The sequence below is a fragment of the Passer domesticus genome, chromosome 4 (assembly GCF_036417665.1).
Source record: "Passer domesticus isolate bPasDom1 chromosome 4, bPasDom1.hap1, whole genome shotgun sequence".
Classification (NCBI taxonomy): domain Eukaryota; kingdom Metazoa; phylum Chordata; class Aves; order Passeriformes; family Passeridae; genus Passer; species Passer domesticus.
Window position 1 is genome coordinate 49,339,083 of NC_087477.1, and position 144,179 is coordinate 49,483,261.

At 36.3% G+C, this 144,179-nt stretch overlaps 1 protein-coding gene across 1 annotated transcript; it reads right to left on the reverse strand.

The window, feature by feature from the left end:
* Positions 1–364: 364 nt before the first annotated feature.
* Positions 365–68,698, reverse strand: VEGFC (vascular endothelial growth factor C). The gene is given in 9 exon segments (XM_064417750.1): positions 365–1,314; positions 4,547–4,877; positions 5,104–5,213; positions 7,834–7,985; positions 15,136–15,326; positions 17,276–17,489; positions 67,989–68,220; positions 68,222–68,330; positions 68,333–68,698. Coding segments are annotated over 9 exon segments (1,803 nt in total). The 5' UTR covers positions 68,682–68,698; the 3' UTR covers positions 365–1,199.
* Between the last annotated feature and the right edge of the window lie 75,481 nt (positions 68,699–144,179).

A 144,179-nucleotide genomic window follows, 5' to 3' on the forward strand; every position in this document is an offset into this window, starting at 1 on the left:
AGCTAGCTTTGCTTGCTCCACTCCGTACCCAACAAAGTTTCTGTAAGTAAAAAACTTCATTCCAACTTCTGATATATTTTAATTTTTAATAATTGCCCTTCCCACACAAGTTAAAAATCTTACCTTGTTTTAAAATTGCAGATGTCTGATTTCATATTTTCTGAAAGAGACCTTTTAGTGTAGAGATAGTGTCAATCCACAGCAGACTGGTACAAATCCTTTCATATCCCCATTGGAATATGTATTTTCCCCTTCAAAATATATTTGCAGCTGTATATGTTGATCAAGAGATCTGATTGACTACATAATGGTAAACTCACCAAAGCATTTTCAAAGATTTGGCTGTAGAATTTATAATGTAGCCTGTAACACTAAAAAAACAATCTTGGTATTTCCACTCACATGCCAATAATCTTGAACAGACATAATTTTATACTTTTCCTTGGGAATGACACCAAAAACTAAAATAGGAGATGACTATATTGGAATGTAAGTAGATGCTGCTGTGCTTTAAACACCGTCCTCATACTTGGGTAAAGTACAGAATCTCCAGTGTTCTCTTGTTATTAATTGTGCCTTCCTTGCTACTTTCATTCTAGAGACAGAAATACCACTGGATCAAAAAGCCCTCAGTATAACTATTCCAAATGGCAAACACAACAAGTACAAGAAAATGTCTGCAGCCTTCCTTCATAAAAGTGCTTTCTCCTTATTGTTTCTTTCCCTATTAAGAATCCAGAAAATAGAGCTGAATGTGAGTTCCTTTTTAGGCAGATGATTAAACATTCTCACCATTATATAATACAATTTCCATTTTATTTTAAACATACTTTGCATGATATAAAAATATTGATCACAGTGAGCTTTAACAATTGTTACTGCTATAAACAGAAATGCTGCACGATGGTTTTAGTGGAAATAAATTATATAGTCATTATCTCTTAAAAAAAATCACAAGAAGGAGAACCTAGGCATTTGGTCATTGACAGAAAACAAGTCCTTATTGAGTTCTTTACGAAACGTGAACCCCAGTTGTTTTCTACATTTGCTTTCCATGTCTTGAGAAAAGCACGAGTCTGTCTCTGAAAGCCCCACAGGGTCTCTGGTGAACATTTAATTCCAAATATTAGCAAAGTTTCTGTTGTTCTTTTGTTCTAATGGAAAAATGTACACCAACGTAGCAAGTAGTGCTCTCTTGGCTAATTCATAAGTGGTCTTTTCCAATATGTAGGAACACAGCGGCACACTTCTTCACTGAAGTAAAACCCAGCGTCGCAGCGTTTCGTCCGCACTGTACACGGAGGTCTGTAACAACTGAAGAAAGGGGGAAAAAGTGGGCATTAATATAACACTATCATTTATGGTTAACAGGAGCAGAAAGCTGTGTGCCATTGCATATTGCCATTTCTCAACAAAATATTTAATTCTTACAAATTCATATAAATTTTAAGTTTTTATGTTCTGGCAACAATTTCAGTTGAACTATTCTTCACAAAAGACAACGAAACAATAACAAATGATATGAAGAGAAATTATTCTATTGCAACAGATACCTATGGATGTTTTTTTATCACACTGCTGGTTGTAGTTGCATTCTAATCTTGAGTACTATTTTTTAAAGTTTTAGTTCGAAAATAGGATATATTTCTGTACTCAGATTGGTTTGTTGTAAACTACTGCATGCTGCAAATTGGAAGTGGTAATCCAGAATCAGGTGATAACCAAATCTCTCACCTTCCTACCCAGGACTGTTTCTCATCTTACTGACTACTTCAATAAGCCTGAGAGAGGTTTGTCTACATATGTTACACTGTGACTCTGATCTTGAAAATGAGAACATACTTCCTTTCAAGCTGCAAATTCCCACAGCCAGCCTCTGAGCCAGTGGGAATATATCTGTATTCATATTGCATCTGTGTGCATTCTGAAGAAAAATCAGAGCCTATTTGTCATGTTTGTGATAAATCTTAATAGAGAAAGAACAGAATTAGTGTCTACCTGATTAAAATAAGTTTAAAAGAAATACAGCATTGAACCACAAATCACATCTTCCTATGCAGCAGCAGAAGTTTTCCTCACCAGCTCCTTGACTGAAAAATAGAACTTATACAAAGATAATATCTCTGGTTGTCCCTGAACCCTTCCTTTTCCTATTTAATTTTTCTATTAAAACAAGAACTTGACCCAAAATAACCTTACAATAACAATGCCAAATACTTTCTGGTGTATAATAGAGACAAAGTACAAGTCTGTGATTTTTTCAGACACTGGCAATGAGTCAAAAGACAAAAGTATATGTCTTGAGTTTCAGCACAGTTATACTTAAAACTTGTATTTAAATAATGTGTGCCTGTTTGTGAAACACTGATATTATGATCTATTATGATAACTCTTACTTGCATATATACAGCACACTAAGTTGTGCAATGTCACTCTCCTCTTCCCTAGGTAATTCTTGTTTCAGGCTTGTGGCTACTCTTATTGTTGTTGCAAATAAGTTAGTATGTTGTGTGCTTGTTTTGGATGCTCAGTTACCACTTTGCAATAATTTGTTTATGATATGAGGTCTGCACTACAGTTACATTAATTCACACCATCCAGTTCAACCAATGAATCTGGCTATGAGGAAAGCGATAAGGAACGAGGAAGACTGCAAATGGGACATTTATTAACTAGTCACATCATGTTCAGTGTTTTCAATGTCATTTATCACAGATTAGCTCACCACTGTGGTCTCTGTAATTAAGGGAGTAACATTATCTTGTGCCACTTAATAGAGACTTGAAATCAGTGTAGCAGCTCATGGGAATCTCTCAAACCCCTACTGTAATCTATTCCCCCAAAAGTTTGGAAACAGTGGAAAAAGGCAATGAAAAGGTTTGTGGTAGGATCTAATTTTCTAAGTGAATAGGCCACCAGCAGTAGGTCTGTTCTGGGAAAAAGATACTCCACAGAGATGCAGTGGATGAAACACTGAACTCACCTTTTTGCTGTCTGTGGCATGAAAGTTCAGACCATTTCATGTACTGAATGACAGCAAAATGAAACAAGAAGAAAAAGATGCAAAGCCAAACTCTTCCACCCACCTTTGACTGTACACAATGAAAAGCACTCATAAAAACATTAAGCATGAGGTGTTCACTTCGTTTAGGACTCATGCCTCCTTGTGAGCTTCAGCTTGCAGCTGGGAGTGCTATACAGCACCTCTCCCATGTGAGTTTGTGTCTAGCAGCAGTCAAGGTCAGGTTACTTCAGTCCTATCCTTATTTGGGACATTTCAACAGAACAAGAAAGCCCCTCTCCTCCTCTAAAGTGCTTAACAGATGAAGTTCCTAGTTATCTGGCCGGCCAAAACTGACCAAAATAAATTTTAGAGGTGGTAGCACGGGGTGAATAGGAGTAGAGTCATTGTAACTACATAAATGTGGTTTCCTTAGGAAACTGCTGAACAATAGACCAGGTCTTTCAAGAGATTTGGTCTGAATGCTGTTTACGGAGTGGTTTCATGTGACAGAGGTCTGTTTCAAGGAGGATAATCTGAGCATGCTGGAGCTAAGACAGATGTTTAGTCACTATTCATAGTGCTGGGCAAAGCAGCAGTTTCTTTATGGTCAATAATTGTGATTTTTGCTGTGCAGAATGCCCAGATTGCCCACTGTGGGCACTCTAACAATTCCACAGATGAAACAAGGGGAAATGCTACTTCTTGGGCTGATAAACAGCATAATCACCTTAAAAAGCAGAGAGCTTTTTTTCCCTTCCCATCCTGTGCTTTGTAGATGATTTTGTATTCCTTTCATCTGAAGCAGGGTGTAACACCAGAAGGCAAAGGCATTTTAGCTACAGTGCATAAAAATATTAGTGTTTCAAAACCAGAGGCTACAAACACTACTTGTAGGACAGGAAGCTGTCTAGGACATGATTATGCTCGAGTCTAGAGCTCACATGTCTAGCACAAAGTTGAACAGAGTGGTACTTCTATTTATTTTTGTAATTTTTTATCATTAATATATTTTATAGTTTTATTATAGAATTTAGATCATATAATTGATGCTGTTTTGAATGAGCAAGAGATAAAAAGGATGTTGCAGGATTTTTATTCCTTTTAGTGACAGCCTGTGCTGGACAGAGCCAAAATGTGAGAAATCTATGCTAAGTCTTTTCTTAAGGAGGACAGATTGTCCCCTCTCACAGTGCTAACATCGACAGGACTATTGGCTCTAGAGGTATAAAGTAACAACATATATAAAACTTTCTTTCTGCAATCAAAGACAAAAGAAAAACAGCTTAGAAAAAAAGAGAAAAGCATCCTATATCATACTGTTATTCGAAGTGAGAAAATGATTCAAACTCTATCATATTCAACCACAACACAACAGAGAAAGGCTGAACTTAATTTCTTCCCTTAAATACTAAGTCTTTAAATCAACAGAGATATTGAAATCAGCATCAGATATTCATTATGGCATTTCTTAGCTTCTTAAGTGCCTGACTTCTCTATTTTAGGCCTTGAATACCATAAAAGAAATAACAACTGTGTTTTTACCTGCATGTCTGGTGGTGGAACCTTTTTCCTTTCAAGAAGCATTTATTGGGAGATTCTATACATTCACAGATGCATTTTACAGGATTTAGCGGCTGATGTCTAGGACAGGTCTTTTTACATACACACTGGCACTTTTCTTCATCAAATTCCTTGTTGGGCCCGCAGGATGCAGGGATAAGTTTGTTTTTGCACATGCACTGGCACGATGATCTGTCTAATTCTTTGTGAGGTCCACAGCTCGAGGGCCGCACACCTCCTTTGCAGACACACTGACAGGTTTCTTCATCCAGCTCCTTGTTCGGTCCACAGATATGGAATCCTTCAGATGTGTCTAGAAAAGCAGCACAGAAATTCCACTAGTACCAGAATTTTGTGTCTACTCTCTCAGCTATTTTTATGTGAAGAAATGAGCAAATCCATACCTTTTATGGTGTTTCAAAAAAAAGAATATGTCAAAAGACAGGCAACAACCAGTAGCAGCAATTAGAAAAAGATACAAGTAATTACTCCAACTTCTCGTCTTTAGAACATTTGTTGCTTTAAGGGAAAGTGCTTACCAGAATCTCCAAGGTGAGAAGAGAAACCAAAATCATGCTGTGACAAACATCTGCAAATTTGATTATTCCAAATATGATTTTTTGGACAGGTCTTGTTTGCGACATGACACCTGTGAAATTAAAAATGCTGTTGATTTACTACCATAAGAACTAAAGGAGAAAAAAACTATTTTAGCTGTTGATTGCTTTAGTTTATCACCATTGCAAATACCTTTCTACCATTCATAATTTTATATTTTATTCCTGTCAAATCTGTTACTAAATATTCTCCCCACTACACAGATTTTCAACCATTTGTTGAAGAAACTTTCTCATATTTCAAGTTTTAGCTCCAGCTTCTAGAAGTATTTGTACTTTGCTGATATTGTTTTGAAATAGACCTGACCCTAGAATATAAGCCTCATATAGACAAGTATAAATATTCTTTTGCATGCCAAATACTGCACTGTAACAGGCATCATTTTCCATGTAGTTTTTTGAAGTACAAAAATGTTTTCAAAGTTAAGATGTCAAAAGACAGCAGTAATAGTTTCAGAATGAATTCTGTAGGCAAAACTTAAATAAAATCAGTTTATCAGATTCCGTTACACTTTATGTGAAAATTATGTGCCATTAGCTGACACTTTCTCATCAGTCCCTCATTCTGGCCAGCCTTCTCCCACCTAAAGAATTATACTTCCAGCAGTGATGCCTCTACACTTTAAAAATAAAGACAATAAACAAATTAAAACTTTAGTCCTCTTTTCCTGTTACAGTTTGCAGCCAAGATAGTGGTACCAAAGAAAGCAAAAAATCCAAACAGCAGCTGTTGCCTTTTTAAAGAATGAGTGAACTGAGCTGTCTGGTGAATCACTGATAGAATATTTATGTGTATTATTTCATCTTCCTTGCTTGCAATTTCTTTATCACCACAGCTGACATTACATCTTTGCACAAGTCAAGCCTAACTTCATGTATCCGGGCTGTATAATTTATTCATTGTTTCTGTAGTATTTCTAAAATCCTACTAATCTTTTAAGACAACACCTATATTACACATTTGATGCACTTTTCATTCCCCTGAGCACCATTACTCACACATTCAAAAATGCAGGTGCTGGGATATTCTTCTGTGAATCATCATTCAAGTAGACTGCTTCCCTCCAACACATTAAATCACTCCACTTGTGAAGACTGCTGTGGTTTAACATCACCGTGCTTCACCTCACTAGTTTTATCAAACTAGCATTTCCTGATTTCATCCCAATAATGATCTCACTCTTGCTGCCTCACTTGGCATACATTTCCTTCAGCCTGCCTTCCAATTCCATTTGAGAAATAGTATGGATTATCTACAGATATATTATTGTATTCTATTAAAAAAACCCAAACAAAACCAATCAAATTAAACCAAACCAAACAAAAAAATATCAAACTCTTCTGGCTGTTTTATTGCAAAAAGCCACAGATTACAAACTTAAATACTTTAACAGTAGAGAAGACATTTATATATTCTGATCTAGTACTACGTTGTCTTACTCTGTTGAAGAATGATTCCTTAGCCATAGGACAAACAGCTTCCTGTGAGTGCAGGTCCAAGTCTGGTATCTGTACTCTCACCTCCCAAAACTACACATAGCTGTTTCCTGGCTAGAATAAACTCTTGCCCTGATCATTATAACTGCTCTTAACTTAGAAACACTGGGAAGCTGGAGAGAGCCAATACAATTTGACTTACTTACTCTTGGGTTTGTTTTTTTTTTAATAATCTGTTAATTATGTAATTAAACTAATTATTAATAGATTTATTTTCAAGCTACTATTTATGATCCATGTTTTGATGAACAAATTAAATAAATTAAACTCAAACAGAATATAATCTGTGTTTAGGAATGTGTCAGAAAACATGCAGACTTAAACAGATTAAAATCACTGTGCAAAATGCTTAACAACTCTGAGAAATTTGTTCTACTCACTCACCTTATTAAAAATGTCAATTCATTCCAGCTTTGCTTCTAGTTATTGACTCTTCCTCAAAGCAACTGTTAGCCTATTATGTGTTTTTGACCTCCTAAATATTTATACATCATAAAATAATCACTCAAACCTCTAAATTAAGGAAGGAGATCTTCAAGTGTTTTTAATAACTTAAAATCAGATTTCTGGTGCCGGATTGTTCTGTGATATTTTTCATTCAAAATCACACACACAAAAAACCAATATGCTACTTCTATGGAATGCCAATTAACTCTTTATTTCCCTCTTCCATTCTATTTTATATGCATGTCTGGCATGTGAAAATGTGTAATGAAAGATTTGTGAGTTAAAGATTCCCTAAACAGCAATCCCTTAAAAAGGCATTTAAAATTTGAAAATACAGACTGAGAGAGAAATATTGTCTCCTAATTATTTACAAAGATATTTTTAGAATTTCTTTTGAAAATTCATTGATTTTGATGATTTTTTTTTAAGGCTCAATTGGACTGTAACTCTTTCATCAAGCAAATCCCACATACATTATTCTTCAGTTTTAAATCATCTTGCTCCGGTTTATCTACTGGGTAGAAAGGTGATGTTAATTTAGTAAAATTGTCTTTGTGTCAAATAATGACAGCTCCCTTGCGGAATGAATTCTGCTACTGCCATGCATAGCTCTCCTGTCCTAACTGTGAAGACTTACCAGCAGTATATTAAATATGAATTATATAGACTTGCTCATAATGTGAAAGACAAGACAAGCCCCATACTTACTGAGTTTGTGCTGCTGGCAAGGAACGCCTTATGATGGAGTGGACTTGTCTGTACACATCCAGCTTGGACATGCACCGGCAGGACGTGTGGTTGGCGAAACTGACGGTGACGGGCTTGGGGCCGTGGGACAGCGGCACCGTGATCTCAAACAGCTACGAAAGGCAAAGCAAAGCAAAAAACTTCTGATACAGATCCAGCTAAAACTAATGTAAGGATGTACGAAAAACCTATCATGAAGGTTCAGACTTTTTTGTTGTCTTCCAGCATTCAATTATATTGCTAAATAATTATTATGTGCAAAATGAATATAATAGTCATGATGTGACAACTAACATTTTTAGTGTTAAACCCTGTTAACATGCCAGTCTGCTTACTACAGCATTTAATATACAAGAGGAAGATGTACAAAGAACTCATTTTTCTAGAGGAGATGACTTCATTTTTTTTGAAATGAAACCTTTGGAAGGTGCTTTGAAAAGCTGAACAATAATATAAAACGACAGTAAGTTACCACCTAATACATCAGTTGCACAATTACAAAAGCTTATGTAAAACAGCAGTATAGTGGACTTTGATCACACCAGTTCTGGATGAACAATGTTTGAACTACAGCATACCACATTTTAAAAATTTTTAGTATTTGTGTTATGCAAGTTATATGCCTATCCTGATGAAATAAATCTATCTTGAACTATTATTTTTTTAAGTATTAATAAATATCCACTACTGATAAAATAATCTGTATGTGAATTAACAAAATCTTAAATTCATTGGGAATTATAGTTCAACTGGTGAAAGAGGACAACTTCAGTGATACCCAGTAGGAAAACTGAACAAGCGATAACAGAAAAACAGAGAAATTCACTTCAATTTTCGATTCAGGACATCTACTTCATCAAATTAAGTAGTTTTTGCTGTAAGACTCAAGTCTCAATAATCTCTTGAAAAGTTAGGACAAATACACTATGTAAAGTCTTAAAAGCTGGTTTTTGATAGTGTTTAAGAAGGGCAACAGTGTTCTGCTGCTTTTTAGGTGTTCAGTCATTTGTCCAAATACATTTAAGAACATATCTGCATCTTCTGGGGACTTTACCATCTTTAAAAATGGTCATTGTTTTTTTATTCCAGTTCCACTTGGTAAGATTGTATAAAAAGAATAATTTTTGGCTGAGATGTATTCGAAATGCTCTTTAAAAATCTGTAACTTAAAATACTGGTAATTTTAAATATTTCAAAATATAAAAACAGCATTATGGGATGTATTAACCTGCTTAGAAAGCTGATTCTTAGAAGATAGGTATGACTTGATGGGCAGAACAAAGAGAATGAACTTAATTACAATATTACACATGTAAGGAGATCTTGTTTTTTCTGTTCGCTCATGACAGTATGACCTCGCTTTTCTGAAGCTGAAATAAAAATCTGCTACAGAGAGAACTGATAAATATTAGAAAGTGAGTCTGTGAAAGGACCTAACTGCAGCTTGAGAACAAGTGCATGTTCTTCCTGTATTCTTGCAGTAGATCAATCTGCCATGCTGCAAAGCATAGCAGACTACAGCCCATTGGAGATGGCAGCACAGGACGACTGCTACATTTCCAAAGCACCTAAAGAAGTAGGTCCTTGCCCAACAGTCCAATTCAGCTTCACGAGATCACTGAGAGAAATTTCACAAAAACAGCTGAGACGTATCAATCATATTAATGGAAATGGAAATGATGGTGAACGTGAATTAATCTTAATTTACATTTATCCTTCCACTGTGAAAGATATCAGTTTGGAGACTAATATTGCTAACAATTATTCCCATCAACACTTCAGTGGTGCAGTGAGAAAAGTCTAGTTAAACAACATAAGGGTATTTTGACCTTCTCAAATTACCTTCAGTTTGTTCAAATAAATTCTCTAAATATTAACATATTTTACCTCACCCAATAGCTGCTACTGTTTATTCAGTGAAACTATTTATGTGAATAAACTCTCAACATGCATCAGTTATGTCTGAATCTTTATCTAAGTAAAACATTTCAGATTATGTAAAACCTGGCCATAAACAATGCTTTATGGTTTTGATAACATCTACAATTTATTTTTCGCTCCCCTTCCTCATCCAACAGAACAATAAGCTCAACATCTGCTGTCACTATAGGGCATGTCTGGCAACATTTACCAACCAAATATCAATACATAGAAAGGATATTTCTATGAAAAATGCCTCATAACATCTATGTTATGAGGCTGGTTCTCAATTCTTTTTCTGGCACCACTGTTGGCTGTGGCTACTATTGCTGCTACCTACACGGCCCAAATGGGTAATTCTTCTTGGAGACCAAATGCCTTATATTTCTGTTTGATCCCCCATTCTCTAAAAAATTGGATTTACTGCATTCTTAGAAGTCCAGATCTTCTCTTCCTTTCCAACTTTAAATTTCGATAAACAGACTAATTCACTCTAAAGGGAAAAATCATTTCCTTCAGGCACCAATCCCTAAAGACACATAATCAGTACCAAAGACTACAACGAATGAGCTTCAGTCCCCAGAAGAACATAAGATCTGACAGCAGCAGGGATTAGAGAAGTCTTTGAAAAGTAGAGAGCTTTTATTGCTCTGAAAAATTTTAGTAGTTATAATCAATAGAACAGCAATTTATGAGTATTGCTCCAGTCAGAAGCAAATAAAAGACAAAAATAACCTCAACTTGCCCATGCTGTCCTGTACCTTTTTGCCATCAACACCGAATTTTCAAGAAACCAGTGGAAAGCAACAACAGAAGCAACAAGTGATTGTATAAGTAAAGAGTAATATATATAACAAAAAAGACCCAAACAAACACCAAAAAAAACCCCCACATAATCACAAAGCTCTGTCCTCCTCCAGAAAAGCTGCTAATTGTAAACATAAATCAGTTACACATTGTTAATCTCAGAATACAGCACATATTAACAGAAGCTCTGTGTAACTGAAGAACAATTGAAAGCCATTAATAATTAAATGCATTTAATAAGAATTCAACACCTGCCATTCAGCCAGTCTAAGGCTGTTTTATCACAGAAAGACAGATGACAGGTCTTCTAGTCTTTCACACCATTTCTAGGGTTTCTCTTCCGAGCACTGTCCACAACCTAGAACTTAAATGATTAAGTTAAAATCATTAACTTAATGATTTTAAACTTAGAAAAAAAGAAAAAAATCTAAAGTGAATATGGGAATCTTTGAACGTGTTGACAAAAAGTGCTATCAGAACTCTTGAGAATGCAATTTTCCATATATTCCTTCTCACTGATCCTTAGACTCATAGAATGGTTTGGTTTGGAAAGGACCTTAGTGTTCATCTAATTAGAACCCCTCTGCCATGGGCAGGTTCACCTTTCACTAGACCAGGCTACTCAAAGCCCCGTAAGACATATAATTTTGATCTGTGGCCTTGATGGCCTCTTCTTTACACTAGAAGGACTTCATAGTGTACTTACCAGAAAAACTGAGGCTTTTTATACAAAGCATTTCTTTGCTTCAGTGGCTAAATTAATTTATTCAGCACTACCATATGTGCCAATATCCATTGTATCAGCACACATAAAATTATTAATATGCTCACTGAGTCCTAAAATATATCAAAACTGTTATTGTGAGGGAAGGCCATCATTCTAGATACTTTTCAAATACAGGATTTATGTATGTTTTTTTCCCAAGATTTACGTTAACTACCCCATGTTCTTCTGATGGCCTTTGGTTTATTTTGGCAAGTTTCCCTTAAATTGATTGAGTCTAAGTTTCCATCACTTGTGATCTTTGCACTTTCTAAAGTGTCAGTAAGGCCAGCCAAATATAACCAGTGTAACACAGTACAATGTGTCTAGAGAGAGTTTTAAACTGAGGACATAAGACTGACTTCAAAACTAAACATCTCTATATTGAAAAGAATGAAAATAAACTATTTGAGAAATGGCATAACGTCATTATTTTACTTGAACTTTCTTGAAAAACTATTTCAAGCTTTATGTGGGATAAAACAGGTATTTGACATAATAAATTCATATCTATTTAATATGCTTGGGTTCCTTATTCTATCTTTTTCTATTTTAATCCCTTTCCTTTCCCAGAAATAGTAACAAAAAATTTGTAACTTACGTATTCCCTCACTATTTAAAGTACCTACTATATCACTAAAGCAGTTAGTCTAACAAAAAAAATGCATGGGAAAAGGTAGAAATGTTAATGTTGAAAACAACTGAATATTCTTGTGGTATATCTCTGAATTGTGAAAAAGAACACCACACACATCCCAAACTGGACAAACAATTTCAAGCTGTTAACTTGTTTCCTGTGAGAAAATCTCCTCTAAATCTAATTTTGATCTGCTTGGATAGATGTTTTCCCTGGAGAGACTATAACTTAACCATGAAACAAGATGATTTAGGACCTTTACAACAAGTGATCTGAAAGAAGCCAAAAAATGTCCTTCCTGACAGCCAAGAGGGAGAACGGGATGAAACAGATCTTTGACATCTGTCCAAGCTTCCCTTCAACCTATAAGCGAGTGCCTGTAGGTGGGGCATTAACGTGCTGTTGAGGAACAGGCTATAGCTGCAACAGGTAGTTCCACTGTCTTTGTAACCACTGTTGAATTATTTTTGCCATGGAAACAGAGAACAGCTGTTTGATAACAAATCAGAGAAAAAACCCAAACAACCACACCACAAAATGAAAACTCAACCAGTCACATTTCCCACAGATCCCTACTAGACAAGCCACCACTTAAAAACTGGGCTACTGCAGGCAGGAGAGGACCAACTGCAGTTTGTGAATTAGCTTAGGGAGTCTTCAAATATTGTCACAGATCTTGTACTGTATCTTAATTAAGAAATTGTCTCACATCTCAATCCTGGTCGTATAAACATCCCATAGCAACTACAAAAACAGGTTTTTGGAAAAAATGGCATTAGAAACAAAGCAGAATACGTTTCTATTTTTCTCTATATAATGTTAATTAGCTAGAAAGGAGGAACACAGCCTGAACTAGAAAACTATTGACCTTGCTCTGGACCACCACTGTGTTCCACTAGGCAATCTGGGAACATCTGACCTGGTCTATTCTCCAGGAAATCAGTGATTTGCTCCCTATAAAAATAATTTCTCTGCTTAGTTCTTTTATTTTTAATTAATTTTGATGAAAGCCGATATAATCTTTCTTTAGATTTTAATGTCTGGGACCAATGCTAGAGCTTGCCCTCACAGTGAGAACTCCAGCTAAAAAATTAATTTCCCATTAAGTACTTTTTCTGCAGGGTGAACTGTATGAAGCTATCTTACAGAGTTTCTGCACAAAAAACAAAGCTAAAAATTGGTGAATTATTAGAAATCTATTTGTACTCATTTCTTTCATGAAATAAGAGAACCTGTGGTGAAAATAGGTGTGTGGGGGTACCTGAATTCCACAGAAGATCCTGAATCCAATAGTTTTTTTCTTCCTAATTCTCATCTGATATGGGTTAAACTGTGGTCACATAATCAAAAAAAAATTGAGATTGTGACAGATGAAGATATATAGCTATAGGTCTGTTCCTTTATTAAAGGTTCTTTTAAAACTGCATTCTGTCAAGGACCAGATAAAGCTGGAAATCAGAAGCAAGACAGAAAACTCATAGATACAATTGCTTGCTTTTTCAGAATAAGTAAGAAAACAAAAGAGTGTTATTGCCTCTTCTTTCTAATAAGACTTTTAAGATTTTCCTTTTCAGAGTCTCTCAAATCTTTAAATACTCCTACATCATATCATCACCAATAGCATCGTGAACTTCAAAAGGAAACTCAGTGCAAAAAACATCATCTACTGGGTGAAAAATTATTTCACTCAACAGATGTGAACAGTAAGATGAAGAGAAATACACGATTTAGCCCAAACTGACATAGTGCTCAAAAACTAGGAAATCTGTGTTATGCGGAACAGCTCTCTCTGTGATGAGATAATCCTTTGTTTTGGTAAGTTAAAATTTACCAAAATGTGAAAAGAAACCCAAAAAACCACCACTTCTAAGATTTTAAAATGAAAATTATATTTGCATCTTTCAAACAAGTGGAATTGAGAAAATGGTTTCTCCTAATAATGAGAAAAACAGTAAGGCTTGAACAAAATCAGTGTTGTAGTTGTCCTCATTTAAGCTATTTGAGCTACATTACTCCTATGCTGTGTGCTTGTCTACCAGTAGCCTAAATTTAGGATTGAAAATTCTTGGAGGGATATACCATTTGAGACAGACAGATCTGGTGAGAAATGAGGGCAGAAAATGCACTCTACAAAACCAGTGGGTTTTGCTGTTTTCTTTATATTCCCTTTTCCTAATTCTCTTAGAACAGGCTCAGAACACTAAGAAGGTTTTTGATAAAGGAGTGACATTTCCAAGGGCTTCAATTTTATAACTGGCTATGCAGTTTTTAGTCTTCATTATAAATATGTACAGCATCTTCAGCTAGATGAATCCTCTTGAAAAAGGAAGCGAGACTTACACTAAAAACTGAAAAAGCCCACAAACAACAAAAACCCGACCAAATACTATAGTAACAGGAAAATTCCCTAGGAAATGCTTTTAAGTACGACTATTTTTACATGATTTTTGAGGGAAATGTTGAAAGATAATTGTGATAATTCCTGTATCTACTTAGAATAATGTAGCATATACTGCTTTAAAGGCAGCTCACAGGCTCAGTGCATGATCTCTGCACACTCCTACCTGATCACTAATGCTGAACTTGAAGAACAAAACCTGCACATACACTGGAAGAAGATGCATTACAACAAAACAAATAGGTACATAATGCTAATATATCTTAATATAGTAAAATACCCTTCCTAAAAGGCTTTATTTGAAACATTTATCCTGACTACACATGTCCTGCAGGAGTCTACAGGAATAAAATTACAGGCTAGTTTTCCATGGATTGCCCCACACAGGCATAAGGTAGATGGAAAAAAAAACAAAAAGAGAGAAAAAAAAAACAACCCCAACCAAAAACACACACACAAAAAAAAAAAAAAAGGAGAGAGAGAATTAAATGTCATGGATAATCTCAATATTGAGATTGGGACATCATAAATTATTATTCCCCTGAAAAATAAAACTATTCTGGGGAAAAAGAGCATTAAACATTCCTTTTCCAGGCAATAGTGTCTTCAGCTGTTTTTCCTGTGTATTTAGAAATCAACTATTTCCCTTGTCACAGTAGCAATAAGAAGGTTTAAAATATGCATAAACATAGATGTATTTGCAAGGAGTACAAGAACTGCAAAAGCATGAGAACTTACTGTCTTGCTGATGTAATTTGTGCTGATATTCATACACTGAAGTCCTTCACTATTGCAGCAACCTCCACATCTGTAGATGGATACACATGGGGGTTTAAAGAAGGTGTTTGTAGTTGCTCCAAACTCCTTTCCCACATCCACACACACTTCACGTGGCGTGCACTGAGTTTTTCTCCATTCAGTATCAATACCTGCCAAGTTACAGGGAATTTCATGTTATAAAGTAACAGTTTAAAACCAAAACTATCCTGCAGTAAATTAGGATTCCTTTTTAAATTTCAGAATATGATATTCTAGAGTCACACCCTTTAGTCAGTGAAAAGCATCTCTCTATGTTACCTTCTAGCTGATTTTTCTCCTTCATAGGGATATGACATATCATCATGGAGCAGATGAAAAGTCACAGTAGAACTAAAAGGGAACCCAACAGGCAGGGGAGACCTTAAAGCACAGAATCATAGCCTGGCTTGTGCTGGAAAGGACTTTTAAATGTCACCTGCCACCTAGTCCAACCTTGCTCTTGTAATGAGCAAGGACATGGTCAAGCAGATCAGGTTGCTCAGAGCCCCACCCAAACCTGAATGACCTTGAATGTTTCCAGGGTTGGGGCATCTACCACGTCACTGGGCAACCTGTTCCAGTAATTCACCGTCCTTATAGTAAAAGTTTTCTTCTTTTTATCTAGTGTGAATCTACTTTCTTTAGTTTAAAATTATTACCCTTGTCCTGTCACAACAGGACCTGCTAAAAAGTCTCTCCTCATCTTTTTTGTAGATCCCGTTTAGGCTCTGGAAGTCTGCTGTAAGAACTCCGGGGAATCTTCTCTCTCCAGGCTGAGCAGCCCCAGCTTTCTTAGCCCATCTGCATAGGAGAGGTGCTCCAGCCCCCTGAACATTCTCAGTGTCCTCTTCTGGACCTGCTCCAACAGGTCCACAGCCTTCTTGTGCTGGGGGTTCCTGAGCTGGGCACTGTGGATACAGCACTGCCGATGGGTCTCACTGGAGCAGAGGGAGGGGCAGAAGCTGTGGGCCAGCTGCTAAAGAGGCACATGTCCTTTCTTCACCCGGGGCAAGTCTCATCTTGAGAAAAATCTGCACTTTTTTTGGGCACACTTCTGCAAAGTAATTCTAACCAGCCCCACACAGTATTTCACTTGGATATAATATATTAGAATTTTTAAATTTTATACACTTAATGTGAAATTCATTTACATACATGTTTAGTTTGTTAACTAGAAGGATATAATTTAAAGCAAAAGCTGACTATTTAACAATTATGTACAGCATGTGATTTAATCTGATGTATGATTTTTGTGCCCAGATTATCCTCACAAATTTGGGCAAAGACTTTGTATGTTATACAGCATTTTCCTAAATATAATCTTACACTAAACAGCTCCAAGACTTACAGCTGTAAGTTTATTCCCTTTTGGCACTAGATTTTGGTAAGCTATTCAACAAAAATGGAAATTTTGCACTATGTGTACTTTAAACTCTCCATTAAGGTGCACAATTTCCAATATCATGTCCAAAAATGCACCTCCTGCTATAAATCTTCTCTGCCTACAAGCACTGGCTTAAACTGTAAGATAATGTATTTTCATCCAAGCTATCTGAAACACTGAAAGGTATTCAAACTCATTGGTTTGAAAACTGTTTTGCTTGTTTGTTAGCACAACATCATTACAACTATCCTCTTGTAACATGAAAAAGTTACAAGTGGATTATTTGGCATTCCAAAGCCATAATGCATAAGAGAAGAAAGCATTACCAGCTGTGATGCAATTGCAGAAAATGAGAAGAAATAGTTCAATGAGCCCAACTATTAGCATCCTCTTTGATTTCTGGAAAACTGTTACAGCCTCTGCAAAGTAGGATTCCTTACACTTGAAGACAAGCACTTCACTTTACTGAGCCGAGAAAGCACTTTTATACAATGGACATACCTAAAAGATGTCTGCAGAGTGATTTGTTTCATTATGAAAGGCTGACTATCAAAGATTTTCTATTATAGAGAACACATCCTATCAAACTGCTGAGGCTGACAATGCTTAGCTTTTAAAGCATTTTTGACACAATTGAAAAGCCCTTCAGATTTTCATTTTTTGTGTGTTGGAACGTGGATTGTGTCCTGTACTTACTTTTCAGGATCTCTGCATTATAGTGTGCTGCGGCAAATTTCAGGGAATCATCTGATCTTGTGTCAAAGCTGGAGTGCTCCCTGTTGTGTTGCCAACCTCCTCTCCTCAACTGACATTTGAATATTTTCCAGTATTCTGGGTAAAGTACTGTCATGAGTTCATCCACACTGGACACAGACCGCAATTGCTCTTCCAGGTCTTTACTTCCATGAGCCTGCCAAAGTAACATGCAAGATTAATTACTTTCTCTGGTACAAAAGGTTTGCTAGAAAATAGCCTGAAAAGCAAGTCATACATTGTAAAATAAAGGGGTCCTTATTATAAAAACTGCTTCTGACAGTCAATGCCAACATCACTATATTGACAAACAATGAAATGTTTTGCTTCTTCCACTACTTCTTTATCACTCTTGTAGTTCAAAATATCTGTGGGAGACAGGAGCTATAGAATTAAGCCTACACAAACAGAGTTTGCAGATTATATATATATATAAAGCATTTTTATCCTGGAAAGATAAGTTTTTGTGATAAAATTTTGAATGCTTGAACCCCAAAATATTTAAATGATGTTCATGTTATTTAATATCATATATGCCTAAAGTAACACTTGAGTTTTTCCTGTTTGATCCCCTAGTCCCAGAAAACCAAAACACCCAGAAATGCAAAACCAGTTAAAAACAAAGAAAACCAAAAACAAAAAAAACCAACAAAACACTAAACAAAGAAACTAAATCATGCTATTTCGTACCTTTCTAGGGAAAATCTTAATAAACAAATTCTGTTATAAAGCAGTAATTCCTATATCAGTAGGATATGACGATTTAGGTGCCTTGAAGAATCTAAACCTCACACTCCCTTGCTGTTTCAGGAGTAGCCTCAAATCCTGTAATCCTGCCTTCTTATTCTCTGGCCTTTACACACACCCATTGCAACTGTAGTTTTCTAAATGACTGAGATTTACTTTCCAGTTTATCACTTATCAGGAAGATTCCCCTGTTCCTCTTAGATGAAACAAAGGCATACTGCATCAAAAGACTGGTGTTTGGCCCCTGCCCACCTTTCTCATCCATGGATTGCTGACTTCTCAAAGAGAAAGGCAGTATGGAGAATGAAGAGTATTGAAGAACCTTTAGCCACCTTCTCAGCCTACATGGCCCTTAGATGGCAGTATGAGACACAAAATACAGAGGTACACTAGCACAAAATGCGTCAACTGGCTGGAGACTCTCTACAGTATACTACAAAATTGTTGCAATACTCAAAAAACATGTAAAACTTCTAAATGAAGAAATGCGAAGCGATATTAACAGAAATTTACAATTTCTTATCTGACTCTGCCACTAACAAAAAATAAACTCTTTCAGTTCAATGATTTTGAGCATTACATGAATAAAACAGGTAGCTCAGAACTAGCTCACCTGAATCAAAACTGCTCCTTGTCTTGTGTACAACTCAAAGGGTATAAAATGTCATGTGTGGTTTCATCTACAGCAGAAACACCCCAACACAAGGAAAATTCACCGAACTCACTTCTGTAAACAGAGTTATATACAGAACTGTGAAGAGGATGAGGCACTGAACCAGGTCACCCAAAGAAATTGTAGATGTCCAATCCCTGGAACTGTTCAAGGATGGGCTGGATGTAGCTCTGAGCAACCTGGTGTAGTGAAAGATGCACTGTTCATGGCAGGGGACCTAGAGTTAGATGATCTTTAAGGTCCCTTCCAAGTCAGGCTATTCTGTGATTCTATTATTCTAATACCAATTGTAAATGTGTTTAATTTGACAAAGTGTTATGAAGTTAAAAAATGTTTTCACTTAAGTCTCACTAACCACAGTGTCCATGCAGACAACTGTCCTGGGGGGTTCCAACAACCAAGCCATTGTCTCAGAAATGTGCCCAGCAAGGCTTTCATCTCTTCCCTTGTCACCATAGGAAGGGCCATCCCTGATCCAAACCATGCATCAAGCAGATTCTGAGAGCTTTGACTTCAAATTTAATGGTAACACAGAGAATTTCACTCCCCATCACCCCTGCACTCCTTGCAGGATGCCACTCAAGGTCTCAATCAGTGGGTCACAAACAAAAATCCAAGCTTAACAAAAAACTAATTTGGCGACTCGCTGCTTGCACCTCCCGAGAGGTGAGAAGTGCAGGGTTTGAGCAGCCTCACTCCTGCCAAACTGTTTCCTGAGGGTGCTGCAGCACATGGCCCTTGAGTAATGGCAAGCAACTTGCTGCACCAGCACAATGCCAGCATTGCAGATGCACGTCGGCCACGTGATGGGAATACGCATGGCACAGCGTGTATATCCTGTCACAAGGCTGGAAGCCAGGCTATTATGTAAAAGGCACAGGAATAATACCAGTGGTTAGCCATCCAGTAGCTGATCCTAGGAAGATCATGGGGGTAACATGGAAAGAGAATTCAACCCAAGTTTTGCCACCTTTCATGAATGCTTAAAAGCCTTTACAGCCCGCGGTAGACAAATCTGGCTACTGCAGTTGCAGATATTCAAAATACAGGCCTAGAGCATCAGGAAAATAAGTAATGAAACCTAATATTACTTTGTTGATAAGAAGTCAGGCATGGAGCAGGAAAGTGAAGTTGTTAGAAATAATGCATGCTGATTAACTCATCCTTGGTCAGGCAATCAAGTCATGTCTTTTCAGCTGGACACAAAATTTTTTATACATGTATTAAATATGTATGAATAAAACTCAAAATATGAAGAAATTCATGGTTTTAACTATGCATTGTATCAAATGTAATAAAGTCTTATTTTACCCTGTATATTCCATGGGCCATAGTGCCATGTGCCTACAACCTGAGACAAGGAAGTCCTGGTTGAGTATATAGATTAAGGAAGGAGAGGCTGGAGAGCAGTGCTCTGGAAAGGGACCTGGAGGTCCTGGTTGATGTCAAATTGTGTCAGCAGTGCCCTGGCAGCCAGGAGGGCCAACTGTTTCCTGGAGGACATCAGGCAAAGCTGGGCAAGGCAGGGGATTGTCCCTCTCTGCTCTGCACTGGGGCAGCCTCACCTCGAATATCGTATGCTGTTGTTTTTGGTGCCTCAATATAAAAAAATAACACAAAAAACCCCCAAAAAGCCAAGCTACTAGAGAGCATTGAAATGAGGACCACAAGGTTGGTAAAGGGTCTGAAGTGACTGAGAACACTTGGTTTGTTCAGTCTAAAGGAGACTGAGGGGAGGCCTCATTGTGGTCTTCAACATCCTCACCAGGGGAAGCAGAGGGGCAGACATTGATCTTATCACAAAAGCAGTGACAGGATTTGAGAAAATGGCATGAAGCTGAGTTGGGGGAGGTTAAGTTTGGATCTCAGGGAAAGCTTCTTCATCCAGTTGAACACTGGAACAGACTCCCCAGGGAAGTGGTCACAGCACTAAGCCTGTCTGAATTCAAGGAGTTTGGACAATGCTCTCAGGTACATGGTGTGACTCTTGGGGTTGCTGTGTGCAGAGCCAGGAGTTGTACTTCAATGAACCTGATGGGTGCCTTCCAGCTCAGCTTATTCTATGCTTCTCTGAGTACTCCCTTAATATAAACAAAAGGAAAACTATTTCTGGAGCAGATGCATAAAATTATTTTTTAAAAAATCATCATTATTGCATCTGAAATGTTTTCTGCTTAGCTTAATTTGCTTGTAAAGATGGCTTCAATTCAAATTTATACCATTGAAAAACAATCTGATCACTAGAAGACTTTTGTTGTCTCCCCTCTTCCAATTAAGAAAGAGAAGGAAATTCATATATGTGTGTACTAAATATGCTGCACCTAGTGCCCAGAGTTAGAGAGAGAAAAAAAAAAAGCTGATTTTTCAATCTGCTTACAGTGTTACCTTGAGATACAGATCAACGATCTCTTCCTGTACATCTATGTAGCTGCAGCAAATTACTCTCATCTGTGGAAAACTGTTTAGGGGAACATTTGTTTAAGGGACTTGTGATTTAATTTTGTAGAACAGCCAAACATCTTGTTGACATGAACATGAAATGAAATCATAAGTTCTGGATGATTACAAGAGAGTGTCCTGCATACAGGATAAGCATCAGATCATTAAGGATCGTTAGAAAGAGTTTCCTACTTTTTAAGGGAAGAATGAATCTGCTTCTGTAAATATAATAGTGGTCTGGCAACATTTTTGATTTTGTGTAAATTTTGGTAATTTCACAAAAATATACTGTCTTGGTCCATATCTGTTGTTCTGTGCTCTTTCTTAATTATGCATTGGCTTGTAGTGCAGGACACTGGATTTCCATTGCAAAACAATTTTGAGACTTAAACACATTTAGAATATATGACAACACAAAGAAAGTAACATCAACAAAAATGTACTAGAGATTAGAGGAGCTCTCGCTTTTAATTCTTATGCAAGTGCAGATTAGTGAAGTTCAGAAAGAAATATGGTTTGCAGCTGCAATTCCTGTCACCAAGCTAGTTATTCCCAAATACAGTTCAAAGGGAGAAAAAGAAAAGTAATAGAATATTAGCACAGGTTGTAATAAGATAGATTCTATGACTTTTAGGACTAAAGAACACTTTTTGAAAAATTTAAACAGACAGCTGATTTTCATATAATTACAGAGCACTCCTGATGAAATTGTGGACCAACTGCTTAATGTTTTATTGGTAATGCATTCTGGAATCTATGCTCCAGATTAAGAAGGAAGCAGCAAATAGTGCCAAGAGTGACTGAACAGGAAGGAGTTCTCTATCCTATGCCTTCTATATTCTTGGCATTTTCAAGTCAGTTAAGGGAGTGTGGTTTGAAATCTTTTTTAACCACCACCACTACTCCCTTCATAAGTGTTTATCTCTATCCTCTGGTTGACCACTGTATTATTTTTTGTAATTTTTACCTATTATCAGTGATGTCCTGCATGAACATCTGAAAATGCTAGAAGGTATATTCTAGAGAAAGACACTGATTTGACTAGCCAAACTCTACAAGATGATAGGTGATAGTAAGCAAAATAACAACCCAAAAATACGAGCGTGAATGGAGAATACAATAGAGATACACTTCTTCATTTCATTAATTTCACATTTTTCATGAGGAACAGGGTAAAAGACAAATACACATAAATAAAGGTGCAAAGCTTGACGACAAATGTTCTCTTGCTATTATTTAACTTCAGAATATTTTGTTCTATCAAAGTATGTTTTTCACAATGTGGCTTTCCATTACATAGTATGTCAAGTTTTTCATAAAATTACGAGGCTTGCAAGGGAAAGGGCAGGATACCAAATAGGCCCTATATCCATTAACAAAGTAAAATGTATAATAGATTTTCCATGCATTACATTACTTATCTTTCATATGTCCCCAGTGTTTGCCTCTATTATTAATAACAAAGGTCAGAACACTTAATATTTGGCAGCATGCTTGACACATAATTGATGGTGCAATATGCTATAATGGTACCTTAAGTATCTGTTCTGACTACAGTTGTCAGCTCATTTAATTTTCAAGGATTTTGTGGGCAATTCTGAATTGGAAAATGCTGTCTATAAACCCCTGCATTTTAAGATGCTTATATTCTGCATTTATTGATTGACTGAAATAGATTAAAATCAAGTATTTAAATCTGAATGTTGAAATTACTTGTAAGCAAATGGAAATATTGCAAAAGTATTTATAAACACTGCACTTGCATAATACTTTATTGCAATTTTCATGTATCTCAATGCTAGTATTTTTAGAAGTTGATGCCAATTAAAAACAAAAAAGGAAAATATTTTAATTAAAAATTGTAGCTATAGTTAAGAATTAAATTGAACTTTTATGCCAACTTCTATGGTCTTACTAGAAAAGCCCTGATTTTGATGTCCTGTGCACCCGTTTGTCACCAGCAAACTTGGATGACTGTAGTTGCAAACTTTTAAGTTACCATTCAATACAGTAACAAAACAGAACCTTACAGAAGCCAAATAGTAACAGTGAACATAAATTTTATTTCACATCACTTCAAATAAGCAGAAAGACCACTGCAGTTAATATGAACTAAATCAAAACATCACGACAACAGCAGAGATTAGAATCAGTCTCTGCTCCAAAGAGCTTACAAAGCACATCAAATAAACCTAAAAAGTAAGAATCAAAGTACAAAATAAATAAATAAATCTTAACTATATTTTGCTTAAGTGACTTCTATTCACTATGGCATTTTAAATACTAAGAATAACATCAGGGAAAGAAAACAAATAGGAGAAGTGATGGGAGAAAATGTTCAAAGTAGACAGGCAAAGAAAAATAAATGAGTTTGGGAAGAATTCAAAAGAGAATTTGCAAAGAAGGAAGAAAAAGACATTGGCTAAAAGGATAAACTTAAGACTTCAGAAGTTTCATTTCTATATTATATATCATGTCTTTTTTTCTCTTGTTTTGGCCATTTTTTGAGTGGAAGATGCATAAACTGTTAGAAAATCATCCTCGGCTTATACTATTTAATATTGCTCCTCCTGTTTATAAGTATTTAGGCTGAGGTAGCAGGTAATGGGAAATTAATTTTATGCATGTCAGCATTTTTAGAGCAATATTTTATTTAGATATTCTTACACAATGCTGGAATATATATCCATGTTTATAGATTTGCACAAAGGTACTTACGTTAAGTCCTTTAGTCAAACATTTAGCTGCTGCTGAGGTTCTGAACCATGCTTCTTGGCTGGTACTTATTCTTCAAGTACCCGCATTCCTCAGTGGTTCTCAACCTTCACTAAAAATATGTCAGTACTTTCATATATTCAATGGGAATTACTTATGAAAATACCCTTTTTCTAATCTGAGTTCCCTGGGAAGCAGAGAGAAAAGAAAAAAAAAAAAAACATCTAGTTGCTTTCTAGAGCAACTCTGCAGGCTGCTCCCTGATTGCTTTAGAAACTCATTTTGGACAGCTTGCTCTCACAGATTTTTAGAAACTTGGCCAATCAATACCATTCCTGACTATAACAGTTTTCAGAACAAGGATTTGTGGCACCTCAGCTAGACTCTTTTTTGGAAGAAATTTCACAACTAGATTATAGTAACGGGAAAGCTTGTTCTCACACACTTCAGCCTGATCTTTTGAAAAAGGTCAAAGGCTACAAGTATGTGGGATAACTCTTTGCTAAGTGCAGCTTCATCTGCATTGTTTAATTGATTCTAAGGCTTGTACTGAAGCTTCCAGCTAGCATTACAGATAGATTTGGAATCAATAAGGATTTGGATTATTGCTGCTGAAAGGCTTACATCTGATTAAATCTTGGAGACATCAGGCAGTGCAATCTGTACCAGATGAGATTTGTGTATTACTCTCTTGGTCATGAGCAGTTCCAGTGACCAGTGGTGACAAATGTGTGCAGCGCCATGCACGACCAGATGCACGACCAGAAGAAAGGGGAAGCCTTTTGTAAGCAAAAAACATTTGTAAAGTGAAAAAAAGGACAACACTGTGATGATTGCTGGGATATCAAGGTGATTAACAGACACAGAACCCTGCCGGAAAGGACACAGCTAATGGAAAGAGAATGCCAGCACCTTCTGCAACGCAGCCACTGCGGCCAGCAAGGTTCTGCTGCTGATTGCGTGCGCTTCGTCTATGAGACATCTGGGTGGCTGTCACATGGCAGCTCTCTAGAATTTGACACATTATAAAAACAATATGTTCATTTTGAATGCTTTTGAGCAACTTTTAACTAACATTGAAAAAACCGCAAAGCACACAATTCTGAAAAGAAAAACTTGCACTCATACTAGAAATCCTTCTCATTAAAAGATCTTATTCTCTCAGAAAAAGATAAAATGCCAGTTAAGCTTTTTTTTTATTAACATGGTCTGAATATTGCCGTTTTTTTAAAGTACTCTGTAACCTCTTGTTTTCCTTTCAGCAGTCACATGTATTCCATCAAAATCAGTACAACAGAATAAACTATCAGGCCTTTCAAAGAAGGTTGCTTATTCTCAATCTTTGCTTAGCTTTCACTGGCATTATTTTTATTAACAACTATCATTAGCTTTGTCAAAAAAACCAAACAAATATAAAGTCTTTTTTTTGAAGAAAATTATTAACATGGTAGCACTGCAATGAGCTGCGATCTTGAGCAAGTGTAACACGGGCAGTGAGGATTAAAAACTTCCGCAGTATCAGCTGGAGAGTTACTAAGTGGAGAGGCAAGGGGTAAATTAATTTTAAATGAAATAAAATTAATTTTAATTGAATGCCAGCACATTCTGAGACACTGCTTGAGCACAGTACCTGCACTACTTGAATACATCCCAGATCCTAATTAGTCAGTGAGTAGGAGTTCTGGCTGTGTATCAAGGGACTGGCTTCAAGAAGGCAGTAGGTAGTTTTTATGTCATGTTTTCTATTCTGTAGGTCAATCATTCATAAAAGAAGATTTCACTATGGGCAGAAATAATAAATTGCACATTTGTAAGAACATTTCTGAGTTATGCTGAACACATACATTCTTACTGTGATGAGACTATTTAGTTTTCAATTCAACACCTTTGCTTATTCTTGCATTTTTGAAAAAACGCAGTCATTTATAGGAAGAAAAGATTACATGAACACACCGTGCCTCATTGTTGAATAATTTCTCTCATTACTAAGTAACTTGGCCTTTTCACCAAGTTTTTAAAATCACTATTTGAAACACAGAAAATATAATTAATCCATAGTCTAAATATTTAGCAACAGGTCACAGAAATTTCATGAAGTAGTGATACCTTTAAAATGGTTCATAAAACAAATAATTTCACAGGCCATGAAACTACATCATTGAATTTCAAAGACAAACTTGAACTTTATTCCTAAACAAATGCCTTAATCTAAAAGAACATGATTTCTGTTTTGTTAAACAAATCTTGCACAGTTTACAGATCCGTACAGAAATATTAATTACAAGACCACCTACTTTGTCACTATTTAAAAAAATATTCCAGCCATAAACACAACACACTACTTAAAATTCAACAAAACCTAAAGAAAAGTGAGCAAGTAATAACACAGCAATTCTATTTAAAAAGTCTTAGTTTTAAATTATTACAAACAGGTTTTCTATATATGAAAGAGGAAACAAAGGGGCTCAGAAACCTGTGCATTTTATTTCATGGTAGAGTTTCTAAGTATATGCCATTAAAATTGCATTATTATTGGTTTATGCTATTTAGCATAATGTTTTTTTCAGTTAATTTGGACAAGTCTATTTAACAAGCCAAAGTGACACACCAGACTAACATATCAGAAAGACTTTGGAAATGAAGGTATTAAATTGTGAGATTTCATTAATAATAAAATAGTACCAGAAGAAGCTTTTATTTTTGTTATCAAGTTATTACTTAAATATTTTATGTAAAGGATCTTTGCTAATCCAGGCAAAAAGAAAGAGAACACCTGAATTTTTTTAGCCTGAGTAGTTACACAGTTCAGAGGATCAGCTACCCACAACCTGCTTGTGCCTAACCTGATAATTTGTGTTGGAAATTTGTTCTGCTCTGAAGTCTGTGTGAAACATCCTTTGGACCACAATTTGACACCTGTTCCAGGTAAGTTATGCACAGACAAACCCATTTGTTTAGACATTGAGCCTGTAATACTCTTTTTTTTTTTCTTTTTGCTTTCCCTGATTGGCTAACTTCATTGCAAACTATAGCATAAAAATCAGTAGTTCTGTGGAGCTGTCACACCTGCTCTGAACAATGGGAAGAAAAAATAAAAATAAGAAACAACAAGGGTCTTTGATCACAAAAAGAGAAATCATGCATTTGTATCACTAAAGGAGAAAGCTTACTGTACCTGTAAAACCTGTCAGGTATTAAGAGATTTGCCAGCAAGGCATGAGAGATAGGGAAAGGCAAATGAAACCCTGAGAATGGCAAATCCAAGAACTAAATTGAGACTTGGTCACAATTCCCTTTCATGCAACTAAATCAGGAGAAATGTATGTTGCCCATTATTTTTGGCTTAAATTATTCTGAATAGCGTATTGTACAGCAATGTTACTTAAAAAGGATCAGGGAGCATCAGCAGTATTAAAACAGATCCTAATTTACACTGACAGGACATAGAGTAATCCAATGCTGAACACAGTATGCTAGCAAAAGAGTTTCTGAATGAGGCTTGACTGCAGAATGAAGTTATTGCAAGAAGTATGCCCTGAGGAATCAACATACATTGAATGGCAAGAAGACATATAACCCCTGATGGAAAATACAACATTGCATCTTGAAATCCATCATAATTGCCATTAGTTGAAACTTGTCCTATACCACCTTGCTGAGCTTCCTCCATTCTTATCCAGGCCCAGAAACTAATGAAAAATAAAACAGATTTATATGGATTATATATATATTGAAAGGAGGCATACAGAGAGAGCGGGAGAAAGGGAGAAAGAGGCTGTAGTTATAAGATGTAAGGAAGATGTTTAAAATTAAGCTAAGCATAGGCATAAACTTTACTGTTACATTGAAATATATACTCAGGTTAATCTTTTTATCTGCTCTTAGAAGTAAACAATTTTTTAATTTAAAACTGGGTTTGTGTCATTGCATTTTGTAGTTACTTGGTCATACATTCTTGAACAGAAGAACTTTAGGGAAAGAAACCCAGTCAGGTTTGTGACATGAAAACAGGAATGGGAGAAGAGATAAGCGAGTAAAAGTGGGTTAGTACTATCACTGTGTAACACCCAGTCTCCAGCTTGGAGCACTCTGAGATTTTATTCTTTAGCAGTAAAGGTTCACATCTTGAATTGACAGATTCTGATACAAAAACTAGCAAAAAAAGCCATCAAAAGGCTCTTGACTTTCTGAAAAAAAAAGATCCTATTATTTTCATTATCTTCAAAACCAAAGGTTCTAGAGGTTTTCTTAGATTTTAGTAGGAGAAGGTGTCAAAGCAGGAGAACTTATGCAGAGAGAAATTTCAAGTTCTCCAGCACTGCTGTCAACCTTTCAGGAATTGCTTTTTGAAGCATATGAAACTACTTCCAAAAGACAATCTGGAGAGATTACTTATAATGGTTTTTATATAAAGTCATGATGGAATTATGTGCACACAAAAATAATGCAGTAGAAGAATTCTTTTGACTTTTTTCCCCAGTAGCTTATTGCACACCACAAAGCACACACATGTATTTACAGGATTGCGGTCCTGGACACTGGAATTTTGGACACACACTTAGTAATACCAAGAGCCCATTGTAGTCACCGAGGTCACCATTTACAGGACCAGACCATGAAACAACTTCTGTTTGTTCTTGCATGTTTCTAACATTTCTTTTACTGAGAACTGCAATTTCCTCAATGCTTTAAGAGCAGCTCTTTTCAAACAAAGTAGATTCAGACACAAGGAACACGTCTCATTAGAGTAACTGGCAGTGAGAATGACATTTCTGGTATGCTGAATTAAATTTTGCATCAAAAGAAAGCATTTTGTTGATTTTCAAATTTATTTGAACTAGGATCACAAAAGAAGGAAAAACATAAATGAATGAATTTTAAGGACATTTTGTTTCATACTGAAATAATTCTAAAACAATTTGGAGAGCAATTACTAATTTAACTTTATAAGCATGTATGGCAAATGCTATTAGATATTTTTATTAATTTAACTAAAGGCTATTTCTGATACCCCACACAATAATCTCCATGTTCCCTTACATTTAAGAAAAGTCAAATAGCTGCACCTCAATTATAAGTGCCAAAACTTGAGCAGTATCTACTAAATTCCTGTATTTTCCTGAGAAGGAAAGGAACAAAGAACATAGAACTTGCTGTTTCAAAAGACTTAGATTATAGAAGTGTTGTCTTAATATGTGTCTTTGCAATTATTTGCATTTGTCATTTGGATCCATTAGAACTTAAACTATGGCATAATTGTATTTCTTTTTTGAGCTGTCATTAAAATTGGCTGTGCCTTTAAACAAATGTGCCCAGATGCTCCGGGTACAGCTAATCACAGGCACAAAGGCCCAGTCAAGGTCAGGCTGCAACTTTGTCTCTAATTGCCTGGTTATACATTCCTTGTTCACGCAAATCTTCTACTGACTTCAATGGGATTTTTGTTTAGTGAGGATTACAGGATTCAGCCTCCTAGCTTAACTACTGCATCTATACATCGCTGTGTGCAGTATACTCCAGTCCCTACAGTTACAGTATCTGCAGTTTTACCAGCCCTAAATAGCATGTTGAGCTTTTTAAGAATTTTTCCATTCCAATGCCCTAAAATGCAGTCTCTGTTTTTAATCCTTTTCCTTTTTTTGGCTCTTCCATAGTCAACACTATTGGACTTTAAAAAAAGTTACCTGGAATCTCATCTTTGTCTTACTGCTGCTATAATTTTCATTTCAAACATTCTAATTTGCTTTCTAAACCTACTGACATAACTACTAGATCAGACATTCTGCTAAAACACAAAGACACTATGTTTCCTACTCAGTTACATTTCAGGTCCTTATTAAAGCAATCGGGTGATTTTTACATGAACTTACAAATGCCCATAATAGCTTTTGTTAACTTCTCTAAACATTTTTGCTTGCCACAGCATGTTTGTATTATTAATTCCCAATTTTTTTTACATGTTTACATCAGGTTGCCTTGCAGTCTTCCTAGTTTACCCCACAACATATGTTGATGAAACATTTTCCATCATTATGCAAACACTACAATCTAGACAAAGTGCATGCCATCATTTTTTATCAGACCAGCTGTACAACTGAAAGACAAGGGTGTTTCTGTGTTGTCAGTTCAGGCCTGTTGGTCTCTTCCTCATCCAAACTGAACACATGAGGAAACGCAGACACAGCTGACAAGACAGTTCGCTCCAGCGCCTGATTCTAACAGCACAAAACAAAACACCATGAGCTTGTCCCCAGAACATCCCAGCTGCTCTAGCAACAAAAGTGCCCTTTTGTCACCTCCTGGGGCATGCAACCTGCAGTATCACACTACACTAAAACCTTATCAAGCAGCTGAAGTATACACTTTGACTATTTAAAATCAAAAATATACTCAAAAACCCCAACAAAACCAAGTTTCTCTGAACTGATGGACCCTCCAAAGCAAGAAAAACAGTAATTATGTCTCAGAGACATTAAACAGGAGCTGGGGGTACTTGCAAAAATAGTCTGACAAGTGTGTGTGCTTATCCTGCTCTGGGAAACATTGACATTGGGTGGACCCATAATCAAGGGGCCTGAGGGCTCAAGTTTGATCTGTACTACACTACAATGCACAAAGCTCACCTAGATGTAGCCTTTCCTTCTTTAAAAAATGCCATGAACATGAGATACATCTGGTGCAACCCTTGTCAAAACCTTGATTAACTCCTAACACCTCCCAAAGTAAAACCTGGCACACTGACTCCCTGGGAAGTGAAAACAGATCAGTGAAACGACAGGACACACACATAATTTACAGCTCAGTAACTTCCCCATGCAAGTCATACCACAAGGAAGCCAAGCAGCTTCAGACGGCTACAGTTTAGTCTAATCAAATTTATTTATATATGTGAAATTCTTGTTGCATTTGTGTATTTACCAAATGAAGTTTAATTAGGAAATGGGCTAGTCTCCATATCCCTCCCCAAGCAAGGTCTTTGTGGAAATGTAGCTACCTCAAGCTCTCTGACCCCTGGATTCTAAATTGTCTGCTGGATTTAAGAAGAAAGCATTAATTCTGGAAGACTTTATACATCACAAACTTAGCCTTTGTCATTGCAAACACTTCAAGCAAAATACCAAAAATAACCCAAGCAAAGATGTCCGGGTAGAAAGTCAAGTACTTACTGGTCTTACCATAGGAAACAATTACTTGACTGTTTCACACCCTCTGAACTCTCTCACACTTGTAATCCTACCTCAGGTCATGCTATTTATACTCGTGTTCTCACTGATATTGTCTGCATTTTTTCAGCACAACAGTTTTGATATAGATGAAGAAAAATGAAATCTTATGTTATAGAAACACATGCCTCCTTAATGTATTCTCAAGAAAAAGTTGAACTATTTTTTTTCTATTGATTACAATGATGCGCTGGTGAGCACTCAATATTTTTATGTTAAACATTTAGATTTTTAAATCTATAGACTTTGTTTCTACCCAGGCCTATGGTCTTTACCTCATGTGGGTCTTTGGGTAACTTCAAATGTTTCTGCTAGCCCCAATTCTAAATATTAATTTCTGCCTTCTGAGCAATATGCCAACTGTGAGCCACAGGGTGAGAAATTCACTGATTTTTGTCTTATGAGAGACCAACACTCCAACATGCTTTTAATAGCACTTTACTGTAATTTGAACAAAATTTCTTGAGCAGCAGATAAAAGATGAAGAATTGCTTACATGAGGATCAGAAGCATAAACTGAAGTGACACGCTGGGTAAAGCATATTAATTTAGTTAAAAAGTCTCTAGTGAGTTGCAAGCAGCAGCAAATATATAATAACTGCTCAAGGTTTGCAGTTTCTGTGACATCACTATGGGAGTGATAAGAATACTATTTAATGGCATCCACTTTCAAGGTAACCTTATGTTCCAATAGAGTTCGAAGCAGTCACTGCCAAATGACATACAAACTGGTATTTTTCATGCTTGAAAGGCACATGCTAGTCAGAAGATTTTATCAGCTATTTACTTTAAATGCAAAAGAGCACTTAACTCCCACTGACAAAAAAGGGATGCAAACTCAGTAAGTTTAGGACATTGCTACAGTCAGCAGGTGCTAGCCCCATATGCAGAAACAGTAGCTGACTTCTGGGGCTCGAGCACCAGCCTGACCATTGTACTCTTTTTGCCCTGGCATATACAGTTGCAGAAAAGAGCACAGCTAATTTCCAGATGAGGTACAGATCAGCCTCTGGGCTTTGCATAAGGACTTCTTAGTGTTCTTCAGTATCATATCTTCATCACTCTGTCCCATCAAATAAGGGAGGCTGGATAACCCAGCAGAGAGATGAAGTTCAAAGTCTAGACTGCTGTAATTTAAATAAAAGACGTTATCTCACTATCCTCTCTGTAAGCAACATGAAGCACACTCATGGAGAGTATGTTACCTTCCAAATTTTGGAAGGTAACAAAGTGCATGTTACCCAGCCAATAAGTGCATGTTTTCACACTGAACTCAAAACCATGTCTTTTCTGTGAATTGAAATTCTTTTGTGTGTTATTTTGACCTTCTTTCAGTAAAGCCTGCACTAAGTCATGGTACTTTGCAGCCTGACGTCAGAACAGAAAATAATTCTCTGAAGTGTCCAGACACATACTTTCCATTCTCAGCCTTTTTCAGATTTTCAACAAATACTCAGCATTTAAGGATGGATCCCTATTCTCTGCAACCACATGTGGCTGGCTTCCTGAGATCAGTGCCAACATTTCCTTAGAGCATTCCTTGCATGAGCTGCCTAAAACTTCTCATCACCATTCTTAAAACCTAATGACACGCACTGAAGTCTCCCAGTTCCGACTGTCAGTCAAAAGCTATTTGTGCTTACTGATTCTGCCCACAGATAGACTCCAGCTCCAGACTCAGCACCCTTCTTAGGGTAAGGCTAAGTGATCCTTCTTAGGGCTAAACACACTTGAAGGTAGTTCTGAAGAGCACATGGATATTCCTTGTATGAACAGCAACATTTCACAATACTCACAATACTCCGTACAGAATTAGTACGAAAGCACACAGTAATCACTTCAGTACAAAATCACACAGAAACTGCAGCAAACACATGGAAAAAGGAGCAATAAGTCTTCAGTTCCTAGAGCTTTGCCCAGTGCCAGCACCCACTAAAGCCCCATGTGAATTCATTGAGATAGCCATGTCAGGCAAACATTGCTAGCAGGCAGAATTATACCTATTTAGCAGTACCTCCAAATTTAAAGCCAAAGAACTTCTGGGAAAAACAAACAGAAAGCAGTCTTTAACTGACTATACCAATACACTTCCTGACAAAAGGCCTTACATCTGCTAATAAAAGGTAGAAGTTACACTTGGTATCATATCCTGAATCAGAAGGTATAGTATATCAAAAACATGTTGACTTGCCATTATATTTGAAGTGATTGCCTCAGGATTTATACTTAATCTGGTTTTTAGAAAGCATGAGCTATTCTAGACAGAAACAGATGTCAGAAAAAGCCCTGTCAGACAGAAAATATGGCATGTTATTCCAAAAAAAGGCTTATGATTTTTTTCAAATAAAAATTAAAAAGATAATGCAATATAGTCAAATCCAGCAAAGGTATAAATGGCACATAGTTATATGTGTGTTCTTTCATGACTTCAGATTTATGACAGGTATATTAGTGACTCCAAATTTCATGATTTAGATATATTACTGGGTCACATGGCAGTATTTTTGATAAGCAACGGAAGAGTTAAAAACTTGGAAATATAATTTTCATTTAAAAATCTCTCAGATATATAAGCCTGGTCAGGAGGGGGAGAATGTGTGTGGGTTTTTTGTTGGGAGGGGGTTTCTTTCTTTTTTTCTTGTTTTGTTTGCTTTCTTATGGCAAACTAATACTCATTACTTTCTAAACCTCCTAGAATAACAGATTGGAAAGGTCCCCAATAGCCATCTATTCAACATCCAACCAAACTTCCAAAGACAAAAAAATTCAGTGCCTCTACAAAACTAGTTCTATTGCTTAATCATCCCCATAGAAAATATATTTTCCTTCTTATATACTTTGGAAGCCTTTCTTGCTTCAAAATATGATCATTGTCTCTTGTTCTAAGCCTGTGCACCTGAGTGAAAAGCCTGGTTCCATATCTGAATTAACCTATAAGTGGAAGACCACTATTTGGTCCAGGCCTCTCAGATCCTTCTCACAGGGCAGATGTTTTAGCCCATCTTGATTATTCCAATGTTCCACATGTGGTTTAGCAGTCAAGTAGAAGACAACCACTTTGCTCAATTTACTGGCCATACTCCTCTTGAGGGAGCCCAGGACACTGTCAGCATGCATGGCTGGCAGGGCATAATGGCAGACGTTCAGCTTCCACCAGGAGCCCTTAGTCCTTTCCCACAGAGCTGCTTCCCAACCATTGAGCCTCAGCTTCTATCGTTGCAAGGAGCTCTTCAATTCCAAGTTAAAGGCTTGCATTTGTCTTTATTGAATCTCATCAGATTGCAGTCAGTCCATTTTTCCAGTGTACCTGAGTCCCTCTGAATGGCAAACCTGTAAAGAAGTCTGTCAGTTTCACTGCCTCCACACCTCCGGTTTGCTGCTATACAAAAACCATATGAAGGTGTGCTCTGTCTCACCAGCACGTACCCTCTTCTGGAACTCTCAAAGATATAAAAACATGGTTAGAGCACAGTAACACCAAGATTGTGGGTTTGATCCCTGTATGGGTCATTCACTTAAGAGCTGGACTCAATCCTTGTGGGTCCCTTCCAATTCAGAATAACATGTGAATCTGTGACTGTAGTAAAACAGGACAAATCCCAGGAGAAGGCTCTCATCCACAAACCTAATAATTTCATCAGAAAATGTGATCAGATTTGTCAAGCATGATTTACCCTTGGCATTCACAGTCTGACTCCAAAAATATCCCATTTACCAGTTCTCTAAATAAACCCAAAGTTGGCTCTTTTCAAGGGCAAGAAGATACTCAGCTACTTGAATTCCTCACATGAGCTTCAGCAATTCATGGTTGCTACAAGCCAAGACTGTCTTTGATTATTGCCTTCTTGGCCAGATCTTAATTTGTGAAGACTGTCTCATTTGGATACATTGCACCCTCATTAGCGTCATTTTGACAGTCTCCAGAAACATTCTGGGCTGCTTTCATGCATTGCCCTTCCAGCAGGCAGGAGGGAGGCTAAAGTCTATCCCAAGAACAAGGATCTCAGAGTTGCTTAAATATGATATTGTCCTATTCCCATACCAAACAAGTGATCCCTAAAATACGCTCACCGTTATGTCACCCATACCAGCCCCTCCCCCGATCAACAAGAAACCCATCCACTCAAACTGCTTCTATTTGCAAAGGAAAACCCCCATGCTTTTCTTCCCTGCTAGTCTTCCTACACCCGTTCATCATAGTTGCTCCAACAATGCCTTATTGATGGGTCTGCATGCAGAGGTCTGTCTCCTCCTGATTGATTCCTATGCTGTGTGCATCTCTCTGCAGGCAATTCTTCCCTGACAGTCTATAAACCAGAAGATTTATGTTTTGCTTTGGAGTTTTCTTCCTCAGATTTGACCATCTGCGGATAGTACTTTTCTGTCTGTCATCCAAATTTTGCTTGTTTTCTTCCAATAATTTTTTCTTCTCTTTAAAATCTGTGTCCATCCCTCTCAACTGCAGTAATAAAACATTAATTAAAAAGTGCGTACAGACAATCTCACAAAATTTGTCTGTCAGCTGTCATACTTTCAAATTAGCTCTGCTACTTTGGGAGAAGCTGTACTGCTGTAAGTTAAAATAATGAAAAAGCCATAGAAGTCTATGCAATAACATGTTCAGTCCGAATCACATATGTAGGCAATGGGAGGAAAGGATTTATCCTAGCCAAACAAGGATAAAATCTCATTTAACACAGTGAGTTTAAAGACCAGAACAGAACACTGAAAATATTATCTGGAACCGAGCAAACAGCCACATAAGTACAGCTATCCTGCACTGGTAGTCCAACCACCTCCTTTAAAAGTTACCCTAGGAATACCTACAGATTGCAGTACTGAGACTGCCTAACTCGATTTCATTCGGCACAGGATACACTCTGCATCAGAATGCAGGCACCGTAGCTGGGAGTTGCAGTGACTCTCTTGATGGACAAGAGGCCTTGACAGAAAACATCTCCTAAGGCAAAAAATCAGCAGGGCCTCAGTTCTGCTGAGGATACTGACCAGCAAGACATTGAAACATTAATCAACAGCGAGGATCATCAGCCTCACATCTTGAACTACAGTTCCACTTCCTTGGCTAAGCCTGCAGAAGAGCTTTAGAGAACAATAATACAGGCTCATTAAAGGCTACAATTTATAAGAAGTGTATGCAGTTTCTCTTCCAGCAAGTCAACTGACTGATGGTAACAATATTTGTTTAGCAAATAGAGGTCACTTAAAAAACCAAGATGTTATTGACCCCTACAGTTAGTTCAAAAAACTTCTGAATTGTGTGTCTATTCCTCCTTTCAATGTGCTGGAAAAAAAAAAAGTTAATGTTGACTACTGAATGAAAACTCTACCAAACAACTCCCACTGATGGGTTACTGTTATAATATTGTAAAAAAAATTTAGACCACTTGCAGTTCCTCCTAAATAAAATACTCACAATTCAAACTTCCAGTTAAGAATCTTCTTTCATCCAGACTTAATTCTGAGCACATCCATTTAGAATTAAATCAAGGAGATAATCTCAAAGGTAAAATAAGTGATATAAATATCTGTAGGGCTGGAGTACAGCTTAGCTTTTTTCAAAAATAAATTTAAAATGAAGGCTTTCTATTACTAGGTTGCTACTCCTATATTTATACAGACTCTTAAACAACACCATGTAACTTTTAAGTATAACTTCCTATATATTGCTTGGTTAGAGAAATTTTTTTCAGAAGCTGATCATCGCAAAGAAAATGGCATAGAAAAACCAAAAATGCAGGACCAAAAGAGGCTGTGTTCCTCACTGTTCCATGAAGGCTTTTTTTTCAAAATGCAGACAAAAGAAGTTGTGTACATTATAAAATTGCTAGACTAAAATCAAAATTGTGTCTCTACTAGGTTCTGCTCATTTTTACACTTGGAATGAAAAGGTAGCCCAACCCCTTTGCCAGAAGTGCCTTCAAATAATTGAAGGAGCCATTCTATCTTTCTGGCTGTTGTGACCAGAGCTACACTGATTTTAGTGGAGTTGAGACTATTAACAGCAGCTGAAGATCTGGTCTTCCAATTTAAATTCTGTCTTGACTTTGAGTAATTCTGTTGAGGTCACTAGAACAGGGTTACTCAGGACATAAATTTGCCCCAAGGGCTTTTGTTGCCTGAGATATATTTATATTACATTAATGTATAAACAGAAAATGCCTAGCAAGTTCCAGTAAAGCAATTAATGTAATTAGTTTGTAACTTGTGCTCAAGTCTCTCAGGGGTTACTGAGGGTCAAATTAGGGAAACACATTTCTGAAAAGCACAGGTCCTAAAATAACAAAGTTTCATTTGACATCCCTAAGTGATAGCATCCCTGTATTTTGACTTCTAATAATCTTTTTAAAGAGTAAACATATGCAAATTAAAGAATAAAATACATCTGAAATGTTGGAATGTCAAATTTAAAAGCAAACTATAATTTTGTGTGTTTCCAGAAATAAAAATGCTTTAGTTTCTACTTAGTTTCTAATTTCTATTTAAACTTCAGAACATTATAAATATACAAATAACAAGAAATGTAACATTTTTCATATATTCTAAAACTGAAAAATTCAGGAGGAAACAAAAAGTAAGCATTGCCCACTTTTTACTATCTGCAACCTCTCCTTATATGGAGTTTAAGGTTCAGTAAAACTTGCACCATATGAAGCACACATAAGTTAGCAGTATTGGGGCTAAACATTAAATATCAGTGGACTACAGCAAGCTGTTTAAGCAAACTGATGCCACTTGTCATACATATGAACCAAGTAGCAGTGTCTTTTATAAGCAGCAGCACGGTTTCATTAAAAAAGGCAAAACCTGAAGGTTGAGAAACACTATAAGACACTCATTATCTATAAGAATGTTAGGGAGAATACTTTTTTTAATTAACTAAACCTGTCTGAGAACCCTAAACAGCCGTTAAAATATAATTAAAATGAACTATCAAAGGTCACCATGGACCATTTGTTCATTTGGATAACAACAGAGGCAGATACCAGACGTTGATAACTCTCATTTATTGAATTTATTAACAAGCTGCAGGAATGTGCTTGTTGCATTACATGACTATGCATATTGAACAATTATTTTATTTCAAATTTACTTTCTTCCATCTTACACAGTTCACAACCCTTTACACTATGCAAACACAACATTTTATTTTTAGATCCTATTATGTCACATATGACATTTATCAACATATCAATTAGTTACAGAAAACTGAAAAGAAAGAGTATGGAAATGAAGTCTCCTTAAGGGCTAAAAAGACCAGATAAATCATGGGTTTACAACAACTACTTGTAGCACGTAGTTCACTAGATTTATCTGACAGTACATCAAAACCCTGAATTTTTTCATGCCAAATATGTAAATCTGTTATTTAACAGTTGCTAACAAAGCAGGAACTTTCAAAGTGGAGATAAAAAGGAACAGAATAGGCAAGTCTGTTTGAGTTCCATTAAAAAAACACGATGCTTCCATATACAGCTAAAGTACCAAGGGATGTGAGCAGCCAAAACCACATCAGCTTTAATGGAGAAAGACAGAAACACGCATTTCTGAAGCTTGGGCAAAAATGGAAAAATGCTTTTGATCTAGCTCATGAAGGATAACAAACCCTGACAATACACATTTGGGATGCTGCTCTCAGGTTCCATTATAGTATTATAGTGCAATGTTTCTAATTTGTTTTTGTAGATATATTTCTAATTTGTAACTGCAAATACAAAGTCCTTTGAATTAAAAAGGAATTCAGGCAAGTCAGATAGTTCACTGAAATAAAAAGAAATATTGTTTCTGATTTACAGAGAAGTAACAGCTGGCACTTATTATGTCTATGTACTACATCAATCACCAAAAACACAAACTCCAATAAATCTACCTTATGTCCTTATAAATATAAAGCTGTTTTTCCGTTCCTAGACCAGATTGCTAGCTTATGTAAAGTGGCAGAGCTCTAAATCCAGCCCTCTATCTTCTAATCAGTTCAAATTATATACCAGACACAAATTTATCTATGGGGGTGGATTTTGGTCTTCTTGTTGTTGTTGTTTTATGGGGTTTTTGTTTGTTTCTTTTTTTTTTTATTTTTTTAAGCAAGTGATTAAATTTCACAAAGAACATGAGACATGGTACCAGTAAGTAAATCAGAGTATCAGCAAGTACTGTTGGGCTTTTTTTTTCCAAGCTCTATCTGCAATAAATGCCAATATGTGCATCATCTCTACTACAGCACGTGTAGTTTTTCAACAGACAATCCACTGCAACTGGATAGTGACAAGAATAAAAAGAATAAAGGCAGTGGAAAGAACGCTAACCACAGAAAGATGAGTAGGACTTGGCCTCTCACGATCCGACCACCCAATGTATGGGACATTAGTGCTGAGAAACAAACGTGCTTTAACTGTCCCATCTGACACAGAAAGAATGAAGCAGAATAGATTGTCCAGCAAGCCTCTGTTAAGGGTTTATCACAATTTTCAGTACAGAGGATAGAGCAAACCACTAGAGAGCAAATATTTCTGAAGTCTACTCAAACTATATAGCAGGATTTAATCCAGACTGTGAAGAAGGAAATAGTTTTCCATTAAATAGAGCATTAACCTTCAAAGGAAAGTTGATCTTCTACCTAATCAGCAGAGGAGCAACTTATGGACGGATGGTGATGAGAAGACATATTTATGTCTTTCAGTCTTTATATTCACGTTTAAAAAAGGTCAGTGGTAACCAGGCAGCTGACATGGGTAACAAAGTAACAAAGGGCTTCAATTAAAATGGGGAAAGCATTCTTCTGTGTGTTAATCTGAATGCTCTAAAAATCAAACTACTTTGTCTAGTTTTCTCTAAGATATTTTCAATTTTGTCAGAAGGGACAACAGAGCTATTACTTGCCATCTCTGAGAACAACCAATCTGGAGGACTGCTGGTTTCTGGAGACTATGAAAGAAAACCAGATTTCCTACCCCAGGCTCAATTCCAATTGCACAAAAACTAGAACAAATGATAAACAAGTTATTTTCAAGTTCTTAGGGAGGAAAATGAAGAATCATCTTTATCTCTAATGGCCCAAGAGATTGCAAACATCTGTTACAGCTGTGTGTAACACACTAATCACATCAAATTAATATAATTATCTTTTCCTTTTATGGCAGGGAAAGGTGTGCTAATAAGGAAGGAGCAATATGGAATAGATGAGTTAAGATAAACTTCTTATGTGGTAATAAGCAGCACTGTCACATTGTCACATGGGGAAGAACCAAACTTTCCCTCTGCTTGCCTGTAGCCCAGCCTCACTGTTCCCAGCACTCTTTTCGTGGCCACAAGTCAGATCAAGATAGCCTCTGCTGCAAAAGAAGTCACAAGTACTTTTAAACTCACTATTTCTGTCACCTAAATAAAGTCAGAAACCAAGACCTGACACGGCTGCACATGATACCTGTATAACAGCTTCCCAACTCCTGCCCCATGATCCCGCTCCATAAATGGTATTGAGAGGTCCTGTGGTCAAAGGGATCCACTAAAAGATACTGATTAGCAAACTTGGCCCTTTATCCCAGGTGTTGCACTGGTTAAGGACTACAAGAAATACAAACAGTTGTCATGGAGCTGCACTTCCTCTTACAATTATTCTCGAGAAAAAAAAAAGTAATTTTTTTCTGCCAGCTCAGTTTTCTTGGAAAGCTTGTGACCTCAGTGTGAATTAAAAGCATCATCTTGTCTACTCTGTAATTTATTTTGACTTTAGTAAGGCTTTTTCCTTGATATTCTAAGACACAGGAAATGTGGTCTAGAGGAAGTTACTACAAAGAGGGAAGCAAAACTGCTGGAAAACTGTACCCTATGTTTTTTGTCCATGTTTCACTGTCAAAGTCAACACAGCTGTGTTCACTGTCAAAGTCAACACACTTGTTGCTGTGCAGTTGAACATACTCATTCTGGATTTGGGTAGATGAAGAGGGAGATGCATACCAAAATATGCTTCTGACTGCTTAGTGGTAGGCTGTAAAAAGTTTGGATGACATGACCAGATTTCAAAAAAGAACTCTGTCAATATAAGAAATACAGGGGGAAAAAGGTTATGAGATTTTGTTAGGACACTTCTACTCTTCAGAATCTTTTAAGTTCAGTCCTTCAGGCAGAAATACTCAACTGGACAAACACAACTGAAGAAGTTCTAACTTTGTAGCTCTCCAGTAAAGCCATCTATGAGTCACAACCTGAACACGAGTTAAAAACTAAAAAGAGCACACTCAGGAGACCAGTGTTTAGTCGAAAGAAGAGGAGTTTGAGGGAAGTTAAGAGCTAAATACAAGGAAAGAGGAAATAAGTAGATGTTCCATACCCACATTATCTTGGACAAAGAGTAACTGATTTATACTTACAGCACACACTATTTACACTGGATATTAGGAAAAAGAATTCTGCTGAACCAACTTTCCTAGACATTTATATGGGAAGCTATATTAACCAAACTCCCCTTTTGTCTATTAATAATCTACCTTTGCTATGCCACACAAAGACTTTTTTTGAGGCTTTTTGTTTGCTTTGAATCTATCCAGCATCTTTCTGCCAGTCTTGTAAAATAGTACTGCTGCATCTGAAGTCAGGAAAGCAATCAAGACAAACTTCTCTGATGGAAGCAGATGAGCACATCTCATTAGCAATTGCTGCAAATAATCCAAGTATATGCAACAAAATAAGGACATGTTGATTCAAAATTTTCTTTTACACTGAAGCTTCAGCTAGATCCAGTGCACCAAGTAACTCCTTCAAAATTCATGTGGACAGCTCCACATGTAAATGTGATTCCAAGAAAAGTGTCCTTTCATGCAATTATATATTAGAAGGAAAACACAGTTGGTTAAAAATGCCCAAGAAATAATCCAATAGAGTGATTTTTCCTTAAAGGTGTGGGATATAATGAACCAACAAAATTGCTTTGTGAAAATACATAAAGTACTGCTAAACTATTACTTTGTGTTGCAGTTACAAAACAGCCTAACAAATGTTGTTTGGACACCTGTTCCAAAATCAGGACTCTACCATATTGCCATCCAGCAGTTTAAGAGGACGGGAGAGAAGAAGAGAGTAAAAGGGAAACAGATCTTTTTCTGACTAATGGATCAATTCCAAAAGCTTTGAAATGCAGGAGGCTCTTTCTTTTTTCTTTTGTTTTCTTAGTAGTTGTGCAAAATTTGCAATGACTTTCAGAAAAAATACACTTCAATCTTGTAAAGCCACACATATAAGTGTATATAAAACCAAACATGAAAAAAGGCAGAAACCTAATTAGGCTTTGAAAAGACAAAACACAAGGGAGCCACAACAGCAAAATGTAATCTTTCAGTGAGCAGAGCACACATTGCTGGCTACCTTTCCCATTAATGAATTCAGATATAAGCATCCATCCCTGCGCTGGGTCTATATAAAAATGGATCTATGGTTTAGCTACAAAATGACCCTCCTTTGCAGGTCATGTTTCATGCAGATGTTCACCAGAGGCCAATCTTGTGTGTAGGAGACCCTTGATTTACTTGACATGGTTGATTTTAAACCATAATTTTCTAATCAGAAAAACTGTTTTAAAGTTTCAAAAATTAAAAGTATTAATTAATCCCATCAAAACCTACTCGGTACCATATTATGGCTTTAATCTAAAAGAGTGTTATGAAAATGAAATCATCACTTTATTTGAATTGCATGACAATTTACAGTAAGAATCTTTTATAATCATGAAGTCATAAAAAAGCTGCAACATTTGACTTTTCAGAAAGAACTTCCCCCTGTAATAAAGACATTAGCACTGAAGTTTTGATTGAGGTTATGTTTATGTAACTGAGCTCAAATGTGTTTCTGTTTTAAACTAATTAGTTTTAGGGAGAATGAAAAAGAAAATTACTATTGGTCCCACTTGAAATACAATTCAATTTCAATTTAAAGCAATTGTTGAAAATTTTTAACCCCCCAAGCTCTTAAAGACACAAATTATCTCTGGAACAGCTCCATGTTGAATCCTAACTTTAGGTAATTTCTCAGTGAATTAAAATATGAAGTTCCAAAGACTAATCTCATTTTCTCCATGTGAAAAATTCCACTGCAGAAAGTTTCAAACTCTTATTCTTTCAAGGTGCATACTTCAATAGCTGAGCAACAGCTACTTTCCTTTCTATTAATTCTACTCATAAAAACCTACTAGGTTTTAACTAAGCAGGAAAAAAAGCTTGGTTAGAAAGAAAAGAAAATTAAATCAATTAAAATGTGTGATGTATATCAGTTGTTTGTGGATATTTATTTGGCAAACATACTAATTTTTAAACTAATTCCTGATATCATTGTTTTGACTTTGGAGAAGCTGAAATTTCTTATATAATCCACAATATGGTATGACTGAGACTGTAGGGGCAATGAGCTCTCAGAAGATTTAAGCTTATAAATATTTTTTCCAAATAAAAGTAGAGATATGAGAATTTTAAAGAATGTAAAATACAGTTGGATCAGCTAGCTATCTACAAAAAAAATTTTGAAAGAATAGTGATTAGAATCTCAGAAAGAAGTATCTGGACAAAAATCTGATAAAATGCATTAACTAAAGCTGGTTTCATGAAATACTAAAGTTAAATGAATGGCTGCATTAGATATAGCACAATCAGTCCATACTGCAGCCTGGTTTACCCACTTCTCAGGATGTCATCACAGAGCAGAGAAGAGTGAAGAAACACAGCTTCATGGCAGAATGGTATTTTTGACTACTACAGCTCCACCTGAGGAAGAAGGAACTTCCATCTCAGCAGCCACCTGGAAGCAGAGAAATCTTGGCTGCCCTCTCTAAAGCTTATGTAGTGGGGAAGAACTGAAGCAGAAAAGAAGATGTTGAGGGCTCTCCACTAGTGCCTCAACTTATCTTTTTGGGGTATTTTGGAATCCAAAGTTCTTAGAAACCTCTGTAAAGCCCCAAGTTGTTCATTGACTCATCTATCTCAGCTGAAGTGAAGAAATGCCTGTGAAAGCAGAAGTTTAAGCTACTGGGCTCCCAGGGTGTCTGAAAGACCTGCTCTAAGAGATGAGAGGAATACCAAGGCAAGTTAAAGTGCTTCTTCAACCTACCTTGATTAATACAAACCTATTCAGACTCACCCTAGTGAGATACAAGAACAGCAAAGCCACGAGCAGGCGATTCTTAAATAAAAAAACAAAAACAAAACAAAACAAAAAAAAAAAAACCCAAACAAAAAAAACCCAAACAAACAAAAAAAAGAAACTCAAAAACCCTCTAAACTTCTGCAAATCCAAACAAATAAAAAATGGATCCAAGTAATGAACCTAAAAGGTCAATATTTTTAAATCTGCCTCAAGAGAAGCAATGTAGGAAATAAACTTGACCTTTTATTATCAAAAAAGAGAACATTTTATAACAAGTTTTAAAAAAGTTTTAAAAAATCCAATATATACATACATTCCACTTCTGGCTTTAGATATTCCATTTCCCAATGCCTTAGTCCACGCAGAGAGAACTTCCAGGCGATAATTTAGAACTTGCATGGGTTTATCCTTTGAAGCTGTTCCCTCTCCCTGATCTCTCACACCAGCTCTGGGTGACCAAATTTCTAAGACAGCACATGGCTAAATGCCCATAGATGCTGGACTGTGTTCAAAAAGCAATTCAGTTAACAAGCACACTAAAGTCCTCCAGTGGTAATAACTACTCCTTTGCTCACAAACTTGCAAATCCCTTATTTGCCAAAGATTACCAAGGGTTTTTAGACTGTGGAAAAGAAGTTGACACCACTCACTAGAAATTACTCCATATGGCCTTTTAAAGAAAGGACACTAAAAAGAAAACAAGTAGCTTAACATATTTTCACATATCCCTATGTAGTTGTCTAATAACATAAATGTACTTCAATTTTTAACTGGATCTTGTAAGTAATGGCAAAAGAACTTCTTGGCAGTAATTTTTAATTTTTATAAGATCTTGAAGTACACACTTTATTCCCACTCAAATAACTATTTATGTGCACTAGGACTAAATCGCAGCCTACTAAAACCATTGTCTCTTTCCAGCTTCAGAAACTGAACCAAATCCTGAGCCTCATAACTATCAGAGAGCTCTTAATCTTCATGTACAGAGACATCAGTTCAAAAATATTCAGCATAGAAATGTAGCTAGTAAACTCAAAGTGGGGATATAGATATCAAAACTACAAGTGCTAGCAGAAAAAACCTGTCATTATCAATTTGCAGTTTGCATAGCCAATGCTACATACACAGAGATAAGTAGTACACTTCCACATTTATGCTTTTTTTTTTTTTTTTTGGGGGGGGGGATGGGGGGAGAACTACAATTCCAAGCACCACAGTTGTTATTCAACACCTGAATATCCAAAGCAGGTCTTCAAACCAGTAGTAACAAACCTGAATTAAGACAGTCTGTCACTGTCTTCATGGTACCTACCATACATGCAATCACAGCACTTATTTCAAGTTCAAACAGAAAATGAAGGTAGTTTGTGACAATGTGCAAGGTCTAATGCATTGTCTAATTAGTTACCTAGTGAAGGCACTAACAAGTGAAGCACTAACAGTGAAGTGGCTGTTGCAACACAGAACTAGGTATGGATAAAATTCTTCCATTTATTATGCAAGTTCTCCCAGAGATGCACCCTGCCCCAGCTACATGCCTAGAAATACCCCATTATATATATATATATATATAAAATAACATAGTATATATTATAATATGTAACATAATACATATTATAATATATATAGAACTTATTATAGGTCATACCCCAGTTATCTTAAACTGTGGTACTGTGGTTCAAGAACAGGTGTCCTCTCAAATTCAAGATACTGCTTTCTAAACTTCCCTTCCCACTGTAATCCTTAACTAAAAGGTTGTTGGAAATTACAGAAGCAAAACAAAAGGAGTTTCTTTGGGTCTCCGCTTTCTATAGCAATCATTATGGCTTTATATATACACATTGAGCAATGCAGCAGTTTTGGGGTTTGTGGCTTTTTGTTTGTTTTCCATAAATAAGAATAGAATTACACCAACTCTCACTACCATGCCCATGACTTCTCCAAAACGAGCTTCTTTCATATTTCAAGTCTCTAGCTGGTGCCCATGCTTCCCAAAGAGGGAATTAGTCTGCCCTGGTCTGCCCTCTGTACATGACAGTGCAGCTGCATTCACAGGCTGGGAAGGGGACTCAGTGGCTCTAAAGAGCATCTTCTTGAGCAGAAGTGTTTCATATGAAGTTCTACAAGTTTTTCTAAGTAGAGCCTCTTAATGAGGGAATGAAAGAAGGAGGACAAATGCCCACAGAAGAACTTCCACGCCACTGTTACTGTGGCCTGAAATGTCGAAGCAGCTCTAATTCATTCAGCAAGCTGCTGCACAGCCTGGTAGAGTGAGGTAGATAATTAGAGGTGAATTAAGGCTGGCCATTTACCCTCCACCCACCTACATCATCTCTGTGCTTCTCCGAAGGCAAAAACTAAAACTCCCTCCTAACAGTTATCTTCTGGCCTATGATAGAAAAGGATGTACACCAAAGATGCACCTAATGCACTTCCATCACATGCCACACAAAACAAGCATTCCATCTGGCTATATTTGCAGGCACAACAAAATAAACTGAAGCTGCAAGTTCTATGTAACCATGCTAAATCCCCAAAGGTGTTTCACCACACTTACCACACCTGCTTACCAGTTTGAAACAATAGCATGTCCAAGCACCATTTGCACATGTGAAGTTGTTTTGGACTCACAGAGGAAGGTCACCAAGGAAGCTGACTTTGGCACACTGAAAGCTTGAGTTTTGTGCAAAGTGCAACAGGTGCTTACAGCTAAAAATCACACTTAGGAGAAGGGGTCAGTGACCACTCTTTATGTATGGTCTGGTACCCTTGGAAATGGGCATCTGTTATCCCAGTAAAGTTTCTATCAGAAGTTCAAAATCACCCAGTGAGTCTTAGCAGCTCAGACTCACACACCATCAGGGTGTCTTGCTTCACACTGGGCAGCAACCCAGTGCCAACAGGACAGCCATGGATACCCTGAGTGCACTCATGCTGGATCACAGGATCTGGCCCTTAGCAGCTTGCTGCCCCTTTTCCCTACTTTGTTGCCACAAAGATCAGATTACTGATCTTTTACCCAAAGGTATAACCAAAAGTAAAGACTTGAGATTTGTACCGTGGATGTTGGCTCCATATTTTGTTTCTTTCTACGTGTGGATCTGACATAAGTCTGCAGATTGGGACAAAAACATGGATTGCATTCTGTTTCCACATAAGTGCAAGCCCAGAGTAACTACTGACCTAATACACTTACTTGGGATATAAAACCGAGTAAATAAGAAAACATAAGCAAAAATAACTGTTAGATTTATAGATTTTACTTATGACTTTCATACGCCTTAACAGATCAAAACAGCCACATATTTTTATTATGCAAAATGTATTTCAGGTTTAGCATGCTCAGTTGAGGAAAAGTGCATTTATATTTAATTATAAAATAAATTATCTTTGTTCCTTAAATACACTGCTTGAACGCTTTTATTTTCCTGTTAGCAAAATTGCCAAATCTTATTTCCATCTTCAAACAGAACTTTTACTATTTTATTTAAACTCTTGGAGGGACAATTGAAACTTCCACATATGTTTCCATACAAAACCCAGCAATGACAAAAAACTCTACAAAATTAAATATTTCTTCCAAAGCCAGAAAGGTCATTTGGACTGAGATGCCCAAAATTATTGACTGGATTTGGCTCACTAGAATAATTCCTTCTGCACGTAGCTACAGCTTCCTCCAGTGCTCTTTTTCAGATACTTCAAGAAGTAAATAAGGGCAAGCTGGTGCTGCATGAATCACTCACACAGCTTGCTCCCTGTCATAACATTTATGGAAAGATCACAGCTCTTCTCTCTTCACTTAACTAGAAACAGACAAGCCATGATAATACCTGCTCTAGCTTACTGATCTATGATGGATGAATGTACACTCACATAAAAGCAGCATGTGTGCTTGTGAGAGGACAATTAAGGACAAGAAGGACATGTAAGAGGCAGCACACAACCTCCAATCACGTGATGAGATATATAATCATTAAAATGAAGAGAGACACCCATGTTACTCACTGATTAGCATCATAGGGCTGAAATGATGTTTGGATGCATCACTTGAATAAAACTGAATGTTACTACCAGCTGTTTCAACAAGAAAAAACTACATCTTGGTCTTCCATGATCATAGCTCATTAATTGCCCACTTTCTCTTCACAAATTGCACTAATCAGATCACCCCACTTCAAAATGCAAAGACAATCTGACAAGCAAACAGTAAAAGACAAGAAAAACAAGACACAACCCCACTGTTTCTGTAGGAGAGCTACATAATAAAAATAATATCATGAATAGCAGCACAAAAAGTAATTATACACTATTTATTACAAAACCAGAACTGTTTGAAATCTAGAAAAGCAATAAAATAAGAGATTAAAGGGGATGGAGAGGAGACTTTCTCCTCCCTTCCAAGACTGAATTACACAATGCAAACTCATTGCTGCGGAGGCAACCACTCCAAGCAGCCAGAACAAAGGAATTCAACAAACTTAGGGAGGTGTATATATAACTGCATAACAAACTTGGTGGGCTAATTATCCGGCTCAGGCCTTATCTGCTGCCTGGTGAAAGCCAAAGAATAAAACACGAAAAAACTCATCTCTGCTTCACATGCTATCTTTCAGTGTTACCATCACAAGCAAATGAAATATTAACCCAGACAGACTTCAACAGGGTACTTCCAAGGCTTTTTTGTACTTGTCATCACACCAGAGAGGATTTTAGCATGCCTTACTATACATGTTGGTACCAAGGTCTTCTGCGTGGAGAGCCAGAGACACCAAAGGAAGTCTACTCCAACCTCTTGCTTGCAATGGCCATTTTCATCTGTTATCTGAGCACTGAACCAAATGTCATGAAACATAAAGCCTCCTATCTTAGAGCATCTAAACTCAAGAATAGATGTAAAAGTCACCATTTCCCTTGACAGTTTTCTCCAAAGATTAGTCATTCTCACAGTTCAGAACAAAAAAACCCACTCCAGTGTCTCTGACTTCAGTTTGATGCCTTCTACCATGCTACATTTTCTCTTTTCCAAAGATTTCTACATGGTTTCCCCAGTCACCTTTTCATTTGAAACTCTTTAAGCTCTTACTATAAGTTATTTCCCTCTCTATCATTATGCATCTCTTTCCCCCAACCCAGTCTTTTAACACAAGTTCTTCTGTAGACATTAAAACTGGAGACAGTAGCTCAGTACCTGCCTTACTAGTGCCACATGCAGATGGAAGGGGGTACAACTCACTGTTGTTTGCTTACATACGGGTGAGATTCTTATGATGCTGTCTCACTGACAGCACTGGAATGTAGGAATTACTGTGTCTTTTAAATCAATCTTCTAGTACTACTTCACATTTAATCTTTATGCAAAAAGTGTATTTCATTTAAATACTAGAAGGTAAATCACAGTTTTATTTCAACTATCATGAGTTTAAAGTTTCTTTATTTTGCTTTGCTGGAATCACAATTTTTCATATTTGGGAGTGCTGGCATTTTACTGCAGCAGGTAAAAAAGGGTTCTCTATGTGACACAGCAGATAATGACATAGGAAGCACTTCTGCAGCAGTAACGTACATTTGTTTATTGCTCTCCCTATCTTTATAGGCTGTTGTTTTACAGACCATATAAAACTCTTGCAATTTATTAGTAAGGCAATTTAAACTAGTATGGTAGGACAGTTAAACTATTCTTCTAATTACAGTTTCCAGGCATTCAAGAATACATTTTCTCCAATGCTTTGTTTCTGTCAATGCACATTAGCAATTTTAAATATGAGACTGACAGGGTCAGGATTATCAAGCTGAAAAAAGTCAAGGTACTGCACTAGATTTGAGGTAAGAGTTTCAATTGATTCATTTTCACTTTCCTTTTGTAATGAAATTAAACAGCCTTTTGCCATAAAAAACATGAATGGGAAACATAGGGGACTGCATTCAGTGTTCCTCATTTGTCATATTTTCTATGAAACTATCACTTGGAGTACTGAGGCAAGAACTGCACTTCACCTAGAAGTCACCTGGGTCTTATTCTAATTCCAATCTACTGAAAAAAACTTTTTTTCCATTTAAAACAGAAAGATGAATTATATTGTACTTCACAGTTTGGGGAAAATATGACAAAAAATGAGGTAACTATAAAACACTTTTGACTCAGATGAAATCAGTGTGAGAGAGGTGACTCGGGTCTCACTTCCCCACTAAGAATAAAAGTTATTTTTAAAAGGATGAAGACAAAGGACTGTAAAAACAGGTGGTTAAAAAAAAATCTAAAATTTGGAAGTAAATATCTGGTTTTCAGACTATTTTAAGTTCAAATTTGGTTTTGGATTAATATTTTCTAAACTGCAACTGACCTACTGGAAACAAAACCATAAAATTAGCAGAGATTAAGTAATGGGAAAAAATTGAGTAATTTTACTTCAACTATAGCAGAATTGTGTTTTAAACACATATTTGTATTCTCATTTTCAAGTTATCTAAAGAATATGTGTGTATATATAGATATAGACACATACAGTGAATGTGCATGTGTGTTTGTGTGTCTATACATAAAAGGGTGGGAACAGCATGATTATATTCTATAGCTAGATCTAAACTAAGCAACAGCATCCGGATACAGAACAATACCTTAAAATAAAACTATATGATCTCAGGAAATGCCATACTAAAATTATCTCTCCTTCAATTCCACTGTATTAGCACTGTATGGGAATCAAGACAACAGCTGGTGCTAGCAGCCAGATGCATTGATCTATATACAGTTTTATTCTTCAAAAAAAAAAATCAAATGTGCTTTAGACTCTCTCAGCACAGAGTATGGTATATAGTTTTCCTTCTACCCGTAGTTTCTGCATGCATGTTATTGGAGCAGTAGGAATAAATTGGATAGCAGTTCCCACCTCTTCATTGCTGCTTTGCTTTATCCCTTTCACCTTCTCCTTCAGCTACTTGCTATGTATAACTCAGCCCCAACCAACGGGATTTAAACACCAAGCAGATGTTCAATACTGCAGAAACCTGAGCTTGATCTGAGGACATAAGTTTCACATACTTCAGAAAAATCCCTCAGCAGCTTCACCAAAGAGACTATGGAAAACATGAAATGCAACTGAAAAGAGTTGCTCCAGTTACACAGGATAAATGTGCAAGTGCACACTTATTTAACACTCCCCCCCCAACACACACAGCCTGCCCATTTAAATGAGGAAACTTTTGAAAACTGAAATTTGAGAAATATACCTTGAAACTGTGGTTAATGAGGCCATGCCATGTATTCCTCATAGCTGCCAGGCTCTGTCTTGTAGCTACAACACAAGACCAGACAGCGTGACTCAGTTGCTTAAACTTTGAGCAGTTAAGGCACAATAATCACAGATGTTTTTCAAAGAATGCCTACCTCCTTCAAGGCATTTTCTGCTCTAGAGCTATTTTTTCATAGGACATTGCAAAGTAAAAGAAAACAGGCCCTCACCACTGGGTTAACAGAAACACTGTGATCTAAGTTATTGATCAACAAATGTCCTAGACTATCCCAAAAAAACCCCACACCCACTCTTTCTATTCCCAACTGCTTATTCATGCCCTGCCACAAATTCTGGTCTCCTGGGTAGACACAGGCACATGTGAAGCCAAGAAGTAAACCAGACTAAAAAAAAAAAACAAAACAGTTCAATCAAGTACTCCTTAACCCTCACACCTCATCCCAGGCAAGATGCCACTTGGATCACATTCCCAATCCAGTTCCCCACATCTCCCACTGGTACTCAGGAAGGGACAGTGCAGGTGACAAACAAGCAAGTGGGCAATGGGAATACCATTTGGGCTGGCAGCACCAAACTATGCAGGTTCTGGCAGTTAACTTCTGCTGGAACTTCTCCAGTTTGTCCACTTGTATGACCTTGTTTCTAGCTGTTTATTCAAAGGCTTTGACAGACTTTAACCTGAAGCTTGATTTTTCCACTGAGGAACTGTCCTAATGTCTGTTTCTTGCCCACATTAATATGGTGCAGCCTCCTCAGTGAAGATTTGCAGCACCTTAAATTGACAGGGAAGTATGATATGGAGTGATGAGAAGAGAAAGAAAAAATGGAGCGTGCCTCAGGGGCATACTTTTAACATCTCCAACAAAATTTAGCCAACAAATAACCCTCACAGCTTATGAATTTCTGGTCGACTTTGGCAGATTGCTCCTTAAAACTTGTTGTGTTTTAGCAGAGCAATCAGCTGCATATTCCCTGCAGCTGCTAAACAAGATCTGCCGTGCAGGTACAGCTTTGGTCTGCAGCAGGTCACGAAGCAACAGCAGTGAGAAGCATTGAACTTCAGTGTAAAGAAACACAAAGCAGAAAAAGGTTCATTTTGCCCTAAGAATAAAATGAGAAAAAGAAAGGACAGAGAGGGAAGAGAGTGGAGTCTGCAGCTGAAACCTGGATCTCAGAGAAGACAGTGAGAGAAAGAGGAAAAGAAAGCTGTAATCTGAACCTAGTGAGGGAGATGGGGGAGAGATACACACTCCAATGAGGAACATACCTTGGCACTAATTTGCTATTTGCTAAAGCACGGCCATTTATTCACATGAGAAAGGGTAATTAAAACTAATGATTATAGGTACAAAGATGGGAAGGGAGAGATCAGATTATTTCACAGTTTGAAGAAGTAGAGAAGCAAGGTGTAAAGAAAACACAGCGAGAAACTAGAGATAGAGTTAAAACACAGGAACTACTCAAGAAGCAGGTGTAAGACAGAAGCCTGAAGGACACAAGCCTGCTGCCCCCTCAGCTATTTTACTATTTATACAAAGCAGCCCTAAATGAGCAAAAACCATTCAAATGTGTTAAAACACATAGGCGTCCATCTTTTCAGCTGTATCAGTTTATGCATCAATTCACAGTCCTCAAATCAGGTTCAGCATGTAATTCACAGGCTGCAGTGAGGCAGGTAAGTGGAAGCACTTAGGCTGGTGCTGCTTCCCAGTTCCCCACAGCCAGCCTCATTCTGTAGAGGACTGTAGGCTGTCCTCTAGATTTGGACAATGCAGCTGCAGGCATTTTTGATCTTTTCAAAGTCCCTAAACATCAGGTAACTCCAAAGAGTATCAGAAGTACATCAGAAGAAAAGTTTGTAACACCAGCATTGTCCAACTGCTGAATGCTTTATTTTTACTGAAGTAGCAAGCTATAGTGTATATATTCATACACTTCATACATTTGTGGTTTCCATGCTTGTCAGCACTACCAGATTTTTCTTGGCTCTAGTCTAACATATTATTTATGTGGAATGACAGCAAGGCATTGATAATAAATCTTCATATCACAGCAAGAGAAAGATTCCCAGACTCCAAACTTGTCACTGAAAGTCCAAGTACAAAGTAGAAGACAAATAATATTTATATGTCCTTCTGGTAGTTATTTCTACAGAAATAATTTTGGACAACTATCTTCACTCTACATAAATAACCAATGGACAGTCTTGTAAATTGCCAGTGCAAGTTTTGCTCCTCGTGAACTACATGGGATTTGTTGCAAAAATTAACTTGTTTACAATTATATCATTAACCAGATCACTTTATCCCTACACAGAACACAACCACAGTACTGTCTAATCACAGTGAAACCTGAGTTGGAGCTTCATAGTTGTTCCTGAGCCATGTTCTGCAGGAAGCACAGCTGACTAGTTAAATTAGCAATCAGTCCAGTATTACCAGCCCCCCATTTCAATATTGCTTATTCATATCTTATATGTATGTAAGGAGGAAAAAAAAAATAAAATCAGCAAAATTAGTTTGGCTAGTAAGAACCTTATTACCTACAAAATTTAAATGAAAAAGAATTTTATTAGAACAATCTGTTCACATTGCTAGTGATGGGTCATGAGGATGTGTTTGTGAAACACTGCACTCAGGTACACAACTACTCTTACTTTTGGTCACAGTAAAACAAGATCAGCCACTAAAAGTTATTTACCTGAAGTACTCATAAGTAAACTGTTGCACAGTCACTGTAAATCCAGCAGAAACCCATCCTGCTACCGAAAGGAGTACTTCCCTCCCCACTACAAGCCTCCCAATACACATAGAGGAAGGAGAAAGAACTAGGAAAACAGGGACAAGCTTCTGGCTGGTGTATCTCTTCTGTCAAATTAAGTACACCCTTATTCACCATAAGTCTTATGCAATACAGTTACTTGTTACTCACAGGTACTATCTTCAACTACTAGGGCTGGACCCAGACAAGGCAGGATCAATTACATCTTTCTAAAAGTTTTGCTTACACGGCATAATTCTACTAGAAAATTAATGTATTTCAGACAACTCTAGTAAAACCACTGCAAACTCAGTAAGAAAAAAATAATTAAGTAATACAATTTGTCCTTCCAAGGTACAGCTCTGTCAGAGCTTGGCATGAAATATAGTGACCTTACAAGGGTGATAGAAACTCCTGAAACTATTGTGATCTTCACTGACTAGAGTCAGAGGGGTTGTGGGGTTTCCTTCTTTGTTTTAGTTCAATCTCCTAGAAGACTTTTAAGCCATTGTTGCAGCCCAGCTAAAGCACTTACACATCAGAGTATCAGGATGCTGGTTGCAAACTAATTCTGATTTTATGAAAGCAGATGGGAAAATTGGTAAGCAGTGGATTAGAGTAGTTCTGCATGAAATTCAGTTACTTTAATGATTACCAAAATCATTAATTCCATTTTTCTTTCATTTATTAATTCAATTTTTCTTTTAAGATTGCTACTGAGGTATCAGTGCAAGTTTTGTAAGAAAAGCAATTAATTTCACATCTTAGTAAGACTTTGCATTTGCTTTAAGTTCTTCAATACTGCACTAACTCAAAGTGAAAAGGAAATTCCAATTCTGATTAAGCTAATTAGCTAATGAACACAACCCACTCTGGCTCAGAATAAGCTTTTTTAATAGCTTCCTCATTAGGCAGTTTGAAGGTAAAAAAAATACATGTATAGCGATGACAAAAATTTAAGTCTTTACAAGAATACATGTTAAATAGTCTGAGTTACGGACTTTATGATAACACACATACCAGGGTTTTTGAGGAAGGAAACAACAAAATCAAAGCTAAATACAATTATAATTGTTTTCACAATTGTAATAAATATGTGCAGAACAATAACTGAAATCAATAGGTTGGCACAAATATGAAAAAATATTTAGAATTCAAAAATGTTATCATCATCCAGAAGAACTTCAATTTTATTCAATATATGACTTGTTAGATAATATCTCTATTATAATTAAACAAATATGCCTCAATGGGATATTTGGCAAGATGCATAAATTACTCAAATACAGCAGAAAGTGGTACTTTTCTAGTAAGGCAGAAGAAAAAACGTCCCAATACCACCAAACAGAAGGAACAACAATGCAAGGATAAATTTTAAAAAAAATCCTAAACCCAGACAACTTAAGTCTTCTTCAGAAGACTAGAGATATTTCTAAGGGGGTAACACTTCACGTCTGCTAAAGCTCACATCATATAACCGTTATCTGAAGGGCTTCTCTTAATTCCCTTATCTTCTCCCTCCTCCTAAAAGATGAGAATAGGGAATTAAGGGAAATTTGTGACTCAACTCCACCTCCTTCCTCTAAATACCCTTGCAACTGTTCCTGTACTTTTCTATGGAGTAGGGCATCAAGAGAAAGTAAGGATCTCCTGGATTGCCTCTGCATTCAGCACACAGTACTGTTCATCAAATGGCATTTGGAAGATGGAATTTCCTACAAATAAATCCATAATAGGGGTGTCAGGCACCATAAACACTTCAAAAGAGCTACAGATTTTAATTCTGACCTGGAGGGAAGATATTTCCCCAAGCTGGCAAAGCCACAGGCAGACAGCAACTAAAGAGACACCACAGATGTAATAAGGTCTAAAGATGAAAATAAAATCAGTCTCTTAACCAAGAGGGTGAAAGAAATCTGACAATGCACCCGGTCACTCTGACTGGCCAAAATATATGAGCTAATGAAATTTGTACTTGATTGAAATACAGAATAAAATAATTAAATTACATATTTATGTTTCTTGTTTAGTTTGGTCTTCAAAAATTTAAGGATGTATATCCCCAATCCTCAAATTAAACGTCCTTTTTTTCCTCTAGGTGCTGAAAATAACTGTTGTGCCTGTGCAACACAAGGTTCAAATTATAAATCTTAATAATATTAATCAAAATTAACTGCAGAACAAGTCTTTACATACATTGCAAGTCAAGAAAATCAAAGAAACTCCACTGGCCCCAAAGCAGCATCATCACAGTATGAAGTAGCTCAGAATCTACCAACTGCTAATAGAACCTTCAGTATGAAAACAGACCAAACCCATGGACAAGACATCCTTAAAGAGATACTGAAGAGGCAGAGAGATGTCTTCTAATGCCCTCAATCCAACAACTGGATGTTAGGTGAGTAGGAGGGGAGAGCTCTGGAGAAACTGATTAAGTCCAAGTATTCTCCTTAAAGAGAACAGCATATGCTGGTGACATGACAAAGACCACTTGAAAACCAGTAGCTTGTCCCAGTGGGGTATTTCCTATATTCTTATGCTTTAGGCTAGGCTTCACATGTATCTAAAAATTTGCAAGCATGGGCAGGTTTTAAAATTTGCTTGGTCAGATGCATCTAATTAGTGCACAAAACCAAGCCCTCACAAATCTTACCTGAGAGTAACATCTTATTGTTAGCAGGCATAAACAGTCTTTTTACGACTGCTGACATATTTCACAGATCACACTGAGACCACATCTCGTTTTTAAAGAAAAATCATTAAGGTCATTAAATATACAGCGCATGGTTTATAACTCAAAAGATAGCTAGTTCCAGTAAATCTCTTACTGTGCACATGTGGCAGGCAGAAAAACACATTAAAAGCATAATGAACACAAAAGTCTAAATAATCATACATCATCTTGAAACAGGCCCCTAAGAACAACTTTTATGTGAATTTTGAGGAAGCAGTAATAATATGAAATGCCTTCCTCCATCCTGTTCTTCAATATAAATATGGGTAGTTCTTAAAAGGAGGCGTTTTAATCATACTCATGTCTGACATGTTACAAAATACTGGCATATCAAGACACACTTTTAAAACAAATACACAAGTGCAATTATTAGGAAAGAGAACAAAACACCATTGTCTCCCCACACACATCTGTTGTGTCCCACATATGGAATCTTGTGTGCATTCCCGGGTCTCCCCTCTCCTTGTTCTGCAGTCTTAGAGAGAATTAAGAAGGCATGAATTCAGGTGATCAAAGGTAAAGAACAGTTTCATTTCAAAAAGCAGGTTACGTAACTGAAAGATCTTTAGCCCAGAAAAGAACAGTGGAGAAAGGAATTCAATAAAACCACAAATGGCATGAATACAATTGTCCCCTGCCTTGTTCAGAGGAGGGACTGTGGAAATTTCATATTTAATCAGCAGGTGTCAGAAGCAATCCATTTGCTGTCTTGAACCTTTGTTTTGGTGTTTTTAAATTTACTATTCTACGTAGTAAACAGAACATCCCCTTAAAGGCATACTTGTTGATACAGAAAAGTGTTGATGTAAAAAGCTTCTGTGGGCTCAATGAACACCTGGAGAAATGTCAACTGAAAACTATTAAAGAAAACGAAGTAACACACACACCCCATCATTTAAGGCAAGGAAATTCACAAGCTGCAGCCAACAGCCTGTCAGCATGCAGTGACACTTTCCATTTCTTTGCTCAGAAGGAGGTTGTCAAGTAGATCCTGTAATTTTTCAGGGCCTTGGATGGTAAGGGCATAAATAAAAAGAAAAGGCCAGCCAAAAAAACTAAGAGGCACTGGAAGACCAGAAGAGTGCCTGCAGCCAGGTGCATGTTGCCCTTCCACAAACATGATGAGTTTGGGGACCCTGCCAATGTCTGCTGCTGAGTTTTCTAACTGAAGTCCCCAGGAGGCCAAGGCGTGAGCAGCAGGTACATGCTGACACACCAGATATTCCTCGTGAACCTGGTCTGTGAGATGCAAAGGTGAAAGAAAAAAGTGGAATAGAAATTTCACAAGCCATTTCCATTAGGTGGTTTGAGGACAAACCAGCTGGACGCTGTGCATCAAATCCCTGCAGGTGAATCAATCAGGGCAGCTCACATGATCAAGGATAAAAGAAACTTTTGGGAGCAGGACTCACTGGAATAGACATGGCCATGGCTAAAAGGCAGCCTTCAGCTGGAAAGAACTGGGGAGAAGGATGTGCCAGGGGGAAGATGCAACAGATCATTTCTCATCATGTACCGTGTGTGAGGTTTCCAACATCACTCTCCAATCATCCTCTGCCACATCAGTGGAGCACAGGGTGCAAATTCATTGGCTATGCAGCATGGGCTCTCCAATGAGATTGCTGAGAGTGGCATACAGGGTAATCAGGCATTTTGCCTGACCAGCTACAGATATTCTTCTACTCTTATGTGACTTCAGTACTCCATATATATAGCATAAGCCAACTAATCATGGAGTAAATCAGCAACTTACAGCTTCAAAGTAAAAACAGACCATCCATCTGTCACATGAGATGAGGATTTGAAAATTTCATTAATTTTCTGAAACTGCTAGCTAAGATATCCAAAGAGTTTCATTACTACAAAGAGCCTTTTTATGCTGTTAATCCAGATTAGTAGTGACTGTTCAATTTAGAGTTTGCCTAAATCTTTAGTTCTACCTGATGCAATAGAACAGCCTAATTCTTCCTTCCTTTGGAGCATGGCCTTGCCCTCTGAAAATTCTTCTGTGCTCCTTTCCCTACTTCCTGTTCCAAATTCATGGTTCATTGTGCTTTTACTGCTTTACAGCCCATCCACAGACATTTCAAAAAGGAAAGTACTTCAGAACTCCTCTACAGTTTTACTCCTTTATTTGTTTTTAGTGATTTGATCACCTGCTGGCTCAGCCACACGGAGAAAGAAAAAATCATTAATCTTAAAAATCTTCATAATTTTCATAACTGATACTCAGAGAGAAATTGACAGCTTGTCTTGGATAAGAAAAATAAAAGCATTTTATCACAAAACACTTTACAACTTTTAGTTGTACAGGCTGCCTTTCATCTGACTTGCACACCACAATCTTGGAGAGCACCACAACTGTAGGCAGCCCTTCATCAACCAATTTGCCACTCTAAGGTGGTCTGATCTCAGTCTGAGTCCAGCTGTTAATTTAAACTACCTCCCTCAGAACACAAACACTGAACCCCTCCCAAGAGGGGACATTCTCACGTGTCCAGTGCTATTAATGTGGCATTCCTGGCAGCTGGAACAAATTGCACTGAGGTAGCCAGGAGCTGCCCACCTGCTGGGCTCTGCTGAGCCACAAAAGCAGCCCAGACCACTCCAAACCCTGTGCTCAAAAAAGTTCCCATACCTCAGGGCGTGCCTGGGAACACAAGGCAGCACAAACTCAGCACCACTGACACTCCAGCAAGAAAGGAAGCCCTCAGAGAATTTGATTTTGAGCCTCTTGCTTCTGTTGTCTGGCAGTTTAGATGAAATTAAACTTTACAAAGGAGACATACCAATACCTACCATATTGGGCCTCACATCTGTGGGATTTTAGCAGCCATTAATGTTCTCCTGAAAGTTGTGCCCTGTGGACTGCACAAGATTCTTGGTATTTTTAAATGAATTAACACTCTGCCCTTCTCTAGCCAGCCAGAAAAACATCCGACTGGAAAGTCAAAGTAATTGTCCTTCCTGGAAAAAAAAATTCTCCGTATTTACTGATTCTACTGTGCAAGCCTGCTTTTTAACAAGATCAGTTGTTTCCTCCAAATCACAGAATATTTCAGTACTAATGAATTAAAGGAGGTAAAATTAAAAAATATTCTCGTGGCACAGATAGTGAATGTTTAACATTAATAATTTGACATTTGTAAGTCAAATGAAACAAATTTTTGTATGTGCACTGCAGCAGCACTGTGCCCATTATGCAAGATGTGCTGGAGAGTGGGTGGAGTGAAGAGGAAGTCCTAGGCTCTGTTATAATTTGGAAACATCTGTCCCTCGGGAAGGGATGAACGTCAATAGGGCATCATCTCACAAGTTTATTTTGTATTTTCCTTTCACAGTTCATTGCACTTCTGATCTAACCATAAGCAGCAATTCTACAAAAATTATACTATTATCTCCACCTAGACTCTTGATACTGTTATTTTTACAGGCAAATTACATTTCTGTCAAGTTTATTTGTGAATAGTTATAAACAGGTAGAGCCGGACTGATTGAAGTTCCCTATTTCCAAGAAGAAATAGGAATGGTGTGTTCTAAGTAATAATGAGGGTGCAATTAAGCAGAGATTCTCTCCTCAGCAGCACACCAAATAACGAATTATCCTTTTAGGGGTACAAAATACAAGCACTGTCTGTGACTTTCAGTGAAAACCTCTATTATGGTATCCCCATAGTCTTCAACTCAAAACAGTCACAAAGCTGTCATATAATGTACAACAACTTGCAGTTGTTAGTCAAGAAGGATGACAGGTCAGGACTGGTAAATTCACAGGGTTCCAAAGGCAACATTAAAAAAAAAAAAAAATATTTTAAAAACCAACAAAACAAACCAAAGAAACAAGAACACGAGAAACCCCACCAAAACCCTCTAAGAATTACATCCAGCACTTGAGGTAAGAAATGCTTTCCCTTCTTTTTTTTTCTTAGGGAACAAAAAAAACCAAAGAGACTTTTCCTTAAGCCGACTGGAGAGTTTACCTGCCAGCTGTAACCTTCTCTCTTCCCTTCTGAAACAAATACACCCATGAAACTAACTAGCCCTCCAAACATTTCATTGCCTACACAAACATGAGTAAGTCATGGGCAGATAAGGTGTAAAGCTTCACTTGGCCAGTTTTTCTCTTGACTCTAAATATTGTAACTGATGCCACAAGTACATTTTGGACAGCTGGGGCAGTTCACCAGAAATGCATTTGGCAAGCTGAATTTGGCAGTTGAAGTAAGTTGAAGGACAAAAACAGTGTTTTGCTTCATTTAAACAATTTCAAATAGATTAGAATATTTCAGTTGGAAAACACCTATGCCAATCACTGAGTCCAGCTGCCTGACCACTTCAGGGCTGACCACAAGCTGGAGCATGTTGTTACAGGCATGGTCCAAATGCCTCCAAAACGCTGACAGGCTCAGGGCATCAACCACCTCTCTAAGAAGATTGTTCCAGTGTTTGATCATCCTCTCAGTAAAGAAATGCTTCCTAATGTCTAGTCTAAACCTCCACTGATGTAGTTTAACTACTGCCATGAATCGAACCCAACCTGAGGGACAAGACATCTCACTTCTCTCACACCCTCTCCCCAGAAAGCTGAGAGAGCAGTGAGGTCATCCTCAGGCTCCTTCTCTCCAAGCTAGATGGACAGAGTCCTCAGCTGCTCTTCACAGGACATTCCTTTCAGCCCTGTCACCAGCTTTGTTGCCCTCCTCTGGCTGCATCCAAGGACCTTCTCACCCTTCTTGAATTCTGCGGGTCAGAACTGCACACAGAACTCAGGGTGAAGCCACAACAATACAGGACAGCAGGGTATCTACTGTTTCTAAAAATCTTCATAAATATTAGAAGTTTCCACACATGCTTGTGGGGTGTTGGGGGACTTACTATGGGTCATATTCTGGGAAAAAATATTAGGAAATAGCCAATTGTTGTATCTGTTCTCAGAAGCTATCCCTTCTTAATTCCTCTCTTCTTTCTCAACAGAACATAACTATTGAGTAAGCAAAATCAAAGAATTAAACCATATAATTGTGTAAAGGATTTTGTTCTTCCCAATTCCTGAAATGACTTAGTGCCTTCTCAGTGCTGCCACAAGAAGGCAAGAGAAGTAACACAGGTGATATCACACTTGACACCAGACAGAAATACGTGTCATTTGCTCCCCAGCAGCCTTCTGGCATCTTCTTCCAAGAACTGTCCAATTATTTGCAAGAATTTTCCCTTGTCCAGTATAAAAAGTCCTGCTCAGTTCACGAAGGAGCAAGATATAAAACGCCTTCAATAGTTTTTAAGCTGCATTGTGAAGGCCAAGCTATCAGAGAACTGTCAGTGAGTAGGTAAAGTCATTATGTGAACAGTATGGAGTAATGCAGAGTTCAGGGTGACAGCAGTGTCAGGTAACTAATGTTATTAACTTCTCCAAGCAATCATTTTTTATTGAAGTTAACCATGATCAAGATCCCAAAAGTTAGCTGCAGATGACATATGGCCTTAGTAACTACATGAAGAATGATTACATGTACACTCAGTAAAGACTACAACACAGTAAAAATACAAAAACTGCTATTATTTTTTTCCTTCTCCTTATCAGAAGTTTTCCCCCATGCTTTCTCCTCCTTCTCCAAATAACACCATTTCTCTCGGTTACTTTGCTAAAAAGGAGCTTCTTACCAGAATATCTATTTCTTCCACTGACAACTGCAGTCTCTAAATACTTGTAAGGAGTTGCAGCTATTAGACAAGCCAGGAAATGTCAAAAGAAAAAAAACCAACAAACTACTAGAGTGTTAAAGGGATTGATTTATGGAGATTACAATGGAAGAACAGAAGAATAAACTACTTACAGCATAGCTATTTCCCAACTAAAGTCTGAAATGCAACAAAGAGGGAGAGCAGCAAAAATATTGTCACCAAAAGAACTTCTGGAGACAAACACAAAACAAGATGAACAAGTTGACAAATTCAGCAAACAATTATCCATACTCCTGTAAGTTATCAGTGTTTTAAATTAAAATTCTGGTGCAATTTATGCAGGCATTAGTTTCTTTGAAGTAGATAACACATTTACATGGACGGGAATCTGGTATTACATTATCACTCCAAATAGAACCGAGGTGAAATTTAAAAAGTAATAAGCATTTATAATTGATAGGGAAAACAATCATACCTATCCTACTTACTAAGCAAAATTTAGTACTTTACCAAACAAAATTCCTAAGAAGCAACTTAGTCTTTAAAAGAACTTGCAACTTTCAGGGACAGTCTTACTTGGAATTTCTTATAACTCATTCTACAAACAGCTGTAACACATTTTTTTACATTAAACAGGATACTACATTTGATAGGAAACCAGTGTGACTTTATTTGGTTTCCCTTTTCTCCCAAGGATTTTTTTTTAAATGAATCACTGACCACATTTAAAAAAGCAGCAGCAGAACACAAGGTTCTCAACAGACTTCTATCCTGGATGCAGGGTATCAATGGGAGAATAATATTACCACCATCCTCAGCTACAGCAGTCTGAAGTCTAAGTCCTGGTTTATTTTTACCAAAATAAGTGGCTACACAGCTTTGAAAAACAGGCAAGACTTTGAATACATACAACCTAAGTGAGTATGAAAATAATGCTTTTGATGGGATACTTCTGTATGCCTCTAAACACTGCAGTTAAAATTACCTCCACAGTTATAAAAAAAACTGCATAAATGCATGGGATTGCTGCTGACAAACAGCTGAAGTCCCTCCCAGGCACACTAGCATGCTTACACTAGACAGGAACACTCTCCAAGAACTAGAAAGTGCAGTGAGCTCTTTGAGATTAGTACTGTAGTTTACTCACACAAAAGGCCAGGCCAAAGTTTAATATCTATGTTTTCAGAAGTGTTGCTTAGTCTTTAAAATAATTACCACTACAAATATTCATCCCATTCAATCTGCTACAAATAATGGTTCTAAAAAAACCCAGCATCTTTTTGTGTTCATGTGTCTGAAAAGAGAGTGGCTACACACAAGAAAATTTGCAGCAGACTTAACAGCAGCAGCAGGGAAAAATACCATTCTCCCTACATGTGAGTGAGGTGTGTGTTTGTTTTCAGAACAGACAAGGCAGTCTCATCTCTCATCTGTGCATGGAACACAGAGTAAGGCACTTGGTAAACTTAGAGGTGACCATAAAACTGATGGGTCTGAGATTGTACCATGGAGATACAGTGACATCAGGAAACCCAGGAAACTGACATGCTGCTTTCCCTCACAATCCCACTAAGAGTACTTAAACTCTGCTAGCCATCAATGAGCAGCACTGTAGGATTAGGTCAGATTTGAAATAATTTTATAATAATCAAATTTAAAAGGTACATCCCAGGCAGCATGGAAGAAATATGCAGCTCAAGTGAGCGCCTGTATCTACATTGCAAAAAACCCTAAATCACAGAATCACAGCACAAACTGCTCTGTACTTTATTGCTGTGTTGTAAAGAGGCCTCAGTGAAATTTTCAGGGATGTGCTTTAGAACAGACAAATACATTTTCATTTGTTATTCCCATTATAATACAAAACTAAAAACTTTTGCATAAACATAGTTTTAAATCTTTTCAAACTACATGGGGCAATTGGCCAATATTGCTTTTGCATAGTCACATAATTCTAAAGACTATGCAACAAAATGATAGTGCAGCTATGGCAAACCCTGCCAGCTGTCTATTTCATTCCAGGTATTGTTTCCATAATAACCTATTCCTGCTATTGTTACCTCATTGCCACTAATGAAGTCTAGGTACATGCTACTGCCACACCTTTATTTCAATGACCTAAGCAGTTTAATTCCTGCACAGAATACCCACGTAGCTCCTTCAGTTCATTTTTAAACTTTCAGCAAAGAATAAGGCATCATTTATTTCTTTAAAATAATACTCTCCAAGGTAGACAGTTTATACTCAAGCTACGTTCCCTACACAAAATTACCTAAAGAACAAAAGCCCAAACATATTATAAAAGCTATTAAGACACTCCAAGACAGTACAAGGAGCTAAAGTTGCAAAACAGCTCACCCTCCCCTTGCTGCAGCTGCTCGGAGCATCCCTGCGGGGCGGCGGGTCCCTGCCAAACACCGTGAAATCCGGGGCAGGAGGGCTGATTCCCCCGGGCCCGCCGTGAGCACAGACGCAAATGAAGTACCAGGTTCCTTCCACAACAAGCCACCCAGGCGGAGAGAGGGGCCAGGGCCGCCCTCCTGCCGCGCCGGGAGGGGCGGGGTGCGGCTGCCAGGGGGTCAGCTCGTCGGGACAACCCCCCGTGCTGCAGGAAATCCGCAAGAGGTGATTTACGGGCAGGGCTCATTCCCATCCCACTGAGCTGACAGTTCAGCTGAAAAGTATTAATCTGCGCCCTGAAAGCTTGTTAAATAAGGAACCTTACCCTTAGGCTGGAAAAAAAAAAAAAGAGTAGGGGTGGGGGGTAGGAGGGGAGCGGGATGAGGCAGTGTTGCACAAGCTTATCAGTGCCCACTTGCTGCAGAACATGCCCTTGCAAGAGCTGTGTGTGAAGAACTACTACTATTTATATCTGTAACACTTCCAAGTTGCTGCAAATCTCTAGACAAGTTTAATATGTGAAAATTACCTGCTTAAAAACACAATACCCCTATTTTCTGGCCAGTTGTTCCTCCTATGCTGGAGGAGCCTCAACTTCATTCAAACTTTTTAAAGTGCTTTCCAAAGCTAGAGTCCTTAAAATAGGAGTGAAGAGAAATAAATAAATATATTGTATCAAGAGCTGATCCAATGGCCTGTATGACCTGTACTTAGGCATCAGTTTAACATGCAGCAGCATGGCATCTTGATGGGAAGTAAAAACATAACATCTATGAACTTCTTTGAAGTGAACAAAGTTCAAGCAGTTGGCTTTATACTGACAATACAATCATATTTTCATTGAAACAATTATTTGCAGTTTACTCATTTAATCCTTTCATAATTACCTAAGATACTCATCTCAACATTCACAGAAACAAATATGTGCAGTACACACTCACTCAGACAGTTCCAGCAAAAGCTACAAACTCACAACTAAAGACTTCCAACATGACTAAGTCTACTTGGATCCAGAATCTTTCTCTACTTACTGCTCAGCAGTAGTCAGGCACAAAAACGTTTTCCTATTAACGTAATCACTTAACACACGCTATCCCACTCCCTGGTCCCTTGACCTTTCCTTCCTTTGCTTTGCTGACAGTTCCTCTTTTTCCAGGGAGCACTTGCATTTATACACAATGCGCTGCAGTGGCAGCTCCCAAAGACTTCGAGGTTTCTTCAAGAAACAGAGTAACTTTCCACACCATATGCAAGGGAACACAAAAGCATCACTGAGGAGAGTACCTTCACTATCAGCTGTTCTACCTCACCAGTCTAAGTACACAAAGTATGTGCTATGCTCCAGTTTGGAGTCTTTCTACCTTTTCAGCATAAGCTGTTCCAAGGCTTTACAACTCAAATGCCAGTTTCACCCAGTAAATAACTGACTTACAGTCATGGGTTGGAAGGAGTTGAGGTATTTTTACCCTCCACTAAGTTTTGACATTCTTTTTTTTTTTCTTTTCTTTTTTTTTTTTAATTTTTATAAATAGTCTAAGTGGTAAGAGTGGCTAACTGAATTGATTTTGTGTTTCTACTTTAAAATACTAAAATGTGAAAAACACTTTATACACTTTTAAGCAATATGATCACTGATAGCATATTAGCACTCAGAATATTGCAATGTAAGCATTCAGCTGTAGTTTAAATATTGTAAGTGAGACTACAGTATAATCAGTGAACCTTTCCATGCAGATTACTATTTGAAAAGTATGAGAGTATGACTTCTGTGTACAATGTATGGTGTACAGCAGTTTGCATACCTGAAGTGCAGCTAATGTATACTATCAAAACTTGATTTCCTAGGTAGTTCCAGTAAAATCTCCCAAACTTTTAATTAGTAAAGCAAACAGCATAGGGGGAGGAAAAAAATCAGAATATTAGTTTAAATTTTAATCCACACAACTCCCTCCCTGCCCCATACTGAAATGAATAATAAATGAGCTAGGTCATGATTACTTTCAATAACTATGTCAGAAATCTTCAAAACAATGAGATGAGGGCAAGACAGACATCAAAGGTCTCCCTAACAATGCCACATACTTATACAACCACATACTATGCATCTTTTTTATGCATCAGCATACCAGGAACTGCATAACCACAAGTACCAAAGGTACTTGAGTTTTATGTTACGAAACTTAATATGCAAACAAAAATTAACCGAGAATTTTAAGTATTTGTGTCTGGTATCCGAGAATTTAAGCCCAACCTTCACCATGCGTCTGGGCAGAACTACGGTTTTCAGACTGGAGCGTCACCTTACACCTCCCGTCAACTCTGTCACACAGCAGCAGCAGCAGCTCGCCCAAAGCGTCAGTAACTCCAAGAGACTTCTCAACAAATGGAAAGTCTGGGGTTTTGTTGTCATCGTCCTCCCACGCCTCCCGGGCCGCTTCGTTCCAGTGCCCAGCTGCTCCCTGAGCGCTCCTCAGCCCGCCCTCCCTCCGCGCTGCCCAGCGCAGGACCCCGCTCCGAGGCGCCTGCGGGGCGCGCCCCAGCTGCCAGGGCCGGGATCGGGACCGGGATCGGGACCGGGACCGGGATCGGGACCGGGATCGCTCCCCGCTCCACGGCCGGAGCGCAGCCCGCGGGCTGCCTCTGCTCATCAGGTGTTTCGCGTCTCTCTGTACACGCAGTTGTTCCCCGTGCAGCCCGCCCTCCAGCAACCCCGAAAGCTCAGACACTTTAAAAAAAAAAAATCCTTCTCCCACTTTTAAGGAACCCCCCCACTTCCAAAGGCTTCTCCCACATCTTTTCCTTGGTGGAATTCCCAAGCCGTCCGTTCAGAGGGACTCGCAGCCACATGCCCAGAGGACCTGGCATCTAAGCGGGGGCACGGGCTTACCTTTGCCTCCCCCGCGTCGGGCTCCTCCTCGTAGTAGCCCTGGCCGGACTCGTAGGCGGCGGCGGCGGCCGGCTGCCGGGGTCCCAGGAGCACGGCGCCGGCAGCCAGGCAGCAGCTCAGGGAGAGCACCTCCAGCAAGTGCATGGCGCAGGGAAGGCAGAGCGGGCGCGGAGCGGGGCCGCGGGGCAGTCGGAAGAATGCAGCCGAAATTATGAGGCTCCTTCTTTTCCTCTCCCCCCTTTCTTTCGCTGTCCTCTCCCCCCTCCCTCCCCTCGCAATATCCAAGGCAGTAAAATCCGTGAGATGGAGAAGATGCGGTAGCAGCAGCTCCTATGCGCCTGCAGGGGAGTTCCCAACTTTCCCAGCCGCTTTGCAAATTCTCACCAAAGTTATCCAGACTTTGCCAGGTAAAAAACCCACCAGGAAACCGGACATCCGAGGCTGCGCTCACTCAGGAGCAGGGGAGGTGGAAAGCGCAGAGAAGAGGAGGAGGAGGCAAAGGAAGGAGGGAGAGAGAGCCAGGGAGCAGCAGAGCGGGACCGAGCGGCCGGTCGCACCCGGGGAGATCCCTTGGCGCGGGCCGGGCCGGGCCGGGGGCTCGGTGCCGAGGGGCCCCGCTGCGCTGCGCTGCGCTCCGCCCGCCGCGCTGTGCGGACGCCTGTCAGCGGCCGGGGGTGCGCGGCGGCCGCGCATGGCGAAAGCGCCCTCTGCCTGCGCCTCTGCGCGCCGAGAGGGGCCGGCCGCCTTCCTCCTCCTCCTCCTCCGCCACCTCTGCCTCCTCCTCCAGCCGCCGCTGCTGCCGCGGCGGCGCCGCCGGCCGCTGGCGCCCCGGGGAGCGATCGCCCCGCGCCGCGGGCAAGGGGCCGCCCGGGGCGCGCCGCGGCTCTGCCGGGAAGGGAAGGGGAGGCGAGCGCGCCCGGTCCCGCAGAGCTGGGCTCGTCCGGCCCCGAGCTTCGGCTCCGCCAAGATGAAGCCCGCGGCAGGTCCCAGCCCCGAGGAAAAAGCGAAGTGCCCGGCTCGGAAGCCGAGGGGTGAAGTTCTGTGAAACTCACACAGAGAAATCATCCAAGAACATTTTTTGCGAATCGTAATCACTTACTTGTTGAGCGGTGTTGGCAGCTTCACTTAGGACAGTATGCAGCTAGTTTTGGCTGCAGAATAAAGGATTTTGCCGTGTTAGAAACAGTAATCCAAAGAGCACCATAATTATTTGTAGCCTTCCTATCAATGACATTTTGAAGCCATCTTCGAAGAGAAGTAACACCCCATTCAGAGCCTTAAATAAAACTGAGCACAAATCTTGTGTTCCAGTTACACAGTGATTAAAAGTTTAAAAAGAATACATATTGCTATCAAAGTAACGCTCTACAGCCTGCTCAAATCTCAACTATAAAAAGGAAAACGTTATATTCCCTATACTCTTATTTTTTACTTGATTATTGAGCCTTGTGTAAATATTTAAAAAGCTTTTCATTTGTTTTCTGCATCACTTGTGTACATCTTTTGGTAATTAGACTGTATGGGAACCAACTGTAGTGGCGGATCCCTGACTGCCTTGACTAGATGCTGGCAGTCTGCTTGTGTTACACTGCTCTTATTCTTTGGGAATCCCATTATGTTATTCTTTTGGGAGCGACATTCTGGGAGTTATACATAAAGGTGTCTCTGACAGGCTCTCAGGTACATCCTGGGTTTTTTTATTTATTTGTTATCATTTCCAAGATGGCATTTCAACATGCTGCTACACAAATATTTTGATGCTAGAAAGTAATCACTTCATCTGCAATCAGAATGAAATCTAAAGTTTAAATATGTCTATATTTTAAGAGATTGTATAGTCATTAAAAATTATTGAAGCACTAAAGTTTTTCCAAATACTTTCAAGATGGTGTAAAGCAATGAAATAAAGACAGGGGTAGAAGTTAAGTAGAACAGCTAGGAAGATACAAAATCGCATACATAAATTAAAAAGACCATTGTTCTTCACTGGACCCTCACGGTGCTTTAGATCAAAGCATAGGATTAAAGCCCAAAGAGAGCATAGTCCAGGATGCAAAATCCATCTAAATAGAAATACAACATTACTGATTTGAGTGTAAGCATATTAAAAATCTCTCAAAAATACCACAGACTGGTATAGACAGGAAGTTCTTTTGCAGTACTTTATTAAAACCTGCCTGACAAATCAAGCACAGATAATATTATTTCAATGAGTGCTGTGCAAGGAGAAGCCGCGTAACTAAATCACAAAACAGAATGAAACATACCACTCCTGCTGTGCCATCATAATATCAGCTGGCTTCATTATTTATTTCCCCAGTTCTCCAGCACTTTCATTCTTCCCCCCACAATTCATAGAACATCCATCATGGGATCAAAGGCTTTTATGTAATAGAGCATTTCCACCAACTGCCCTGTATAGCAAGTTTCAAGTGTCATAATTGAAAGCTAGTAATCATAGTCATGGGAGCTCAAGTCTCAGTCTAATCAAAGTCTTAACAAGAAAGTGTTTGAAATCTATGATAGTTTATATGTTCTGTGCACAAACATATAAATATTCCATTGACTCTGGAACATTAAGGTTTTCCTTTGTCTAGACTGTATTTCTCTCCGTCCCATAAAAGGTGGCTAATTTGAAGGTTTAAAATTAAAATATATTTCATACTTTCTCCACCACCTAGGTTAATATTTGTCTGCTGGTTTTCAAATGAAGTAGAAATCAGCCTACAGGACAATCAATTTACAATTCTAAGTGACACTGTGTACAGTAACAGTGAGCTGACCTTATAAACACAAATGACTAAAGAATAATGTAGAGACACAGGTCTGGATCTGACTGTCCTATATGCTTCAATGATAACAGCTACTGTTGAAAATAAAACCACAATTTTTATGTCAGAAGTAATATTCTTTCAAATGAATTCTTTTGATATTGTTTTAAGAATGAGTTTTAAAAATCCAGGCCCCAATCCCTTGTTCAAGTTGGTGTAGCTTATGTCTGCTGTATGTCTCTCCTGCATCTAGAAATACCTGATGTGTTCCGTTCAGATACATTCTGCTTCTAAAACACATATTCATTTGAATGCCTGTTTCCATTTGTTAGCAGTGTGAAAACTCACTGCAAGAAATGTGAGCAGAGTGGGAAATACAAGAGAGTTAAGAGCAGCAAGAAAAAACAGTAGCATGCTTTCATAATGAGGCTTACTTGCTTAATGTAGAAATAAATGCTAACAAATGTTTTCTTTTCACATAATGTGATTTCCATTATCTTTATATTTAAATTATTGCTTGATTTAAAGCAATCTCCTTTTCATTCTCCTATTAGACGGACAGAGGCATACTCAATAGTTAAAATAAGATACCATGGTTTGGTTTTGTTTTAATGCACATCAGTCTTACTGGTAAGTTTCCATGGAATTTATGTTTAATGTAAATCTCAAAGGTAGAAAACATTACTTCCTGTGTGCAGCAACTCAAAAGACTGTGGAAGTGCTCTTCTGGAGTCATCCCAAAAGATGAAGTAAGCTTCCTTAGGTCCTTTACACATGGGGCTCCACCATACTTCCTCTCATGTTTAAAAAAAAAAAAAAAAAAAAAAGTCTAAAATACCAATGTCTGCTGTGGATACCATAAATTAGCTGTAAATGTTTAAGGGGAAAAAAAAGAAAAGGCAATTCTGATTCAGTGCCAAACTGGACACAACAACTGCTCACTGATATATTTTCTGCCATTGAATCATTCAATCCAAAGTTTAATTACACATTTCATATTGCTTATCTACTCAGAGTAACCAGCTTTACAGAAAACTTGACTACTGAAAAAGGGGGGGGGGCTGTGGATTTGGGCCTGCAGTCTGCTTTTCTATGTTTCTTACTTGCATAAAACATAAATTTAACGGAAATATTTAGAAGTACTACCAGTTTTACTGATTATGAGAGTAATGTCCTTCTTCACTCATCAAAAGCACATTTAAAGCCCTATCATTTTTTGGTATGGGCCCTCATTTAGTACTTCTTTATATAATCCTAGGAAAGGATATAAGCGTGGTGGCTTGGAGATCATCAATAGCTACTGAAATATTTTCCTTGGCTTTGATCAGACATCCTCACTTGTAAAACCCCATGGGAAACTGTTCTACACCAAACTTCCAGTGAGGACTGCTGAAATGTAGTTTTATCCATTCATTCTCGTTATTGCCAGGACAAATAACTTCAGTTCAATGAGAAAGACATCATTGCTGCAAGATCATTTTCTTCAATGCTTGACCTAGCAGCCTGCACTTTGAAATCTAGAAATTTGTCTTTTGTTTAGTATAAAAATTGGTCCCTTTTGAAAATTAATTAACAAGACAAGAATCCTTAGAATTCAGCTTTTTGACACCCGTAGATATTCAAGGATTACAGGATTATTGGGATTTCTTTGTTCTCAGGGATTTCTTTTTTAAACTGTTAAAATCAAAACCATTGACATCTAGCATTAGAATTTCTCTGTGTTACAGACTAAATGACCACAATAGTATAAAACCCTTCCAATCTTTGCTATAAAAAGGGGTTGTATGATGCAAAATGGACAACACTAGGCTGCATCTCAAGAAGTGTTTGAATTAACCAAAGCAAATTATATATCGCCAAAGCTTAGAATGGAGAAATCCCTAGCACACATTTTATTAAACTGACTTACATTATGATTTTTCTCTTTACCATAGTTTTTCTTTCTTCTTGTGATGTAAGGTCTCACACAACAACAGGTATCCATAGAATATTAATTTGACATCCTGTAAACTGATGATGTTCATTGTTATAACCTCTGACTATAAACAATAAAATGACTGATTCCAAATTTATGCTGCCTCTTAACTGAAAGCTGTGCACAATCTAAACTGTGTATAGCTGAAGCCATGTCACTAAATAAACAGTCTTAGATTCAACAAAAATATTAGGAGCTGACAGCACATGACCAGTAAACATACAAACACTTAGCATGATACTTACCTTCCTGCGGTAGTTTTCCAAGTGCCAAGCTATGAGATAGCTTATTCAAAATTTTTTGCTTCCCAGTTATACTTACAAAATTTGATAGTATAGCAGATCAAGACAGTTACAAATCAATTCAAGAGACATTTCTATGTAATTTCTAAAACAATGGCAGAAATAATTGTTTCTTTGAAGAGATGCAGTTTCCCCTGATTTTGCTCCTGTATACCTCCTCTTCACTTGGATATCTGCTGCATTCCTTATCTTAATCTTCAGTACTTCTAACTTTCTGTTCAATATTTTACCTATCATAGAAAATAGGAATATGCTAAACCTTACAAATGTAAAATGCTGAATTATTAAAACCTTAAAGATATTGTCAAACAGTATTGAGATCAGTTCACTTCCAGAGTGAACTGATCAGTTCAAGCCCAGAGTAGTGTAAATGCATTATTTTAATGATCCTCATTTTTTCTTAATAGGGTTTCTTTACAAAAGTCAATTCTTTTCTCCTATATAAAATAGCCTTTTACAAATTTGGACACTTAGCCTTCCTTACCTAATCTTCTAGTTTTAAGCTAGATAAGATCAGTGTTTTCAAAGTCTTGATAACTTTTGTTTTCCAAAGTTACACTTATAACTGACATTTGAATAACATTTATCCAGGGGTTCATTGAAAGCTGATGGTCAACACTGCAAAAAAAAGGTACTTCAAAACTGACTGGGTTGGGCAGAACTAAACATCCCAACCCATTCTTCTGCATGTACATTCCCATGTGGTATTTGCTTTTTAGGCAGGTTCATTTTAAGCTTGAAATAGGATGCAATTATTTTATATTTTTAAAAGATTTTCTATCCAGCCAGATGTTCCTTTTCCTGCAGTTGTAGATCTGGCTCTTCCCACATAAGTGGATCACTCACATTTCCCAAGAGAAAGGTGTCCATTACCTTCTATTTTTTTCTAGTTATTTTTATACTTCATGAAAATTACTTCCATTTTTAAGACTATCTGTCTTTGCTGGCCTTGCTCCCTAGGTCCCATCTTCACATATAACAAAGTAGAGGTGTATTTCCCCTGTGCTGCCATTGGTTCCTTGTGGTCAGAGCTATTGCAAAGTTTAAATGTTGAAAATTCCCTCCTGACTTTCTGATCCCCACTGCAGGGCTTGCTTCAGCCCATCATACTGATTCAGAAACCATAAATATCAACATGTGGGGACATTCAGGACTGAGGTTCTTGCTTAGGTCCAATGTCATTTTTCACATGGCTGAAAATAGTTGGAAATGAAGACAAAATTGATGAAAGAGAGATTTGTGGTTTGGGTTGGATACTGGTTTGGGTTTGTTGGTTTTTTTGGTTTTTTTTGTTTTCCTTGATACACCAGGTAGTGAACCTCTGGAATTTGTTGTTATGAGAGGTTTAAACTGTGAGGTTTAAAAACGCATCAGACATAGTTCTGGACATCAGGAATGATTTTTAAGTAAAAGGGAGCTGGCAGGGTGAAAGGGAGGAGTAGTCCAATGTTGGATACTTTATTCAATGAATTCAGATGCTGGAAAGGCATGAAGGAAATTGACTGCAGTAGCAGACAGTCACTATGCTCTTCTTAAGTAGTATATTCAATTGTAACTGTTGGAGACAAAAAAAAAATAGATCAACAGTCTAGACAGATGGTTTATCTAAGTGCATAGGACATATATATGAGGGAAACTTAATCTATTTCTAATTGATTCAGGTCCAAACCACAGAGTAAATTTTTTCTTGTTGTACAGTCTCATGTTCAGACCACTATACTTAGTCATAACAAAAATATTTATTTTTACACATCATTATTACATCAAAAGTCAGTCCAACAGATACAGTTGAAAGGAAGTACAGAGGAAATCAAATCTGTAAAATAGTCTTCATAATTTTCAATTAAATTAATAAAGAGTGCTACTGCCATCCTCATTGAAACTAGATTTAATCATTCAGTCAGAAAGAGAAAAAACCTAAACCAAACTCCATGTACCAGCTTTCTGGATACATCTCACAGAAAAACAGTAAAGCAGCAGTTTCAGATATTTTATTTCCTCTTTTTTTCTTTTTTTTTTTTTTTGTAATAACAAATAAGACAAAGCAAAATGAGAAACCTGCATACCAGCTTTCAGTCAGCAAGTTACCATGACTAAGTCTGAATTTGCAGCATGCTTAACTTCCTTACTAAGAAGGTTTTGTTCTCTGCTAAACAATTTTTTAATAAAAACCATGACAGGTTGCCTTCAAAAAGTTGTATGTTTTGTGCTGAATCAAGAGCATTATTGTTGCTATTAGACTTCAGGATACATCCTGGGCACAGACCTAGAAATATGAGGAACCAACATCTCTAAAAATTCAAAATTCAATCCCTAACCTTTTAACATTTCAAAAGCTGTTAAGAAAAACAAACAAGACAAAGGAATGACAACAAATTAAAGAACAAAGGTGCACTCATATTGAGATTGCATCAGAGGCCCCAAATAATTCCTTCCTTCACTGTCTGGCTAGAAAATTTCATTTTCCTACACATTTAACACTGGGTGGCAGAGGTCCTAGTTTGCTGTGATATAGCGAAAGCCATGCTTCCTACTTTCAGCACAATCTGTTAATCTGTCTCTGAACAGAGTTTGGAGGTTCAACACTTCAGGCTAAACTAGCCAACTGATTTAACTGGTATGAGACCATCACTGGGCAAGGCAGGCACAAAGTAAAGCACATCCATCGTCCTTCTGCTTGTTTATCTCTTTCTAACTTGAATTCAAGCAGCTACTACTGACCTAAAAAGCAGGTAGCATGCTGGGCCTAATCTATTTTTTGAATTCCTATCCCATCACAAACCTACAGCTATACTCCACAGGGACACTTCAGCTAATCTGTCCCAGTATAAAATTCTTAAGTGCAAAGGGTAGATCAACAGACCACTTTCAGGAGCAGGTTCCAGCTGTGGAACTCAGCCTAATCTTCCCTATTGATAATGAACATAAGCCTGAGCGTATTCAAAACTAAAACTAACCCCAGCTTCTTAGTAAGACTCCCTGCAGTGATGGCATCTTCCCAGGGTAACCAGCTGATCTGGAGAGAGGAGGAGGAGGCAGAGAGACAAGCATGTATATTTTTAAAAGCTAGAAATTGCAAATATTTTATTTAAAAAATTAAAAATGATAGGTTCCAAACTGTGTATGATTACGTTAAAACAACTTTCAGAGATGCACAGATGTTACAATTGCTTACTTTTTTTGCCTTATAATTCTGAGTGGTCAAAAATTACCTTTTATGTAACTGTATGGCCACTCATAGCTTTCTCGCTTAAGCAGGATAAAGTCATTCTTCCACCATATTTCTCTGCTCCCTTGAGATGTGACCAGTCAGGAGCAGCACCTCTGCCATGGAAGGACACTGGGATGAGGAAACAGGCCAGTGTGGTGCTGGGTTCTGAGATGCCCCAGCTGAGGTTGGACTGTCAGACCACCTGATGTTAACTTACTTTAATCTGTTTATAGACTAGTCTACAGTCAAGGACAACCTCTCCAAGCCCATGAGCTCAGCTACATGTAAAAGAGAAGAAATGAAACAGGATTATTTTTTTTTCTGGGACCCAGCCATATTAGGTATGTAACCTGGTGAAGCTCAGGGAACCCCAACTACATGGTGCTGCTGCTGAGACTGCAAAGACAGCTACAAGAGAGATGAGACAAGCTATGTTATAGTTTTAAAAGCATTTTTCTGCTTTCAAGGCATTGCAGATAGCAGATGGCTTCACCACACACTTTTTGCTCCTTGGTTACTCCTAGTAAGTTTCTAATATTTTAGAATTAAATCTATGGAATTCTAGGATTCTAGTTGATAAAACTACATAAAATCAAAATAGTCCAAAGAAATATTTGTTTCCACACAATTCTGAAACTGTTCATCTGACAGGCTAGTATTTATAGCCCACAGTTTTGCACTGAAGTCTTTAAGGCAACTGGAGGGAACTAGGAGCCATAATTAATTGTAATAATATCCTTTTACACTGTAGGAGCCTTCTTTCAAATCACATCTGGTTTTCTAAGTCCCTATTCCTTACCTTGCCCTTTTCCATATATGTTGATCACCTAAGCCAAAAAGGGTAAGACTCAAATGAGAGAGGTACTTGTGCAGAAGTATTCACAGCAAGGCTGTTAATATTCATAGGAGATCTTGAAAAGTCATTTTATTTGATTCCCTTTTTTAAAACAGAGCTTCAAAGTCTAGATGTACAGTAGATTCAAAGTATTTTTTGAACATTGTGTCACCTATTGTTTAGTAAAACTGTGTAGCAAATCCCTTGTTGAATTATAATGCTGCATGCCAGTAGGAGTAAAACAACTTTTTGAGTTCAATCTACTCTCAGTCAAGGTCAAAAAAAGCTAGGATCAAACTCAGTGAGTTTTCAAAAGCTTACCCTAAATATACAATATCAAAGCTCATAATTAAGAAGACTCATTTCATCAGTCAACTTCATGCTTGCACAGCAGTGGGAGGAATTATAACACAACTCGTTTTTTCAGGTTGGCTTGAACACTTGACCTTATGAGCAAACTCCTTTTTTCACCCTTTCTAAGATGCAAAGCCAAACCATTTGCTTTTAACAAAACAGAGCTGTCAGTTTGACATTTCAAAGCACATTTAAATGCTTTCTTTCATTAAAAAGATAGTTTATCTTTAAATAGACATTAACAGGCTATTTCTACTAATTTTTACCATGCAAAGAATTAAAAAAAAAAAAAGTTTCTGTTTTCTTGACATTTTCTTAAGGTCATCAGTTGAACTGTATTTGTTCTAGCCTTTAGAATACATAGAAATCCTCAAATCCAAGCAAATGCCAGGATGCCTCAAGGGCATTGTTGCCTTGATATTCCTCTTGCATCATGCCAACATTTACTGACCAAAGAATGTGAAATCCAAATGGAGAACTCCAATTGTTTTCAACGGTAGTCATGTGTGGGCAGATATTCATCAAAACTAGCTGAACAACAGAAAGAGTAAAACAAATAGGAGAGGACCTCATCTCCCTCCTGTCATCCAAGAATTAAGGCTCCAGTCTAAAGCCAAGTGTCTGATGGTTCATTACAGTCAATGAAAAACAAAACAGGCTCTGTCCAAAGAGGAAGTAGTTTTCCATTTCTTTGGCACATTGGGACATGTGCTAAAATATGTTTTCTCTCTGTTAGTGACAGAAGGAGACTATGTGCCAACTTTGAGAGCTCTAAAGTTACAGAAAAGAAGTCTCACGTTGAGAATCTACATTAGATGTACATATCTGTCCCTGGGGAGATCCAATGCTGTAAGGGGACGCACAATAAATACAGGTGGAAAGAGGGACAGGATCTTAGTCTCCAGCATGGCCATTGAGCAAACATTATAGTGGCATAATTGATAAAATAAGGGAAGTATTTGATTGTTGACTGATAAAGCTTTCATATTAAAATTAGTGTATTGCTCATCTTTTTAACTCTCTATTGAACAAAAATTTAAAGTTGTGACAAAAGATGATTAGACAGGTCAGTAGGTTTTACTGGAGAATTATCAAATGAGTGAATGAAAAAAAAATTCACATTGAAATTGATTAAGTCAGAATAAAAATTTGCTAGGTCCTTCATATTGTCATCTTGCTTATGGAGTGATTTCTATTAAAGTACTTTGATTTCTATCTGAGATGTTTGGACTGTCAAAATCAAGCCATATAGAAACAGGATATTGCTAGATGATCTGACATTCTGATTGAGTTTTGGGATGCAGTCATTTGTTGGGAAAAACGTCATTAAAAAAGCTATGTGATGTACAAAGTGTGAAAGTAGACAGATTAAATGAAGGAAATAACATTTGAAACACAGCAGGTGTGCAAAAAGCTTAAAAAGTTGAGGTAGACCAAAAAACAAATTAAGATTCCAGGTCAAAACAAGAAAAAAACCCTACATTTCATCTGATTGTTATAAAGTACTTTTAAAGTAACCCTAACTAGAGTAATAATGTCATGGAGTCAAAAGCTTCTCATTTAATACCCCTAGGCCCAGAAAAACCTGACATCTCCCCCCCACCATTTTCTTCCTGCCAGTCTTTTAAACTCTGGAAACTAAAAAACAATTTGTCTCTTTCTAGTTAAAGAACCTCTCTTATGGAAGTCTACATTGCAAGACAAACTTGCTAACAATTTTGGTGATCTGAATAATCTGTTATACATACGTGGAAGTGACTCTTTCATGGCTCCTTTGGTATTTCAGCAGTAATGCATTCAAAGTGATCTGGTTGCCAAAGTGAGCAGATATTGCTCAACAAGTAAAGGTTACAATTTTATCAAGGAGAAACAACATTCTAAGGTTCATTTTTTTGCCATTAGACAGCATGCCATTTTTCTACCCTTTTGTTTTTGCACTGCAAATACAAGTTTTTACAACATGTATTTTTGATAATCATAATTTTATGAGGATTTTAATGTAACACAGTGAAGTGCCTTGCTGGACTCTGTACGATTGTGGTTTTGGGGTTTTTTGGTTGGTTTGTTGGTTTTTTGGGGTTTTTTTTACCTTTTTTTTTGTTTTTATTTTTAGTGAACTAGAAGAGATTTCTGTAGAACTGCTATGTTTTTATAGAATACATTAATTTCTGGAATTGCTATGTGTATATCGTTATACATACAAAACATACTAACGCTGCCATGTAAAAATGTAGGCAGCTGGATATTTTAAAGGTCCAATTTTATTGTAGGAAAAAAAAGCCATTTAACAAAATCTCACACAAAGGCTCAGATTTTATCGTGGATGACTAACATAGCTAAATGTTAGTCATTTTATTAAGCATTAAAATCCAACATCACTTCATTTCCTTCTCTTACAGAATTCTGCTTCCAAGACCATCCCCTCAAAAAAAAAAAAAACAAAAACAAAAAAAAAAAAAAAGAAAAAAAACCCCAAAACAAACACCCAAAAAACAATGCTGCTTGAGGAGGAGAGAAACATGAAGCATTTTACCTACAATTATGAAATCTTGTGAATTATAAATATAGATATCTGAGACACGGTGCATGCCTGTGTCTATCTCATTGCAAAAAACTTCCTCTGATTCAAGCCACTGATCATAAGAGATCTTCCAGTTATGCAGGACTGATTGTATGTCCAGATCAGGTTTTCAAAGACTCATGGGATGGTGGTTTCAATAAGAGCCTCAGATTTTCACAAACTAGTGAAGCACACAGAGTTCCCTTACTCGCATATCACTGCAGTAGCCCTTACACTCTAAATGTATTATAAGATGGCTTTTTTAGCAAACCCGATGTAAAAACTACCCACAAGTTGATCCGTTCCTTCTGTTGGAACTATGTTTATGGTTTTAATTCAAACAGCATTACTTTTGCTTTGTATATGTCACAAGAATTAAATGGAAATGAGGCAACTGTGTTCCAGGTATTCAGGTATTCTTTCATTTATAGCTAAATATCATCCATTCCATATAAGTGGTCTGATTTTCACAAGTATGTTTTATGGGTTACTAAAATTAGTGTATCTGAGTGCAACAATTGATTTCTCTGATATTTGAGATGCAGAAAATTGTGTCTAATTTCTCTATAGGCATTCTTATTGCAAATGGTAAATGCCTACCTGGGAATGAAGAAATTCCATACTTACTCACTCTAAGCTTCTTGCGCAGTAAATCCAAACTACTCAACTGAATCAACAGCAGGCTAGAAAGAGCACCAACCAAGGTACGATTTCCACGAGAGATGTGTTCTTCAGAAGCACTGTACTTTTTGTCTTGTATCTAGAGTGCTGATTGTCTTTTACAAAATTGTGAACAGACAATAATTCCACTGCAATTTTTTATCCTGAATCTTGCTGGTCTGCCACATGAATTTTTTTATCTTTAAATGGTATATAGGCTTCAGCATCGCATAATTAGGAAAATAAAGTAGCATTTTACTTTCTGTCTTTTATTAACTACAGAGGTTTCTGCTTGACTTTTTTTAAAAGAAGGAAGAGGTAGTTGTCTTTACCATTTTGCCACCTATTTGAGGTAACAATTCTAGGAAGTCGCAAAAATTATAATTACATTATGGCATTCATTATGTATTCTTACTTCAAAGAAGCAAAAAATGGCATGAAGTAACATATCCTATTAATCACAGAGATTTGAATCCATCTAATCTTTTTCTATAATTTTGGCTAGACATCTATTATAATGTCAAATACTATTAGTGAAGCTTTAGCTACTCAATACATGCAGCACAAGTTCTTGCATGAGAATTGACACAACAGAGCTATAAGACAATAAAAGGGCAGCAGGGCCTGTGGCCTCTGCTCTCCAATTCTGTAATGTGAAGAAAAAGCGAATTCACTAGGAGCTGTCAACTCTAAAACATCTCAGTTCAACGTGATTTCACCAAAGATCAAATGGAAAAGGCTAATCTTGTTTTCTAGACACTTAAATCCCATTTTCCCAGGCAGATTTACCCCAGGTTCATCCAAATGTGTCTTAAGCAGAATATCTTATTCTGAAGTGTCTTTTTTTTTCCTAGTACAACAGGCACAATAGCACTGAATACATCAGTGTCACAGTTATTGTTTCCAAAGATCAGGCAGAAGGCCACAAGATATCTAGGGAAAGTAGAAAGCATGTCACTAACATTCTTACAGTACATTTATATTTTATTAAAATATTTATTTATACTTGCATATCAGAAATTTTCAGCATGATATCTTCCCACACTTGTAATCATCCTGTATTGGTAGAAAGCAACACAAACCTTTAGTAGGTTTTTCTAGGGCCTTTAAGTTCTTTTTGCTTTTGTTTAAATAATAGATTGACAGGAATGCAATTTACTAATACTTGGTGTTCTGTACATGAAAGATATCCTGCTGCTCAGTTAAATGCATGCTACCATAATAGTTAAAATGAGATAAATAAACCATGTAGCCAAAATGTTGCTTAAGATTGGTTACCTACAGAAAAACTGTAAGGATCCTGAAAATATTGGATTTTAAAAGGTATTTTCCCCTTTTGGCATCCAATATTTAACTCTGACAAAATTGCTTGGTCCTACTCTAAACATTTTCCATCTCCATTTCTGTGATTTTTTTCCATTTCTCCTTTAGTAAGATTTTATTTTCAGTACAAAGCCCAAAGTGTTAAAATGAAGTAACACCTACGTTGTATTGAATTAGCAGAAAAATTTATCAAGTATTTACCTGCAAATCTGTCTCAGGTCCTAGTTATTATAAGTTACACTTTGGATATAATTTAGAGCCTCGTGCTCACTATTTGCCTTGGGGATGGGGATGAGAGGGAGGGCGATATTCTGACAGCAATGAAATCCAAAATTTTCTAAAAATCAATAACAAAATTTTCCACTATCCTCAGTGAGAAAGCTTCATGCCTGTTTTGCTCTTTAGGCGGAAGAGTACACAATGAAGAAATCTAGAGACATTTTGGGTTTACAAATGCATTGATCTTGGCAAAACTGATGGCAACATAGCACTGGTGTTTTGTGTTGCAAAACCAATCACTAATTCTCCATCAAGTTCAGTCCTGTATTGAAAGCAAGGGAAGTGTTCCTTTTCCAACTTGGCATACTCAGCAACATATCTTTCTATTTCTTCATTCTATAGGAATGGAAATGTAACTTAAGGACAATATGAGGCTTACACTAAGCTGATTCTGTCTTTACAAAAGTGCTTTATTTTCCTTTTAAAAATTAGTACTTTTTTTGAATAGAAGAAAACAAGCCAAGAATCTTGACAGTTTGTACTATTTTAACAAACAGCTCCCACAAGAATACGTCTTTTCAAACTGTGGAAACTTACGGGTGTGTACGTTCAGAAGTGGAGGGCAAGGCTTAAATGTTTGTTTTTCCTCTGTTAAAAAAGGACCTTTTTTTCTATATTTTCCCCCCTCTAATCACAACTGATGAAGGAGGGAAAACCTCATACACTACTGTATGCCTCTGGAAATATTTATACCTAATTGTGAAAGCAAAACAAGAAAACCACCAAAATATTTGTCCTCCCTTAAATAAAACATGTAAATTAATGTTTTGCAAATTTGAAGAAGAGGAATAGTAAAAACAAATGCTATACAAAATGGGAAATTTGCTAAAATCCCAGGATTTTTCTCTTCAGATACCAAGCATCAGATTTTTGAAATGTAATAATTCCTTCTTGAACTTTGAATGAATAAAAATTTGTAAAGGTGATTTAACAGGATTTGCAAAGCCATCAGAAAAGTCCATCAGAAGCAGGGAATTCTTGCCAGTCTCTGTAAAACTCCAACAATACAGTTGAGGATGACTACTGGGAACCCACAGCAAACCACCACAGAGCATGAGCCAAAAACCAAAACCACATATTACCAAGTTTCTTTTCTTTGATATCACATATAATATAATAAGTACAAATTGAGAAAGATAGGAGTCTATTATTTTCTGGAGTAATAGACAGTGTAGTACCTCAGCCCATAAACAGAAGGTACAGTTTAAAAGACTGAATATTTTAGTTTTAAGGTTGCATATTAAGTAATTTTAATGACACTGCTTTGACCAGGCAGAGAAAAATTGTGAAATGTATAATTTAGTGCTGAAAAGAAAATGCAATCCTAGCCAAGGATTTTTTGTGTGGCTCTGAAATTGAATTCTTTGAAAGGAATTAGCATTTGGGACAAAAATCCCAAACTTTCTGGCTGCAAAAATTAGGGAAAATGCCAGAAGAAAACAAACAACAAACAAACAAAAGCATTCATCAGAATAAAGAGACCTAATAAACTGGTAAATAAATAATGAGTGATCTCAGTTAAGAGTGATCAGACAGTTAAGACAAAAAAAAAAGGAAGCAAAACCCAGACAGTTAATAGATGACAATATCTTTACTTTCTCCACTAATAAAAAGCAGGTATTTTACCTCTCTTTACTTCTACAGTATTTTAATTTAAAAAACTATGGAATAAGAAAAAAGTAATCAAGGGAAGAGACAAGAATAATAACAGTACTAGATTAGGCAGCATGTATCAAACTAGATTAATTATTTTGCTCATATGTAACAGAGAGTACTAGAATTTCAGTTTATATTTTCTACTTTAAAAAAATGAATAGGAATATGTTGTTGTCCAATCAGAATAACTATGTAAAATGTCAATAAAGGAAACAAGTAAGGACATGAAAGAATTTGAACACATATTTTTTTAGAAGATGCCAAATTCTCTCTGATGCAATGCATTAGTCATTTTAAAAGTAATCAAATCAACATATTATTTTCTCCATAGATGATATTGCTTATACAGGTTAAGTGAGAAATAATAACTTATTTGAACCAAAAGTGACTAAGACGCAATAAACATGAAAATCATAAGGTTTTTTTCCAACATCTGTATCCTCACAGAAATGATTCTTTTTCAGGGAAGTAATACACTTTTTTCTAGAGGCAAACTCTTACATATTATACAAAAGGCTTTCCTACTTTCTGTTTTCTTGTTAGGTATTAGTATTTCTGGAATAGATGCACCTTGTATGTTGAGTGGAAATACTGAGAAAAAAGGATCTCTCCAGCCTGCTATCTTCACCCTTACAGTGACCAACAGCAGGAGCCTGAGGAAAATGAAAGCAAGAACATAACAATACTTTCTCAGAATATTATCTAAACCTCAGGAAGATGCAGCTTAAAAACTTCTTGAGCAGAAACATTATCTATTTTTCTATGTAACAGTTCTTATTTTTCTTCCAGGAATCTGAACTGTCATACTTTGAGATCATGTAGATTTTCACTATCCCTAACGCCATGTGGCAGCTCAGTAAGTTGTGTGAAGAAACATCTTCCTTTGTTTGCTATGAATACTACTAGTTTTATTTTATGCCTCTCATTCTTATGACAGAACTGACATAAATCCCTATCACCTTTCCTCCACACTTCATTTTGTAAACTTCCTTCCTTATATTCTTTAGTTTTCTTTTTTTGTGAAGGATCCTAGCTAGTATGCTTTTTGCTCATGCAGACGATGGTCTTACACATTCTATACATTCTTATACATTCATTCTTCTCTAAACCTTTCTTCATGCATAACTGAAATGAGTAAAATAGAATTGTATACAGTTTTTGAAGGTTTGTTGCAGATAAAAGTAATCACTTTTTTGGTGTGATTTCTATTTAATTTCTTTATTGCATTCCTAATAATTTTTAATATTGGTTTCTTCCTTTATTACTAATCATTAAGTCAATAAATAATCCCTATACAGTTACAAAAATTAGCTCCTGAAGAGAAATCTAAATAAACAAATGTTTGCTTTCGTATTGCAAGTCATGCATCTTTTTGTGCCAAGCCTAGGACTCAATTTTAAAGTTACAGATGCTTTATTAAAGTACAAATCAAGCAGTGTTTGAAAAAAAGCGCTCTGTTTGCTAATGTCACACAACCTGCCCTTCTAAAAAGTAGTGTTAGTGTTTCCAGGACAGCAAACAGATGCTGCAATAACTTGTTCTGCCTAAATTTTAACCTGACTCATACAGACCATCCAGAATCTTCTTCAGAAATTCTTGAGGCCTTCATGCTGTGGACAAGAAGTGGCTCAAGAACGCACTGCAGCACCTGAAAGGGACCACCAGTGCTATTGCTGCTAGAATAAGATCAGGCACTCTGTTACTCTCTCCCCACATTAACCCCATAGCATTTTCCTGTGTAATGCAGAGTAATTTATATTAATGCCCTGTGTGAACCAAGGCTTGCAGCAGCAGAGTGATCTCCTGCAAGAGCTGCTGATGTTGTATCAGTCAGCGTCTCAGAGGCCGTTTCACCCAATGTGCAACTGACCGTGACATCTGTCACAGTCATTCAATTGGTGGTCATTTCTGGAAAATTACATTCATAGGAAAAGATGTGTATATGGGAGATAAAATATTCAGTTGGATTGTGGTCAAGATGCTTCCTGCTCTCAAAAGATTTACCGTTTTCAGTTTGAGTTTTCTATTATACAAGAAAAGATAATTCCAAGTGATCTTCACTTTGAATTTAAGGTCAGTTAAAGAGCAGAAAATCTTAACAGACCAAGTGAAATGGAGTCTTGTTGCAGCCCCTATGTTGCCTTTACTTCAGACATTTGGCTCCAGAAAGCTTAAAATTAATGAAAAATCAGTGATAGAAATGACAACATTTAATGAAGCAGAAATATAAGACAACCAACAAACTAAAGCAAGTACTAATAAAAAGAAGAGATCGATTTGTAATCAGTGAGTGCAGCACTCATTGAAACAAACCATTACTACAAGCCTCCTAGTTAAATCTAGATATTTTTGAAAATTAGATATTTTGAATGAATGTTCTAGGCTACAAAACTCAAGATAACAAATTCTTACATATGGTGGTACGCTGGACTGATCAGCTTTGAATCTGGAAAATCAAAATAATTATTTTATTGCTTCCCCCCTTCCAGCTCTCTGTAATGTTTCCTAGTAAAACAGAGTATTTACACATCAGTGCTATGCACATTTTTTAATCAGATGACCTTGTTCTCCTAGCCCACAAAGTACAAAATGTGTGGCAAGGATCTGAAAGGCCTGTTAGTCCTTTCTTAGAAGGTATAGGTATGAACATGTCATATTTATTTGTATTTTTTTTGGCATCAAAAATACTTGGAAAGAGAGGCTATAAACCAGAAAATATGTGTTACTCTGGAAGCTCACAGCACCAAAATTTGTAAGTAATATGGTTTCTAAAATATCAGCAGCATTTTAACTGTGTTCATTGTACAAATCCTGTGCATTTCAAGTAAAAACTCTCATGATACAAATTATCAAACTGCCAGTTGTGGCTTTCTGTACTTCCACTTTCCTGCTTCTCCTTTTCAGTTGTCCAGCATGGAACATCCATAGGAGTGCAGTTCAAATTACATAAATGGATCCATATGCACTGGTGTACTCACAAGCTGATTTGTCCAAGTGAATAGTAACCAAAAAGCAGATCATAAGCCTAATTTTTGCAATTTTTTTACTTCTTGGTTAGTATTTGAAGTGCCTCTGAGGTACTACCTAACAAGAAGAGTTCTGAAATAAATACTAAAACTGTGAACTTTATAGAAGTGAAATATAATTAAGAAGAAGAGTCAAGAGGTTATATTAACTTTTTGGAATACTCTGACATAAGTTGCTAACACATGTCAACATATGTTGAACCATATATTATGCCACATTGACCACTATGTAAAATGTTTGATGATACAAATTATATCTGTGGTCACGGCTGAAATTCATGAAGTTTTTTTCCACTCATTTATTCTAATATAACCATTTAAGAGTAAATAACAGCTGCTGTAGAATGAAAATGCTCAAGTAGTGTGATTTTTCAAAAATTCATGTCACAACCAATTCCCAGATTACTGTATATTGCATTCTGCTTTCACATTTTAAGTGTTGTTCCAGAGGAATGCCTGAGTTACAGGGACATGATTGCTGGTGCAACGTGATGCTCAAGGGGTGACTGGGGTGCAGAGAAACAGGATGTGTTCACTGCTACTAAAAATAAGGAAACATTACAAGATTATATTCAGGATATCATCTACTTAGAGATCTATCTGTGCTAGAACAGAAGAGGAAATTATGGTACTGTTTTGTAATGGATGAAGCACAGGTCTAGTACAAAAGACAATACAGAAATCATAAGAGAGGAAAGTAACTATCATGGTTGAGTCTGTGGTGAAAAGGATGCTTTTGTTTGACAAACATTACAAGAGCTGGATAGTGCCTGGTCTGCAGTGAACAGAGTAGAAGAGAGGACTGACTACAAGAGGGGACAAGACTCTGAGACTCTGAATTTGCCTGCCAGAGCTCTGCAGGCAGTAATAAATGCTGGAACACATCACACACATCAGCTAGAGGGACTTCACAGGTGAAGACACCTTGAGAACTTAGTGTAAGAGGGAAGCCCTAAAATTCACCTTGAAAGTCCTCTTTCTGCAAATGCCACAAAAACCCCTAAACCAAACCAAAAAATCCCAGTCAAATAGGAACTAGTTTATACTGAGTGCCTGTCCATTTTTTCCCAACTTCTAATGGAAAAGAAAGTGTAAGATGAAGGCTCCATTATGGTAAGATTGATAATTTGTCATTTGGATACAAAGCAGGACAGCTAGAAACAAATCACAGCCTCAGTGCACTAGGTGGTTAGTGCAATACAAGTAAGCATAATGACAAAATTACAATTGGTGAAGCACAGACTCTCCCACACCCCCTACTCATTTGCTCTTTTCTAATGCTAGGAGTCTCAGATAAGAACTTAAAATGGGAATAAATATTTTTCAAATCAGTGTACTGAGTTTATTTACTCTATATGAATCATCAATTAATATTTTAAAAAGTGGTGGTAACAACACTAAGGAGAAGCTGTTCAGGGAAAAGCAACAAAGTACCAGATTGTTAGGCCATGAGTTAATGAACTTCAGTTTGCAGGCTCTAGCCTCCAAAAGACAAAGAAAAGATGTTGTAGGGGTCAAACCCAAGGATTAGAATGATTTATTGCTTCAGCAGCTATGATATATAGGGTAAAGGAGTTATCAGGGCATTCTAATTACGTTATATATGCTAGAATCATGTACAGTAAATCATTAGAATTTCTACAAACCCTAGATAATTTTCTAATACAAACAGAACTAGGTCCAACACACAATCTTTCCAGAAGACTGCAGCTTAAACAATGATCCAGAAACTGGTTACCTAGAGACCAGTTAGGATGGCCTGTTTATATTATGTATGAACAGAGGACGTTTGCAAGCAACACCCACTCACTCATTCTCATATATCACATGCACAGTACATTGAAAGGGCTAAATGTTCAGCAAACTCAGTATAATGAGCCAAAGTTAGTGGTGGAGTGGTAGTACTGCTCCCAAGAGACATGGAGTGTTTATTTGCTATGTGGGCTAGGGAACTTAGGTCATATTCCTAGTCTTAAAATGACAAATAGCATTACAATTATGGGTATCTTCCGAAGTGAAAAGCAGCCCATGTGGTCTGCTGACTACTTGAGTTTCTTTAAAAATAAATGGTAATTTAAAGTCAGCACTGACCTGTAAGCCCCCATCCCTTCAAAGAAAATTAATAGTTGCATATAATCTATGAGGGACTGAGATCCATGCACAAAAGAGATAAAACATTGTCAGCTATAAAAATTAAAGTTAAACTGTGACAATCAGTAAAGGCAGAAATGCCATGTCTGTCTCAGAATTACAATAAACTGGCTTATCCTAAGTAACTTACATTTTCCATGTAAGACTACACCAGTATCCACTGCCAAAATGCGGTATGCTATGCAAAAAAGATGTAGTTAAAAAAGCATATTATGTTCCTCTTTTCAGCAGTTTTCTAAAAGATAACATGAAAACAAATGAAAGAGCAATGTGAGTAATTTATAAACTGTATCCTAGTTTGTCTGTCCATCTAGTTTTCTGTTGTCATCCTACCTTTAACCAGCTCAGAAATAACAAAAGCTTCAAGGGGACAGAGACCTTTTAAAAGACCATGAAAAAATACATTCAACTCCACCATCTGAATTAGTTGTTTAACTTCATAAATATCTGTCCAATCACAGGGCTTTACACAATAAGATAATTAGAATAATGAAATTAATTGGGATATGTTTTCTAATTTTTGCTTGAGGTTACTGGAGCAAAAAATAACTGAACCACTAATAACTAATTTATAACAAGATGCATTCAAGAATTCAACATATTTGCTTTACATATACTACTGTTGTTTACAGTCAAATTTAATAATGATGTTTTTTCTCTCTACTCTTGCCCCAAATGTTGAGAAGAAAATTTAAAAGCTTAAATAGTCAAAACATATTTTTCTCTAGTCACTCTTTCCATAAGAAAAGGTTGTGGAAAAAAAAGGAAGCTTGGGAAAATTTAAGAAGGCAGTAGCTCAGAGATTAAGCCTACATAAAAACTTAAGTCAAATTGAGTAATTTAATTGGTTTGTGCCTTAAATCAGCTAAATAAGCATGTAACTGAAGCAATATGGACACTTTGTCTCAGCAAAATATCCATTAAACACAAAGTCTGGGTGACTTAAGCTAGAATTGCTACAAGCTGTCATGTGTAAACTCTTATCCTGATTGCACTCCACCATCACCTGCCTACTACACGTCCTGATGTTTCACCTGCACACAGCTAGAGAGACCAGCACAGCTGTGTAAGAGAAGCTCTTTGCTGGGGTAAAGTCAGGGAGAACTTTTCTAGTCAGCATTGAAAGTGAATTTGTATCCTGAACAATTGTTGAATAAAGAGCCTCTCTTTTGCTATTAACCCACAATTTACTGCTCCACAGATTAATCAGGTTTTTGCTCTTGAAAGCCTATTTTGTTACCAGCCTCCATTCATTAGTGAAAAGATCTACAAATTGGAGACCTATGGATATTTGATTGACCGTTTTTAGAACTATTTTGCCCCAAAATGGATCTAGGCTATTTCTAACAGGCCTCCTAGTGGCATAAACATACCCTACCAAAAAAAGGAATGTTTTGAAAACAGTCAGCCCAAGACAGGAGAGACATTCAACTCACTATAAAAATCTCATTGTCAAGAACCTTGATAAATCATCTCACCATGGTTAGCTAATTTTAAGTAAAAAGAGTTAAAATGTTGCTGAGATCACACTCAAGACTGGGAAAGACACTGCACTAAAATCCCTGGTTTTGTCTAAATTTTTATCATATTTTTGGATTAACTTCCCTTGCTTGCCTGATCCAGCAGCTGCAGGGATAAATTCCAGACCGTTTGGCAAAATCCTTTCTTCATCTAAGAGATACCTGAAATTGACCAAACTAAGTTATTTTTGTAGGTAACATATTATTTATACATAATACATTATTGTAAACTGAGATTTTTTTGGAAGATGAAAAAACCAACAAGGCTAACTACCATACCAAAACTGCACAGGTAATTAAAACCATGTAGATAAATACTCTCTTTGAAATCACAATTTAAGCTACTGTTTTCACAGTAATGTAAGGCAACAAATATTTAGGCAAGTGTATCATTCACTCCCAAGGGCTCAAACGTGACAGTGAATGTATTTTTTATTCACCCTCCAGGAGGCCAAGCAGTTCCTGCAAGGTACGATTTTTAAAGGAATTTTTGAAACAAATACTGTTGAGAGAAAAGTGACATAAAGCTGCAGGGGCACGGCACAGCACAGGCACATTCAAAAGGTTTTGAAGTGGCCAAACTTTATGTACACAGAAAGGCTAAACATTTCTTGTTTCTGGGTCACAGGCCATCAAGACCTTTGACCTTCAAGCTATAGATCTCCTATGCAGGCAAATTACTTACACTGCAATACTTCATAAACAACAGGAGCCCTGCGTGTCCCACCAGGCATTACAAATAAGGTGAGGTTACACTCCTATAGGTTTGATTTGGATGGAAATGAGCCTCCCTGGGAAGTCTGCTTAAGCCTTTTAAATAAAGCCTGATCAATGGCATGGCAGCTTAGTTTTAGAATTGTAGATAATAATGCTGCTTTGCTATTTTGGGAGCTTAGCTGGTATGAGTCCGCATAAATATTAAATTCAGATTCTTTTTTTTAATTAGAAATATCACACAGTAGATGAAAAGGAAAATACATCCATTATCAATCTCTAATTTGCTTGAGTGATTTTTCCTTTAGATGAATTCAGTATTTAAGTGCTTTCTGTAATATGTGCATAAGTAAATACTTAAAACATGATGTGGAAAGAGGAGAAAATGCAAATTAGACTGGCATTTTGTGTAGGTATACCCAATTCTTGTTGCCAGTGAGTTCCATACTTTCTCTTAGTTTGTGTATTCAGAGCCTAAAACAAAAACAAATATGTTTAAGGGGCAACTAGAAGCCCACACTTTCACCAGAACAAAGGCACAGAAGCTCTAATTATTTCACTTTTCTCCAACTAAAAATGTGCCTATATAACCCTGTTATCTTTCAATAGATGTTAGAGAAATTGGATGGTTCCTGTTGGAGTGATGACTTTCACTCTTTAAGTTGCATTATCTCTTATTAATTTCTCCTTCAATTCAGTTTCTTTAGGAAACACCTTAAAGCACCAAGAATTAAGAGGTATGTCACCATCCAGTACTCTGTATTCAGAGGGATACACAGAATGAAGTCACAGGACAATTGCCCATGATCCAGTAGCACTTTGCTCAAAATAGAAAGAGTGAGCTAGGGTAAAAATTTTCCTTTTTCCTTCTGTTTTAATGCTTGGTATGTGATTCAGGCTGTTAGAAGACTGGCAGTAAACAAACATTTAGGTGTGCTCCAGCCATATTAAGCACCTCAATATATGTAGAGTTGTGGTCATGTACCCGAGATGCAAAAGTCACAAGATTTGCCCTTCCCCTCAGGAGACTAATGAGTAACCAAATTCAGATGATATTTTTAACTGTTTTTCTAGAGCTGAAAGAGTTCCTGAAACAGCAACTAAAGGTTTATTGGACCAAAAACAGGAAACAGAATTGAAAAATATAGTTTAAATCTACTGAATGGAAAACTTATTTAGGAGGTGGGAAACACATAATTTTCTTATTTTCAAGGTTTAGGCAACAGAGAACATGACTTCTCCTTGGACAGGTAATACAAAATTAGACACTTTAGAATCACCACTAATTATCAATGCTACAATCTCAAACAAGAAAAACACCTTTCTAATGACCATTTTTTCCACCCTGAGAAGAAAAAAAGAACACTTTTCACAGGAAGATCTAATTTCATTTAATTTTTTTCTCTTCACTTACTCCATTCGTTTTCCTTCAGTTACAGATTGTCAGCTGAGGTATAGTTTCTTTCATTTGCCCATCCAACTTCTCACTTTAAAAAAAGCAACCCGTTACCTATAACTAATTGAGGCACTCAAATTGCATTAGAAAACATCTGCTATGCCTATTGAAATTTTTTTAAAAGAAAAAGTGTTTCAAAGTAGTATGATTGCCTACCTTTTGACTCAGCCACCAAATCCCAAAGGATTATCCTAACTTTTCACAGTTCCAGAAATTACACTGGATCTTATTCTATCTCCCTCCTCATTCCAGAAATATATTCACCAATTAAAAATCCATCAAAAGGCAACTAAAAAAAATTCTTTCACAGTCTCTGTATAGAACCAATTTAAAATTGGGTTCCATTTGTAAAATCCTAGTTCTGTAAGAACATTCCCCATTAGTAAATTATGTAGGGTTAGACATAAGAAGATAGGAACCTTCACTGAGGTGAAGTGCTTTCAGTAATGGCTGTCTGGCTAAGAAGCTAGACAAGGTAATAAGTGGTTAGGAAGAGAAAACATAGGGCAGACTGTAAAACAGAGCACCTGTCATAGCAACAACAGAGCTGTACTGATTTTGCTTCCAATTTGTGGTATATAAATGACAACATATTTACCCTTGTTGATTTATTTAATATTACTGAAACATTATTTCTTCAGAAATAGTGAATTATATTTCTTTTTAACAGAAACATATTTCTTGTTTGTGATCTTAATGTGATTTTTCCCTTCATTTTTCTATTTCATGATGTTTCCTTACTTCCCCACCTAAAGGTTCTATGAAGTCAACAAAGCATGTAAATAAGAAAACAAATATTCAATAAAGTATTATACATCATAACATTTACTTCTAGTCAAATAAGAGCTTTACCAAAGAGGATAATAAAAATCAGATGTTAAATGCACAGGTGTGGGAGGAAGGGCTTCATTTGAACAGCCTATGGACTAATTCCTTGTATGCTTTTCTATACTCCTTTCCCACTCATTACAGCAGAAATTTTGGCATCAAAAAATATTATCCACATTAGTTTATAACATTAAGTAATATTATATTAATGACTAAGTCATCTGGTTTAGAACAGCCTAATATAGATTAAATACAATTTGGTATTCTTCCAGGGACCAAATCATGCTCCTTTTGCAAAAAAGAAAGTATTGCCCAAACTTTTTTTTTTTTGTCCTTAGAGTTTAGTCCATGTTTTCTGGCCATACTTTAATTTAAAATTAGTACAAATGTCAGCCATTTCTGGCACCGTAACTTCTCTCATAGAGAATTTTGACTTGCTACCTTTAATCTCACTCTTTTGCTACAGTACTGAACATTAAACCATTACAATCAAAGAGATTCTGTCATTCCAATTCCTCTATTTCTATAGAGAAATAAGAATGCCAGTAGTGAAGCCCACTTAAAGAGAAACAGCTATTAAAATTCTCTACTTCACTTCTACTTACTCCCTACAGCTTCTAGGTCATATAATGCTGTAATATAAAAGGAAGTGAATTTTAACTAAACACAGTGACAAAAGGCCCTGCTAAATTAGACTGGTTTTCAGGAAACATAAATACACCAATATGACTACCATGCTTGAGGTCAAACCACAACAACAAGATTTTATACAAAGAAGTAATTATTTAATCTAGCCTTAGGTGGATATTAATCTATCTTTACATAGGTATAGACTATCAGAAACAAACAACCAAAAACATGACAACAAGTTTGTTGTATTAGTCAAGAAACTAACCAATGGAAATGATTCCCAGATGAAAAACTCAGGCTTGGAGTAGCATGCTACTTACTCCTCATCTGGGCAGCTGTGCTTCATCAGCTCAGAGCAATCAGAAGCAAGTGTCAACACCTGAATCCTCCTTTCCCTGCTGCTCACGGAGAACCGTGATTGACTAGAACAGGAGAGCAGATTAAAGACAGCTGGTTCTTAATTCCTTCCAGGATGGAATGAAGGTAATGCTTTTGCATTGAAACAAGGTTCAATAATACAGCTCATGAAAGCTACTATTTTCTTTTTATTAACCTGAAACAATATGAGGACTTTTTACATAGTTTGATAATGCTGGAAAATTTCCTAACAGAAAAATTTATGCCAAAATAATGAGAACAAACAGGATTAAGATATTACCCTTTAAAATGGCTTTGATTGTCTTATGCCTTTTTATTAATATTGTAATGATAGTAATTATGATTACTTCTTTTTGTTTATTTCAAGCTTGTGATGGAGGTTACAGCTCTAATATACACCTACTACACAACAGTGAAAAAAAAAATTACATACGTATGAGGGTATCCGTTTTTACTAGAGTCACCCTCTTACAGACTGGTAAGGCTCTGGGAGAAATGAGGCATCTCATTTTTGAGATACCTCATTTGTTTACCGAGGCCACACAGAGTTGGCTGGGATTAAATACCTCATATGGATGCTTATGTGATTTCCCTGTGTCCTCCATTACTCACATTATAGAAATGGCTTTGCAAGGTAGACCCCAAATACTTAACAAAGTTCTTCACAACATCCATTTCCCCCAAAACTAGGCAAAGTACACTCTTCCCTTTGCTGAGGTGAGCTGTTTCTTAACTGACATTTTCATTTTCAATAGCCGTTTCAAAGATTTTCACTTAGTTAAAAATAAAAGGTCCAATTTCCATGATGGGTCAGGGCTCTTCCCATGCTGTATTAGATCTTCTCTATAATGCATTTCTTTTCTTCATGAGAGTGACTGTATCCACCAGGAAGCCACAAGCATTGTTCCACTGGATTTTGCTTCAAAGGACATGGAAGCACATACATAACTTTGGCAGTTATCTAGTATTATTTGCTGTGTTAGATGTATTCTAGTAAATTGCAGTTATACCTAGGAACTAGTCTGGACTGGAGTCTGGCTTGTTGCTGAATATGGTTGTCCAACAATGAAACATTTCTAGCTCAAAACTATAAGCTTTCAGAAGCTTGACTTCTAGCTTTTTTCAGTTAAACAATGTACTTTGCAATGCTTCTTTACTACACTACCCTTCCTGTTCAAATAGGGAGTGCCACCTTACCAATAAAAAAAAAAAAAGCTTTTTGTAAGGGATTAGTACATATTAAAGACAGAAAAAGTCAAAAAGTCACCTTGTAGTTATATGACTTATAAGAGGGTGACAGATCCATGTTTCATCAGTTCTGCAATAAAGCCCAGTAAATCTTACATAAACCTTCAGGCTAAGTCTGTATGAATCTACATGGTTCAAATATGAGACCAAGTCATGAAAGGAGCAGTCACTGTCCTTGCCCCAGTCATGTTAATTAGCTTCTCAGTTTTGGGTAGCTGAAGAGTTTCTGCACAGCTTTTCCTCTTTCTAAGTTAACATGAGACTTGCAACACAGGACAATTAATAGCTTGATCAATACCTGTTACAGTGTTCTTCTGCAAATCAGCTGTATATTTTTATGTGACATATCAGCAGGATTATTATCGCACATATTTATGGTTTTCTTACTTAGGTTTTCCCAACTATTTTGTTAGGTTTTTTCCCTTGGAGTTATTGTCCACCATCTAATGGTGATTTTCTACATTTCATTAACTGAAAAAAAAATATGCAGAGTGCAAAACCTTCATTTTTCCACGGAAACACCTTCAGTCTTGGTATTATGCTCTTGGGATACTTCATATGGACTTAAAATTTAAGCTCCTGAGCAACTTGCGCACAAGATTTTGTGCAATCAATAAGGAAACCCTGAGCTTTTCAAAGACTCAAGGCAAAAAGAGAGCTGGCCTAAATTATCAGTAAGATCTAAATATTTTGAAGTATCTTTCTTAGGGTAGTGACCTTGTACTGTTATGTGTCTGTTAGTAATGAATATAACAAGTTGGTATTTTTCTCTTAATCTTTTACACATCCATGATAAAAACATTGATACTTTTCATCTATTTTCTTATCTGACCAGAGTAATTGCAGATTAGTTTCTAATGAGAAACATTTGTTTGCCTTTATCTGCTGGAGAGTCAGAAGATGATAAAGACATATGTAATCATATTTTTGTGGAGATAGTTCCAAATTTTATTTAAGTAAAAAACACTCACAATTGGTCTTGCCACTAAAATCACCATGGCCTTGCTGCCTTTTTTTTTTTTTAAATTATTACTTTTAATAAAGTTATACCAAGGAATTAAGTCCAGTCTACAAAAAGGTTAAATTCATATTCATGTAGGCATCAATAAAAACATCCATCATTGCTTTTTAATTATTTGGATTCTTTTGCTTGATTGGACTTCAGCATGGATGGCAAGAAGCAATAGTTTCTTCAGTGTCACTCTTTATTTTAGCTTACTAAGTTCATGCTTTTTCAGTCCCTAATAATCTTCTTGCATAGGGTTAAACACATTTTTCAACATGTTCCTGAGATCTTTTGATAAATCACATAATAAAAATTGTCCCTCCTTCATTTGAGAAAGGACTTTGGTAGGACTTCTATTTTTCAGGTCTTTCTTTCTTGAAGTAGTGACTTTATATTATTATATATCTTTTAGCACCACAGAAGTAATATTAGATCCCAAAACAGAGAGTATGCTGACAGTTACTTGTACCAATAGCCTTTCTTAATATCTCTGTGGTTTCAGGTTCTGCAATGAAGCTGAATATCACTTCTGATTTGGAAAAGTTTTTTAGTAAGTAAATTGGTATGTGTCTAGGTTTGTGTATAATTTTATTTTCTTTAATTTCATGGAGTGAGTGTTAAATCACCAACTACTTCCTTCAGTTTGAAAATGATCCTGTTACAGAATTAAAACAAAACACCAACAGCGTCACCACCAAAAAACCCCAACTCCCCCCAAAATCTAACTGAACAAAAAAGACCGAAACCAAAAAATGCAACTAAAAAAACCCAAACAAACAAAACCAATCAAAAAGACCCCTCAAAAATAAAACAACAACCGAACATAAACAAAAAACAACTCAAATCCACCCCCAAAACAATAAAACCAAAACCCAACCAAATAAAAAAAAAACCCTCACATAAATATTTGCCAATTACTTTTGGGAAACACGAGTTTTATCTAAATTTCAGTTAGAAAAAAAGCAAATCTTCCTTGAGATCTCTAGAAAAACTCTTAAATACTCATTATAAAATCTTAGAACTGCAGCTTCAGCTACTGCTAAGCACCTAAAAAATCAATATCTCTTTGGATATTTGCTGTTTAAGTGTTTTTAAAATCTATTTCTTGTTTGTTGAAACAGACATACTGGCAGTAGCATTCATACAGTAATTTACTTGCTGTATTGGCACACATAGGAAAAGAGCTCTCTCAGTTTTTGAGGACTGACATTCATCTCTTCCCCTTTTCTGAGCATTAGCCCAGGTATCACACCTCTTTCCAAAACTATTCAGTTTTCCCAGTTAAATATTGCTGTGTTCTGCAAAATCATATATCTGTGCTATTTTTATCCCTGTGAAGCACATTAGGTGCTGAAAGCAACCCAGTGTGACAGTGCGAGGCAAGAGTGCCTGCAGAAAGGTGTTGAATGTGCATAAACACATACTTTGTTTTTCTCATAGCACCTGCCCAAATCCTGTCGCTGACATGTCAAGTGGTGAAAAACATTTGACAGCACAACTCTCCAGTACATCTCTCTTCTTAAATCTCAATCAGTCAAAAATGCCTTCAATTGCTTCATGAATGTTTCTGGGCCCATAAAACATAAATATTTTTCATGTTTCTTTAAAGCAACCAGCAAGTGTATCTGCTTTTTATGTTCTTCTAGTCAATCTATAATTCAAAGGGTAATAAAATGGTTCAGCCTCTGTCACAGGTCAAAAGCAGCTTTCCTGGGGGCACTCAGACTCCTTCAGCTTTCTTTAGAGCCTCATTACAAATGTTTCCTGTCTTCTATCTGAGCTGCACATGCGACTCCTAATAACTTCATGAAATGGACAAAGTTTTGTGGGTACTTCTGACCACTTTTTATACCCTCCTATCATAACAGAACTAGCATTTTATAAGGATAGTGTGTAGTCGCTTCATCTAGAAAAAGCTTAAATTCTTCCTCATTTTCATCTTGTTGTTGTGGTACCTGTTTGAAAATGTGATGGTGTGCCTGCTTTATATGAGGAGCAATGCACAGTGCAGATTTCTGTCCATAACTTTTGATACAGCAGGTTTGGAAATATGACTTCAAAGAGAAAAAACCTGCAAAAACATGATTGTTAAGGCTGAGGAGGAAAAAATGGTGGCCATGGAAACAGCATTCGAAAACATAAAAGAGGAAGGGAGTAATATATTCTCTGTATAGGCAGAGAACAAGGACGGAACAAGGGATTTTCATTTGTCATTAGAAGAATCCAACAGTAGGTCATAATTAAGGGATGAAACAGGTTGGAATGTGAAGATATATGGTGTGTCTGTCTGGGCATGTTTAAGGCCAGACAAGCACCTTCCAGGAATTACACAGGATTAGCTGACCCTGTTTATGTAGGGTGGTTGAGCCTGGTGAGCTTCTAAGGTCCATTGATTCCATCCTTGCTGTCTTAATCTAACAATTTTCAGTAAGTTGGATAAACACCTTAAGTTATTCAGTCTAATCAGATACCATGAAAAATAAAGGCAATTTTTTAATATTACCCATATTACCTAAACGTTTCAGCTTTTTTCTCTTTTATTTTTGCATTCAAGGATTTTATGTTAGATTGTTTTCTTTCTGTACCAAATGTTGTTCGCATTGTATGTGATTGAACTAGCTAACCTTTCAGGGAAGAGGGATGATTAGTGAGATAAGCATCGAAGATTCAGTGAAAACTTGTACTCAATAATGCCAGCTATCAAACCAAAACTATTCAACAGAGCATTTTATTATTTCATCTACTTGTTGTTAGATAACTCTAATCTCTGCCAATCCTCCTTGGAGGTGAGCTTTGCCTGCACTTACAAATTGTTAGCTTTAGACCGACCTAACCACACGACTGAGGGATCATCTGAAAGCATTTCTGAAGCAATACCTACAGTAAGGTTGCTTTTCACTCAGGGGAAGAGATTTGCCAAGGGAAATTACTGTTGTTCCAATATGCCAACCTCAATAAATCGCTTGCTTATTAGCAACATGTTAGAGAAAATGTATCCATTTCATTCAACCTGACTGATCTGCTGCTTAGCTACAATTAAATTCACTCATTCAAATTAAAAATGATAAAATCACAGCGCATAGTCATTGCCCAGGAGAATGACTAGAAACATGAAGAAACCTTTGTATCAGAAGTTCTCAACATAGAACATGACTGTCTACTAAAGAGAAGATAAGAAGGGGACATGGTATTTGATAAGGAGTTTTCTTCCCATTCTCCATCTGAAATACAATTTTCTCAGGCTATGAAGCTGTAAAATAAATACTCAAACCAATGGCAAAATAGTAAAAGTTCTTATTTCTCAGTCATGTCTTAAAAAGGGAAATAATAAATGCAAATGTAATGTAGTGCAAGGGATGTGAATTTAATGACACTAAAAGAATTAACACATAACTGTAGCTTTCAATCAATAAAAATGTATTTGATAATGCTGAGAAGAACGAGCTTTACATCATGTACTAATTAAGAACACTTCTTGTTAAAAAAAGAGTGAAAAATCACCCCCCAAATCTCCCTTGTTCTGACAGCCTTGGGCATTTTTTGAAGTTCATAATGCTTGCAAAGGTCTCATAATGCTATGTACACCACTAATGAAGCACATTTGTTATAATATTATTTAGAAATGTGAACTCAATGGCTCAATATGTGTTACATTTCTGCTAAGAATGCTAGCAACATTAATCATCATTCCTTCTACTTTCCCTATGGAAGGAGAAAAAAAAAAAACATGCTGAGGTCTCACAAGAACCGTTTGGGCAAATTCCCATCCTATTTTTTTTTTTTTTTCAGGAGAAAGTTTCATTTTTTTATGAAGACAGATTTTGCCTAGAATTTTTGCTTCAAATATTATAAAACTATTTTCACCCACAAGTCTATATTTGCAAAGAATACACATTTTTTATTTCAATAAGTTAATCTTTGCCTACAAATTTTAATTCAGGTGTTTAGGTGGATTTTTTTATTTTCTCTGTTCTGAACAATAACTCCATTAATTCTAAATTTTGGGTTTTTTGAACTTGTGATTGGAATAGGTGAATACCTTACACCTTAAGTGAACATTTTGGCATGTTGCAATATTCCTTAGGGTATCTGAGGGAGAAGGTAATTTATCTGGGACCTAGGAGCCTGTAGGAATTCTAGCCTCCTAGACAGTGCTTTGGCTTTCAAAATTAAAAGGCAAAAATCTGCTTTGGGAGTTCTTCTCAATTTCTTCTGTTGACATCCTTCTGATCTGAGAAAATAACTAAGCTGGTTGTAATAAAATGTCCCACACTAATGTGTTTAGGGTAGGTTTTAGAACTGTAAATTACTGATTTAACTTAGGAATTTCCCACATCCATTTTGTCTCCACCAGCTCATTTTCTCCCTCACTCTGTTCACTTCTACCCTCATTAAATGCTGATGCCCCTGCTTGGAGAGTCATGCTGTAAACTAGATCACTGGAAAAGCTCTGATTAGCAACAACAAAGATAACCACTAAAAAGGAACTTTAATTTAGTACTAAACCCCCCTCCTTTATACATTTCTAGTTATTCTTCACTAGCTTTGGGGAAAAAAATATCCAGCCAGGTACATTTTCTATAATGAACTGATACTTAAAAAATGGGCAGCCTAGAGAGCTGGAATGGCAATGGCACTACTTCTACAAGCTTCTGATCAACCTGCAATGAATTCATTCTACAATGAATTCATATAGCATGGCGCTTTCTCTGTAAACCATAGATTATTTTTTAAGGCAGAAACCAGGTAGAAGCATGATTCAACATTTGCTTTTGGATGACTTTGGATGACTTTTAAAGCTAGAAAAATTGATGTCAGGGAAAACAATAGGAACAAAACATGCTGAGTTACAGTCCTCTTTGGTCTTGTTCTCTGGCTAGCTTTACAGGGATAAAGATCCTGAGAACAGAGTATTGCAACAGACAAGAGAGGACACAGATTTATGACTTTTCTTATTTGAGTGTCCCACAGTTTTCAATACTTTTGCAGATTTATTTTAGGTCTTCTGTGGTACAGTGATGTTTCTTCATGATAGCTTGCCTAACTGCAGAGGTCGACTGCTTTCTGTGGGACTGCATGGCTCAGAAGGTCATGGGTGTTTTGTGCTTGACTAAATCTTAAATTGCTAATGTCAGCGAGGATGAAGGGAATAGCTGCAGCTGGTATGCCTTCCTTGTATATGTTTTCAGACAGGATCCCTCTATACATTCCATAAATGCTTTCAAAATCGGTTCCCATTAAACAAACCAGCATGTGCTTAGGGATTTCAGTAGTTGGCTAAAAGTAATTTTCTTCCAATCAAGTCAGTTTTTAAAGGGTATGTGTTTCCTCTATTATAAACATGCTGTTATGCTTTGGAAGACAAAGCTCTAGTTTCCCTCTCCCTACTGCTCCCCCCCCTGCTTGAGAATACTCCCTTGCTCTGGAATGCAAGACTTTTTATTCATGTCTTCTTTCAATCCCAGTTTCCAGAGTTATGCCATATTGGTGGGAACAGTGAAATCAGGCAGCGTATCGGAACTTCCACTTAACCGTAGCTCAAAGAAGAAAGAGATACAGAGTGCAGGATTGTTTCTTGGAACCAGGGAGTGTTCAAAAATAAAGTCTGTCTTTCCTCTTGCTACATTAAGCTCATACTGTAAAATTTTTAAAAAGTTATGAGATAATAGTAGAATGATTAATAAATAATGAAGAGAATAAAAGCATTTCTTAATTTATGAATTTATGTATGTAAAAGTTATATTTTGGTGGAAATAAAATTATTGTAATTTTTGAAATTAGAATTAATTTTTCCTTAACAATACAACTTATATGTTGTAGAATTGTTATTTCTAAAAACACCCAAGCGAAAAAGAAATATACAGATAAGAGAATGTAGGAACTGGGATGACTGTGAGTTACTGTAGTCATAGTGTTTGAAGAAACACCCAAAAAGATTTTTTTTTTTCCTCATGACCTGGTTTTTATTCTTTACAGACTTCCAATTTCGATGAGAACCATGACACTCCTTGAACACATGTCTAATTTGGACTGTAGTGCATGCCATAATATGTCCCAGCAGGAAGATGTAAACGCAGCCATAGAGAGTAGTTGAATAGAGGATATGAAGTAACAGTTTATTTATGTTCCAGATCACGGTAACTTAAATACTCTTCTTTTCACATTTAGTAGCACTAACGATACCTCTTGCTAATATTAGTGTGGTGCACTGCTAGCAGCTGGAGGCCAATGAAACACTTGAGAGTTCAAGGACAAACGACACAGTACAGTGCATTTAGGGACCAAGCTTTATTGCCCATTAAATGGCTATTAAGCAGCACCAGAAAAGTGAAGACTTTTCATCTATGTGTGTACTGCTTGAGGTTAAATTTCAGTTTTAAAAATAACTTTTTATTTCAGATAAACTGTACGTATAATCCTTCTAACTGGAAATCTAGAGCTCATTCTGATTGGATATGCAGGTTGGAAAAGATATTCATACCTATTTCAGATTTATCCTCTCACATTTATTTCAGATGTATCAGATCCTCTATTACATTTTTTGCAAGACAAAATTTTAAATTTTCATCTAAGTCTTTGAGGCTGATGATTTTTAATTTAGCAGGTTGGTTTTATTTTGTTTACCACAGAAAGTCAATTAAGCAAGGATCAGTAACAAAACCTCAGTTACAAAATTTATATTGACAACTACAGCTGAAATTCATACTTCCTCAGGCAGATTTTGGAAAAAAACCAATCTCCTTTTCTGTTCCATATACTTTACAGAATGCCTTCCTGAATTGTTGAAATTGGTTTAGTTATGAAATGATAGTACTTCTTTTTCTACCATGCATTTTCAACTGGTGAAGGATTCTTTTCATCTTGTTCTAAAGCACCTTGCTGCTATTAAGTTTAAGAGCCACTAAATCCTCAGGGGATAAAGGTAGCTATTCAAGTGCAAGGTCATTAGGAAAACCTAAAATATCCCAGTTAGTTCTTATGCCTTCTGTTAGGAAAAATATCTTTAAAAATGTCTTTTAAGAGACTTGAAATCTTAGAGGCAGCAGCCAAAAACCAAAATTGAGTGTGTTAATACTGATTTAATAGCACAATGGAATCTCAATTCCAGACAGAAAAGCAATACTAGAAGAGTACAAAAAACATGAGTTTTTTAAAATTCAGAATTGATTATTCAATTACTCAAATTCATTAATTCCTCTGAGAACTCGTAACTGGTCACAATTCCCTTCTTACTGTATTTGGCTTGGTGCACAAATGGCAATTTCCTCCATTCTTAATCCCAGCTGCAGAACATGTCTGATTTCATTGGTCAGTTCCTAGCAGATGGTAACACCGCATTTAGCTCTCAAGAGGCGTTGAGGCTAGAAGAAATATTCCTGAACAGTCCTTAGTAAGAAGGCTGTCCTAATTCTCACCCTGCCTGTCATTAGTTTTAAAGGTTACCTTCATCTTCCTCTTAGTAACTGGCTTCCTCTTCCCAACCCTTCAAGTGATGAATTATAGTGCTCTTGTATTTTCTCCTTTCTGCAAACTAAAAGCCTTTACCTCACTCTACTGTTATGAACTCATCAATGCAAATGGTACGCATAAATATTCTCCTTGCTGATAGATACAAAATGGTGAGAGAAAAAAAGTACTACAAAAATGTATTACAAAGTAGTAGTAGAAAGTATGTTTTTTCTCTTTAGATCTTATTAATTGCTATAGCAACACTGAATAAACTGAATATTATTTGACTTTGGAAATTCAGTATCAGATCTTATTTTTACAAATTCTTGATTCTTTTCTGAATCAGCAGGCTCCATGTAGGAGCATGCTGTTCCTACAAACATGTTTATACAAAAAAAAAATTAAAAAGGTTTATAAAACTAATTAATTTAGCAGTTGAGTGAAAATACAGAATTCAAATTTTGACTTATTGTATATAAAAATCCAAACTGCACATAAAGCTCCAAATTTTACTATCAGCCTTTGCCAGTAAATAGCACGTTATTAGAAGCTACACAAGCATCTCACAACTGATCAGCTGAAAGCTGTATTATACTGTTAATATAAGAAGCCTAGAAATAGCAGATAGTAAGATATGAGTGTATTATTTGGAATAAATAGACATGAAAGAACCTGTTTCTCAAGCTTAGTGATTCTCTTTGTGTAATATGTACTCTAGATTTTCAGTATTGACTTAAACTAAACCAACTCCTTTGGGTTGTATCAATCAGATGTGTTTGATCTAACCATCCTTCACTCGTAGGGATGAGAAGAATCATGTTGGACAAGGACTATTTAGTCTTGATAACCAAAATTGGATCCACTAGCAAAATGTTCCTTCTGATATGTTGCATAGATCTGGTCTGCCCCGTGCATGGCTGTAAGATGGAGACTGTTGTGATTTGCTTGACAGCACAGAAAGCACACATAGTGTCTGTCCTGAAGATCTTATAGATATCGCCAAGATACTGAAAAACAATGCAAATCTCCTCCTCCAAAGAAATTTTTATTGAAAGTGACCACCTACAAAACCCCCAGGAGAAAGCAATGACATAATAATAAGCCTATATGAATGACAATCCCATTAATATTCAGTGTTAAACCTATGTGGAGGATAACCTTATTACTGCTAATTGTTTGTATTTATAAGACTCAGAAAAAAATCAATATGTGAGAATCCATATGCAATAGCAAGGTTGAAGAAATTATTCCAATTCTAAGAGCAGCCTTCAGTAAGACCCTAAGTGAAAAGGGAAGTGTGGGAGAAAGAAAACGGATTGATGGACTGAGGGTAACCCTTGTGAACAAGAACAAAAGTACATATGGTTGAAATTTGGAAGACCCTTAGCAAAAAAATAAATTATCAAAGAAAGCAGGACCATACTGCAAGTTAATCAAGAAGAGAGTGTTAAATGTGAATATAACTCTGAATATAAGCTGTAGGTGCCTCAGTGAGTGGAGACGAAGAATGTAGCAGAGGGATAGGTTAGGTGACTGGTGACTTACAGTCACAGTCAATGTAATAGACACCGTGGTTTTAGCACCTATTCTGACTTTCTTTGTTATCAGGATGCTCCTGAATAGCTGTGTCCATTAAAGGATCTACAGCCACCTGGCTCTTTCAAAGTCCATGCTGTGTCCCAGCTCACCTGTGGTGTGTCCATGTGAAACTGGCTGAGCTGACCTTCAGAGTGTTGGCTGTCCCGTGCTGCCTGCAGTCACACTATCAACACCATATCAGTATTTGACTCCAGCACTGTCCTGTGTCGGAGGACTTGTCTGCCTTGACCTGTCAGTATTTGAACTGACATTCTGCCTGGAGATGTACTAATGAGCTATTACAGACACCCTAAATTACACACTGATAAAGAACACAGGCTGAGTTTGTCAGAAAATGTATCTTTTTGGATACTCTTGAAAATCAGTTTTTCTGCTGTAAAACTACCAGTGTTATGGATTGTACAAAGTTACACTGATTTCTTTTCTTCACCAAGATGTTTTTATATCATGGCATGATGTGCAATACATGTTTAGAATTGAAATATTCCACAAATCAAGTAGAAGAAAACTGAACAAAAGCAATTATGAAAGTTAACTTTCATCTGACTTCCTCTTAGTTATCATGAATAGAGTTGTATCATCACGGGTCCAGTCAGCTGTGTCCAGCTGTTTGTTCAGGATACATCATTAGCAAATTCATTACATCAATGAAAAAATATATCTGTTTTCTTCCATGTTTTAAAGAGTTTTGTACATGAAAATAGGTTGAAAAATATCAATAAATGTTAAAGAACTTTCTTTTCATGTGCTACAAAACAAACATTAGACTGCCACGCTACTTAAGTAAATGCACCTAATATATTTACTTAAACACAAAAGGATTTTTAAAAAAAATTGTGTGTTCCTAGACTCCTGCAAAAAACAGTTTCCTTGTTCTGATTTCTCCTCTGCATTCACACAGACCTAACAGGCATCTCCCTGAAAGTATTTTTGGCTAGATAAAAGAGTTTTACAGCTCTGGGGAAAATAACCTCACTATTGCTCTTAACTATCCCCTTGATACTTTCATAAAAATGTTAGACCAAACAGAATCTCTCCAGGAAATTCCTAAACTCTAACCTTTCGGGGTCAGAGAATGCAGCAGACAGTTTGTTGTCTTGAACAGTGACCTCAGTGCAATTCTACTCCAAACAAACTTTTAGATGCTATCTATGTATTATCTCAGGGGAATTCAGTGCTAGCCCTTAGAGATCAACAGTAGCACTTTTTGTACCACTTTCTTCACTTTCTACAGAGCATGAGGAAATGACTCTCAAATCCATTAAGTTCCAAGTATGTTGTAATTATTGTTTCTCTCGGAACAGTCCTAGTTAGGCAAAAATTCTATATTGAAAATTATTTCTGAGAAGACAAAATGTGCAATATTTCAGTCATTATGATAATAATTCTCAAGCCAGAGCCAGTTTTATGCATATTTAGGATATGATAGGACTGAATTAGATTTTCTGGGTCAGTAAGACAATTTCTTTTGTAATACAATACATGTTGTATAACTTCTTTCACAAATGTAAGAAATTGCACCTTAAAAGTGTGTTTTAAAGAGTCATTTACTTAATTCATACAAGCCATTATCAGATAGAACTTATCTCAGGATTTTTAGATGAAACACAAATTAGAAAGCCTTGTAAGTAACTTATCTCTTTCATGGAAATAAACTTGAACAGAAAAATGCATGCTTTGACGTCAAAACTTACATGTTACTTACTCTTATTAACACAAAAATTTCATGTAAAACTTTTGCCCATATATTTAATAATTCTAAATTAAGAAAAAATATTGAAAAATATTATACGGTGAGGAAATTATTCAGTGGGTTTTTTAAATACATTAAAGCCATCAAATTAATAAATATTGTTTAGAAAAATTCAAATAATACAATAATCATAGAGTTCCATTACTCTTTTTGGTATAAGTGAGTTTCCAGTTAACAAAAAAGGCTATTTTTAGAGAGAGTCCTGTGAATTCTTGGGGCTTGTCAGGTCAAGATACATTCCAAACTTTGATCAATCTTTTCTGGAAAAATTGCTCAGTGGCATTTCTTGCTATTTTATCCACTTCTTTCTCCCAGAAGGCCAAAACTCAAAGATCTCTGTATTACTCCAGCTGTAAAAGCACATCTGTCAGTTTAAACTAGATAGACAGCTTCCTATAGTCAAGGGGCAGACTAATGCCATTAACCTTCAAGCTTTACAAGAACTTTTGGTGTTCAGATTTCAAATGCAATGCAAAGCAAATGCATGTGAAAATGATAAATGCTATGAAGAGTCAACAAACTGCATGGTATTATTTTGTTTCATATTACTTGGGTTTTAGGTTTCTGTAATACTTTAAGTGCTGATACAAAATTAGAAAATTATTAATTTACCAAGTGGTAGATTTTTAAGAAGAAATATGTTCTTTGTGGTTTCCTGTAATCTTATAAACTGCAGATTAGGTGGAAACAGCATTCAGTTGGAAAAAGATAGTTATCTTTAATCTTTAAACCTTGCAGTGTTCATTTGCAATAGCAGAAAACATATCTATGTCTTTGTGGCATTCTTACTTTGATAGACATATAGAAAGAAGTGGGAATAAAAATGCCCTTTTCCCCTCTCAAAATTATAAGTTCTGTTCCTGAAACATCCCAAACAAGGTAAGAACAGATTGAATGATCTGGCTAGCAAGGAGACTTTTAATACAGTAACAACTTCAGAGTACTAGATAAGATTATTATGTTTTCTGTGTCTTCAATACTTAAATAAAGTTGCAGATCCTTTTTGTCTGTCACTTATAGACCTGTATATCCTCATTAACAGATCATGTGTTAAACAACAAGCAGTTTATCACTGATATTTACAGCATAGCTCTCATGACGAAGGTGGTTTGTTTTTTTTTTAAAGATACATATGTGAGATAATGCTGAGTGGAGATCAAAATCTCTACAAATTATCTGCTTGGGAAAAAAAAACAACCCTTGTTTTTAGGTAAATTTAATAAAGTTGAAGTACAGATATGATGTTATTATGTAAAAAAAATATAGAGAAGTAGAATACAGTGGTTCAATAAACTCATTGTTGCAGCCACCTCTTCTCTTAAACAATAACTACTTTTTGAAGTTTCAAAAAAAAAATATTATATACATTCTTCTATTTTGCATTTCACTTTGCACTTAAGTTGTATGTAATAAACAATGAAAACAATGAGCTCATCTGATGCAATTCTGTGAAGTTCAAAGAACACATCCCATTCCCATTGACTCCTGTGGTGTCTAAGCATATTCAGTTATTTGAGTAAGACATAATGAAAGTGAGGCAGACAACTTAATGCAGAATGTCAGAAAAATTGTCCTCAGGAAAGAACACCCAGTTTTGTCAGTGGACGTAATAAACTTTCTGTTTTATGAATCAGATATAGTTCATAGATATAGTAGTGTGTCCTTCATGATTCAAACATACCTTTTGAAATGGAGTCTCTGATGGAAGAATTGAGATTCAATAAAGAGGGTCAAAATTCTTTAGGTGAAAGAGTTAAGACACTTAAGACTCTTCCCATGCTGTTAATGAAGTATTATTGATAGCACTCTTTATCTGTCACTGTTGCCAATAGCAAAGCTATGCTTGATTGGAGATTATCAGTTATCAGCAGAAAGTAAGTGAGCATTTATTGAAAAATATTAGTAGAGGAACAAGAGAAAAAAATACAGCAGTATAAATACTGCTCCATGCTAAAGACAGCATGAATCAAAATATTGTGATTAAAAAAATATTTTGCAAGGTTTTAAGAAACATCTAACAAAGTACCAAATATTTTCAAGTTAAAATATTTTAAGAGTTAGAAATTTTTCTAACTTTCTTTATTTTTCTATTGCTGTCTGTAGAATTGTCTTTCTTTCCACCCTTAAGCTTCTCATTGATGAGCTCATGCTTTGTAGAATAAACTTAAGAGAGCCATAACAATTTGGTAAAGTATTACCACCAGACCTTAAAGAGACAGTTTGAATCCATCAAGAATCGTGGATTTTCACTTATTTTCAAGATGTAATGTAAATGCAGTTTTTATCTGTGGTTTCTACTCATATGCCATATTCTGTAGGGGCACATGTGACTGCAAAACTGTGACAAACCCAGTAGCCTGTACTGTGCACTGCTGTAGGCAGTACTTCCATTATAGGCAGTAGACTTGTCAAAAGTGGTCAGGTTAATGGAAATAGGGAAAGAAATCTCTTCTACAAACAACAGAACTGGGGATCAAGTCTTAATAGAAAGGCTTTTATTATCTTGCTGCCTTTAGCTGAAGACCTTCATCACTAGGCCTGCTTGCCTTAGTGACATTCTCTGATCTAGTTAATAACTTTTGTCTTTTTCCCTCCCCTTAACAGAATAGTTAAAACGTGTGGTAGAAACTGTACTTATCTTTTCATGAGCTTTATGTTGGTCATTAGGAGGGAGATTGAAAGGCTAAAGGAATTTTGTTTTAATTTTCTCAGTCAAAGTAGTGTATTGAATCTGGGTCTTTGTTATCTTAAAGAGAGTGCTTTAACCAGTAAGGTAATGTATAAAAGCAAAAGTGAGAGGGCATCACTATCACCACTTGTACATAGCTTTTGAAAGAAAGGATGCAGGCAACTATCTGAAGAGTACAATTTGGACTGTAAAGCTGGAATGGGAGGCACCTTCTGCAGCAAGGAGAAAATAATCCAAATATAGGATAAGGTTTTAAATTAAACCACAATGTCATTTTCAGGTTGGGCCAGGAAGAAGTGCTTCTCTGCTCAAAGTGTGGCTGAACAGATCCTGTGCAGAAACTGGGGGCAATGAAGTGAGTTAAACACAAAGCTGCTCAGCACTGCAGCATCAAGTGTGATTGTGTTTACCTGGTTTTGTTAATCTAGCCTAAATTCCATTCTAGAACGGAATTTACACAGGAAAACTAGTAGCACCAGGGACCAAAATGTGTATCTGCTGAGTCACAGCTCCCTGCCATAACCACAAGACCGACGTTTCTAACGAGGAGCTACAACAGACATGAGTCACTGTGATTGCAGTTCTGCAAAGTAACGCTATAGCTTCTCATTTAATAATTGTCACATTGTACTCATGTTAATTTGTACTTTTGAATAATGCTTTATATTTGGTTTATGTCTTTTACTTAATTTTGTTTTTCAGAGAAACTGCTAGAAAAGTTCTATTTCAAATAAAATATCTTATAAATTGTGTATAGTACATCCAGAAATAAACAAAGCAATTTCTTACATCAAACTTCATTATTATGATATTTCAAAGATATTACCAATATTGTGTAACATATTTACAAGTAAGTAGCCTTTTGCAAGAATACGATTTTAAAAATGTTTATGAAATAGATGTTGAATACTCACAGCATGCTAAAGTTTAACTAGATGAAATTACTTTTAAAGTCTGCATCTCACAAGTCAGACAAGAAGTTGTCAGTGAACCAGTATTACTACATGTTTTTTTTGTTCATTTACTAATGCTGACAGCTATGCTCTATAGTTTGTAATTTTTCTTCCCATTTGAAGATGACAGGTTTTCCAAACACAAAAGTCTTGGACAAATTTTCTAGGTGCTCATTAATTAGTACCACATAAATACCACTAAGAGTCTCCACTAAACTAAGAAAACAGAGGTGATTTTTTGATCAGTTAAATATTTGGACAGCTCAGCTGAACACTAAAGGTCTGCATTTACCAGGTCAGTACACAGTGGTATCTGAAATAATGCAAGGGTAAAAGGCATTATCTTACACCCCACACTGTGGTAACTGTTGGGAAATGGGTGTTTTTATAAGTAAAGATAGCTGACCACTAGGCACTTTTAGCACAGTAGAAACACAGCTGGGTTTAGTCCATACTGAAAATATATTCTGAGTTAATTGAGTTTGCTTGTAAGCAAACATCTTTAATTCTCTTGCTAACCAAAGCAGGAATTTTTAAATGTCTGTTACACATTATCAGTAATCTTTAATGGAATGTCTTTACAACTATGTAATCTACAAGAAGTGCCAGAGAAGCCTGTCCTTTTGCCCTTTTATTTGTACCTGATTGCTTTAGAATCATTGCCCACTAATGATACTAAAAACTGTGGTAGGTCAAACTGATACAAAGCTATACTAGTACCTTTTTACAAACACTTTCGAGATTACCCTCAAAAGTCTCATATTTTTTTCCTAATAAAGACCACATTGAATCTCAGAAGAAAATTAAACATAGAAAATAATGAAATTTAAAAACTTATCCAAGAATTTGCTACGCAAATGATGTTTCAGAAATAATTAGTTTCTATATAGTTAGAAGTCATCTCCAGTAAAAATCTATTTTTTGTCTCAAATATTTTTCAGTCCAGTCTAAACAGGGCTCTGATGTACAATGCCATCTGTGGAAATAAAGAGTACTTTCTGTACTTCAAATAATTTTACTATCAGGAGAAAAAGAACAGACATTTCAGAAGTGACCTAATATGCAGAATAGAAATAAAAATGCTTCCATACTATAGAAACGAGTTTCCTGAAGTTGCTCTCTACGTTCAGTATCCTTTTCTTTCTTTCTTTTTGTTTACTCATCTCCTTTGTTCCTATCATTTTACTACAAAAGAGGTTATTTTTATACTACAGCTTTATTTAGATAGTGTCATGCTTCTACATTATACTAAAAATGAAAACAAAGCAGACTCCTGCTAATTGAATCCTAACATGTCCCAGAATACCACAAAGGCCAGCACCGCACAAAAATTACTAAGTTTAAACCCCACACATTCCAAGTGCTCTCAGATCCTTTTTTTTTTCTTTAGCAGGGGTACAAGCAAGCAATACAGTTTACAGTTCATTATGTTATCTACCATACTCAGTGCATGCAGTAGTTATGTGAACTGTGGTAAGAGAAAAGTAAGCAACCAGTAGCATGCTCCAAGCTGAATTCAAGCTTTGCCAAAAACAATGTACATACTTTCAGCGTATTTTGGCTGTACACCAAACATGAAACAATTTGTACTGCACTGCTATTTGTTGAATTGATTGTGTGATCCATTTATGGATTTATTTTCTTTAAATGTAAGTATGTGTATTTTCTTTTCATGTGATAAGATGATATATCCTACATATAAATACCAGAATATAAAAATCATCCCTTGGTGTTATATTCTGAACTTAACAGTTTCTTACAGGAAAAATCCTACATGGGAGAAAATGATCTATTTGCTGTAGGAGCCTAACTCTGAAAAGCTGAATTCTGTTGATTATAGCACTCAATTGAAGGCTTTGCATGCAAGATGATTCACATGCATCCATAAATTTCTAACTCCAAAAAGCCATTGTTTCACTGAGATATTGTATATGTCATAAACACTACAGATACATATATAAAGGAACAATTATTAATTTTGTAAAGTGTATGTGACAAAGTGTACAGAATATAGTATAAAGTTTACAGTGTACAGAATATAGTAGCAGGCCATATAGTAAGTATAATTAGCATATAGATTGGTCCATACCAGTTAGCAGTAATAGTTCCTAAATGAAGCTTCTGTAAATAAACTTGATTCAAGGTCTTAAATAAACGAGATGTGAATGATGCTTTGAAGGTCAACAGATGATAGAAAAGGGAGACTTGATGCTCAGAAGAAATCCTTGATATTGGTGTGGATTCCAAGCAGTTAATACCAGACTGAATTCCAACCATAACTGACATTTTGTGAGATCCATATCTTTCATATTAGTTAAAATCCAGAAGTATTTTAATGCATGTTCTAGCCCACATATGGTGTGCAAGCAAAGAGAGGAAAAATTATACTATTAGGCAACAGGGAAGTCATGAAAGCAAAAGCTCATCAAAAATAATATAAGAAAAAAAAGTTAAAGCAATGAGAACCATAACCATGAGAATGAGAACTATAACTATCTAAAACTTCTCCATCCTTCATTACCTGTTTCTGAGTGACTAGACTGTTCTACTGTCATGTGAATTCTCTCACAGGTTGGAGAAACAGTAGACAATCTCACAGCCACAGGTCAGCCTGGTGAGTTAAGGTAATCACAATAAAGCTTATTGTTGCATATGTTCAAAGCAATGTTTTGAGTCTTCAGAGATGGTGCAATACCTAATATAAGTAGCAAGATTTAAAAGTGACTGGACAAATAAGTGTATCTACCAATTTATTTTTAAAAACCAGTAGGAGGCAATTCTGCCCCTATATTCCACCCTTTGTTTCTTACTTTGCTGTCCAAAATACCTCTAAGCAATTTTCCCCCAATCACCAGGCAGGAGTGGTCACAGGTGTCTCATTTTCCTTTTCTTTTATCAGCTTGTGTCCTTAATTTTCTCTTCTGACATAGCTCCTGCTAGCTGCCTCCTGGAATTAATGCTCTAGCAGGTACTTTTTCTTTGGCCTTGGTTCCTAAGTGCTTCTCTAGAGCTGTGAAGAGAAACTTGCAATACCACTATTCCTGCCTTTGCGCTACTGTGAAATAATTTGCATAAGCCTTTCATTTTTGGTGCAGTTCCATGCATTTGATCAATCCATCCCGCCTCCAGTGCATTCTCTGCTGTTACAGAGGAATGCAGAGAAAGGAGTAATACCTTCTAATGCTAGGCAGTCCTAGATTATTTCTTTCTTCTGGAGCTTCTGGTGCATCAGACTGCACACTCAGGCTGTGCAGTCTGATGAACATTTTTGTGGGTTGGTGATTTACATGTTCTTTTATGGTTTAAGAGGCAAAGTTCTACTCCTAGTTGTGTCTCTTGCTGTTGAGTTGCCCTGAGAAAGTCGTCATTGCCATGTACTTGTGTTTTGCAAGCTGTAGAATTGGCACCTGCCAGTGAGGATGTTTGAGCTGTGTGGATGGACAGTAATGGAGAATAGCTTGACATTAGTAACACAGTCAAGCAAAGCCTAGCAAATGGATTTTGCCAGAACCAAAAAACACTGCTGCCAGAGTGCAGACTAATAACTGGCAACATGAAGCCATGGGAGAAGGTGCTCAGTTCATACCAGGAATAGTCTCACAACCACCAGATATTTTTGTTGGATGCATTATTTTGGTTTTTACTGGAAAATTTACCTGAAAAGATATTAAGAAAAGTAGGAATATGTAATCCCACTGACTCAGTATGACCTCTGCTGGCCAGAGTCCTGCGTTAGCACAAAGCAAATGAGCAAACAACTCCCATGTAACCTTTTAAAAGCATGTTAACCTGGTCATGTGTTATCTTTGAGTAAAGATAATTTCAATTTAATACCATATAAATTTGTAATAAGTTTCATATTCCTCAGCTGAAAATTTGTTTTATGAGAAAATTATTAATAAAATAGCAGGCAAACTCTAATCTGGGAAAAAAAAAAGTTATCCCTACCTATAACAAAGGAAATTGCTTTGACATCTACAATTGGTAATGAAATGGCCCAAATGAAGGAAAGCTTATGGATTTTCAATCCTCCAACTCTTTCCAGCATGTAAGACTAACTGGCAAACAATAAATAAGCAAAACAGTAAAAGAAATAACTAGAGTGATGTCAGCAGCTTCCAACTCATGATGAGTTTTATTAATTATTGAAAGATAAAATGTTATTTTTATGGGCTAGATTCATATAAAGGGTCTACAAAGATCACAGATGACCTAGTTGTGTATTTACACTTCTTTTGGTTGAATTTTACTCCAAAATTTCAAAATTTAGGCACCTGAGGGTGCCTAAAATCATAGAATGTTTAAGCTTCTGTGAGTGAAGATAGTTATACAGTGAGAAATTAGGACTTTGGTACACTTAGAAATAGCTAAAATTTAATTGAGAAAACCATAGCTTAGGAGGTGGGAAAATACATAAGTAAACACATACTTGTATTTTATTTCCAGGAAAGACCTTTGTTTAGCTAACGAGCATGCTTGAAAAAGCAGTTTGTGAGCACGTTTTGAGTTCAGTGTTAAGTCTCTGATGTGTAATCTCACTGAGTTTTTGAGCATTAGGTACAACTTCCCTTTGAAATGAGAACAGCTCAGGCCTACCTAACTGCAAGACTCTGGACTCCCTTCTATCCTGGCACCTAAATTATGGACAGGATAAGAGAGACATGTCTTCTAAGCTTTGCATCTGTAAATGTGCAGTGCCTTGCAGAGTTTAATAACTTGCATGTCAGAAGCAAAAGTATAGTGCTGGGAAGAGCTCAGCACCTGATTTAACTAGTCTGGATGTTTTTGTAAATTACAGGACTGAAATTAATATTGTTCTTCAGGCATCAGTCTACATGTGGGAAAAATCCCTTTCAAGATAAGAGCAGCCTAAACCATCAACAGAGTGGTCTCAGGTGTTGCCACTCTGCCTTGTGTAGTCCCCTATCCAGTGAATGTGCTCTAAAAGTCCTGTAAGGGCATCTCCAAGAGCATGAGAAGGTATGACTCTGATGCACAACTCAGCTAGCCTCATATAGGTAACAAAACACAACCACCAGCAGCTCAAGCTTTAGAACATGCAAGAAAACAGCAGACTAAGGCTTTGGAAAGAGTGTCCACTGGCTGCTGGCATAAGATTAAATATATGCTGCTCTGTCTTCACTATTATTAATAGTCACAGTAGCTAGATATGAAAGTTGAATGAAGTCGGGAAGATATTCTGCCTACAGTTGTTCACCTAATTCTGCATCATTAAGTAATACTGGATGTGCAACATTCTAAAACAGCTGGGTATTTTGACATTAAAGGAAGCAATCCTTACAATTTTCCAGGTCCAGACCTAGTTCAACAACTGTGCTGCTCATACACTGAGTGTATACCATCAAATATTCCAAACCACTTGTAAGTCTAAACAGTGTGTTTAGCAGTGATATCCATTTAACCAATTTCAAGACAAAAAAATCCAGCCACTTACTGGTGACTGGTTAGAGTCACATTTAACTGGTTTAAATATTCTTAGTTAAATCTCACTTTTATCTACTTGACAAAAAAAAAGAGAGTTTAAAATTTTGATAAATTACAATGAATGTAATTTATCAGTAAAAGTATTAAATAATTAGTATGCAGAAATGAAAACATGAGCATACAGCTTGGTAATATGCTTGGGTAATTGGGTTAAAGTTTTGCAGTGGGGTTTTAAAGAATGTGAGAGATTATCTGTCCATTTAAATTAATCTCAGAACATAGAGACATTAATGTTATACTTATGTTATCCAACAATTTGGTTCTTGGTAGTAATTAATAAGACTTTTCAGCTGCTACTAAAATTAGTCATGTTTTCAATTATTGCACCACAACTACATGCCCACATAACTAAGTTGGTTGATGTAACATGAATTATAGTTCTCATAGAAATAATTACTCTTTTATAGCATGATATCATCCATATCTTTTTACTGTTTGACAAAAAATTTTGTCAACACAATCGTTTAACCCAAGGAGAGGTGATAAGCTGGTACTTAGTGCAGAATATCACTGTTCTCACAGGAGAGCAGACTATGATGTATATTATGATGTCATAATGTCAGGTAAGCAAACAAGAGTTGTTTGGTTTGATTGTTTAGGAAATCTAGATCTGTGTCTCACCACTCTTTGTGACAGAGATGTTTATATCAGGCATAATTAAATGTTCACATATGAGGAATATCCTAAACCAACAAATCATTATATCAACAGAAATTGCTTGTGTTGAGCACACTGCAATATACATCACTCTCATTGTTCAAAATAATTCCCTGGTAAATAAAAGACAAAACATTTATCCTGGTGTTGATATTTAAAAGTTCATATAGCATTTGAGAATGAAAAATTCAAATAGTCTCTGTTGGTCCAAGCATTGCGATGATCTTATAATTTTATCAATTGTTTTATATTCTTAGAAGAAAGGCCAAACATCATTCATTCATTTAATTATTTAATATTATCAAATCACATTTATAATCCAGTCATTGCAGTGACACTGCATGTTCTCTTGTTAGTAAGATTCCAGTGGTATAATTTTGTCAGTAACACTTGAGTGCTTCTCAGTAAGTGCCCACCCTCTGCTGTTAGGACCCCATCCATTAAAAGCAAATATGCCTCCATTAATAGCCTCTCTCTGCTATACACACTTCCTAAAAAAACAGAAGTGGCTATGAAACCTTGGGCTACATTTTCGTTTCACTCCTAAATACATGTTATGATAAGGCTGCTACATAAATCACTGCCTTGATTGTCTCTATGATGCAAGACCACCACATTTTTATGAGTAACATATAAGTGAGCACAGGGAAAGGTACTTTAAAAATATATTATCAATGCTCCTTTCGTTTCATTTTTGGAACTGTCTGTAGTACAGATTCTATCTGAACTACTGATCTTCTCCCATAACAATGAGTGCAATGTTTCATGTCAGTGTTACAAGAAGTTTGAATTTCTCCTAATAACAGCAGCTCTGACTTTTCTTTTCAAACATATTTCAGAACTTGAACTTCACATTCCTACTTGAAAACATAAGTAATGTGAACAAATATCTTCCAATTCTATGGGGACTTGGATTTATGATAAAAGAACAGCAGGCACTAGAAGCAATATGTGCTCCACACATAAAAAGGGAACAGTCAGTTAAACCAGTGTAGTGATGGAAAAGAGAGGGGCCTTTCACTGATCTGTAAGTAGATATTTCTTCATCATGAGAAAAGGAAGCATTCTGAAGCTGGAAAAGATCTGTAAGCTCTAGCACTAAAATTCGTTTCAGGTCAATACACATAGTATACTAATAAACTGCAAAAAGAGATGGAGGAATGAAGAGAAGAAAAGTCTAAATTTACCTCCTAAGATTATGGCCCAATTTTGTTTAAACTCTGACATACGTCTCATCCTGATACTACTCAAAAATTTCATAATATTTTACCAAGATTCCCCAAAGCAGTATACAGATTATCATTACTTTATCATTATAATTTATAATTAATTTAAATACCATGGGATTTTAATATTTTAATTTAAAAACTTCTATATCTTCAGCCTTATGATTTATTCCCACAGAAGAATATAGAGATTATCAGAATTACTTAGGTATCTAAATCCTATTTAGTCACATAGTTCTTGTTTTTACAATGTGCCTAAATATCTTACCTTCCTATCGGGAGCATAGGTTTTAAAATTTTTCTGTATGTGTTCTCCCGAGTCTGATCTATTTTCATTTTATACTTGGAGAATGCTTCCTGATATACTTGCATAACTAACACAGATGTTTAATATCTTCAGTAATTTGATGACATAATTTCTTGGACCTCTAGATCTCATTATAGTATGTGCTTTTTAGATAATGATTGTATATTGTACTAACCATCATTTTTAAATTTAACTTTGTGGGAAGAGAACAATTTATCTGAGTAAAAGCAGTATCTGAAATAACAAATTTAAAATACTGACTGAAATTGCACAATTTATGAAACTTTCAGTATGCCTATCAGTATTGTTACTCCCTAGATTTTTCTTGTTTTATGAGAGATTAGCCAAAACTTCAGTAACATAGAAAAAAACCCAGCTAGGTCAAACTGTACTCTCAATTATATCAAAGCCATCCAAGTTTCACTTAATCAAAACACAAATTAAAAAAGGAAAAACAGAATCTAAATTAAAACTTTTAGATAAGGAACTTCCTGAAAATTATTCTTTTAAATTTTAGTGCTGAAAATATGAGCTCTTCTTATTCTAAGAAAGAATCACTGTTTCTTAGAAACATTATCTGGCCTGGTTTAACATCACTACATCATTCCAGTGAAAAAACATTCTGTAGTGGAAGGAACACCAAAATGTTTTGTTACAGCTTCAAACCCAACTGCTGTGTTGAGGGAGGAAGAACGCACAGAATCTCAGTGATTCCTTTTTAGTATACACACAACATATTCAGTATACATATTTTCTACTCTCTAACAACGAGAATTTTCTTGGAGGAAATCGAGCAGCTTCTGCTATTTTAGGTCATGCACATGGTGTTGAACAAAGCAAATATAGGGTAAAATTGCACTTGAAACTTCATTTTTACTGCTCTAGATGCAAACTCTAACTTAGCAACCTGATGGACAAAGTTAAGTAAATCAACAGATTTTGTTAATATTAATGGACATTTTATCAGACTCTGAATCCAGACATAATGTATCAGAATTATTACTTTCCTGAAAGCAAAATGGGTATTTTTGATACTGTGACTGTTAGCATGCCAAATCTGTGATCTTCACATTAATTATGTGATGCATATCCCACATAATTATCCTCTGGCCTGTTTAGAAACCTCAGTCTGTTTAAAGAGCTGATTTATCATGTCTCTCATGTTATTTACAAAGAGTTGTCCACTTCATACTTGACATGACATCTATATGCATATAAAATAAAACATCAGGCTCAGTAAACAAATTTGCTGAATAGATTTAATAAATATTAAAAAAAACTTAATGCTGTTTTTATTGAAAACTCAAGTTCTTTAATCATTTACCCTTGAAAACATCAACCTGAACAGGCAAGATATTTTTGCAGATATCAAAACTTGTCAAGACACTCTAATTGCTTCCTGTATCTACTAATTTTTTCTCTCTGAACATATTAATGTCTGAGTGCATTGCCTTTTGGCTTTTTTTCAGAAGCTAGAAGTAATCCAGAAGTTTATTTATAAAATTTGATAGTTTGTCTCCTTATGACCCATGAAAGAACTGGATTTGGCAAAATGATCTGAAGAATTAGCCTTCTTGAGATAAACAAGATGTCTGCCACCTAAGAGAATCCTCCTGGGAAGACTGGCAAAAGTTAGAATAATTTTGTTGCAACTAGTATGACATAATGACTCAGTCCAAAGTAGCTATAAAAACAGGAGCAAGTACACACTTTTTTTAGCTACCAAGCATATGTGATCTGCTGTTAAAGAGAACTTTTAAAATTGAAATAAAATCTTAATTTGCATAGAGGGACAAGTAACATGTAAACTAAGTATTTTCCTGTACAGTAGAAACTGTAATTATAATTTTTGTACTCATATTGCCCTAAGAGACAAACATAGCAATATTTTTTTACAAAAAGCTCCAGAATTTTTCTGGAGGAATGCATTTAAAATTATTGCCTAAATTTACCCATGAACTGTACTGATAAATCTTGAACACTCCACTAGAACTACTTTGTTATTTATGTAAATAGTTTGTGACAACAAAATATGTGAAGAGCATGAGAAAAAGCTAAATGGTAGTGCCACAGATTCATAGATTTTACATACCTATGCTATAGATATACATATCTAACATATCTATATGTTCATAACTCTCATTTCACTAAAGTCAAAGTTGCTAATATAAGACAACATCCAAACTTTCCTAAATTATGAATCTTCTATGATACATCTAATACATCTATCAGAAAACTTAGATATGAGGAATAATTTCCTATGTGTTAGGCATTCCAAGATGACAGTGGTGCATTTAATCTGACAGAAAAGCATTCTTTCATATGAAAAAGTACATGAACTTAATACTATACTTAATTAATCTCTGAAAATAATGCTTCGCATAAAACTTATTTTTAGACTAAAGATTGTGGTGATTTTAAAATGTCTAGGAAACTTCAGATAAAATTTTATATCTTGTGATATATGTAACATAGTACAGTTAATTTTAATGGTGTCAGCACTGTAAAATAGCATTTTATTTTAATGCACAGTGTTTATCACTTCTGGAAAACAAAGACAGATTTGCTTAATCCATATAGCAGTAATATCCAAATTCAGACAAATCAACTCTTCTAAAAATTCAAGAGTGAACCATAAAGTCTTGAAAGTAATAAATGTCTTTATTCTGCCTCATGAAATTAGTGGATTGGACAAGATGATCTGAAAAATCATCTTTGTCTAGAAACAGGATTCCTGCTACTGGGAAAACAGATTCTCCTTAAGCAAAAATTAGAATATTTCTAGCATAATGTAATATCGCAGTTTTACGTAGCTGTTGAAATAGATTCAAGTACATAGTTCTATTTTTGGGTTTTGGTACAATATGAAAACATGAATATGTATAAACATATACCTTTCAAAATTGATGCCTAAGTGTGTTTTTTTTAATCCAGCAGCCCAATTCAGTTTGTATTTTAACTTCTACTATTATCCAGTGGAGTTTGAGAACCTAGATTTGTAATCCATCACTGAAAATTCTTAAGGCTACTGTATTTTGGGGATGGTTTGGACATGTTTTGAATAGCTTCACATTTTGAAAGGCTTAGTGACACTGCTGCTGGCAGCTCTTGCCAGGCATTCAGTGGGAAATTGGCATTTACTTTTTTTCCCAAGGCTGTATATATGTGTCTGTTTACATTACTGTTATCTCAGGAAATAGGCTGGAGTGTTTTTCTGTACTGTAGTTCATGGTCCTTACTGAAATCAGTTGAAATTGTAAAAATTAAGGACTACAATTTTTTTTTTTTCGCTCATTTTACTGTGACACCAGATTGGGGGGTTTTGCTGCTTATTGATTTTCATATTACTTACTATATGTTGCTCTTCTGCAAGAAATATAATAAATCTAGGCTTGGTATTACTTAGCACAATATGACTGGTATCTATTGGTAAATTATTATAGGCAAATATCAAAATGTGCCTGTTAATTATGGGTATACAGCTGCCTACAGCAATAATCTATATGCTCTATATTTATATATGCAGTGTATGTACGTATATAATAGGATATCTAATACTACTATTCACCTGCATACAGACAACTCAGAGCCAGGAAAAGTGAAAGCTAATTCTTTATAAAGTATAATCTTGTATTTGCCTATCATTTTAAGTCTCGGGTTTGCTTTCCTCTGCCTGTATTTGCATATTGTGGTTAGCAAAAATGTTAAGGCACTTGCCATAGGTGTGGGAGTTTCCTTAGATACAAATTGTCACAAGATTTCCAATTTTCAGGGGAGTGTGCAGAAGTAGAGGTTATGAAAACTGGGCTTCCAAACAGTGAAACAATGAAGCCATTCTATAACAAATGAATGAATGTAGAAGTGATTTTTGAATACTGCATACATAAGATCCAATGCAAAGGAGATTTTATCTAACTGCTGTACTTACTGAATGACATGGGGAGAAAAAGACAAATAAGGAAGCTCTGATGTGCTTCAATAATTATTTTAGATAAAGATACTCCAAATAGCTACACAAAAATCCTAAAGTAGGAATTACAGTTAATGGACCAGATATTTCATAACAATATTCATTAAAAAAAAAAAAAAAGGTTGGCTTCCAGAGACTTCACTCACTTTTCTGAGAGCCTGAAAAAAAAAATCTCATCTCTTAGCAGAAGATCCCCAGAACTAACAGACAGAAAAAACCTCCTAGGACTTCTAGGTCAGCTCCACCAGTGTTCTCATAATTTTGTGTCTGACCAAGTTCGCACATCATTAGGATGGGATTTCTGTCATTTTGCTCAAAGTCCACTTTATATAAATGTTAAAGTCAAGGTCTAACAATGGCACAAAGCCTGTGCAATTAGTTGTAGTTAGGGTTTTTTATACACCAGGGAATTTCTTTTGACAGATAATAACATTACTTGTATTTCACACGTTTTTAACTTTGGGGTAGAGTAGTTGAATTAGAAAAAGAAAAAAACTATTTCCTCTTCAAACAGATTTTTCTTTAAAATATGTTATATTTCTGGATTATATTAAAATAATTTATTTTCTAAAAAGATATTTTTTATTTTATAGAAAAGACCATAAAAATAAAATAAAAGTTTGTTTAATAAAAGTTAAACAAAGTAGCTATTGTTGGACTGTATCTCAGGGAACACATCACATTATTTCTAGATGAGAAAATTAAATCACAATTATATTTGGAAATTATATTTTTAAAAATTGTGGCTTCATTTCTTTTTTTCATTCTTTTCATTTTACATGAGGGTTTGAAGTATAAATTTCAAAAATAAAACTTGTGTTAGCACTTGGCATGTTTCAAAGGGTTTTTTTATCTCATTTCCTGCCTTTAATTTCAAACCAACTTCTGCAATAAGTAGTCTTTGGCAGCATTTTGCAGTAGCCAATTTGCTTCTTCAAATACTAATGGAGAGATTTTGTGGATAAAACCCAAAGTAAATAGCTGATAATCTCAAATAATGAAATGTATTTGCTGTAAAATGTTTTGCAGGGATGTCAACATGTTTTGCTTGACCCAAATTCTGTTGTGCCCTGATTCACTAAAGAATCAGACAACAGCCATGTGTAGGTGTGTTTTTCAGTCATTGTTCTAATCAATGAATGTTTTCCATGGAAAATTCAGTTTAGAGACCATAATACTAAGCTAAAAATGGAAAATAATTCATTTTCCAAGAGTATCTGAATCTGAAACAGCTGCTTGGATTAGCCAACATATCTCCACTATTAGTGGATTAGTAATAACCACTGGACTGAAATTTATTTTTGTATTTATCTCTAGCAAATATTATTGAATCATTGAAACTTGTCACAGAATATTAAAACATTATATCCATGGTCTCTAAAACAATGTAATGTATGACAAGTGGTGCAAAAAGATTTGTATCCAACACAATAACAAATTATAAGTAAGGCTGAAACTGTGTCTTGATGTTAATGGAGCAGCCAACACTGCCTTTAAAAAAAAATGTTTCTCTGAATTCTAGATTTACTAACATATTAGACTCCATGTGCCTCATTCATCCTTCATGCTGTCCTCCATTAGGCAACGCAAATGCATTTTTTGCCTTTTTCCATTAAAAGATAGCTCTTTCATTCTACTTCAGGAATCACTTGTACGATCAGGACATTAGAATTCAACAGATTGTTTTAAAGTTGATACTTCTGTCTTAAAACACATCTGCTTAGCATATCTAAATATCTGACTATTTAGTGATTTTAAATAAAACAAGAGCCTTTTCCTATAGCCTAGCTTGTTCCCAGGCTCCTTCCAAACCATCAGTTGTTTCTAAAATAAGATCTTTTCAAGGACATCTACATAATTTCCTGTCACATCCGTATCTGACTCTTACCAGTACACCAGCATGGAATTCAGTTATCAGCTGGGAAATGCAGACATACTGAACTTCAGTCTGTGTTAGGAGGCATTCTGCATGTTGTTAGGATGGAACAACACCAGAAATTACATATAAGTTAATAACAAAAATATGAAGTACTTCAGTTATTTACTCAGCATGACATTTTTAATGAAATTTTTTTTCTTTCTGTCTCAGTAGTAAATTCAAAGCCAGTTTTTTTCAGTACTTCAGGCAATGTTACAGGATCTTCCCTTACAGAGTTTGGGAGCTTTGCTAGCCAAAATTCTATCCTAACAGAAAAACCTTTCGCATCAAGTTTCTCTCCAGATATTTCATACCTCCAGTGAATACTGGTACAGTCCAGAAAAGAGCACTATAAATGGTATTGTCTGTGAGCTGCTCTGCAAAGCTGTTTGTTTTGTTGGCATCTGTCCCCTCCTGAAGGAAGGAGGGTGACTTGAAGAGGAAAGGCATTAGATAGAAAGATGGCCATAGACAGATTGAACTTTGTGGAAACATAATTTCAGTGGATTAAAACTCAGCTTCATACCGGGCAAATGGTGTTAGTTGCCATTTTCTGCCCCCTCCACCCTCCCTCCCCAGAATCCTAGTTTAGAGCAGCTCCAGGAGATGCTTAATGAAATTATTCTTCAGTATTTAGGAATAATTTTATTACAATAGATAATAAATGTGACAGCAATATGGGCTGATTATTTCTTACTATTCCAACAGCAAAATATCTATTTATGAATAGAGGCTTCATTATGGAACACACTGGACAGAGAAGTAACAAAGAAAACTGTTTCTGCTCAGGAAAAAAATAAATTGACATGTAGAAGGTATGGACAGAACTAATTAACCTCTGCAATTTCAAGAAAATAATCTTTAACATTTCCAAATTGGTATTAAACTACTATCACAGCTAAGAGAGTATCAAAGAGAAATATGTTCAGAATGAAGGAGGGGCATATAGAGGGAGAGGGAAAGAGCAGTGAGGTAACTGAAGGGAAAATGGGTCCCTCATTAAATAAAGTTGAATTATTAACTTTTGAAGAGTGTGGTTATCAAAGGTGAGTAGATTTGACTTTGAGGCTATGCCTAATTGGGGAGTGCCCTTATAGACAAGGACAAGAATAGAGTCAGGCAGCAGACATCTCTGTTTAGGTACCCAAATCACTCCCATAATATTTTACCCAAAATTATTCAAAAATTAGTTTTTGAAAATATGATCATTATCTTTTCAAAGGAGGAATCCATCAAAACACAGCAAAACACTGATTCTAAATCTAGATCCTGTAAAGAATGAGCTAATGGCTTTGAATCCAGTATCTGTGTTCATCTTGCTTGCTCGGTCCTCTCACATTCTCTTACTGATTCACCATGTCTATCTTTAAACTTAATCTAAGATATTAGATTTTCAAAGCAGACATATGAATCTGAATAAAGTTGCTCTGAAATACTTATACAGCTGTTCACTAATTTTGATGCACCTATTACCTATTGAAATCAATAATTGCTACATTTTACCTAATTATATGCATTAAGAAGGATCATAAAAAATGTCTTTTGAGCTAACCAAGAAGTATGATGCAGTCCTAAACCATACACTCCTTTCACAGAAATAAGGTGAAAGATTCCAGTTTAACTTGTTTGCATAGGCAGAAGTGGAACATAAAGCAGGGTACAAGCAGAAACATACAGCTCTTGTGTAACAAATGGCCCAGATTAAATACTCTGGACATAGCTTCAAATCCATACTTTGCCTAATTTGACAAAGGAATTTCATCTGACATCCCTTATCCACAGAAAGTCCTTTTACTGTAAAATTTTCTAGGTGTTCTGCAGGTACAATATGGCTGAAAGTAAAAATTGTTGATCAATTGTTGAATGTGGAGCAATTTTATTCTAATCTGTTTTTTGTATTTGTGGTCATAACATGCCTTCAGAAATGAGTATACTGAGAATAGGTTAGGAGTCTTCTTTTGGGACTGAACTAAGGTTGATGGAGGCTGGAATTAGAACTGATGTGAACCCAAATTCTGGATGTGAAACTGAAGTACAGAGAGAATGTAGTGGGCTTTGGAGAAAGGTGGCAGTTTGTGATATCAGTGTTGCCTAAATGGGTACTTAAGTGCCTAAAGTGGTCTGCATTATCACTAAAGTACTTTTGAGGAACCTGAGTGAAAATCCAACCATTGGTCTATCTCCAGGTATCTTCTAACTGAAACATGGCAGTTTTATTTTGGTCATATTCTGACTTTATCTGTTCTTTTCTCAGGCACAGTATTTGTTCTAGTAAACGCTGATAAAAAGAGGTCAGCTGTGCTGTTTATGTAACGTCTATTTCTGTCTTATTCATATTCCAGCACTACCATTACACTTTTCAATCCTTGATCACAGGATTATGAATTCTTGGTTTCTGGAATTTTTCTTGTGCTTTTCAACTGTAAGAAAAAAAAAAACCTACAAGCAGAATCTGGCGGAGTTCAGCAGTTTGCAACTTGTTACTATTCTAACAATAATAGCACTGCAGTTTTGGTCAGATTAACATGCCACTAGCATCATTTACCTAAAATACAACACCTTCCTGGCATCCCTCCCAAGTAAATCAGGAAATGATAAATAAAATTGTATGTACATATATGCACTTTTGTAATCTCCAGCTAAGTAATTACAAAAAAAAAAAAAGGACTTGTGTCTGTTCAGTACAGCTACCAACTCTTTAACCTAAACTGCACTTTGCACTTGCTTATTTTAGGTTCTGTCCAGTGCTAATTTGCCTAAAGCAATTATTTTAAAACAACCTGTACAGGTCAGGTTTATGTATGCGTCCAATGTTAGTAAATGTCTTGACATTTCTCCATCTTTATTGTATTCACGCGAACATTCCTTTGAAGTAGATATTATTAATTGCCTTTCATAAAATAAACTACAGATTACATACACAGACACACTGCATTTTTGAGCTATGGGCACTGCAACATTTGGCTTTTAAAATCCCATGCAAACACTGCAGCCATTAACTAGGCAAGCCAAATGTATACCCTTAATTATAATCTTGGAAGAATTAGAATGGAATTCAGAACGGTTAGGGGACCAGAGGTCATCTGAGCTATGGATAAATAGTCTATGTGCTTAATCCCATCCCAGTATTTCAACAATAGCTTTAACAACTTCATTGACAGACTTTTTAGTTTTGTGCAATATGTAGTTAGGCAGAGAATGTCTTACAAGTAACTTTTCATTTCTTTCCAAAAAAAAAAACAACAGAGTAATTAAATAACTGCAACTTCTTCAGTGGAAAAACATTAATTCTCATTTTAATACAGATATTTTTAATGCTGAATATGCCTTAAATTACCATAAATTTGTCCCATTTATTAGTTATGCTTGTACCAACTGTGAGAATGTGTGTCTTACTTACTAGCAAGTGCACTGAAATGACAAAATAGATTTTCAATTCAGGTTTATATGAAACTTCATCAAGATGAACTTGGAAAGGCATAAAGCCGCAGATTTCACAACTTTACTGAAGGCAATACCATCTAACAAGTTAGAAACATCTCTCAGTGTTAGAACTGTGCCTCACTTCTGCATCAGATGCTTGGTAATTGTATGACTCAGTATGAGCAGAAAGAAAAAACAAAATTTACTTTTCTTTCCAAACAATATGAAAGTCATAGAGCAAGACTGAAGGGAAAAGGTTGGCAAGAAGGATGTTGGCTGGAATTTCTAAAACAGAACCTTCCTTCATCTGTACTTCATGTCTAAAGCTTTGTATGCACCCTTGGCTTTGTTTCTCTCTGGATGTGAAACTATTTTACAAAGCTGTTTTCTCTCAAAAACAAATGAGATTTCATTAAAAGACAAAGAGGGAAAGAAATATTAACCTGGCAATTTTCCTGATTAGTTGTGTGAAATATATTGGCCATTTTTATGTTTCTCTTGTGCCTACTCTAAGTCTTGTATCTTTTACTGCATATGTTTCTCATCCTCATCTTTCCTTCCTGTCAATGAAAAAGGTTGTCATGTCAACAATTTCTTTTCCAATATATTTTATATGGAACAGTTCACATAGTTATACATTCTTTTTCTACTTCCCTTTGTAAAATATCAGAAATCCATTCTTTCATGCTGCCAAGTGTTATCTACAATTCTGATAATTATATAATTCTATGATTTCTAAATTATGATTTGTTTGTTGGAACTAGAGATATTCCAAGGGCAAATTTCAACACAGACCTTAGTAAGAATGCCACTAGAAGCAACATTCACACAGAAGGGATTATTATTTATACTGATCACATGATTGGCATTGACTGATTAAAGTTTACAAAACAAACCCCAACCACCTGGTCACTAAAAGGCTGATCAGTGATCTGCTTCAGTTTTGTCTCCCTCTGCACAAATTGAAACCAATGGTGATTTTATACTTTATTGCTGATCCTTTGCACTTTGTACGAGAAGAGACTCCTAGCAGAAGCAGTGAAGCTAAACAGAAACACTGAAATTAATATTCTGTCTGAGAAGATCTGTAGATTCCAAATTCTATGAAAATAGGTTTCCTTGCCATGGCAGCTGTCTAGTTTGTTTTAACTGGCATAAACACTTGCAGTATAAATGATTATTTAATTTTTTGTAGAAATATTCTTGTTCAAGCAAGACAGAAACATTAAGGGCTATATGAAAACTTCCCCTATATAATTTTTTTTGCATATCATGAGAATATTAGGCAAAATATAAGAATCAGGATCAAGGCCAAACTGAACATTCCTGTTTACCATAGAAAGTTGTCATTAAGATAATAAGCAACCTAGAAATTATGAATGTAGGTGCTCATAAGAGGCTAAGTAATCATTAGGACATATTTTTAAAAACTGGAGGTTCACAGACAATTCATTACAGAAAGGATAAAAGAAGAACAAAAAGCTACAGAAGAGCAACTGCTACTCTACTGCTATATCTAGACTGGTTCTGTCCAAGTAGTTGGTTAAAATTCATTAACCTGTTGAATCTTGTGACATGAAACACTGTGCTGATACAAGCATCCAAACTATTTGTCACATTTTGAAAGTGAAGTTTGCAAAGACAAAAGCATGAATTAACTACTGGAAAAAAATCAGGTTCTCCTAATATGAGAATTTCAGGTTATTCTAGCATTTTAAGAAATATGTTAAACTTAATATTTTTCTCAACATTTATTTCTGATGGAAAACAGATTTTGACAATAGCAAAATTATTTCCTAAAGTATTTTTACATGATAGAAACTTTGATCTGTCAAAAACCTGAACTTTTATTTTGTTAAAAATAAATACATTTCAAAGTATTCTTGTGTATACATGCTATTGTACAGATTGATAAGAGATATAGTTTAATGTCCTTTTACTATTCTTCTTAATGTAGAAAGCACTTCTCTCAGATAATTTTTTGCATAAATTACAAGAACAAATCATAGTAAATCAAAGATTGCCTTACTAGAGAATCTGATGTTTAGAGAAAAGAGGGCAGCTGTATTTTATACCAAATACTGAACAGAAATTCCATGAAGTGTTTGATCTAGCTATTTCCTCCAGAAAGCTGAAATTTTGGTCTCATTGAAGAGAATAACAGAAAGAAAACTTATTCTCCAACAAGCTTCAGTTAAGTTATAATTTACAGATTGTGTTCATGTATATTTTTTTTTAATATGTCAAAGACCTGATATTACTTGCAATGCTGTTGTCAGTTCTTCCTGAACTTCCACATGGTAGATCACACCTATGGAGAATGCATCTGACACTGCTTGGATCACTCCCCAGAGTTCACGGTGTTTGATGCAATGCCAAAATGCAGAGTTTCACCAACCTGACTGGAGTCTCATGGACAATTCGTAAGTGCAAGATAGATCTATTTTCCCACAGATTTGGCTAGAAATTATCATCTGGATCGAAGAAATACTTTTCCAGCAGAAATGTTCTTCCAAAAATGTTTTATTTTTGCCAAAATGACATTTTCTTAGGGGAAAAATATTAACATGTTCCCAAACAGTTTAGAGACTAATCATGCCAATATGTTGCACTTGCACTGAGGACAAAGACAAGCTTTTTTACTTAAATTGAATGTCTTAAGCAGCTGAAGTAACAGGCTGCAGTTTCAAGAGAATTAATAGCAGAAATATTTAGAGGCTGATACAATATTTTTTACCACTGTGAATCAATTGTGAGTTAAAGTCACAAATTAGATACAGGACTATCTCCCTTGTGGATTGGTCTATCATATATAGAATGTGAGAGTGAACTGCTGGGAGCCTGACAAAGTATATAAAAATGAAAAAACCCAGGACTATCCACATAACTTCTTTAACAACTGAAAAGCAGTATAAGATAAAGAGTTAAAAAACACTTTAACTTGGCCTCCAACTTAGCCAAGAACTCATTAGCTGGATTAAGTTTTGTACCAACTTTCTTACTGAAATAAAATTTAGAGTGTTTGGATAATATATATGAAATTGTAAATTACCTGTGTGCAACTGCATTTTTGTCTCATCACAGCACATGTCACAGTTGAGATGGCCACAAAAGACAAACTATCACCACGCAATTTCAGAAGGTTTAAAGCATCTGCCCATACAGAGTTACACCACACCACATCAGGAGGCTGCAGGCATTGGTCCTTCTGGTGCTTTAGCCCAACCTTTTATACCCCTCACGTTGATGCACTGCACCTGAGTGCCCTCTGCTCCCCTTGGTGGTTGGTCAGTGCCCCTGGGCACTCCATGGCTCATTGCTGTCAGTGCTGCTCACCTGCTGCTCACAGCTGCACCCACTGGGGATGAGGCTGGGCCACAGCCCCACTCCCAATCACCACAAACTCTGTGCCTACATCATACTTAAACTACAAAGTTTAAACATCAGAAGTGTTAGAGAGGCATTTGAATTCCTTCTGTCCTGAGTGACCATTTGGATAGGGCAAAGAAAAAGAATACAAGGCAAATATAATAAAGAGCTACTGGTTGGTCTTCAGCACAGCGTCCAAGCAGAATCCATGACACTTCAGTCCTTGATGAATGACTCTACTAAAACATCTCATCACACAACTGAAACTGATTCAAAGCTAATGTATCAGATTTCCTATTCAATTAATACATATTCTTTCATTAATGCATCTCTTTGCTTTTTGAACCTTCACAAAATTTTGGCTTTCCAATTGATATGTGAAAAAGTGACGTGTTGCCTGACAATTTATAGTCCTTGATCTTGTGTTGGAGCATATACTAAATGTTGTCCCTTCTGCTTTCTTTCTAACTTTTGATTATGTTTTTGAGATTGCTCCTGAGTGGTGACCTGATGTTTTCATACAATTCTCTTTCATAGCTTCAATTTTTGCCCTAAGAGTGGATAACCCTTTTTATTTTCTTTTTTTTTGGATATGTACTGCCTTTAACTATATTGAATTTCATCTCCCTTTTTACCATCTTCACTCAAATTTCAAAGCTTTCCAAAACTCTTTGCAATAAATTTAATTTTTAATTTCCCTTTTATGTGAGAAAGCTAATTAATTTACAGCAACAAACTTCTTGTTTACTTGTTAGTCTCCACTACATATGAAATTTAATTTCAGTGGCCCAGAAGTTGATGTCTGCGCAATCTCAGAACTGCTCTGGTCAGTTTCCTTTTCCTCTCACTTTTTTTGTTTAATCTTCAAAAATAGATCAATTTTGCATAATTTGCTCATACTTGAGTTTGTCTTTACTAAGTGTTTTGTCAGTTGATTGTTTTCTTCACATTCTCTAGTTTCTAGGTCCTTCTTTCATAAGAAGAGGTCCTTCTTTTTTTCCTCCTTTCATTGTTTTTTTTTCCTATGCATCTGTAAATGCAAGTGTTTGCTGCCATCTGACCACTTTTCTCCTTTCTTCCTCTACCTTCTTTTCTTTTGCTCCATCACTTTTCTATCTGATTATGTCACTATTTATTACACCAGTTATACCAATTCAATTATTTCTCCAATGTTTTTTAATCAATACTGAGCAGTATTCAGTAGAAACTGAATAGAATGAGGATATTCTGTAAGAGATCTGAACAAGAGGGCCGCTTAAATGAAAGTAATTGGCAGCAATTGAAAGTAATTGAAAGCAATTGAAAGTAATCTAGAATGTGAAAAGAAAACTTGTTTTATAAATGTGCTGGGGCTGACATAGTTTTAGCCAGAAGGAAGGAGTAAGTAAGACAACAACATGATAACTAATCTGTGAATTAGGGAATGAGAAGGTTAATGAAACAATTTGTCCTGGTCACTGATATTTCAATATTCAAATAGATGCCAATGACCCTCAAATCCCCTTGCACTGTGCATGTAAGTGCTCTATGTATTCTTAACTCAGCTTTCATTAGCCTGAGGGTATGAATGAGATTACCTTGCCAAACATAAATGAATAGTATTTATTTAGCATAGTCACTTAATCATTCTTGAACAAACTCCATGAATCTTTTAAACCCATCAAATCCTCCAAGGCATTTCATTCTGGTACAGAAAGATATTTAAAGGCATTCTGGAAAATCTTTGACACTGGGGTGAAACTCTGGCATCATTCAAGGTAAAGGCAGATCTCCCACAGGTTCCAAAACATGCAATTAATAATATAAAATGTAAACATTAGCGTGTACACACCACACAGAATTCAGAAGCTGATTTTTATATATAATTTTGCATTAAAATAATTTTCATTCTGTGATACTGCAACTGATTTCTAATTTCCTATAACTACTGGGATGTTACAGAATGTGATATATGTATTCTAAACAACAAAAATTGTGTGACCTCTGTGGTGATTGCCCACTTATATTCTTTAGACACATTGTTCCTGAAACAGGACAGTTTCAGATGCATGCTTATGACACATTGTCCATTTGACCATGGTGGACCAATTTTATGGTGTCTATTATCAGAGTTTTCCGTGCCATGATGGATTTTGCATTTATTTGATGTGAAATCTAAACTGAAAGCTGAAATTTGAAAAAGCTCCACTGAATTTCAGAATAGTGTAAGCACAATAGAGCTAAGACTGTATGAATGGTGAGAAAAAAATTATTTCAATAAGCCAGCTGTGATTCTGAAAACTCGGTAGGCAAGCCAGCACTTCAGCTGGTATAAATCAGTGAAAAACCATTGAAGTAATCTGAACCACACCAGTCTATTAAACAAAGACTTGATGTCCATTCCCTTCTTCTGCTTTCCCCATCTAATCCAGAATTAATTTCAAAGCTCATTATTAAGCATAATTTTATGTATATTATATATATAATATGTATATTTTTTCATTACTCTTGAATAAATTACTGGACTTAGCTACATCATGTAGAATTTTAATGGTCAGAAAAGACTGCCTGATTCAGCAGCATAAGTAGGCATATGGGAATTCTAAAACAAACTGCTATTTGCAGTCAGGTTATCTTTCCAAAGCAGAAAAATTTAAGCTTAGCTTACAGTATACTTATTTTGATAAAATTTTAAAATAGATTTAGATTTCCTATTTCTCTGATATAGCCTCAGTTGAAAATGAGAAAAGCAACATCAATTATTAACACAGAGACAAACTTTTAGATTACACACTCTCTTGCAGACCAAAATCAAGTCCACTATAAAACACCCACACACACACATTTTGAAGAGTGGTTCAGAGGACAACCATTTTTAGAAAAAAGTTGGCCTATATTTATAACACAGTATGACAATAAAAGAGCATTTTCTCCAGTGTAAACAGATTATTTATATAGCTTCCACAAAAGGTTAATTTTATTTTCATATGATCTTGCTCATACAAACATTATTGAAAATATCCCTTTTTCCATTTTAGTAGGTATTCTGAGAAACTGCTTATGATGAGAAATTACACAGGGCAACTAAAATGTTATGTAAGTAATAAAATTTATGTTATATAACATAAAAATTACAGGAGTGTTTATGAAACCTATATATGAAATAAAAATAAAGAGATGGAATATAAAATTTCATAGGTCACAATGCATTTAAAATATTTTAATAAAATCTGGATCCTTCAAACTATCATAAGCACAAAGTAATATGAATTTTTCCATGAAGTTTTCCCTCCTGTAGCAGCTTACTACAGGTGCACATGACATAAATAGTCAGGATGGTAATTTCTTATGCACAGTGCATTCAAGTATTCCTTTATTAACAAATTAATTTCTGAAAATTAGAAGAATATGTATTCTAATGAGAAACACATTAGAAACACAAAATTAAAAGTTCTAATTATATAGCTCAAAGCTCCTGCAGTCTGTTTAGAAACATCTGTAATGATTTAAACTCTACTTGAATTCAACTTGTTGCAAAACCCAAGAAAAATAAAACGTTAAGCTTATTATTTCTGTCACCGAAATACACAGGAACTTTTCCTATTTAGCTTTAGTGGGTAACTCATAATCAACTAAACTTATTTGTTGAGATATGTATCTAGGTTTTTTATAAAATAAAAAGCAGTTAAAATCTTAAGGATTCCAAATTATTGCATTATTTGAATTTGGGGTTTCCAAGAGTTGGGGTTTCAAAAGCTGAAAGTTAAGGACACAAGAACCTACCAGAGGCATCTGAACAATGCCCTTAAAACCATGTTTTAAATTCTTATCTGCCCTTCAACAGTCAGGCTGTTGGACAAGATGATCATTGTAGGTCCCTTCCAAGAGAAATATTCTATTAATTTCTATTTCTATTATTTCTATTTCTATTTCTATTTCTATTTCTATTTCTATTTCTATTTCTATTTCATTAAATAACCCCAAAGTAGTTTCACACAGTAGCAATGATCACACCGTCCCTCTAAAATATAATGTCTGAAAACCCCCAAATACTGGTGTCCCTCTAAAATATAATGTCTGAAAACCCCCAAATACTGGTAGGCAGTGGTTGCAGTGTGCCCCTTGAAGGCAACAAATGAAGTATTTTGAGGTCAAAGAGGTAAACACAAAATGTGACAATTTGCTATGAAAGACTGTCAGCAGGCTTTCTTTTTTCTTTCACCCATGTCAAGTGACACTGTGGCTGTCTCAGTAAGAAAAGTGTTAAAACTCATGTCACCAGACCTCGAAGCACTCTAGTCCATTTATGCAACTCCTTAAGGAACTAGTGTTTTACTGTGCCTATTCAAGCTAATAGACAGAAAGGGCTCCTAACAAGATTTAAACTCCTCAAAATCTCGGATAAATAAGACTTATCTTTGCTACTACCCACCCCAGAAAGTGAGGGTAACCCAGGTTCTTGTTAACAGATGCCTTGGGGCAGATTAGAGTGAAATGACACAGAATGAGCTGTGCTTGTAAATATGTGCACATAAGGGTTTCAGAACAATTTGTTTCTGACTCCATCAATTAATGTAAATTGTAAAAAAAAACCCCATTTTAACTATCATAAGACTGACTTTTTGGTCACTTCCTAGTTTGGGTTTAATTTTTTAGATTTGTATCAAGCTACCTAAGTGACATATTTTTGATAATATTTAGAATATGAATATTTATTAAAAGGGAGAAACTACTAACAAATATGAAACAGATATTGAATAAATATTACATTAAAATTATTTTTTTCATTATTAACTATCTATCTTAACTCTGTTACTTGTTTGCTCTGTGTTTCTTGTCACATTTACTTATTACCCCAATGTATAGAAAGAACATTTTCAATTTTTGTCTTATAATGACACGTAAAACAATTACTGCTTTTATGAAATTGTGTTGCAGTTTTCCAGAATGAAAAAATTGGGTGATAAACTGTTATATTAGAGTATGAATCATTTACCTTCAGTTATACAGTATGTGTAAAAGAAATAACTTTAAATTTCTTTATTTATTATGAAATAAAAATAACAAATCATTATTATAATCTATTTGTTAGGAAAAGTTGTATCTTCCTGTGAAACAGCATAAGATTTTAGTAGTTTATGATAACAGTTGGATTTATGGCCATGGTTCAGGCCGCCCTCATATTCAAAGGCTCAAATTTTCTCAGTGCAATTCTTAAAGTTACCAATATGGTTGAAGTTTATCATGGTACAAATATTTTGCTAGAGCATTGCTTATATGACACCTTTGTTGTGAGACACTTGTTTATGTCACATGGAGATCCCAAATTACCTAATCCAGAAGTAGAGCTTCAACAAATGATAAATCAGATAGATTGGCCACAGGAGGAAATTAATTTCTATTACTGCTAGGTTGCATTGTAGGATGGTCATAAAGAAAATAGATGTATCTGGTTTTGACATATGAAATAGAATGGCCAAAGAATAAAATAACACAGCTTGTGCCAATAAATAAGGTAAATACAGTGCTGCTTCAGATAACTCAGAATGGTGATTTAAGATTGTTATGATCTTTCTCAGTTGCCCAGAAACTATCATACTGTATTAAATCTAAGTTTATCTCTAAATAAAAAAAAGAATGTCTGTCTCAGACACAGACTCAAATCTCATTATTTTCATCAAGTATTCTCTACAGAATGTAAATGCTGCAATTTATCCTTCTAAAAGTTGACAAGATTTCAAAGGAACAAAAATATTTGTCAGTAAAAAAATAATTATTTTGACAAATTAGTCCAAATGTGATATAAATTATAAAACCTCTTAAAAAAAAACCCAAGAGGTTTTATAGTTTATATCACATATAAGAAGATTTAGAAAAACATTAAAGAAACAGTTAAAAGAGCTATGACTTCATATGATTATCAGGAGAATGTTTTCTTTCATCATAAATAAAACATTTATTGCTTCATTGTTCCAAATTTCTATAAACAGAAAAAAATCTGGTTTGCAAACAAGCTAAGGTTTGATGTTTCTAGTCATCCACCTGATCACTATGTCTTTAACAATCAAAATATATAAATTGCCAACATAAATAAATAAATAAATGCATGTACACAGCTTTTCATGTACTTTCCTACCCTGACTCCCATTGGCTCTACCAGCCTTCTATTACATATACACCACAGAGCTTTATCTACTAGATATCTTGTTCTGCAGAGAAGGTTTCCTATTCTATATTAATTAAGTTGCTTTCATCAGAATGAGTCCTGCATAAGGAATGGGTAAATCTCACTTCTACTGGAGTTCAAAAAGCTGTTTAAACTGGGAGGTGTTTGCCATATTCATGATAATTTGTTTTTATGTTTCTGTATGCTCTTTACATTTACACTAGCTTCTATTCATACCTGTTTTTCCACATCCGTAAAGCAGTCTCACAAACTAAAAGAAAGATGGTAGAAAATTATTATGATTTTTTAGCTGTAAATGAGCAGAACTGTGAAGTGACTGAGCTACCAACCAAAATTAGATCTATTATAGTATAACATCTGTTACTCTATGATGCTTCCTTCTGACTTATAAATTCCTATGCAATTGAATAATTCTGCTACCATATCAAAACCTGACAAATGGGCTATGTTAATGTCTCAACCTATTGACTAGACAGTCAAGCTGTGCAGCCAGAAAAAAAAAAATCCTATTTACCAGAAATGCAAAGTTTGTAAAAAATTGCATGAAGATCAGTTTATACTTTGGATGTCTAAAATTTCTTCAAAACTTAAGAATTATTTTCCTCTTTCAACATAGCTAAAACTATTTCCTACATTTTGAATCTGCCTCAGTTACAATATATTTTACAGTACGTTTTGTAGGACAGAACATGCACTGAAAATCATCTACATTTGGAAGGTTCTCATAGTTGGTGTAATCTTTTTCACAGCACAGGATGACTGGATAAAAATTTAGAATAATTATGGAATATTGTTTTCTTACAGGGTTATGTTTCTCTGTTCCTGGCTCATGCTAAGATTCTCTTTCTGTTTCTTCAATCTGCAGTTTTAGCAAGAATTGTATTCCCAACTTTTTTCATTTGAAGTAACATTTGGCAGGCTTTCTCTAGCACTGAACCATATGCATATGGGTCAAATTGGATTGGAGGAAATAATTTCTTATGGGAAAGTTGTAAAATCAGGATATTGCCTTCCAGAAATATGTGAAAATTTACAATTTTGGCTTTTATTTGGCTTTTTCGTGTTCCTATGAACTTGTCCACTAGTGCACTGTACTTTACAAATTCTGATTTAAATTCTTTCCATTCAACAGGAAGCCATAGCTTGCCTCTTCATCCAAGCTGTTGCTTCACTTGGTTACATGTAATCCAGAGAAAGTTACTGTGCTCTTATTTTCCAACACAGCAGAAAACTTCTTGTTTTGCTATACTCAAAAATTTGAGATCTGTTCTGTAAATTTATAGAAGAGATGTGGAACAAGATGCAATTACTTTAGTAGTAACACATGTCTAAATCAGGGAGGTCATTTCTGAAAATAAAAAGTACTGAGGAAAGGTTTCCAGTTCTTGAAAGGCACTCAGCAGGAAATACAGCCCTGGGAATACTCTGTGTTTTTATTATATGAAATTAAAGGAGTCTGTGAAATATTGAAACTTTTTTTCCTTAAAATACACCAATTGTTTCTGATAAAACTTTGTTTGTGTTAGAGTTTCCTAGAAAACATTTGACGGGTTTACTACAACTTACTCATTTTGTCTCTATTTTATATCGTTATCCCTGGTTTGCAAACCTCCAAGTTGTCAGGAGTTCACACTGTATATTTAGAATAGCCAAAGAAAAAATTTTCATGGCATCAGTGATGTTAAAGCTGCCTCAAATCTTAGCTCATCAGCAAATCTGATTGGAAAATTCCAGTTCATCAAAACTGAATAGGGTTCATAAAAATCAGCGTGATTCAGTGAACCACAAGCAGCTCCTCTTACAGTCCACCAGAAATTCCCTACATCTGGCTTAGTGAATCACAGAACAGTTGAGGTTGCAAGGGGCCTCTGGAAGTCACTTGGTCCAAACCTCCTGCTCAAGGAGGACCCCCTAGAATAGGTTTCCCAGGGCACCTTTTGAATGTCTCCAACAATGGAGACTCCACAACATTTATGGGCAATCTCTGCCAATGTGCAGGCACCCTCTGCTTCCTGACATGCAGACCAAATCTGTGTTCCTGTCTGTGTCTGTTGCCCTTGTCCTGTGACTGGACACTCCTGAAAAGAGATTAGCTCCCTTCAGATATGTTTATGCGTTGCGGAGTTTCCCCCCTGAGCTCCTCTTCTTCAGGCTGAAGAATCTCAGCTCTCTCTTAGAAGACTTCCACTGGACTGTCTCCAGCATGTCCATGTCTCTTTTGTATTTGGAAGCCCAGAACTAGGCACAGTACTCCAATTTTGGCCTCCTCAAGGTGGAGTAGAGGGGAACCTTCCTCAATTTGTTGCCAACTGTTCTTCTTATGCAGCCAGATGATCATGTCTCAACAAGTTCTGGTGCATCAGATTGTTTCTCCCCAGATTTTGTACTTCCCTATGTCGGTTGACGTGCATAAGGTTCTTTTTAGCCCATTTCTCCAGCCTGTTGAGATCACCCTGGTGTTTTAGCCATCATCTGCAAACCTGCTGAGGGTACACTCTGTCAGATCATCCAGATCATTACTGCAGAAGTTGAACAGTATAGGACACTCTATAGACCCCAGTGAGACACTTCTAGTTAGTGGTTCCAACTAGACTTCGTACCACTGATCACAACCCTCTGAGCTATGCCCTTAAGCCAGTTTTCAGTCCTCACTCTCTGCTCATCCTGCTTCATCAACATCTCTTTGGACATCTGATTAACTTGATCCAGTAGAAGATGTCCCTGCCCATGGTGTGAGGGTCAGAAGGAACCTTAAAGATTACCTAGTTCCAAACCATTCTAAGCAATCCTGTGCTTCTATGATTTTATGGGACACATTGTCAAAAGCCTTATGAAGTCAAGGTAGACAATATCCACTGGTCTGCCCTCACCAAACCAGTTGTTCCATCATAGAAAGTTATCAAACTGTAGATCCCCAATTCCTACTTCTTGCCCTATTTTAAGAGGTGTTTAAAATACATGTAGACATGGTGCCTAGAAACATGGTTTAGTAGTGGGCTTGGTAATGCTGGGTTAATGGTTGGACTTCATAATCTTGAGGGCCTAAATGATTGCATGGTTCTTTCACTTAAAACATGTAAGAATATATACAACAAACTTAATATAAAACCATTCATTGTTGAATCACTAAGGTACAAGAAAATAAACCATGTATTCATTGTTTGAATTTTGCATATTAAGACATCACATAAAAAGAGTATTTCCTGAGAAACAGGTTTATAAATATCATATTTTAAAATTAAAACTACTTAAACTGGATTATATACTTTAGAATATAAAATAGAGTTTTAAATATATCAGTAAGCCAAAATCATCTATCCAACATCTTAGAAGTCAGAAATCTGACTTTTGTTGTTGAAAAATTACAAAGGATATATAAAAACCATGAGATGAAAATTTGAACCAGTGTCATAGCAACTCCAGTAGGTAAGTTTAGATTTTTTCTTTAGTACTGAGGCTGGTAGAAAAGTCTTAAAGACAGCAGACAATCTGTTAGAGTTCTGCAAGATTCACATTCTTGATTCACAGGCAAAGGGGGAATATTTCATTAAAAATGACAGTAAATTAGATGTATTCAATCTGAACAGAGAAGCAGTAATATGGTGAAATGACATCCAGCAGAAGAGCTTAAAGTCAGCCTCCATCAGAATGTTTGAGCTATCAGGGAACAGGCAGCTGTGTCTATGTGTGTGTGTGTGTTCACCTCCCCCAACCCCTGGATCATGTTACCTAAATTCATCATGGGAATGTTAAGTACATCACTCTGAAATAACGGATTGAACAATACTTGTATCCCAACAAAAGTTGAACAGAGATACAACAGAATTATTTTGAGCTCTTTTACATCTCTGACAATGGAAGCTTAACTGAACTTGCTTTTGCTGTATGGTTATAGCAGTTTTTACTTCACTGATGCAAGCCAACTCCTTTGACAGTCAGCTTGTGTGGCTGACTGCCCTGCGAGATACCTGTGCTATCTCCTGGCTGATTAGCTGGAGTGCAGCTAGAAGTGCATCTACTGCAGCTCAACATAGACCTGTGCCTGAGCCAGCTTTTCACCCAGTTCTGAAGCTTACATGGGATTTAGAGTATCACATATTGACTAATTCATCCTGACGTTGGAGGAAACTTAGAGAAACACTAGCAAGAATCTACTGGAAGTTTATTTTGAAAAGCAGTGTAGGCCATGGCTGTTGGTGCCAGTCCAGTTCCATTAAACTTGGTGCCAGAGCCAGTGATTCATAACTGTTTATTCAACAAATCTTAATCTATGAATGAGACTACCTCAACAAGTTTAAGTTGGAATACAAAATACAAAAAAACAGCCTAATCTGATTTATAATTCTGTATTTTTGCTACCACCTGTAGTTAGATTGTGATATTTACTCTTTTAATATACACACAAACTCAGTAATGAAAAATTACCTAAATTTTGCTAGCAAAACTTTGGAGTCTTTCAGTCAAAACTTCTTAAGTAGCTAGTAGAGAAATTAGATTAATTCATGACTAGCAAATATGTGTCAAGTCAGTTTCTCAGGTATTATAGGGACAATAAACAACAAAAACCACCATTTCAGTATTAAGTGATTAAAAGCAGAAAGTCTCACTTTAGGCTCACTGAAAACCATTTTGGGCAAGTTCTAGGAAGGTATTTGAGCAGGAATCTCAAATAGAATAAAAGAAACAATTGTTTTTAATACTATTAAAAGAAACCTAGCTCTCACTGGGAGTAATAAATCCAGTATCTCTCAATAGACTGTAGTGAGAGACATGATAAAAGAGCACCAAAAAGTGCAAAGATGAGACATCATTGTGGAGCTTCAGGTAATCTTTCATTGCAGAGTAGGTGAGAGATGCTAAGAATTACCAGTAAATTTGGGTGCATGCAACCACCTGTGTCTTTCCCTACTTGCTACCAGGGCCCTAAGGGTACCACTGAGACCTGCTTCCCATTCTATCCCCCTACATGTCCATCAGTGGCATCACTGGCACTGCAGCAGGGTAAGCTCCTCACTGCCCACAGTCCTGCCCTGCCCAACCAGGGCCCTCCCAAACTGGGTCTACATGCCAGGGAGCTGTGTGGTGCTGCTCTAATCACACAGAAAATCACAGAAGTGAAACCTTAGTCAAACTTGTATAATGTATCAAGAAGATGTGGTTTATTAAAGATTCTTCCAAACATCAATAACCAGAATGAGAAGGACAAAGAGTAAAATCTTTCTGGGCATTTTCATTTTGGAAGTATCATAGAATTGTAGAATGGTTTGGGTTGGGAGGGGACCTTTCAGACCACCTAGTTCAAACATTCCTGCTTTGGGCGGGGACATTTTCACCTAGCCCAGTTGTTCAGAGCACCACCCAATCTGGCCTTGAAAATCAAGTATTTTGTTATTCATCTTTCAGTCTTATGGTTTCTGATCAAATGTCCATGTCTACTACAGCTGCAATAATCTTGCATTAGTTGAACGTGCCTGAATAATCCAGAATTTTTCCAGAATTTGAATCTGACTGTGATTGTTTTGGACGTATGTTGAATCATCTCCAAAAACTGGATTCATGCCCAGTGAAAATCATTTGAGTTGGTACCAAAGAAATGCATGCATCTAAAACCATAAAAGCTTTTTGAAAATAATTGCTTATGCCTAAATGCAGAATAAACAAAGCAGAGAAAAGTAATCAAAAATGTACTGAACAGCTTTAATACATACAGTCTAAATTTTTGGGACTATTAGACAAACTAATCCATAGCATTGTGAAGGGCCTGAACACATATAAAAGAGTGGGGAATGGAAGGAAATGCTTCAGAATTACGGAAGACTCAGAAAACCTAATATTCACTTGATTTCTGTTAAAAATATGCTTTTCAATATTTCATGAATATTGTGTATATTACTATATACAAATATACACAATACATATATACATATATATAAAAAAGCAGTTCTAGTCACTGTTTGAAAGAAACTAGGCAGATTGTTTATGAATTTTAACTTGCCAGGTGAGGAATATAGTGAAATGCAATGAACTATAATACAAAATAAGACCTACTGAAGAGCTAAGGAAATATTAACCAGCAGTTTTCATTTGGTAATGAACAATTAAAAGCACTTGCCATAAACAACAGAACCCTTCAGAAAGTTCTATCCACAGAATTCTACAGGAAAGCTTCCTAGTCATTCAGTCTGGTTATTTTAGATTAGGACCACAATTTATTTAGCTGTAGGATTATCAACAGTGGTTGATTTCAATCACATATAACAAGGGCTGTATCTGTAAAAGGATTTTGACATCTAAAATCTGTGTCCAAAAATGTAGTCCGCAATA